Here is a 121,747-nt window from a genome sequence, read left to right as displayed (position 1 = left end):
AAAAAAACATACTTTTTCCTTAAAATATGCTTATGAACCAAACCCAAACACGCATGTCATGTAAAATGTAAACCTCTAAAGAGCTTTCTCCTGGGTGTCAGGAGGATACAGATCTTTGCTGAATAACTGAAGCCTGTGTGTCCTGACTCCTGCACAGAACATGCTGCTCAGACACCAGATGTATCATGTCAGGGTGAAGTGTGTTTACTGTATGTGTTTGTGTATGAGGGAGATCTAACACTGTGTTCCTGTAGTGTTGCTGAGGCACTACATTACATTAATACCAGTGGCTTGCAGAATTGACAGCAACTCATGACATGATTATACCTAATTAGGGAACACAATGAAACGATCACCTTCAAATTCACAACAGATACACAGAAGTGACACTAAGTTATGAGCAGGTGAGGTGTGTTTAACTAAACATAACAAAACATAAAGGATCAGATACACCATCTCTGAGAATGTTGTGACTTCCTGTTGTAGTCTTAACAGTTCCTGCAGTTCCCACCTAAATCTGCTGACAGGGACAGCATTTCAGGAAGAAAAACTTGATGACACCAGTAATGATCCTTTCTGGTCTTGGAGCAGAGACCAGGGTGATGTCTCAATATATCACCACTAAGGCTATTAAGAACATGTTCACAGTAAACAAGGCCTTTGTTGTCCATAACACATTGTGGGCAGGCTTTGGTGTGTTTCACCAGACCCACTGATGAAATACAGGCTAATGTTGGATGTCTGTATATGAGTAGCTATAACCAAGGGTCAATCCTGACTACTGTTAGATGTCTGTAACCTATATACAGACATGGTAGCAGTGTCTGGTCATGTAGACTATATACAGACATGGTAGCAGTGTCTGGTCATGTAGACTATATACAGACATGGTAGCAGTGTCAGGTCATGTAACCTGTATACAGACATGGTAGCAGTGTCTGGTCATGTAGACTATATACGGACATGGTAGCAGTGTCGGGTCATGTAACCTATATACAGACATGGTAGCAGTGTCTCATCATATAGACTATATACAGACATGGTAGCAGTGTCTGGTCATGTAACCTATATACAGACATGGTAGCAGTGTCAGGTCATGTAGACTATATACAGACATAGTAGCAGTGTCAGGTCATGTAACCTATATACAGACATGGTAGCAGTGTCTGGTCATGTAGACTATATACAGACATGGTAGCAGTGTCAGGTCATGTAGACTATATACAGACATGGTAGCAGTGTCTGGTCATGTAGACTATATACAGACATGGTAGCAGTGTCTGGTCATGTAGACTATATACAGACATGGTAGCAGTGTCTGGTCATGTAGACTATATACAGACATTGTAGCAGTGTCTCATCATATAGACTATATACAGACATGGTAGCAGTGTCTGGTCATGTAGACTATATACAGACATGGTAGCAGTGTCTGGTCATGTAGACTATATACAGACATGGTAGCAGTGTCTGGTAGAGGTGTGAATCTTTACTGATCTCCCGATTCGATTCGATTACGATTATCATGTCAGCGATTCGATTCGATATCTCGATGCATCACGATGCGTCAAATACATTTTTCTATTAAAGCCATATAGGATATTTTACTTGACAGAATGCATTAAGATACTGTATAGTCCAATATAATACGGTTTTCTATGTTACTTCATATGGTTATGTTTTCATAAAAAATACTAAGATATACTAGATATATCCATAAAGTAGTAAGATATAAACAATCTTTTTTATTTAACAAAGTCTGAACACAGCAGACAGCATTATTAGCAGTATTGAAAACAGTATCAATCCTCGGACTCGCTTGCCCAGAGTTTGCATTTTCTGCGGCAGGTGTTGTTGCTAGCAACTCAGAATGGAAACGGCTAACGTGATTCCTTCCATTCCACACAGGATTGTATAAAGTCAAACTGAATGGGTGTAAATGGAGTGTGAGCTCTTCTATTGGTCATCATATGTGACTCTGAGCCAAACACCAACAAGCTTTTGTAGCTTTGTGGCAGTGGATCACTCTACTGGTCATTCTACTGGAGATCAAACTGTACAGATAGTCCTATATACACAGTCATGTGTGCCATATTTACCTCTTTCCTTCTCTTTCTCCCTTTTTCTCTCATCCTTCCTTTCCCTCCACTCCTCTATTTTGCATGTACACTATAAACAGTCCTCCCTCTCTCCCCCCTCTCCCCTGTCTCTTCCCTCCCCCTCTCTCTCTGTCTTTACCCCTACATAATGTTGTGTGTTTATGAGATACGTACATGATGCAGTTATTGTAGTAACAACATGCCTGGCCTCAGTGTGAATTTCTGACCATGACCTCACACCAGAGACTGGTGAACATGGGATCTCATTCTCTGCCATCCCACTCAGGTAATTTACAACAAAGCTTTAACTGTTGTTATACCATGGTCTGGGTGAATACTCAATTCTGATTGGCTGCAGGGGTGTCCATTATCCGGTGATATACGGACACCTACTACGTAGTTGCAGCAAAACTGTCTTTTCACCGTTCTAAATTATTGCGCTGGCTACATAGTATGAGCCTGTACAAAGTGTCTGAAATAAGTAGGAGTCAGGTGGCTGAGCGGTTAGGGATTCGGGCTAGTACATTTACATTTAGTCATTTAGCAGACGCTTTTATCCAGAGCGACTTACAGTAAGTACAGGGACATTCTCCCCGAGGCAAGTAGGGTGAAGCCCAAGGACACAACGTCAGTTTGCACGGCCGGGAATCGAACTGGCGACCTTCGGATTACTAGCCCGCTTCCCTCACCGCTCTGCCACCTGACTCCCTAGTAATCAGAAGATTACCGGTTCGATTCCTGGCTGTGCAATATGTCAACTTTGATGCGGTCATCTCACATCCATTTTCTATTCAACTCGCTCCACAGGCTGTGGCCGTACTGTAGCCTAGTACTAGTATATGGCCGATACTTTGTTCGTGAAAATTTTGATTTTGGGACAGTGACATGGCTGGTTAGCTAGCAAATCTTCTTGTCAAACATACTGGGCTGCGTTTCCCGATAACGATGGATCGTAGCAACGATCGAGCGTGCGCTTCCCAAACATGCTCGTAAGGAGTAGGCTAATCTATGCACTTTCAAGAGTTACTAATTTTCAAGAGACACGTTTGCTACGATGTCTTTAGGAACGGCCCGTAAAACTAAGATTCGTCCTAAAATGGATTCTACGATCAATTTAGGCTTACGACGCTTTCGGGAAACGCACCCCTGTAAAATGACATTAACTGTTTGTCAACCGTACACAATGTTATTGCCTTTGAATCTTGCTAGCATAACGTTAGCTTTCAGGTTAATAGCTCAGCCAAAGGAAAGCCGGTGTTGGTTCTATGAGCTGAGCGGACTAGAAATATCAGAGTTGGCTAACGTTAAAAAACGTTAGATTTCTATTGCAAAACGCCTGAAAACATAAATTAATGTTGACAAGTGACCATGGTATAAGCGGGATAATGCCTTTCGAGGTGTACAATATCACCTGATAATGGACTCCGCTGCGCGTCGGACGGTTCACGCCTCCGCATCGTCCATCTGTCCTGCCTTACACTCTCCTGCAACTCAGTCTCCCTCCCACTTTAGAGAGAGAGAAAGAAGGGGTTAGCGTACCTTACTGCAGATTAAGAGTATGTATGTTAATTGGAATATTAGTATCTAAGAAACGTGTGAGAGAGTTGGTTATGTACTACTACATTTTAAACATGAACATAAACCCCTTTGAAACCAACCCATACACATATATCACACTTTTAACCCCTACCAAAATTCATATAACACTGGAGTAAGACACACAGTGGCATGTGTGTGATTATTATGCAGAGAGAGGGAGAGAGAGAGGCAGGCATGTTTGAGACAGATGAGTGGATTAAATAAGAGAGTGTCAGAAACTCAGGAAGGAACTATCAAAGCAACTGGTAGAGGTTTTTATACTGGGGACAACATTAGCCGAGTCTAACTCTACAATGGACGATTTAACATCGGATTCTATTATATTCAATTTTTAAACACATGATCACTTTCAACATCCTCAACTCAAGAGACATAACGAACAGTGTAATCTTATCTAAAGCAGCTTTATTGCCTTCTCTGAAACTGCTCTCTCTGTCGTCACATGTTCTGTAATAACACCCAGTCCAGTAGACATCTGTACTGTAGACAATGATTAACAGGAATAACAAAGGCTCTGTACTGTACTTTTGTACAGAAAATCACCTTCAGTACTATGACAAACTAACTACTGGCAAACAACTATTACTATGAAACCTATTGAAATCCTTTATTCCCTAGTGGATATGGTTCTTCACCAAATATTCCAACGGTTCAGCCGTGTCTCTTGACCACACCCTGGTCCTCCACTTAGGATGATCGTAGGTCATTCACTTAAAATCACTTACCTCTGCTTTCTGCTTGTCTGAATTCACAAACACAACGTCAAGTCAAGCAGGCCTTGTCCTTTGTGCTGAAGAAGAAATCTGTTGATGCTGTTTGTGCTGCTTCCTCAATGAGGAGTGTCTCTGGAACATTCTACTTATAGGTACAAGACAACAGGTCAAAGTCCAGTGGTATAGACACCATCATGAGAGCTGTTTACAACTTAAACCTTCAGGTAGGAGGGCCCTGGGTGTGCTATCAAATCAGAACATCATTAATATACTGTAGCTGATACAGAATACACAGTACTGCCTATTCATCTAAACCTGCCTACTGTTACTGTGAGATACTAATTCATATTTACAGTTAACGTGTGTGGTTCAGCTTGTGGGACCCTGCTATGTGTCATGGTGGGTGTTGACAGAACCCCACAAAGAGGCGTTCTCTACGAAACGAGTAGAATTAACAGAGTGACTAAATTCAGTTGATTTCTGAATTTTTGTTATCAGCATTATCAATCTGCAGATTGGGAGAGAAAACCAGACCTCTGACAATAAATGACAACACAACACCAGGCTTAGGTTTCAATCATGTCTCTCTCAGCTCTGAAGGCCGAAGGACCATCTTTTGTAGGGCACAAGAATGTAAAGAGTGACAGTCAGGCAGTAATGGTGTTACAACAGTCACAGAAAATAATATTCACAGCTCCCAGCCCATGACCACTCTCAGGGCAGAGAAAGATCATAGGTGGAGCTCTTCCCATAGTCATTACAAGGGACGTTTACCCAGTACTTTCTCCTGACCCTGAACATTCAACCTGACACATAGACACAATCTACTCTTATCAATAGCAAACTCACATGAGAAATTACTAACTAGATTCCAATGACTAGTTCTATTGATTAGGGAATAACATAGTACACATCCCATCAATCACATTTTCCTCCACAATTGGATGATAGATCGATCTTGTTCTGGTACCACAACTTTCATGTATTGAAATGCATTATGGTAAAGTAATATGTGAGCATCTAAATATTTTTTTCTTATGACTGAACTGCTTCTCTAGTTCACACTTGACCGGTGGGACCTCACCCTTGCATTCTCTAATCCTCCTTTCTTCTCAATGAGTTTTCCTGGGAGTTTTTCCTTGTCTTCCTTGAGTGTTTAGGTTGGCTGAGGGCCAGTTTTGTGGGTGTATGTGAAGCCCTCTGTGACATTGCTTGTAAACATGGCTAAACAAATACATTTGGATTTGATTTTATCTAAATCAAATTATTTAAAAAAATGAATAGTAAATATTGATGAGGTTTATTTTTGGACACTGACCACATCCACCATTGAATTATATACATTTACATTTAGTCATTTAGCAGACGCTCTTATCCAGAGCGACTTACAGTAAGTACAGGGACATTCCCCCGAGGCAAGTAGGGTGAAGTGCCTTGCCCAAGGACACAACATCAGTTGGCATGACCGGGATTCGAACTGGCAACCTTCGGATTACTAGCCCGATTCCCTCACCGCTCAGCCATCTGACATATACATGGACATTGTAAGCCTAACTTGTTGTTCCATTCTCACAATAAATTCCAGTAGTGATCTCAATATTCCCTCTATCAGTGTCAATGCTGCCTGGCCCAAAAAATAATTTCAAATGTGGAAGACACTGTGTAATTGTTACTCCACTAACATGCGGAAAAAAGAGGACTTGTCCAGAGGTATGTGTCATGTTTTTAATTATGTTTAGACAAAAATGACAACTATCAAACAAAAAATAGTTTTTAATGACAGCAATCACAGTAATTAAATAATCAATAAATGCATCTAAAATCAGTAGCCATATTTCCCTCCCCAAAAACTAGACTCCCATTTAGGGCTAAAAGGGGCATGAGAAAATGAAAATCAAATCAGTCATACAGGCCTTTTGAAGATAAAGCTCACACTTACATCAATCTAAATATAAAAATACTTTGAAAGAAGTACAACCTAACCTGCTGAACCAAATTTTATAATGATGAAAACATTTCCACACCAGCTATCACTGTCAATCTGACAACACGCTGAAACTCACATCAGCTCCACAGTGTTTTAGACATAGCGTTGAAATTTGGCACAAGCACAAATCTATATTCATTCAAGAATATAAAATAACTGAAACTGCAGTTTAGCGAGTATTGAGTATAGTTATAGTGATAAACAATTATTTTGAATAAATTGAAACGTCATGAAAAACAAACGTAGCCACCAAAAAATCTAAAAGAATAAATCAACATTTCAAGGTAAATTGAAAGAACATTCATAAATCAGTTGCATACATAAGATACTTTAAAGGCTCAAATATGGTTTAATGTACCAGTGTTTTACAACCTGTCCCTGAAGACCCCCTTGCTGGTCAACAGGACCAGCAATGCCGTTGGCATTTTGTACTCTGGTGAGGCGTCAGTAACCAGGAGGTCATTCCCAACAGGTCACTCCCCAACCCTGCCCCCTCTCATCTGTCCAATGCCTCTGATTCTGGTTTGGCAAAGACTGAGAATCACACAAATAGTGCTTTGTATTTTATTAGAGAAATCTTTATAAATAATACTACATATATGCCACTACATATGATAAAATAACCCACCAAGTGAGCAGAGGTGTAAAATGTAGATTGTGGTTGCTTCACCCACTTTTATACCTCTACAAGTAAGCAACATTTGTTAACAGCGTGGGTACTGACTAAGTAATTACTTTAATTTGGTGTTATTGATACATTTACATTTTCTCAAGCAATATAAAATGTTAAATATTAGAGTATTTGTGAAGCAAGCAAACTCTGGACCGATAGGAGTGACAGGGTTCACCAGTGACACCTCTTCAGGTTTCAATGAGGAGTAACAAGTGCACAAACAGTGCTTGATATTTAATATTTAAAACATGATTCAATCAATATAACATGTATTAAAAACAAGTTAACTAACAAGCTACTCAAGGTAGGCAACAAGCCAACCAATCGACTTTTTGGACATTGGAAAAAGTTAGTATTAAGAACTACAGTAGCATGGAGGCATTTCAAAGCGGTTTTCAATCAAAACTGGTGCTGGTGTAGCTTGCCAGTCAGTATATGTGTGTTTTATGTCCATAGTTTTTATATGTCCTCAGAGCCAGCTCGTTGCATATCAGTGTCATCTCCAGAGCACTAAGCCATCTCACAATGCCATGTAATGTATTACAACATTTGATTGATACAGAAACTGACAGCAAATTATGACTAAACAGCACATTGGAATAGATGAACAACATTAATGGCGCATGGAATCATTATGTTGATACATGCACCCATATTACTCAGAATCTCTGTAATACTTATTTTTGAAAGTAATGAAGAAGTTTGAAGAACAAAGTATTATCATTGCAGATGCTGTAGTTCCTATAAAGAAAAATATTGCTGAGTATGGAAACAAGCATATATTCATATATTCTCTATTAGTTTAAGACTTTGGTACTGTAAATCTGTTGGCAAACACAAGCAGCAAATCCAAATGCAAATTAGTCTTTCCTAGACTAAGCTTTTTGTTCAGTCTTATCTGTTCTGCATAATTTCCAAAGGTTCCTTATTCCTGCTTATCTATATGGTACCAGGCTCGTTGATGTTAATTATCACACAAAAAATATATATATATCAGAAAGTTACCAATCCTTTATAAAATGTGTCAGAAATGTATTTAGAGAAAATTAGTAATTATTTTTTCCAATCAGGTCAGATATTACATAATTTCAATTCAAACAAAGATTTCTTGGCACATTGGTGTAGTACATGCTGGGTTCATTCTAGCTCTCTGTGTTTCAAATGTCAGTGCAGATGGGGAGAAGAAAACAAAAGGACCTTAAGTAAGAGAATAATATTTGATCTGCTAATAAAAGCAGTAGCTATAGCGTCATATGGATCTATAGTACCTTACAGGAAAAAAGAAAACAAGTAGTTTCTTTTGTATAAGACATTTGTGAGTTTGATACTGTCATCTTTGTTTGAAGTGTGAGAGTGTTTGTATTTATAAATTATGTGATTCCATGGGAAAAACTTACACCTACAAGGAAAGAACTACATGCCTAGATTTGTTTATCTACAATATGCTGCAGTCCTTCTTGAATGTAAATTTCCACAGGAAAATTGTACAAAAATAGTATCCTGATATAGCGACCATACCAAGTTACACAATGCACCTTTAAGGGATTTAGAGAAAGAGAAAAAGAGAGAAAGAATAGGATTTTACAGTACAGTTTAAACTGAAGTGAAACCAAGGGGATGACGGATAAACACAAAAACCGAGTGTTTTCCATCTGCTTGTCTGGGTTTGAAGAGAAGAGGTTGTGTCTGCTTGTCTGGGTTTGAAGAGAAGAGGTTGTGTCTGCTTGTCTGGGTTTGCAGTGGCACCTTATTGTGTTTTGGATTTTCTAGAAAAATATTACATATTTACTGATTCCAATACCCATTAGCTAAGCACTGGTCTGTCATGCACACATAACCTGACCAAAGATGGGGCCAAAAGATAAACAAGACAATGGCTCAACAGACATGAAAATCTCTCATACATAACTTGACACAGTTGTTCTGCATAAAGTGACGACTCTTTAGTATTTAAAGCGTTTCTTTGGGCTTTGTTAGAAGCTCATTCTCAATCAAACTCCAAAACCCAGCTGGTTGAAGTGTCAAGTGTCTGTAGGAGACATTGTGGAACGCCACTATTTGTCCTCTGCTTCGACGTCCCAGAGTGTGAGTGTCAATCTAACGATCAATGCTGACACACACACACACACACACAGGGTTGCATACAGGTTCTGGTTATGCACACAAACACCTACATTCTGTCACTTAGCTGAACAACTTGATGAAGCAGCCCTGGCAGTAAGGCTTGTCATTCTGCTCCTTGAAAGTGCCCTTGTTGAGTTGCTTGAGGCAGAAGGCACAGACAAAGTGCTCAGGGTGGAACTTCTTGGCCATGGCGGTGATGCAGCGGCCGGTGATGGGCTTCTGACAGCCGGAGCAGAGCGAGCCTCTGTGCTCGTGGTAGTGGGCCTCACAGTAGGGCTGGCCCTCGTGCTCAAAGAAGCTCCCGTTCACAAAGGGGGTGAAACACTCCTGGACAGATGAGAGGGAGAAAGTACACGTGGGGAAATTATATTTGAGAAGTAGCATATGTACATTTACTGTCAAATTATGAAGTTGCATAAAAAATTGGACTATTTAACTGTTTCTCTATTACTCTTTAACATTTTATTTTATTTTACACTCATTGTTTGTGACGACCCCTGAAGCCCCGAGTCTCCTCCTCTCCAGACCAACATCACATAGACCGTTCCTTGACTTTGACCACCAAAATACTAGCCGAACTATACACTTCTGATCCTTGATATTCTGTATACCTTCTATATGCACTATACGTTGTGTATTGCTTTGGATAAAAGTATTTGCCAAATTCATCAAATTTAAATATATTAACTTTGAGAATTCCAGCATCAACATTGTCGTTTTGTGGGCAACAGCACAAAAAGAAGTTAATAACATGAGGAATGTGTTCCCTATGAACACCTTCACTCTAGCTAGTGCAACTAGATCATCTCCCCTCTGCTACAGTACAGTAGCTCCTGGGCCCTGAGTAGAAACCAAATACCTGCCTTAACATGCACCTGGTGTTCTGTGGAAAAGCAACAGGAATGTTAGATCAGGCTGGTTGATATTACAGTTGTCACTTTACGCATGTTCTGGAGGACAGGCTACAGATGAGATAGTATTGTGAAGATGCACATGTTCCATCTGAATACCTTGAAGCAGCACCCTACCAGCAACTTAAAAAGATAAAAGATTAAAACAGACTGGATGTGTTTGGCCAAGTGATATGAGGATTCCAAATGAGAAGGGCGAGTGGTTCAATCCCAGCTCAACTACCTACACACTTACACGAACACACACACACACACACACACACACACAAACACACACTTACCCTGCAGACAAAGCACTCCGGATGCCAGAGGGAGTTGAGGGCTGATATGTAGTTCTCCAGGATGGCATGAGCACAGGCACCACACTTGGGGGCAAACATGTTGAAGTAGTCCTTCTTGCAGAAGGCCTTCCCGTCCTTCTCATGAAAACCTGGGAGGGCCAGAGCAGCACCACACTGATTTCTGCTTCCAAACCAAAACTGGATGTTTCAAAATCAATGCAAACCTCATGTTTAGTTTTATTTTGACACATTTGTTCACACAAATCGTTTTAGTCAGTAGTCAGGAATGTGGTGTTGCACGGTCTATCCTGAAAGTGTTTTATCTAGTCAGAGTGTGGAGGGCATCTTACCATCTGGACCAAAGAATTCTCCACACTGAGCACAGAAGAAGTGGTCTGGGTGCCAGGTCTTGTCCAACGCAGTAACAACTTTCTGCAACAGAGAAAGGTGTTTATGAAAAAATGATGACTGATTCTGTATCAGGCAACACATTTCTTTATGATGGGATGAACTACCATGTAATTACATAGCAATACTTATAGTAACAATATTGTGCTTACATAGAAATGGCAATGCTAATTACAGCTGTTTTACAAGTTGTTACACAAGTGAAATTTGGCATGGAGGAGGTTAGGCTTTCAAGATGTATGTGAATGTTAACATTGATCCTGTTTTAATAATGAAACCTTCACCTGCCCCTGTACAACATCCACTTAGCCCTTACACCCCTCCCTCATACTGTGCCTTCTTAAGTCTGTTAGTTATACCGCACTCAATAATGATTAAATCGCAATGTCTATTGTGACCGCCCTCCCCACTGCTTGAGCTTGCGACTGCTACCCAGGACTGGTGGGCGTGGCTTAGGTCGCTCGTCAGGGCTAAATGGACACACCTGGGCACAGTGCGTCTCAGGCTTCAAGTTACCTGCTCCAGGAGTCTGTGGTCTCTGCCCTTCTGAGCTGACCCTGGGGGTCAGATGGCTGAGCGGTTAGGGAGTTGGGCTATTAATCAGAAGGTTGTTGGTTTGATTTTCGGCCGTGCCAAATTACGTTGTGTCCTTGGGCAAGGCACTTCACCCTACTTGCCTCGGGGGGAATGTCTCTGTACTTACTGTAAGTCGCTCTGGATAAGAGCGTCTGCTAAATGACTAAATGTAAATGAGCTGACCGTCTTACTGAAGCGGCCTTGTCTTTGCTTAACACTTTACAACACTCATGCTGCACATACACATCCATGCATGCTTACACACTGACACTCAATAACATTGGCTGTTACGTATTATGTTGGGTTAAACCCTATGTTTTGTAAATTAAATAACTTTTGTTAAAACCTTTAGTTGCGCCTATGTTTCCCTTTTGTTTGCAAACCTTGAGACAGTTTGTAACACTATGTACCTACAATGTTTTACTCTGGGTATTGCTGTGTAGTTACATAGCAGTTTATGCAACCTTAATGTAGCATGTTGCCCTGTATCTTAAATGTTGCGATGTTTGTTGGATGGCCTACTTCCTGCCAGCATAAATGGGCTAGCTTAATCACCCTATAAACTGTATAGTAATTAATCAACATAAAAAAATATTTAATTCACATTGTTTGGTTATGCCAGCCATCAAAATACAAATCAATGCAGCAACGTCCTTGTTTTCTATCTGTAAACACTAGAGGGCAGCACTTGGCTGGAGAGAAGCACAGTACTGGGACTGTTAACTCAGGTTTTCCAGGACTGATAATGTTGCTGAATAGCTTACGCAGTTAGCACAGATACTTGTTCTTAATTTAACATGTTTTCAAACTATGAGTTGGATTTCACAGCAGACATCAATGAATATTAAAGCAGATATTATTGGTGATATATTGAATGAAACAAAATGTAACAAAGAGAAGAGCTGAGAAAGAAGGGAGTGGACCAGTGAGATGGAACTTGTTTGGTTACAGTCAATCTAGTGTATATTTTATGGATACAGTGTGTGACTGTGTATAAAATACTAAGGTCTAGTGTGGGTCTGCATAGAGTGTGTGACTGTGTATAAAATACTAAGGTCTAGTGTGGGTCTGTATACAGTGTGTGACTGTGTATAAAATACTAAGGTCTAGTGTGGGTCTGTATACAGTGTGTGACTGTGTATAAAATACTAAGGTCTAGTGTGGGTCTGTAAAGAGTGTGTGACTGTGTATAAAATACTGACGTCTAGTATAGGTCCGTTACAGTAGTGGCAGCGCGGGGAGAACAGGTTGTGGTAGTCCTTCTCACAGTAAGGCTGGCCATCACGCTCAAAGAAGTTTCTGGAGCCGATCTCCTCCAGACAGTGTGTGCAGACGAAGTGCTCCGGGTGCCATGTGCGCCCCATGGCTGTCACCACCTGGGGACAGGAGGCACAAGAGGTTGTTTGCTGACCACACAATATACAGGATACATTAACTACCATGTAACTACATATTAATACCCATAGTAACAACATTGCAGTCCCATGTTATTACACAAGTGAAACTTGGTAAGGGGGAGGTTGGGCTTCCAGGGGTAAGTGGATGTAAATGTTGATGTCGTTGCATCTTCTTGTATAGCCATTTCACTGGAGTTACATGGTAGGTAGTCCAGAAATGTAAAGGGCTGATATACTGTAGAAGCAGACAAGGTACCATAGAAGGTGTAAAGGCTTCAAGTCATCTGTTGGTACTAGAGTTGCATCCTCACTCTGGCTTCAATCCTTTCTCAAAATAGGGTTATTTATTGATAAATAATATATTAATATAGCGGTTACTGAAATGCAAGAATGCAGATGGTGTATTCTACAGAACCTCTCAAGGTGCTACTGAAGATGGGGCACCTGCAGCTCTGGAAGTTGATAGAACGACTGGGATTGGTACAGGGGAAGAGCATGGACTCTTCTTGACTGAACCTCACAAATCAGTGAAGATCACATTATTAATTCTACAGACTGTCAATGACTCGGGACACAATCTATCTAATGCACCCATGCATCCAGTTGATATCAACTGGTCAGTACATTCAGAGGAAACCTCAAAGAGATGTGGTATGGTTTAGTGGGTCAGCTGTTGTCTGTGTTGAATGCATAGTTATGTACTCCAGATGTAATGAGATTAGAGGGAGTCAGGTGGCTGAGCTGTGAGGGAATCGGGCTAGTAATCCGAAGGTTGCCAGTTCGATTCCCGGTCATGCTAACTGACGTTGTGTCCTTGGGCAAGGCACTTCACCCTACTTGCCTCGGGGGAATGTCCCTGTACTTACTGTAAGTCGCTCTGGATAAGAGCGTCTGCTAAATGACTAAATGTAAATGTAATGATGTTAGTGGTTTTCCTCCACTGTTTGATCACCTGTCCAACAATGGGCTTCTTGCAGGCCCCACACAGGCCTTTGGCCACGGTCTGAACCCCCAGGCGGTTGAGGTCTGACTGCAGGCTGCCCAGCATGTTGTCCAGCTTGTTGTTCTGCTTGGGGTGGGCTTTAGGAGACTCTTTCTCTTGTGCCATGATCTTGGAAAAATGAAACAATCCACAGTAGGTCAACAAGTCCAAAATATCTTTGACATGACACACACAGGGTGCACAAACGAATACAGAGGCTATGTTGCCAGAAGGTTAAGCTGACCATTAAATGTAGCTTCTTAACTTGCAGGAGAACATTCTGACCATTGTTGGGTCTGCAATACATTCATATGTCTAACTCTTACCTTCCACAAGGGTATCTGTGTAACTAAGAACAGAATCTAAAGTAGTTTACTAAGTTTGGGAGAGAAAAAAAATGTAATTACATCGTTAATTAGTGTTACTGCTGATTACATGTGAACTCCTGTCTCTGCAGACAGAGCAGTAATTTTACTTGGAGCTCTTTCCCCAGGGGCAGACGTGGCACAGAAACAGCTCCTCTCATGAGCCACAACGAAGGAGCTCATGGAACGCAGTGACTAGAATGAACATGTTTTGAGTCATCCCAGATTATTAAAAACATTCAGTAAAGATAAACCATGTGGTTATCAACAACTCTCTGAGACCAAACACTGATGCATGTGTTTACTCATTTGCCTGTGTTTGTTAAACTACGGGGGCATAACACTTCTCAAATGATGAGGTCATTGGAGCTCCCTGACCCAGTCACATACCAGAGGGGAAAAATAGCCTCTGTGTGGAACATGGATCCTTTGACATACACACGCATACAGTATAAACCTGCACACACACGCACACACACACACCCATATGAATGCTTTAATGAAAACATTCACACACAGTAATAACTCATGCCAGTCAAAGAAAAATATGGTGAAATACTGACCTTTCACTTAGAAAGGTCAGATTTGTTTTTATACAGGCCTCCCTAGCTGTTTATACCAAGCAAGACCTGTTTTGTTTTTTGCTTTACTTGCCACATTTCCTTTGGCCTGATAAGTAGAGTAGAATACCAAAACTAGGGAAGGGGGACTAGTGTCTCCTGACAAAACAGTGGCATTTTTTATTGTGGGGGCTAAACATAAATAATTCATTGTGGGATCCTGTTACACCTTATAAGACACAGACCTTGGCACCAACAGCCTTCATTCAAAAAAAAACCTTGTCATTTTGACAGAACAGATTTTACACAAAGCTTTAAAGAGCTCCCAGTCTGCAGATCCTGCTGTCCTGTAGCATGACCAGAGACCATGGCCTAAGATAGACCTGCCTACAGCACTGCCTACACTGGATCTGGATCCAGGTCTCACATCATATACGTATGTACCAAATAAAAACGTAAAATTCTGCTTTTAAACAAGACATAAAATGAGCCAGGAAATGAAAAGAAGTTTAGCAATAGAGAGAGAGTGAGTGAGTGAGTGAGTGAGTGAGTGAGTGAGTAAGAGATATAGAGAGGAAGGGAGAAATTGACAAAAAGGAAGACAGATGAGTAGGGAGAGATCGACAGACATTATCCATGCCTGCATCGGAGGGAAGATGGGGTCATACTCTGTCTGACATCCCACAGATACATAAACCTTGGGGGGTGGGGGTGGAGTGACAGGGGGTGGGGGGCTGGGAGAGGATGGAGGCAGAGCCTGAACGGGGGGAGGGCTTGGCTCCCTGGGGGGCGGGGAGGGCTCTCGAGGGTGCGGGGTGGGAGTAGGGGTGGGGCGTGGCAGCTCCACAGGAGGTGGGGTGGGGGTGGGTGGGGGCAGAGGAGTCGGGGGGGGCAGGGGCAACTGTTTGGGGGCCGGTGGGGGCTGCTGCGTGGGGAGGACTTTTCTGGAGGGGACAGGCGAGGTGGGAGGAATGATGATCTGAGGAGTGAAGAACAAAAAGTACAAAAGAAGAGAGAAACATGAAGGAAGAATTAGACTGAAGAGAAAGAAACACTTAGAAAGTGCACTACCAATTCACATGTCTCAGCTGTTGCCACTAAACACAATGATAAATAAATAGTTACATAAATAGTTTATGTAAAAAAACCTTTTCCTCAAATCAATGTTTAATGTGGATTACACACGGGCTATACTCACAATCGAACATAAAAATAATCAGCATTTATAAATAATTGGAAGCCTTTATCAGTTTCTGGTTCTAGAACATATTCCAGTAAGTCCAGTAGACTGTATTGAAACACCCCAGTAATTCCAGTAGACTATATTAAAACACTGCTGCCAAAGCCTCACATCCTTCTACCTTATCCACGGCTGGTAAGGCACCCTCTTCCCGAGTACGCTGGGGATTGGACATGACGACGACTCCCTCTGTGAGCCAATCATCTGGCTGCTTACGTCGGCGTTCTGTGTGCCCGATCCCAAGCTTTCCCTGCAGCTCCTCAATGAGTCTGTCCTGAGAGCTGTTGTTGTGGAAGATGACAGGTCCCAGCTTGAGGCGTAGCTGTCCGTCCCGGAACATGGGATGAACGTTGGGAGTCTCTTTAGTGCGCCGGATAACCGATTTGAGCTACAGAGCAGAGGCCACAGGTGAGAGGGGCAGAAAGGCCACATGATGTTACGTCTTGCTCTAAAAGTGCGTTTGACTGGGAAGCGGAATCCTTTAGGCCGCAGTGCAGGCTCTTTGACAAAGGAAAACAGCAGTCATTCAACTCAGGTCATTCCATTCTCTAGCAATCCATTTGGGATCTAACCTGCTGGGTTGCTGTGGATGTACTGGTACCTCTGGAACTCTCACTCCTAGATGTCATCCATCACAGAAAGCAGGGCAAGCCAAGATGTTGTGTCTGTTGTTCTTATGAGTCACTGCTTTTCTCTGGATTTAAAGAGCATGCATCAGATTTACTGCCTGCAGCCGAACAAACATAGTTCCAAAACTTGTCTCACCTTGTCAAGAATTAATTTGAAAAAAATAGTTTGGGATGACAATTAGGATCACGCTGCTGGAATTGTGAAATAGGCAAGCCAGGGCCAGAAGATGATTCACCAAACTATGCACACACTTCCAGGAGCAAGTGAGGGCACCCACATGCATTCAACATCCAACTAATTAAAATGCCAATCCAATGTTGGTCCCAATAACGGTCCTCAAAGCCATTTCTATGTTGCCCCCAACGTGCAACAGAACTTCATGCATCACACCTCAAACAGAAACATGGCTGCATGATCAAGATGCTTTGAAGATTGTGTTTTACACGAGTACCCATTTGACATGTTGTTCTCTCAAAATAAGAGCCAATGAACTCTCTGTTAAACTAAACTCTGTTAATGCTTTACTTTGATCGTGGAGTAAAGACTGAATTTGAGTAAGGTTTGGTGCTTCAACATGGCTTTATAAAGGGAACATCCATATTGTGGCTTGAAGCCGTCCAACTATCGTGCTAGCTTATTTCGAGAGAGCATGAGCGAGAGAGACAGGAGCCACATCCTACTTGTCCTGATGTTGACAACCTCTCCACAGCGGAGGGCTGTAGGAGGGGCACATCCAGAGTGCCATCAGGGGTCCCAGGGCAGGTACAGGGGGTGGCCAAGGAGTCATCCATCCAGCTTGCCTCTGTGAGGGGGGTCAAAGTTCCCTCTCGTCCAGACAGGGGTGTGCTTTGGCCAGGGTAAATCCCTTCTTCTTCCTCCCTCCAAGTCCTCTGCTCCTCTCCTGACATGGCATGTCCTCTGTTCAAGACAGGGGAGGGTGCAAGCTCATCTTTATCAGGCTTCTGCTTCTCCTTTGCACGCTCCCCCAATCCCTCTGGTTTTGTGGTGTGGAGGGCCAGTAGTTTATCAAGGGCATCCTCCAATAAAGGCTCACAGCATGGTAGAGTTATCCCTAGGTCTTGAACTGAGTGATGCTCTGAAACATCTGTATATGCTACTGAAGATGGGGCACCTGCAGCTCTGGAAGCTGATAGAACAATTGGTATTGGCACAGGGGAGGAGCATGGACTCTTCTTGGATGCAATTGAGACTGGACTGGGTTTCGTAGTAACTGTTACAGGACTATGGCTCTTAGCAACTAAAATTGGACTACGGGCAACTGGACTGGGGGTCTTGGTGACTGGTACAGGACTGGGGGTCTTGGTGACTGGTACTGGACTGGAGGTCTTGTGGTCTGCTACTGGACTGGGAGTCTTGGTGACTGGTACAGGACTGGGAGTCTTGGTGACTGGTACAGGACTGGGGGTTTTGGCGACTGGTACAGGACTGGGGGCCTTGGTGACTGGTACAAGGTAGCAAGTTTTGTGGTCTGCTAGTGGACTAGGGTCTTCAGAGGCTACCTGTAGCCCCTGTGCTTCCAGTGTGACAGGTCCTGAGGTGCTGGAAAGCACAGTGAGTGTTTCTGTATGAGAGGTCAGCACAGTTACGCTGCTCACACCAGACTCTGTACTCTTTCCCGTTATCTTCGTGTGGATCTGGGAAGACAGAATGCTCCTGGATGATGCCGTCAGAGGTTCTGAGGTTGAGACAGATGAATGAGAGGAGCAGGCCTCTTCATCTATGTGTAGTTTTAGAGGGAGAGAGGCACTGGGAGAGGTGGTGATGACAGAGGGCAGGGGTAAATCAAGGGATGGGGCGCAGGCTCCTGGGACTGCAGGTGAATCGTTCAACAAGAGGGGCTCTGGGACTGGATCAGGCTGGGCTTCCATACTGATAGACAACTGAGACCCTGACTGGATGACAGACATCGCATAAACAGAAAACAAGTACGGAAAAACAGTAAGGAGAAGGAGATGAAAAAAAGGGGGCTAGAAAAGGGAAGTTGACAAATTGGCAGAACATTATAACAAGAATAGAATAATAGACAATTATGTCCTAAATGAAGCATAAAAAGCAATACCAGCACAATAAAGAAAACGAGGGGTTATAAAGTACCCGGGCCTCATCACTCGTCTTATAAGAAGCTGTCTCTGAAACACTCACGTTGCTCTGGACCTTAAAGTCAGACAGCGAGGCCATGAGCTCGTCGAGTTCCCGTGTGGCAGATGAGGCGGACATCCGTGCCTGATGCTGCCCTGACGTCTCATGTTCATCCATCAGCGGCTCTGACACCACTAAAGCTGTGGGCCTGGGGAGAGAACGTGACTCGTTAAGGATCACAGCTATTCCTCATCCAGAACATTTCTTTAGCCCTTGATATTAGGGGTGGGAATCACCAGGTACCTTACGATTTGATTACGATTCAGAGGGCTACGATTTGATTATGAAACGATTACTGATACATCAACAACAACAAAAATCAATACATGATTTATCTTTCTCATTGTGTGACTAATTTGACCTCCTCCAACTCCGGGTGAAAATGTGAAATATGGTTTGTCATATTTTTTGAGTTCCCCAAATGTTTTATTTTGTGTGCTGGACACAACTTGCCTACAGTGTGGCTCTTGTCCCTTCAAAAAAGACTAAATGCTTTAATATGCTAGCTTTTAAGCAAAGAGGAGCCGGCGAGTGAACCAGACGAATTCAAGCAATACAACTACTCTCTAGTTCAATATGGACCTGGAAATGTTTCTCATAAATAATTAAATAATAATAATTAAAAATTAAATACTGATGAAGCAACTGTTATTTTAAATGATCACATACTGCGCTGGCTCAGTGCACCTGGGAAAGTCCCAGACAGCGCTCCATACTACCATGTGTTGTCCAATCACGTGCGCTATTTAAATCACTTCACGAAACTTAGACAATAAAAGTGAAAGTTTACAATGCATGTTAGGAGAGAGACTGCAAGAGAAGCAAAAGCTGAAGCGAGAGAAGTTGTAGTATGGCGCGCAAAAGTTAGGAAAGTCGATGCAGAAAATCTAACTTTCAAAGAGGAGTCGAAAGACAAATATGCCTTTATCCTTCCCGCAGTGAGTGTCAGTACTTTGTTTATTAGCTATAGGGTATAGGCGGAGCGGGGAGGGGGGGGAGGGTGTTGGCTTCTGGGGCTTGAGCCCTGAATGTTTTCTCAAAAGCCCTGAATCTTGTAGGTACAAATTTGAGTTGTCATTTTTGGTGTGCGCTCACCCTTGCGGTCACTGTAATTTTTGTATTCCCATAATTCCCAGCATTACAAAAAAAAGTTTTTTGGAAATATAATTCACAACTTACAAAACAAAGTAAGTTGTTGTGAATGTCTGTTGCAAAAGTAGGTCTGGTTGATAGCTGCATCAAAATCAGCAAGCTATCCACAATATCCAATCAACAACCTGGACTCAAACTTACTCACTCGCCTCTGTCGGGATTTAATTTTAACGTTATTCACTCATGAGCGGTTCATCAAGGACAGTCAGAATTTAGATTACAGTAGCAGCAAGTAAGATTAAATTAATTGAATTATGGGGAATCAAATATGTTGACTGTTATTTTTCTGTACTCACAAAGATATTTATATACAGTAGACATATATATATATATGTCAAACGATTAAAATATTTAATCGCGATTAATCGCATTAATGTCATAGTTAACTCGCAATTAATCGCACATTTTTATCTATTCTAAATGTCCCTTGATTTCTTTTTGTCCCATAATTTTTTCTAATTTTAATGGTCTTATCAACATGGAAAAGTGGATTGGCTTGCTTAGTGCAAATGTTTTTTTAAATTGAAAACAACATTGCAATCGCCTGGCTTTGAGGGAGGGGGTGTGTGCTTGGCCAGCTGTGTGCTTGGCCATCAAGTGGTATTTCAGACTGGATGTGCTGCGATGATAGCTCAGTACACAACGACAAAACACACAGATCACTTTGGTCTTGTCAATGGAACCATTTGGCAACTTACTAAAAGTAAACTTAACTTACTAAAAGTAAACTTTCCATTCAGAATCTTATTGGCATCCATTTCGGCGTCTCGCGCTCGCCATCCACTCAAAAACTACTCTTTAGCCGGCTGGCAAGCCCAAACAAGTGTGTGCGGCTTGCCTGTTGTTTTGTTTCCAGTCTAGCTAGATCCGGTGTGGTGTTGTAGTTCTTCTAACGTCACTAGTTGTTGCAACAGAATGTGAAAAAAACAAAAAAAAGTTTGCTAGGCCAAAAATAACGTTAATCTCGCAATAAATAAACTGACGCCGTAAAAATGGGTTTGCGTTAACACCATTAATAACGCGTTTAACTGACAGCACTATATGATAATAGTTTACGTTAAATGCCTAACTAAGTGTAAACTGTAGCTGGTGCTTTAATAAGAGCTAGTTAGCTAACCATTGCAACGGTGGCTACGTTTGAGCCATGATCAGGCTCACTCCTTGCCTGGCTCTGCCCTCCTACGTACTTCCGCTCAATTTTGATTTTGCTTCTGTACTAGGTCTGGCCATGAGGTACGTAAGTCAGATGTCTCCGGTTAATTTTCTACCGGCCAATCAGCGAAAAGAGGGAGTGGCAGTCGTGCGCTAGTTTGTGTTGTAGTTCCGTAATGGCGGCGGAGAAAGATGCGAGCGAAGCCATTCGGTCCGTTGTGGCAACGCTGCCGAATATCCATAAGCTAAAGCCAGAGCAAGAACATGTTTTGCTGAGTTTTGTTGGTGGTCATGATGTTGTGGCCCTCCTCCCCACGGGGTTCTGGAACAGTTTGATTTTCCAGCTATGGCAGCTAGCTCTGTTACAGTAGTGGTGAAGGAATTGGCTAAGGCGAACGCTAGCAATTGGTTATGGCAGATCCAATAGTGGCTCTGGGCAGATCCAATAGTGGCTCTGGGCAGATCCAATAGTTAAACTCTGTTGAATAACTTCAACAGAGTACCCGCCTACAAGGAAGTCAACGCTTGTCAATGGAGCGAGGCCAGACTCTCTGTACAAATGAAATGTACGAGAGTCTGGTTAGGACCAGGCTAGCTCACTCCTCCACTGAATTCACTATCTGCACACATTACTTCCGCGTATTGCATAAACCAGGTCAACAACTTCTGGTTGCTAGCAGTTACGATGCTGCCCTTCAAGCAGGAGGAAAAGGGGTTCAAATTGTAGCCAACGTTTCACGCTACATCGACAAGTACGAAGGTAAGGTTTATCTTAACTCACACAGTAAGGGTATCAAACGAATTTGATCAGTAACATTAGTAGGATAGCTAGTTAACAATTTTTCCCGACATTATATGGTACTCAATTATCTGATCGTCAGATAAATAATTTTTCTGTATGGATCATGTAGTCTTTGTCAGTTTCTAACTAAAATATGGAAACGGGACTGATCTCCAATCTGTGAGGGCAAGCTGTTATAGTTGATGAAAAAAAGCGAGAAGCCACACAATCTGAGTGTAGGGTTGAGACAGAAACAGCTATGGGTTAACAACCTGTTCTGGCACGTACAACATTTTTACATGCAATTAAAATGACAAGAATATAGTTCTCTGTAATTATTGAGTTTTCTGCATCAATCTATAATTGTTAAAGAGTGAATAGTGATGCATCAAATAATAACTTCTCCCCCCCACCCCAACATAATATAGGCAAACCCAATGTGACAACGCTTTACATTAAAGTTACAGTAAAAACATTGTAGGTACATAGGAATGGCTATGTAATTAAATTGTGTAAAGTGTTGTCTCGGTTAAGTGCAAGACGGCACATTATGGGGGAGGGATGTAAGGGGTAAGTGAATGTTGTAAAGGGGCAGTTGAAGGTTGTGCTACCAAAACAAGATCAATGTTAACATCCACTCACCCCTGGAAGCCCAACCTCCCCCATTCTACGTGTAATAACTAGTTGCTGAATGCTAATGCTGAATGTTGATAAACCAGGAAAGCTCTAGCCCAGATATTTGGCTTCAAACATTTTAGACTTTTTCAGGTTTTAAGAGAGGTGTGATTGTTTTTTGTTAATCATTAGATCAAAATCCCAGGATCCTGCTTTCTTGATTTATCCCAGATGTGTGTTTTAACACCCAGTATCTTTGTTCTGACTACATTGCACTGTACCTGGCCCGATTATGGTTCAAGTTATGTGTTAACTTGTTGATGCAAATCGCATCTTCCGAAAACAGCCTGAAAGATGTATTCACGGTTTACCAGGGCAAACCAATGACTGCAAAAAGAAAATGAAAACTGTAATAAAACGGAAGAAAATATTTCGGCTCTAGCGGACAATACGGAATGACGACAAGAGCCCCTTTTCATTGGAGCGCGTCACAAATGCTTATGTGCACACAATTATATTTGGTTAAAACATTAACTTACTTAGTGGACACAGAACATTCTAGTTCATCTAGGAGGCTGTCCACACTGGGGCGCACATCCTGAACCACCTTGACAGGTCCACTTCTCTTGGGCTTCTCTATTGTGGGGTGAGGCACCTTTTCTGGAGGTGAAACCCCGTTCCTCTGCACATAGCTGGTGGTGCTGCTGGAGGGCAGGGGTGGAGCAGTCTCCTCTACAACAACAGGGAAATACAATATTTCCAAAATATACCAATGCAAAACACAACCAAAACAGGGGAGGGATGACTGTGTCTGGTGCTGTATGGTGGGGGACTGTCTGAGACCATGAACAATGTTAATGGGAAAAATAGATGGCTGCTGTTGAGCTACTTTACAGTAGGCTGTCACAAACGTAAATTACTGCCTTTTTGATAAACAATTTAGAAATGCAATATTGACCACCTCCAGGCATTTTCAGTAACTTGGTATATTTTCTTAAATACACACAGCCCAAACAGCTGCTATCCACATTATTGGAATGATCCATCTTGTCAGGCATGCATGACTATGTGGGGCGGGAAGGAGAGAGGCAAATGGGACTTGCAGAGTCAAAGTGAGGGGACACATTTCCTGGTCCCTAATTAGGGTGCTGTCAGAGGTATTAAGAGCTAGTGATGTGCTGTACCTTCTGTGGGGAAGGAAGGAGAGACATGCTGGACAGCATTGAGCTCCAGAAGCAGGCGGTCCAGTTCAGACAGGTTGTTGCCCAAGGAGGAGCTCATGTCTGAAGCCATTACGTTGGTGCTCTTCGGCTTGTTTAGGAAACTGCCAGAAGGATAACAATGTTTGTGGCGAGCTAAAGATATGGATCGCTATGCATTTGTCAAGAAGATTTGAGTGTTTTACATTTACAAATTTACAGACCCAAACAAAGATTACTGACATTGAGATCTAACAACTTTGTCCGTCATTTAATATCGACTGAAGCTGTCATTGAAGTTTTTTTAAATGAGGAAAATGTGATCCTGATTGTTGTGTGCTATTTTTATAACTGTGTCAGAAATCAAAATAATTAGAGATTTGGGGATTTTAGGACAGAAAAAAACAAATAAATAAATGCAGGGATCAATATTAGGAACAAGGCAATACCTGTAGATGTGATCCTCTTCACTCTGCTGGGGAGGGGGGCTGCTGGATAAGGCACTTTTCTGGGCAAAGTTAAAGGACAGCGCAGTAGAAACAAACTGTCATTTCTATGTGTGGGACATGAGTACTGAAGAAGTTGTGATAGAACAAGATGGACAAATGCCTGCTGTTGTTCGGTGGAATGGAATGTTATGATTTTATCTATTGCAAACTGCAATATCCTTTATTGGTTGTTAAAAAGTCAAAGACGCAAAGACAATGCAATCAGCAAATAATATCAATTAAAACGTCTATTGAATCATCTGATCAACAATATAAAAAGGTAGTACATTTATGTTTTTATGCCTATGAGAATCATGCAGCAGATACTGAGTATCTGAAGACCCTGTCACCACTTGCTAAGGATGCTTAATTTATCCACAGCGACAAATACAATTAGGTAATTTCACAAAGAGGGGCATCCGATGCTACACCAGCTCTGTATTTACTCTGAAACAGATATCAAGATCCAACATAGACAAACTACACCCTGCACACTCAAGTGAGATATTGCCAGTTATGCAGCAACATGGAAACATGTTCGAACTACAAAAAACTTTTCACTTGACTCATCAGATGGAGAACTGAGCCTGTGGCTCCTGCTATGACACATCACATATGACACATCACATATGACACATCTATCACATTTGACTCTGAACTTCCCAGAGACGTTGAGGACAGATAAACATCCCCTGTGCCTGTGTGATGGTTGAGTAACTCCAAAACTCTGGAAAACCTCCAATAAGGAGACATTGCTTCACTTCTTTGGGATTTATTGTAAGATGAGCCAACTCAAATACATGCACTGTTGTGTGTTTATTTCTGGGGCGGTGTTTTGAATACCAGTTAATCCAATGTTGAAAATAGAGCGATATGTTTAAGTTCATCAGTTTTTGACAAAATGTGGATGTAGGCCTGTTTTTTTGTCTTGAGGGGAATGGTTCCCCCATTTACAATGTTGTAAATGTGTATGGTGGTGTGTACGGGTGCATACATGGTGCCGGTACCTGTGAGGAGCAGTGAAGTGAGTCCAAGACCGCTCCGTTCAGGCTCTCGTCTGAGAGAGACACTGCAGGGGGAGGGGAGAGGAGCACCTGGGGGGCGTGTCCTCCTGTGGGGTAGGAGTAGGGGGTCTCGTCTGGGAGAAATACGGGCCGCTTGGAGATGTGGGAGGTGGTAGACTCCAAATCTGCCAGCAAAGCATCTACACACACACAGGACACAGAATACCAAAGTGAACCTTAACCGTAGCCACATAATAGCATAATCAATCCACTTCATCGTGATCCAAACAGAACTTAACACTAGCAAGACAATTCTAAAGCTTTTACTTTAAATGACAGTTTGAAGTTGAAAAGGTTGAAAGTTTATTCCATAGGTTGTCATGGGGTATTCTAGAAAGGCAAGTGTTGTGTTAAATCCTGGTAAATTATTTGCAGAAAGCAGGTGTGGCGATTTCCTGGTTTGCAGATGGTAACAGGTTCAGGAGCAGAGTTGAGTCATGCATTGTCATCGCCACTCCTACGGTCACTTATTAACATTGTACTGCTCTGAATTTGAAACTCGCCTATGTAAATTGTCAGAAAGTGATATGCAAGCATAAAAGGTGTCACCTTTCCGCTTAGCGACCGCCTGCTCAATTAAGCCTGTTTCAGTTTACTGCCCAAGCCAACAAAGCCATGCACAGGATACGTACTGAAATGTAGCAAACTACCCTCTGATCCGGCACCTTGCCCTGATATCGACCTGCTTCATTAAGTCTTTCCTATGGCGCTCTGGAGCTACCGTTTAAGGTTACACCCATTAAAAGCCTCATAAAAGCCATGTTAAATTTCTACCAAACTGCAAACTTGTTAAGCATTAACCTAAATCAGGAGACATGATACAGTTATACAGTACACTGTACAACACTAATACAGATATTAAATAGCTATCAATCTAAACAACTTTTAGCATTAGACTTGGTAGACAGTCACCTCTGTCTCAATAAAAATTTAAAGCCAACTGCAAACTGCTAAAACACGAAGAAAATCCGACAGAGGCAATGAAACTACCGGTATCCAGATCCTCCCATTCCAGGAAAGAGACAGGGTGTGAAACCTACCTGGGACGAGAGAGAGACAGAAGGAGACTACTAGAGAGAGAGGACAGCAGGGGAAGAGAGACACCCAAATAGACCAGCCAGACTGGAACCGCTCGCCTGAACTGTCCCAGCAGCAGAGGGTAACAAGAAACTGAGAACGGAGGGGTTAGGACGGAAGGGTCATCTTCGTGACGACTGCTAAAGTTTACCCCCCCAAAAAACACACACACACACCCTACACCTGATATGCAGTTTCAGTCCTGTGGTGTCTACTCACGCAAACGACAGATGAGGAGAAAAAAAGTCTAAGTGAGTGTTGGTATTCAGAGCTCGAAGTCTCCTGCAGGAAGCCACAGGTTGCGAAAGAGTGGGGAAGAAAACGAGCACTTATCAGAGGGGTGTGAGAGCAGCATTCAGAAAAGGCGTGATTAGTCTGTCTGTTTGTGTGCTGGCTTCAGCCATGATCAAATCCAACCATTTTGTTGCATAGTCTCTAGTCTCTGTGGTGGTATAGTATTATACAGTATATAATTTTTGTGGATATGTTAGAATTTATATTTAACTCATCATAAACATGATTTTATACCACTGTTATTTAATACAACACTGTTATAATGCTTGGACAACACTGCGTGGAGAACTGGGCAACCTGTTGTTTAGCAGGAGTTGGTGCTAGCATCGTTAGCATGCTTAGACACATTCCACTGGGCTTGGTTATGGATACAGTATAGCTAGTTTACCCAACCACATCCAGGGCTCTCTCATTTGGTCTCTCTCCTTTTCCAGTACAGATGGTATGTTACTGTCTCGGAGACAGGTGTAATTCTGTGGTGTGACCCACTCTTCACTGATTCATTTGTGCACTTGTAATAGGCTGATTATGTTTTTGTTTATATTTACTTTTCAAGCAGCTTTAGGCAAAGCTGAACTTACATTGTGTATCAAAGTCAAACAAGCTCAGACTCAGCCAAACCCACCCTGATTCATTTGGCTAGGATGTAGTGTATGCTTAAGAGCTGAATGAACACACCCTGATTCATTTGGCTAGGATGTAGTGTATGCTTAAGAGCTGAATGAACACACCATAAGGCATGGGTGTGGACTGTATGGACAGTTTCTATACCTACAGGCTACTGTAGGCTAAATATGCTGTATGGATTTCACAACAGACGATCAACAGTCAATTGTGTTGTTCAGACTGTTGTCTTGAACTACACAGAATGCAATTGAAACCACACACTAATCGAGTAAATTGTAACCTGTTGTCTTATTTCCTTGAAAGTATTGTTCACAACTTTGAAATTAATGTTTGAACATGAACTAAAACAAACCTGAAAACAATTACAACCATTACCACATGCTGTAGATAAATAATCATAGTTCCGAACTACTGTAGCTGTAAGGTAGGCTAACTGAGTGCAATGATGGACTTTATATAAGCCAAGCCATCAAACTCACTAATAATACAAATTGTTCTCTTGAGAAATGTGTCTGACATGATCTTCCAGCAAACAGCAGGAGGGGAGAGACTTGAGACTGGGGGGTGGTGCAGACCTCCCAGCTAAAATAAGAAACCTAAAGCCCTAAATCTAACACACACTCCCCCTCCACCCATCTATCCTGCACAGCTTAATGTGTTTGTGTCATGTTCACCACCAAACTGCAGGATCAGCGACCATAAAAGTTCTAGTTGCTCTCATGCTCATGTCACAAAACACCTGAGACAACATCTAGGAAACTTATGGAAAGATATGTAATATCCAAATACATTGTTTAAGTCGTTTTCAAATGATAGTGTAAGTGTGAAAACTAGAAGATGTAAATGACTGAGATATTAAGGGAGCGAGCAAGAGAGAGAGCTCAGGGAATGAGAGACAGCCATAACGTATAGTAACTGTAGGTAAATCCTGCTTGGTTGCAAAAACATGGTTGGTATTATTGAGGAGACTCTCTTCCTTTTCTAATGATGCTGCTGTCAGCCACAAAGACTTCATGACCAAGATGAGATTCAGATGGAGAGACAGACACAGGGACAGTTTTGGGTAGTAGGGTCGTCAAAAGGAAATAGATAAATTACACATTGTTTTCAAACCCCTTACCTTTTCCACATGTCGTTGCATTGTAGACTTTGCGGTTTAAATTCTAATTATTAAATAGTTTTGCATCAATTTAGACACAATGTCTCATTCTGATGAATTGAAAACAGTGTTTTGACACAGTGAAGCTTGTTTAAAAAAACTGAAATATTTAGCCAAACTTACATAGCACTTCACAATGATGTAATGTGACACTGTGCTTCTCAGAGAACCACTATTTTGAATTAATTTTATAATGTTTATTAGTTCCACAGTTTTTGTGAACATTGTATAACCTTAGGTGTTTTCATCCTTTTAAGATAAATTGTTTATTATTATTATTTTGGGGCATGGTATGCAGACTGATGTCAAACATTGGTATACATTTGAGTCTATAACATAACAAAATGTCTGACACAACAAAGAAGTCTGAAGGCACTAAATACTGTAGAGTCCATGTTGTTCTGAGAAGAGGAGCAGAGAGCAGGGAGCCGCTGGTAGCGTCAGGATTGGGTCACTATGAGTGTGACAGAGAAGGGGGGGTGGAGGCGTTGAATAGGACGCCCAATTCTGATCCCTATGGGGACTGATCACTGTATCCTGTTTTTCAGGATGGACATCGTTTGATTGACATTGATTAGTAAGAAATATACACTTGCAGGACACGCCACAGAGAACATGAATTAATTAGAGAAGGGATTTATCCAGAGAGGGTATAAATGAAAATGTGTTTAATAACTGCATGTCCCTTCAATCCTCTCTTGTAAGCCCTTTTGTCTTCATCCCTTCATCGTCTTATCTGATGGGCAGAAAGATTAGCTAAATTCCTGACATGCCTGCGCCTGCCCACTTCCAAAACATCACCGAAAAGGAACAAGTGAAGAAGACAAAGATAGGGGGAAGAGACAATGACAGATAAAGGGAGGGAAGAGAGGTTAAACAAGATGGATACTTACAATGTATAAACAGCAGGGTGAAAATAAAGTGTAGGAGAAGCAAGGACTGGCTTTACTAAGACAAAAAAGCCATGAAAATAATACAATAGACACACCCATTGAGTCAGTGGTGAGCAGCAGATGGTTTGTGTAGGGTTTTTTCTAAATGATGAATTGTAAGTGCATCAGTGGTTACAGCTGTTCACTTACAGCATTCACAGATGCCTCATCACCACTACAAACCAGTAGCACAGTGTCACACAACCCCCACAAAACTTACTTTATACAGCTGAAGGTAAGGTAGAATGGGTTGGCAAAAGTGTAAGATCATTCTATGACATTTCTTGAAAAAAATACCTTTTAAGCACTTTTCTGGACTTAAGGCAAAGTAAAACAACCTTATGTGACCTCATGATATGATCAGAATATTCTGGAATCTGTTCCACCAATGACACAAGAAAACTCTTTCTATCTTTTCCATGCAAATGATCACACCTCAGCCACCTCCTCTTGAAGCAAGGTTTGAAGCTTACATCTTCTCACACATCTTTCACCTAACCCTTTTGCACCAGCGATTTCCTAGTATTACAATTCACTTGACAGTTCTTGAGATACTCCAAGTTGAAGTTTCTTATCATTGGTAAATGACAGCATTTTCTCAGAAAATATTTAAATGCATCTTACTTGAACTGCTAGCCTACCTCTTCCAATTTAACAATGTCTTTATATGCACCTCTTTGAAAGTACTGTAAATAAGTATTTTACCTCTGTAAAATAGATGGGTTCCCTCCCACAAATTGCATGTTTACAGCTATCAGCTTGAGGCAAACTGAGCACATGCATGCATGATGCAACTAGCTGCTTATCTAGATTCAAGTTCACTGTTTATCTTTCCACCACAAGCACAATGAGATACCTTAAATATATGAATATAACCTATCATATTGTACATAACTTGAGGAGATCTGGATATACTCACTATTAATGCAAATTTGGCAAAAGCAAACTGTTACAGACACATTTTTAAAGTAGACTATTATAAAATCTCTGGCCAGGCCAGTATCAGAATTAATCTGATTAGAGTCTACTAGTCTACTAGAGCAGTGCTCCTTTGAAAGAAAAAGTATGATCTGTAAAAAGGGGTGGGTCTCCTCTCCGAGTGTATCCTGCCACACGAAAGGACACCATATTGAAGTGATCTATGGCTCTATCACGTTAGCGCAGTTCAACATGGCACCGAAAATGTTGAATCGTATATTTCTTGCGAACCGCTCATTCAAACAACTTCACACTTGCATTGCACATCCTTGGATCCTGAGCAATACACTTGCCGAATTTAAACTTAATACAACGCCCGGTTCTTGAGATAATCAAGCCACAGACCGACACACACACACACACACAGATATATTCCTGCCTTTACAGTAAGGCTAGTACTTCCATTGTAATTGTATAGCCTAACTACCGCTAATTGTATAATGAAACCGTGTCCATTCCCTTATTTTGTTGTCTTATTGTTTTGGACAAAACCTTCTTAAATCTAGAGATTGAATGTCATTTGTCTTGAGCTCCACAGACAGCATCTGTTACAACCAAATATGACCCTCATCAAACACCAATCCACCGTAAAAATAACTCAACAACACCCATGCTTGGAATGGCCAACAAACTCAATAAATTATAATCCATCCTCCAACACACTAGGCCTTATAATAATACACCAAATCTCCATGTCATGGGAAGAGACAGTTCCTCACAACTGTGGGGGATAGATGACCCTTGTCATCACTGTATTATCTGTCTGCTTGTGTGTCCACATTTCTCTTTGCCTTGATTTGTAACTACAACACATCTGCTAGCAGAGTGGAATTATTATTATTATTTGGCTCTTAAACTCTATTGTAATACACAGAGCATATCCCAGGGGCCTATTTGTTTTAGTGATCAATATGGTCAACATTATCACTGCTGTAGACAAACCTGAATTCAGGATGTGGCTATCCACACCAGGATGTTTTGGCTTCAGTAGTCACGTTCATTTCACTAGCGTTCAAGGGGGCAGTCGGCAGGGTCTCGTGACTGTCTCCATCTCCAGCATAACCTCTTGGTACTCACTAGTAAAGGGGCGGGTTAGAATCAAGTATTCCACATTACAGTCAAATGTGAGGTTAGCCCGCCTAAATGGCTCCCTGTGCTGTCCATCTCAAGCAATGTTTAGTCCTGGCTTCTGATTGGATGTGTTTCTATGTGTAGTAAAAGTCACAGGGTATGGAACAAGCCCAGCTTTGTGTGTCTTCACCAGGGCAACAAGATAGGATGCAGGATAGGGGTCAGCCAAGGGAGCCTGGACAGTTTTCTGATGGGCCAAGTCATCCCTACTGGAAAACAATGCAGCTGTTTAAATGCCAAAGTGAGAGCGAGTGTGAGGGGTTGGCGCCGGAGATACAGTAATAGGGAATAATGTTTTGCTGAACATAGTTAATTCACTCAGGAGTGAAATAGGCTATCATATGGTTGCATGTGTGCATAGAAATGTAAAATGTTGTCCAATAGAGTAGTCAAGTACGGTACTAGGCTAGAAGGCAATTTTGAGTATAAGCTGTAGACTAATGCCTACAGTATTCTTAGATGCCCCTCCAGAGGGAAGACATGACAGCAATGACAAAAACCGTGTCCTTGAACCTTATCCAACCTGGTCTACCCCTCTGTCTTCATCTTGACGGATCTTCCAATGCTTATGGATCAATGAGCTCGGGCGATTTCCAGAATAACAATATAATTTAATAATGTATTAGTTTAGCAGACAATTTTATCCAAAGCGACGTTTAAGGGGATTTGAACCTGCAAACTCTTGATCTGTAGTGAAACGCTCTGCCACTGAGCTGTACCCATTCCCAGCTGTACGCAGGTTTAAGCACCTCTCCTGTAATGGACTGAAGAGACAGACTGCTGGAGTGTCGGGATCCATCTTGCTAGGCATGGTCTTGTGTTATATACTTCACTGCCACTCCCTCAAGATAATGTCTCTGTTAATCAACTGCCCAGACAACAGCAAGGTACTCTGTTTTCCAAGGTAGTGGAAACTATATTCAGCTACACAAAGACTTCTGGAGGAGTTAGTGATAACCCCTCCCCCACAGCCTATATGCACCGCTTTCATAAAGGTGTCACACCTGAATAACTGGGCCAATCTACATTTTTGCCTCTGACAAAAAAAACTGTTAGAAACCTTAGTTAAGTTGAGAAGTTGTTAAATAATCTTGGGTTGAGTGTATTCGTAATATGGGTTTCTTTGACTGCAGAGAGTTTAAATATGCACCTTTGTTAGTAGGCTACTGTTTTGTCTTTGCGACATGGGAGAGGACTAAACCTGTAGTCAAATGTTGACTGTGATAAAACAATAAGTATCCATATTGTCCCCACAACTATTGGAACAGAAACCATTAACTGGGTGAAACAAAATTGCATACGAATTGTATGTAGACTATCGGCTTGGGGCAAATTATTCTTAAATCCACAATTAACAAACCCATGCATCATAACTGGGCATTTATAGGTTACTGTACGTCACTTCAAAAAGTCTGTGGTCAAGAAGTTGTGAGTAGCCTACAATCGTTTTCTTATATAACGCTGTTTTAATTTGATTTATTTATGTCCTCTGTGCATTTTCTTAAATCTAGCTGCCATATGGTTTTCACAATCCCAAAAGTGTAAATCAAAGAAAAATAATCAGTAGTCATAAATTCGCTGGCCAAGTCGCATGCAAGACTACAAAAGGAGCAGAGGGAAGTCAAGTGGCTTCAAATGTAGCTATCATTTTATTATGGAACGAATAAAAACTGTAATGTAAGATTTGCTCAAACATATCACCAGAGCTCTGAACAGTAGCGACGCCCCCAGGCAACATCATTCTCAAGCCAATGTGATGCATCGACTTGGTGCTTGCTTGCTAGCTAGTTAGCCAGCTCAGAAGCAAGCTAATTCACTATTCGGACGAGAGAAGGGACTGTTGGCAAACAGCGTTGTTGATTTGCATCAATTCATTTTCCAAGCTATTTAACAAAAATAATGGGTGGTGTGTGGTGAAAATGTATTGTTGACATTCGCTTTTAACGTGGAAATTGGCTCTCTATAGCATAGTCCATCCAGGTGGCTACAGTAACTAGCACAGCTATTCTATTACTGTAGTAGCCTAGTGTTATTTGCATAACCATCATAACCAAGGAATCTCCGGAGCAAAGACTATTCAAGTTGACAACTGTATGAAGGTGGCGACGGCGGCCATCACTTAACTTGTCAGATCTATGCACAGTAGCCTACACAGTGTGATGAGGTATACATTGGCTAGCATGGCCACTCTGCTGCTACACTGTAGCGAGGCAGTATAGTTTGTCAGGCAGCAGCTGTTTATATGAATGGACAAGATTCAGACTGACTCATCTCATTTAATTATTGAATACGATCTGACAATCTGTTCATACGCTTATTAATGCAAATGTAATGATCTGAACTTACCGAGATCTTCCATGGTGCCAGAAATACACGAATCAAAACGGCTCTTACGGTTGGGTAACGTTAGTTACCAATAAGCCTTAGTCGGACACAGATCTTAGCGCAGAATGCAGGCTAGAAGTTTTCAAGTGGCGTAAGTAATTATCTAGCTGGTCCTACAGTAGTTTTTTAGCTACATGATACTATAAGAGAGCAAAGAACACTTCTTTGGGACACGTAGCTCGCCCCCACCTGGAGGAGCCTCCAAATTTACCAGTCCAGAACTCGTCAAAAAGATTATTTCTATCAATAAAGATGACATCAAAGTGACATCTAGTGGATGATCAACAGGAACAGCTTTGCTGCCGCAGACCCCCGGTGATTTAGTCTACCAAGTAGGCTATGCCATACAGTCTCAGAGTAATTTAGAGCAAAGTCTGTCCCAGAGCTGAATTATCATGTAGGCTAAGTAAATTGTGATGGAGTATTATCTTGAAAGAGTAATGTACTGCAACATAGGCCTACTGAGTTGGACGTTCCTTCCCAGAGAAGATCTAACTGTGGTGGTAAAACCCAAGACACATGGGCTATACTACAACATCCAAAGATGTAGGCTAGGTTATCACTCACCAACTTTAAGGATGGACACCAAATTCAGACAGTGCCTCAGTTTCACTTATTTATTTTGACCATAAAACTAATCATGCTCATGTTTTCGTGTAGTCAACCTTCATCCGAGCATGAAGCAGGTGCAGTTCGATGGGCAGATGTAATGCCCTCTGTAACGTTGTAAAAATCACAAAAATAAATTGTGATTTTATCAGAAATTCCTTGAAATAAATGTATACATTTGTTTATTCAATAATAAGAGGCAGCAGTTGAAGTGATGTTCAAAAACTTTATACATTAGCATGAATTGTAAGGTTGTCCAAAGTAAGTAAATCCCTTGTAATGAAAGCAATCAGTTTGCATTTATAATTTTAGAATGCAGGAAGGCCCTCTTCATTTCAGACCACTCGTATCCTAATTACAGAAGGATGGGTGCAATCAATACTGTGTGAAAACCTGGGCCATTGGACTTTCCAGATCTACAGTTTGGCCTCTTTTCTCTTTATCTCTGAATTCATCTCATGTACATTGTTCCATACTACTTCCTTAATGATTTCAGTTGACTGCCATCATTTTAATAAGATTCTCAGTACAATGTAAAACTTACATCTGATTGTTTTTACCATCACATTTATATCACTTAAAGCCAACCAACAAGAGCCAAAAAAAACAACAACAAAAAACATACTATTGTACGCAGGGTTGCAATGAAGAAATACTCCAGGACATTGACCCAGACCAGCCCACAATAACTGTGGCTGCAGCCTACTGCAGCACCTCCTAAACACACCTGCACCTTGTAGTACCACCATCTACTGCAGAACCCAGGCCCCTGCTAAACACACCTGCACCTTGTAGTACCACCATCTACTGCAGAACCCAGGCCCCTGCTAAACACACCTGCACCTTGTAGTACCACCATCTACTGCAGAACCCCAGGCCCCTGCTAAACACACCTGCACCTTGTAGTACCACCATATACAACAGCACAATCATGCTAGTGCTATTGTCACACACACACAGTGCACTCTTATACACAGAATTTGCAAACATGATTGAATGCATTGAGCCCCTGCAGAAAGAATGTAATTAAAACTAGAAATGTAATGATTCTAAACCATAATAAAGATTTTATTTTTTTACACAGCAGCAGTCCCACCCTTTGTTCAAATGAGTAGTTTCTTTTTTGCAGGACAAATAATAGGACTAATGAAATTAACTTAGTTTATTGTCTTATGAAAATTCCTATGTGGAAGTATGGTCTAAATATAATGAGCAGCCAACGAAAAGAAAAAATAAATCAATATTCATTATTATTATGAATCATATTAATATGATGATAAATAATCAATATTACTATAATTATGTGGCGACACAGGTAGAGCCGAGTCATCCGCTGATGTCTATTGACGATCTGAACGGACGAACAACGATGAGTGATGATGACACAGCATCTGGGTAGAGTCCCAGCAATAGAACACACACACACTCACACCGACACACCGACACACACACTTGGAAGAGATAGAAACAGGGACAAACAACTACAAAACACTTAAAAGTGTAGTCGAACAGTAGCCTACAGTAATTCATAAATACAAAGAATAACAATTGTTGAGAAAAATAAACAGCAGTTTGAGTTGACAATGTGATAAGCTGTTCTGCAATCTTATGCAGGCAAGAAACTGTGTCTATTTGGTCGTAAAACGTCTTGGGTGTTGGGTGGCCATTGTAGGTTGGATTAGTGTAGACTCAACACAGGACTTTCGAAAAGTAAGCCCAGCGTGACATTTATTTACCACACCAATATCAACAGCTGGTATTGGTGTCTGGAGTAGGCTACCAGACACAGACAGGACTTACACGCCTTCATAGGCGGAAATCCCGGGGGGGACATGGGGGACACGACCCCCCCATCCTGGGAAAATGTTGATTTGTCCCCCCCAATAAATCACTGTAAACATAAGGACAATTAAATAATATTAATAATATACATTGAACATATTACAATGTAGGCTATGTGTTACAGCAGTAATTTTGGTGTCACCCTCAGGAATTGCTCTTGAGAAAATGTCATATAATTGTCCCCCCCCAAATTGATAGCAGATTTTCGACACTGCACGCCTTCACTCAACTAACACAATTTATCCCATTTTAAAGGACGTGGCCAGGAAATGAACTGGCCAGGGTATTTACGAATAGACACAATCAAATTTACTGACAGTTATTAAAACGATGTGCATTCAACAGCAAGCTTTTAACGCGTCGCATAAATATAGCCTAGTCAAATTATTCGTATTGATAACCCTTTACCTCCTCACTTCACTCCAACCAAACTGGAGCAGCCCAGAACATTTGGGTGAACACAACCTGTCAGGGATTAATTACTGGGCGAGAGTAAAAGTAAATACCTTTAAAGTTCACATGTTTAGACGTTGCTATATAGCATATGCTCTTTACGACGAAGCACCGCCAATCAGACCCAAATGGTTCTGCCGCCGATCAATGCACCACAACATCTCCCCACCCTCAGAATACGAATAAACTAAATGTTTATTGGCTCTCTCCTGTGCCCATATTGGACTGATGTATAATACATTTATTTGGGAAAGGAAAGTACCTCCGTCACACCATTTACATAATTTTTAAATATTAGCCTACATTTATTTTTTTAAATTTAGCTGAAGCTTCGATCAAAAGCGATGTCTAGAGACCTATTGATTTTGCCCTTTAGGGCCTAAACTGTAGAGGGCAGTCACGCAGTCACTTTTATAAAAACATTGGCGCTTTGGTGCTACCAACTAACTAGTCCAAGGCCCCATCCCTCGCTCCTCGGCTTGAGGCAAAGGCCCCGGTGGTTATATAGATCGTTTTGGATATGTTGACTTGAGTTAATAGAATATATTCGCCGGAACGAGTCAGGTACCTAATGCAATACCACTAAGATACACCGGGACAGTTGCCTCAAGCCGAGGAGCGAGGGGTGGGGGCTTGGGTGCTACCCTGTCTATGGCTACTACGCTCCAATCAAAGCAGAATTCTGAGCGATTATGACAAAACAATCCTTAATGTTAATGCAACAGTATAAACATTCTAAAGTTAATCTACAAGTATGTTCTTCATTTGTGTTGGACTTTTCTTTTAAGGGATTCAATGCATGTATTTATATGGTATTTATCCTACAAACCAACTACATATTCCAATTGAAACCATTTTTTTGTGTGCTGAATATACCTGCAGCAAGCCTACATATTTAAGTAATATATCAATGTTTTAGTTTAAAAAATAGATTAAAAAAATGTAATCTGAAATTTCTCACATTCCAATAAAGACCTACTGGATAACATGAAACCAGAAAAACTTAAAGATGAATATCAGCGCATCCTGGCAGACAGTGAGCAATATCTCATCCTTATTCATAACTACAGAGAAAAACTGGCTTCTGTGGACGTGAAGGTAGGGATGAATGTGTTAAATCATATTGTTTGTTTTTTATTAGCATACTATTAAAAATAGCTTATCTTTGTTAAGAAAATAGATAAGATAGATTGCCTATAAAATGATAATGCTACATTTTTATCAAGGGACTTGGTGAGATAGAAAATTACTGCACTGTTCTTAGGCTAGTTCTTTTTTCCTAAGATGAAAGACATTCAGTCTGAAGTGTTGGATGAAAAGAAAAATGTAGGGGACAGGATCCAGACCCAGAGACGACCCCTTCTTCAGTGCAAACAGATTAGCATAATGGAGGATCGCGTTAAACAGGTACTATGTTTATCTAATTGAGATGTGTAATTTAGAATCTTGTCATGCTCCCAAATATACCATTAAGTAACCAAACACCAAAGCAACTTTTTTTTTCTTCTAAAACTCCTGTTTTTAAAAGTAAATTTATCCATCCTGGTCTTGACAGACGAGTTTTTGCAAATTGCTCAGGTTCTTTTGCCCCTAGTGGTTAAAAACTGTAGACAGATTTTGTGACGAAGAAGTTAGGTTCCCATCCAGGTCCTATTTTGTCATCCCAGGGAGTATTTGAAATCAGTACAATCCATTAATCCATCACTTGACCCATATGAGACACAAATTCTATTTGTTTTTGCCTGTATTTGCTTGCCTAGTTTAGTTCTGTCAAATATTTTAACACTGTGTGATTTTGCAGGCAACCACCAAGTTTGACAAGCTGCTTTCTAGAAACCAGGTGTTACGCGATGAAATTGACCATCTGCGTCTCCAGAAAAACAATTTTACTAAGATATACCTGCAACTGAAGAGAGAACTTGAGCACCAGAATAACACCATGGAAGATCTGGTGGAGAAGTCTGTCCTGGCATATGACCAAAGGTCAGGTTACGGGAATGTGTGTGTGTGCGCGTTTCTATGTTTTGTTGTTTGAAGTAGTGAAAACGTGCCTGTGATTCTTTTGCGTTGATATCGTTGTGTCAGATGAGGACTGATTTTCTGGTTCCAGGTCTGAGGCGTTGGCTCGGATGCTCGCTGTGAGGGAACACAGCAAGAAGGACACATCCCTCTGCCACACAGAGATGACTGACCTCAAGAGGGTCATTGACCACGAGATCAAGCTCCGCAGCTTCATGGTCAAGAAGTTCCAAGACGCTCTGCATATGGGCAAGGATGATGAGGCCAAAAAGAAAAGTATGAACTATGAGTCTGATGACATATTCCATATCTTGAACCTCTGGTTACTTCATAGTAGTTTTTTAATTGTCCCAGAATTAGAGCAGGTTCAGCGGGAGCGAATGGGGGGCGAGAGCCTGGAGACCTACCAGACCGTGCACCGGCTGATTGTGGAGGTGGCCGGAGAGAACGACCTGCGACAGATTGGCAAGGCCTTTGTTGAAAACGAAGGGAAGAGCTTTGCCTACTTCAACTTCATCAACGAGTTGAACAACAAGAGCACCATGCTTAATGACCGCATTAACAAGCTCAAGGTCAAGGTCACACTCATACACAGTTCATAGTATTTCACACACAGAAGGAATTGGGAGTCAGTGTGTGTGACCAGACGAGCATCTAATAGTGAGTTTCCTGACATGCAATGCTGTGGCTTGTGATACTTGTGTTTCTACAGAGTGACATCCTGTACATTGAGCTGGACAATAAACAGTGTGTTGAGCTGTGGTATGGACAGATCAAACAACTGGAGGTGAGAAGCCTGCACAAAGAATGCCTTGCGTGAAATGATTTGAGTTTAACCATTTTTATTTAAACATGTTAATGGTAGTCTGAAGGTATTTTCCCTTCACAGATTTGTATGTGCTGCTTTTTTTCTGTCCATCCATATTAAGTTTGATTCTATCAGTACTCACAAAGCACATGTATGGCCCAGTGGTTATCTTGTCTTACACCCAGATCAAGATTATTCCAAACATACTCTCACATATATTTTATGTGATCCAAGAGACCTCTGTTTTCAGTACGCTTATTGTTCGCAAGGACAATTGTCGTCAATAAAACGTTACATTAGGTGAAGATAACGGTAGCCAATCTCAAGCAACTTTAGGCCATTTGGATTTGTTTACTTGACACCCATTCTATAGAATACATTTGATTTAAGCCTTCTATTAATTTGCAAATTGCTATATAATTCTCTGTCTTGTCTGTGTGTCTGACAGGGAGAGCTGAAACAGAAGTGTGCGCTGGCCAACACTCTAGAGGGCCAGCACATGACTGTACTCAAGTTCCTGGATGAGTATAAAAGTGCTATCGGTAACCTGTTTGCTAAGATGAAGTGTGATCCCTCCCGTATCACGGTGAAGCTAGGTTGCAGCGCTGAGGTCACCAATGACAACGTGGTCCAGTTCATTGGTAGGTGTGAGAACCATGCTCAGCTGAGCCTCCCATTGAAAGGCTAGGTTCTGACGATTATATAAATATTTACATTTTATTCATTTAGCGAGTGCTTTTATCAGTAAATAGTGCATGTAGAAAGGACAGCAGAAAATTGCAGTATTTCAGGGGTTAGAGTTATGGAACAGTCTGCATTTACCAGTCATAGTTTAGAGTTACCATCTAAACTACCAGGCATGGTGCAACATGCATGCAAATGTACAGTAAATTGACTGCTCATTAAGTCTTCAACTTCACTTATAAGGACTCCCTAAAGAGGGATTTATGTTCTTTAAAAGCCTCCTAAAGGGTGTCCTTCAAAAACTGATCATGAGAAGAAGAAATTACACTTGTCCACACTTAATGTTTCCAATATCACTTTTTATGTTTCCAATATCACTTTTTAGACCAAAGACAGGCGACTGAATAATGTAAAAATCTGTCAAAGAGTGAAAGGCACTTTGTTAGGTACATGTTAACTTGGGTTTTGTGTTCCTATGCTGCCCAGGTATCCTGGAGGAGCGGATGCATGAGCTCCTGATGGTTCTGGCCCTGTGCAGCTTCACGTACGCAGAGAAGATGGAGGTTCTTCCTCTAAACCCACTGTTGGCCAGTTGTGACCTGCTGCCTGGTGTGACCCACTCCACCATCGAAGCTCCGTGTTCCTCCGCCATGGACGACACCTCCACAGACTCCCTGCTGGGCCTGGGTCAGTGCCGACACACACCATTCTGGAGAACAGATCTATAACTTTTTTGATTGACCTAAACTCCATAATGCAACATGCAAGTTCAGTTTGTCCCTGTAAAAAATGTGTTACAGGCAGTGAAGTGCTGCTGGATTTCCAGAGTCTGCGTGAGCGAGTTCTTTCCTGTGTGATGCGCACCGAGCAGGGCAAATCCCCCAGAGCACCTTCTGCACAGCTTCGAGGGAAGAAGAAGATGACGGGCTTCAACCCAAAGTCCGCCTAAAGAGCTGCAGCTCACATCGTACTCATTATCAGTCGTCATTTGTGCCTGATATCTGTGAGACGACCATAGTCATAATAAAACAATATAGCATTAGTTGCTTTGTACAGTCATATTTCAATAATTGAAATGCCTAGTATTTTAAATTGAGGCATTTCTGTGTCATCGACATTTAGTCCTCCATTTTGCTACGCTATCACTACAACATATTTCTACTGACTTTGCGGTGTATTTAAATGCAATCTTTATTTGTACATTTGAGCCTCTACATTTCCTAAATTGATGTGGTGGTATTTTTGCATACATAACACAGACTCTAAAGTTGTTCTTTCTTCTCTTCTTGTTTAAAAGTTCCTGGACAGTAGCCTATCAGCATGGCTCGATAGTAACCGAGACTATTGTAACACACCTACCTGGTGACAGAGCTGTAGAAATACAGTATGGTGAAATTGTTGTGGGACCCTATAGTTTGTGTCACCCATACCAGACCAAGGATTTCATGAACTGCAAAATACACATGGATCAGTTAATTCTTAATTATAATTTAAAAAAAGTCAGCAAAATGTAAAACACAACAATTTGCACAACAATGTTTTTATACAAAGAACAGGAAAGTTTCTTTTTGTAAATAAATAACAGTGTAGTGAGAGCTACACTGTTATTTATGCTGAACTAATAGCATGACGTTGTGATCTAAAACCTCTGGCTGAAAACTTTGGAGAGTTTGATTTGGTGAAACTGTCTAAACAAAGCCCTCTGCATACAATCACAGTGCCATCAAGGGCTTGAAGTGCTTCCCTGCTGGTGACCTAGCTGTGCCAAACAAGGCTCTCATCTCTGTGCCCAAGGTCTCCGGGTAGAACCAGCTCAGTGGGTTAACAGCTCGAGGGGATCACTCACTGGCATCCTGCTGTCTGCTTCTCCACATGTAATGTTACCCTCTTCACATCATCACATGCACTAAAATAACACTTTGTCTCTCCAGACCCCCTGTTTGGACTGTAGGGGGATTAGCCCAACTCGATTCTTGAAGCCCCTACACCTGTTGGTCAGAATCAGTGTGTGACCTCAGAAGACAACCATTTCTGCCTCTCTTCATCCTCACTCGGACCCATGGGAAGTGTATTCTTTTCTTCAAAATCTAATTTCATTGGCTTTTTATTTGTACAGCCCTTTTTATTTGTACAGCCCTTTTTATTTGTACAGCCCTTTTTATTTGTACAGCCCTTTTTACATTTACATTTATTCATTTAGCAGACGCTTTTATCCAAAGCGACTTCCAAGAGAGAGCTTTACAAAGTGCATAGGTCACTGATCATAACAACAAGATAGCCACAAAACATTGCGAGTAGCCAAAACATGAAGCACACATTGTGAACAACCAAAGTAAGTGCCAAAGGGAAGAACCATAAGAGCATGTAGTTAAACAAGTTACAATTAAACAACATGAACCGCTATAAGTGCCATTGTACCTGTGGAAAAAAAAAACAAGCAACAATAATAAAAACAATATATCACAGCGAGTACTCATCCTCATCCTTTTTACAAGCAATGTCACAGAGGGCTTCACATATGCCCATAGAACTGCCCCTCAACGAACCTAAACCCTCAAGGAAGACAAGGAAAAACTCCCAGTAAAACTCATTGAGAAATAATTGAAGAAACCTTGGGAGGAGCAATTCAGTGAGGAATCCCCTCCAGACACGGTTTATTCTGTTCTTCTTCACTGGAGAGCACTTCAGTCTGCTTGTGCAGGATCATCCTGCTATCACTGTATTATCAGACACAATTGTCATACCTACGGACATGTATACAAGACGTTGTGTCAAAATATGTATAGATGTTTCATATTTAATCTACCAAAGATTTCCTGTAATGTAACTAGTTTTTTGACTGGGGCCATGCCGCGCCTTCACATTTCAGTCTCTAGGGGGAGTAAATCAGAATTAGAATCAGAATTCGGTTTATTCGCCATGTATGTTATACAAACACAGAATTTACTGTGGCAGGAAGGTGCAAACAATAAACATATACGAATCTTAAATCAAGTAAAAGTACAAAAGTTTAACTATTTCTAAGAACTAAACAATCTAAGAATAAAACAATTTAAATATAAAATATATATAAAAATAAGAATAAGAATGAGCAGCATGGGTGGTCAACATAGTGCAATCAGATACTGAGATAAGGTGGCTTGTGCATAGTGTAATTGCCATTAGATGGACATATAATAGTTAAAGAAATGAATGAACGCAGTGGGAGTCCTTGGCCTTGTTGAAGAGGCCAGTAGCAGATGGAAAGAAACTGTTCTTATGAAGTGAGGTTTTGGTCCTGATGGACCGCAGCCTTCTGCCGGAAGGGAGTAGTTGGAACAGGGAGTGTCCAGGATAGGAGGGGTCGGACACAATCTTCCTCGCTCGCCTCAGGGTCCTCGAGGTGTGCAAGTTCTCGAGGGTAGGCAGATTGCAGCCAATCACCTTCTCAGCACTGTGGATGATACGCTGCAGTCTGCTCTTGTCCTTGGCAGTGGCAGCAGCGTACCAGACGGTGATGTAAGAGGTGAGGATGGACTCAATGATGGCTGTGTAGAAGTGCACCATCATTGTCTTAGGCAGGTTGAATTTCTTCAGCTGCCGTAAGAAGTACATCCTCTGTTGTGCTTTTTTGGTGAGGGAGCCGATGTTCAGTTCCCACTTGAGGTCCTGGGAGAGGATGGTGCCCAGGAAGCGGAAGGACTCCACAGTGTTGACTGGGGAGTCGCACAGAGTGATGGGGGTGAGTGGGGCTGTATTCTTTCTAAAGTCCACAACCATCTCCACTGTCTTAAGAGCATTGAGCTTTAGGTTGTTCTGGCTACACCAGGTCACCAGGTTGTCAGCTTCCCACCTGTAATCAGACTCGTCCCCGTCAGAGATGAGCCCAATGGTGTTGTCCGCAAACTTCAGAAGTTTGACGGACAACACGGATGACTGGAGGTGCAGCTGTTGGTGTACATGGAGAAGAGCAGAGGGGAAAGGACGCAGCCCTGGGTTGCATTCATGTGAATGCATTGGGACGTTGAAATGTATTCTACTGCAGAATTCCTGAGAGGCCACACTGTTGATCAGACATACGAAGAAGCAGACAATATGATGTTCCACATCCTTACATAAACTCCACCTGAAGAAACCCCCGCCTCCTTCTTTCTTTTCAGTGAGTGCTTCCAGCTGTACCCTACTTCAGGTCTTGACCCGTCACCAACTTCTACATGACAGAATTCACCTTCATCAAACAAAGCAGCCAATCTGGACAATCCAAGACATGTCAATCACAGAATAATCAAGACATGATGTCTCATATTGTGGAGTCAGATGGCTGAGCGGTGAGGGAGTCGGGCTAGTAATCTGAAGGTTGCCAGTTCGATTCCCAGCCATGCCAAATGATGTTGTGTCCTTGGGCAAGGCACTTCACCCTACTTGCCTCGGGGGAATGTCCCTGTACTTACTGTAAGTCTCTCTGGATAAGAGTGTCTGCTAAATGACTAAAATGTAAATGTCTCCCAAGCAGCAGTCATGAGCTGTATTTCTTGAACCCTGCCCCCCTTTCCTAAATCTGTCCGAAGAATCAGCGTTGTCTTGTGGTAGGTTGATATTGGGATCATATCTAAATGTTTTGTGTCTATTAAAATGGTATTAGCTGTCCAGTCAAAATAACATAGTTCACATTCACTTTTGAGTTTTAGAACTTTGTGTGAAACAGACAAAATCTGCTCCTCATTGCAGCTCGACCTTATATGCTAGGTGTCCTAGTATAGCAGACAACAAGCCATAGTCAGCAAGTGTAAACAGAGAGAGAGAACTAGCTCTCTCTGAACAGACCACAGAAGATGCTGGCAGCGTTACCTCTCCCAACCTCCTCTGAGGTGCGCCGGATAAAGTGCTTTCCTAAGGTGGGAAGGGGTTTTGCTCCTTCTACTGCATATCAAAAGGTTTGATATTCAAATCCCCCCATAAATGTTGTTTGGATAAAAGAGTTTGCAAAACGAATACTTTATTATAGAACAGACAGCACAGGAGCCTTTTTCCTTTTTTTATGTTACACTTTATGAGTAAAGATTCCTCTTGAATTCATACCATCTATTATAACTTTAATTCATATTGAACTTGTTTATTAACTTTTAGTTGTTTATCGTTTGTAAAATTGTTTTTCATTACTTTGCTTTAACTTGTTTATTGTTTATGTATGTGTTGTTAAACCTAAAAGCTAAATGTTTGTTCAACTATTGTTTAAAAATGATGGTGCCCATATTTTATCTGCAGTGAACAGGAACAGTGAACGTTCACCTTTCTCATGGGTTACAGGCCAGAGACCAATCACACCTTTGTCAGCATCCACACCACATGAAACTCCCTACTATATATCTCAACCAATCAGATTGTGAGATTGGTTGAGATATACTTCCCATTATACAATGGAAGGTTCCAGTTTAACAATTTGGTGTGTCAACAACATTTCGTAAAAAGGGTCTCAATTGAAGTACAGTACAGTAAACAATTAAATACTTTGACATCCAAGTTACAATTTATTTGCTTGCACAAAAGAAAATAATTAAGAACGGCTGCACATTATTGAATTAGGAAATCTTTCTTGACTTCAACAAGTTCATTAGCAGTTTTTCACTGCTCATCTGAAAAACTCAGAAGTCCATATTATTAGACCCCAATTAGCCTAACATGGTCACCAGTGTACTCTTCTGGCCTGAGGATAAAATACTGGGGAGGGAAGAAAGGATTTGCTAATATGATTGACAGCAAAGTAAGCAAATAACAATCCTTGACCTTGTCTTTGATCCACCTCTCTATTTCTGATTTCAGAAGTGGGCATGTGCTAGACTGCTCAACAATGTGGGTGGATTCAGTCCTGGTCCTTCTCCTCTCCGTGTGTGATGACGTGCACCAAGTTTTTGTAGTCCAGATTTCCAGCCACATCTGGAGGGAAGGCCGCAAACATCTGCTCCATCTAGGAGACAATCAAGAACATTGTGTAACATGTTAAACGTTCTGCAACTCATTTCACAAAAGTGAGCACAGCATTCTGACTATGTAGGGCATGGTGGCTAGGTTTCTAACCTCTTCAGGTGAGAATCTGTCAGCTTGTGTTGTCAGCATCTGTGTCACGCTGAGTTGGAGAGAGAGGCAGTATTATTTGATTATACTGTCTAACTTAAATTTCTTCACGGGCTAGTCATGAAAAAGGACACAACAGTATATTGCAGGAATGGCTATTCTCATGCTGCATTCGTAAAATCAGATATGCTTTACAGACCCCTTTGTACAGTCAAAATGTAAAAAAAAATATTGTATATATATATGTAGATATTATATATATATACTTACTAATCCTTCCGCAAGACACCTTTTCCCTCTGGGTCAAATACTTTAAAAGCGTTGAGGATAGTGTCTTCTGGGTCAGCACCTGGGGAGACACAGCTGCTTATCAAAGCTCCTTTAAGGACATTAGAGATATCTGATTCAACAATGATTCAGTTATCATTTCACATCGTACAATTACACAAAAAGTATGACTTCATTCAACTGAAGATTTGTCAGGTTGACATTTTGAGCCCGTCCCTGGTAGGAAGCCAGGATGTTTGAAGCTGTCAGTAAAATACATTTGATTCTGTTTATAATGTTTTGTTAAATATCTTTGTTTGATGAAAATTGCCAGAAATGTCAATTTCACATATTTAGCAACAAATGGAAATGGCTTGCAGGTCATGGAAAATGTGTTTCACCTTTTATTGTCTTTTATTAATTCACTTCAAAATGTTTGACATATCTTACCTTTAAGTTTCTCCCCAAACATTGTGAGGAATACGGTAAAGTTGATGGGGCCAGGAGCCTCCTTAAGCATTTCATCAATCTCCTCCTGCTTCACGTTAAGACGACCTATTACATACACATGATTAAAATATGTATTTTTGTATGCCCTAGAAGACAATAGACAAAACAATATGACAATCATAGAGAAATGGTGAACTTACCATTCACAAACACAACAAGCATGGCAGTGGTAGTTGCCCTAACACAAATAATGTATTGTAGTACTGCAAAAGTCTTCTTTCATATTATGCAATAATTATTTTATAAGGTGTGATTATCTATTCAACTTTATCTATATTAAACAAAACTATGCCAGGTTGATTAACATCTCAATACTCTATAGGCTACTGAGAAATAAAGGACAGTAAAATGTAACCAACCCAGTGCAGCAAAGGTGTCCCTGAGGTCATTTTTGTCTATGAATCCATCCCTGTTCTGGTCCATAATGGTGAAGGCCTGCCAGAATGGAGGTATACATGTAATGTCTGACCAATGCAAGTTGTCACCATGGTTGTTACTAAAGAATTTTGTAAAAGTGTAAGGTTTAGTGTCAAATGTCAAATTAGATAATTGTTTGCTTTTGTGATTAGAGTCTGTCTATGTTGGTTAGAAGAATCTAAGTCAAACATTGTGAAATTATGTATATTTCCCACCTAAATTTCAAGTATTTTTTTTTATAAATGTGTGGTCAACAAGAACAGCTGTTTCAAGGTTTGTGTCGAGGGCATGGGCACTGTCGGGTTGGGGTAAGTTGTCACGATACTTTGCTTATCAAATACCGAAAATAATACTTAAAACTCAAGTTAAGTAAAAAAATTAACTAAAACTTACAAACTAACTACATTACTAGAATAACGTTACATACATAATTAACAAGATAGTGCTTTGCAATATTATACAATGATATTACATTCACTGTTTGTTCAGACCTTATTTGACATACATTTAAGTGAGAATGCTTACACATAAATGTAACCCTTTCCTGGTAATGGCAAATACGTTTTGGCCCAGGCAGAGGGGTTCTATCTGAGGTACAACTCCCTGTTCTGGAGCAGCTAGATACATAAAGAAGGCAGGCACGCTTATTGTCGCCATATCAGTCACCAGTACCGCCGCTCCCATAACGCGCACTACGCGCTGTGCGTAGGGCACCAAGTCCTGAGGGGGCACCAAAAAATTGCCAACTCAAAAATCATCATAGTACTAATAATTATAATGCCGATGTTATATCAGCATATAAATATTAGGCACCTTTTAGGCATGTATATCACAAAACAGGCAGAACAAGAGATATATTTAATTACTCAAGAAAAGTTACGATGGTGCCCCCCCCCCAAAAAAAATAAATAAATAAATAAAAAAAATACATACTCAACTTCCCAAGTTCGCCGTGGGTGCCCTTTCCTATCTCAGTGGCCTGACGCACTTTGACAGCAGGGTCAACTTTTCGAAAATGTCCTCAAAAAGACAACAGGAGTCAGGGGCAGAAATAAGAAATGATGCCCGTGCATCACTTTCAGGTAAGTCCATGTTTACTCATTGTTAAATACGGGAAATGTGCTGCTAATTTAATGGTTAGCATATGCATACACCTCGAACTAACGCTAGCTGACGTTATTGCTAATGTTAGCACACTCAAATATGTTAGGTGCAAGCTAAATTGAGATTTTACTGTTAAACATTATCTATGCATTTTACAAGTAATTGACGCCAGCTAGCTGTTACTTTACTTTACATTCTATGATGCTTTTATATTCGATTTATCAAATAGTTTTTAAATGAGTAATAAAGGTGGAGAGCTCCTTGGCTGCATGCTTTCAGTCTTAAATGTTTATAATTTGGAAAACCAGGCTAAGAAACGTAAGGGTGGGGCTGAAGCATTAAGAGACAAAAATACATCACCTTCACTAGACAAGGTTCTACCAATTGAAAAACGGCTGTTTATTTTACACGAAGCTCAAAAACTATTTTGCGCTCAAATACAGGCCAAAAATGTTCGCTCGCGCTCGCATTACGTTGGGAACTCCGTAACTAGCATCACATCAGACACAGAATCTGGATGCATTGGCAGGGCAGCTGTGGTGGCGTATACGGGGGCCGGTTCGGGTGGGCCGGTCTGGATCAAAGTCCAGGGCCTATTTTTACTCCCAGTCCGTCCCTGCCAAGCCCTGATCAACCCCTCCTCAACCAGCTGTTTAGGGACAGATACACAGCAGAGAACCACCACCTCTGAATAGGTGTTACATTGTGATGCTGCTGTTGTGTTAGGCTATTGGTATTGAGTTATATGTTTGGTAATAAACAGTTAAACTGGCAAAAACAATCTTTTTTTTTTAGGGGGAGCGGGGGGAGGGGCATCATAAAGGAATTATGCTTAGGGCACCAAAATGGCTAGCAGCGGCACTGATTGTCACATGCAATTAATAGTGTGCATATTTTTTACGCACAAAAATGAAAATGATGTGAATAGAATGACTTCTATTCACATGTCACAGGATTCACCAACTACAACGTTTCCCTCTCTAGTTTAAAGCATTGTTGCTAGGAATATTTTTAACTCGCTGCTCCCTGCGGTTTCTAAGCGGCATCCAGGGCATGTGCCTTCTATCTCCCGCCTAATCACTGACGATAGGCTTGGAATATCTGGCCAGAGTTTAAAGAGTGAGACTGCATGTATCAGATGCCTGACATTCATTCATTTCATGCAGAAAAACAGGTGTACATACAGTACAGTACTCAATCATGTACAGAACATCAGTTATTGTAATGCTTAACGGAAAGTTGAGCTATTGTAGGCAAATAGAAGACATTGGTCTCTCACATTTACATGCATTCATTCAGCAGACTTTGTACAAATAGTGCGCCTAGTAGGTGCAGCAGATAATGAAGGACAAGAAGACCACAGCTAAAAGTATTACAGTGGTTAGTGCCAAGAATGGTCTGTAGAACTCTTCTGTCTAACAACTGCATCAACAGTGCATGGCTGGTAAAGTTGTTACAGTGGTGGACACGCATCCTGGTTAAGCCTTTCAAGAACACAGAATCCAAACACAGAGCTATGACTCCGAGATGCACAATTAACAACACAATATATCGGGCTTGAGATTCTCATGAAGATCATTTCATGTCAAGATGGTTTTGTAAGGTGTGTCTGTGTAGTAGCCTGTATACTGTGTCTCATCTGTAGATGATAAGCGGAGAGGGGGCGTCTCACCTCCTTGAACTCCTGGATCTGAGCCTGCTCAAATATGGAGAACACGTTGGAGTTGGCCCCATCCGCCGACCTCTTCTTGGCCTTCTTAGGCGCCTTTGGGGACAGGAAGAACAGAGAGCATCCCAACAGCTACACTGAAACTCAACTTTAGCTTTGCTCGCTGTCTCATGACAAGGATTGGCCAGTCATCTATCTACATGAGGGGAATTAGCATACAGTATATATTCACAACTTTGTATTTCATAGTGAGTGGACCAAATGTTTTCTCATTTTAGTATTTCAGAAAGGCATCTGTCCGTGCATGCGTATTTAACTGTGTTTCACTTTTTCATATCAACCGTTCAAACTATCTCACTGAATAAAAGAGAGCATGTTTAGTTCAGAATTCTAAACACTATTCCTGTTCACTGTTCATTCAAGTTCACAACCAAAGAATATAAAACAGTTTACCAGGAACTTACCATAGTCACAGGAGGGAGGTGTCCAGAACAATGACAAACTCCAAAATGCCAGTGAACAATGGAAAGTGACTGGGTGGCTTATGTACCCAGAGATCTCATTTCTACTGGATGATATTAATAAACCATGCCTTCTTTAGGAAGTGACAGGTAAGTGACATCCCCCACAGTGGTTTAGAATAACAGGACTTTACTTGCTGAAGGTTACAAGAATCTACTGTCATCTCTGTTCCCTTTAAAAAGACAACAGATTCTTTCCTGTGCAATGACAATGCTGATAGATGACACTGACTGAGTTATACAATTCCTGTTAGGTGCAACAAAGGTATTCATTTTGAGAAAAACAAATCCAACCTAAAATTATAACATATGTTAATAAAATGTTTGGGACCAAAAACAACACAGTCTATATGTTCACATACTTTATAATCAGGTGGCATCCATTACTCAGCTCACTAGAACTCCCTCTTTATGCTCATCTGTACGGAAACACTGCTTTGAAGTTTTCATAATTCACAATATTTTCATTTACCACAGTTAAACCATGCACTCATTACAATTAATGCAGAACATGTTATTTTGCCAAACTAAAATACATTTCTGAATGCTGAATTAATGTGTCAGTAATGATATGAGTTACAAAACATAGCAACAACTCCCAGCAACAACTCCCAGACACAAAAGTGTTAAAGGGACAGTTCACCCCAAAATAAAAACTATGAAATGATTGGCACCCCTAAATTTTAAGTACAGAATATCGTAAGAAATAAATGCAAATTACCAATTTTGTATCATCAGAATATTTTAATGAAATGTCCAAAGTTTCTGAACACACATTCACACAAAGCTTGCATAATAGTGAAATAAAAAATAGAAACACAAAATTTACCCCGGACACAATTATTGGCAACCCTCACTAATATTTGGTTGCAGAACCTTTGCCAACAATGACAGCCTTAAATGCCTTTTGTAGCCATCAAGAAGCTTCTTGCACCTGTCTGCTGGTAGTTTCTGCCACTCTTCCATTGCGATGTGTTCAAGCTCAAATTTATAGCATTCCTCTTTGAAAAGGCAGATTTCAGTTCTCTCCAAAAGGTTTTCTATGAGATTTAGGTCAGGACTCATTTCTGGCCAGTTTAAAACTGTCCATCTTTTCCTTTTCAACCATTCTTTTCTGCTGTTGGATGTGTGCTTTGGGTCATTGTCCTGCTGAGAGACTCAAGACCTTTGACTCAAACCTAGTTTGAGTCTGACACTGGGTAAGACATAAGATGCCTTGGTAATCCTTTTATTTTATTATTCCTTTGATGCATTCAATGCCTCCGGTACCAGAGGCAGCAAACCAGACGCACAGCATGATGGAACCTCCACCATGTTTTACTGTAGGTAGGGTGTTCTTTTCCTTATGGGCTTCATTTCGTCGCCTATAAACAAACTGCTGCACTGCATTCCCAAAGAGCTCTATTTTGGTTTCATCAGATCACAGAACATTATCCCAGAAAGATGTGGCTTATTTATTAACGTTTTTGCAAACATAAGTCTTGCTTTTTTGTGCCTTTCTTTTAATAGTGGTTTCCTCCTTGGTCTTCGCCCATGGAGCCCTACTTTGTTTAGTGTGCGGCGTATGGTACGGGCTGAAACCACCACTCCAGATTACTCCAGGTCAGCCTTTCGGCTCTGTAGATGTCCTGCGTGGTGCTTTTTCCACAAACCGCACCAACCATCGCAGATTTCTCTCATTGTATTTCTTCTTGGCCTCACATCCTGAAAGTGTCTTAACAGTTTAATGAGGGTGAAACTTCTTGATAACATTCCAAACTGTTGAAACTGGGATTTTGGCGATTGCCTTGTAGCCTTTGACATTTTGGATAATAGCATTTCTGATGCTCTCAGATAGCTCTCTTCTCTTCGTCATTGTGAATAAGCAACTGCAAAACAAACAGTCCCTTTTTATGCAGTAAAACCGTCTTTAGCAGGTGAAATGCATGCTCAATTGGATTTAGGTCAGGTGATTGACTTGGCCATTGCAGAACATTCCACTTCTTTGCCTTAAAAAACTCTTTGGTTGCTTTCGCAGTATGCGCCGTCCTATGAGTTCTGAAGCATTTGGCTGAATCTGAGCAGATAATATTGCCCGAAACACTTCAGAATTCATCCTACTGCTTTTGTCAGCAGTCACATCATCGATAAATACAAGGGAACCAGTTCCATTGGCAGCCATACATGCCCACGCCATAACACTACCTCCACCATGCTTCACTGATGAGGTGGTATGCTTTGGATCATGAGCAGTTCCTTCCCTTCTCCATACTCTTCTCTTCCCATCATTCTGGTACAAGTTGATCTTGGTCTCATCTGTCCATAGGATGTTGTTCCAGAACTGTACAGGCTCTTTTAGATGTTTTTTGGCAAACTCTAATCTGGTCTTCCTGTTTTTGAGACTCACCAATGGTTTACATCTTGTGGTGAACCCTCTGTATTTACTCTGGTGAAGTCTTCTCTTAATTGTTGACTTTGACACAGATACGCCTACCTCCTGGAGAGTGTTCTTGATCTGGCCAACTGTTGTGAAGGGGTTTTTCTTCACCAGGGAAAGAATTCTTCTGTCATCCATCACAGTTGTTTTCCGTGGTCTTCCGGGTCTTTTGGTGTTGCTGAGCTCACCAGTGCGTTCTTTCTTTTTAAGAATGTACCAAACAGTTGATTTGGCCACACCTAATGTTTTTGCTATCTCTCTGATAGGTTTCTTTTGATTTTTCAGCCTAACGATGGCTTGCTTCACTGATGGTGACAGCTCTTTGGACTTCATCTTGAGAGTTGACAGCAACAGATTCCAAACACAAATACCGTACTTGAAATGAACTCTAGACCTTTTATCTGCTCCTTGTCAATGAAATAACGAACTCCCTTTATGAGGGAATAACATACACCTGGCCATGGAACAGCTGAGCAGCCAATTGTCCAATTACTTTTGGTCCCTTAAAAAGGGGGGGGGGGGGGGCACATATAAAATGTATTGTAATTCCTACACCGTTCACCTGATGGATGTAAATACCCTGAAATTAAAGCTGAAAGTCTGCACTTAAAGCACATCTTGATTGTTTCATTTCAAATCCATTGTGGTGGTATACAGAGCCAAAATGATGAAAATGGTGTCAATGTCCAAATACTTATGGACCTAACTGTATGTGAAGAGAAAAACTACTCCCTCTAAGGCCTCTGGCTAACTTCTCTCTGCATTCCTACGTGGTTTTCCTTATACACATCTCTACATTTCATATAATAACTATGTATAATAATTCTAGGTTATATAAAGGTTTTAGCAACTCTATATCATGTATTAACTGATGACCCAACATTTAATATACCAACCCACAACAGATCAAACAAATTAAGGAAAATGATTCCACTAAATAAATAAAAAAGGCACATCTGTTCATTTATGTGACTATCACATGAAGTGTACATTTGACTGGTTCTGTGTATCATTGATCACACTTTTAATGCAGACAAATTCAGAAAGACAAAATGAAGGCTGTGCGCCAAACATACAGGAGACGATATGCTAAACTAAACAAGTCTTTCCCTTAAACCCCTACGGCCACTTTTGAGAACCCCACCAAGTGGGAGAACATCACATAATATGGACATTATTTTAAAAAAAAGACAATAAGCAGCATTATCCATTGGCTTTTTCTCAAATTGATTTCAGTGTTTGTCAGTTCATCTTCCAAAACGAATGCGTCGATACAGCCAATTATTTGTAAATTGAGCAACATCTCAGTTGTTGTGAAAGAGTGTCCACCCTAATTCAGCCCTACTGCTAGATGCTGTAAACTAACTGTTAGCAAGCTTGTTGCATTGATGGCGTGTTGGGCTTGGGACAACAAACAGTATCTAAAATTAGATTGAGCTAGCTAGCAATTTATCAGTTTGGAAATAGCTCTCATAATTGTTTGCTACTAGCCTGTGACATTAAATACAAAATAAATATATCAACCATAATTCTGAACTTAATTGACAAAAAAACTAAACACAAACCCTACAGCTGTGTCAGGCTTCCCCCTGAACATGAGTAACTGATGTGTCATTGAAAAGTACTATACAGTATGTTGGTATTTATTGACCTGTCACTGATACTATACAGTATGTTGGTATTTATTGACCTGTCACTGATACTATACAGTATGTTGGTATTTATTGACCTGTCACTGATACTATACAGTATGTTGGTATTTATTGACCAGTCAAGCGTGTACGGTTGACAGCAGAATAACATCTCTAAAATGCTTTATGTATATCAGCTGTTAAGTTGTCATGGCTGTTTGTGGCTCTTTAAACTCCTGTCTAATTAGCACCATGATTATATGCTTTTGGAGTGTGCTTTCCAGTGTCTCTAAATGTTAACGATTTTTTTTTTTATTATAGGGATGGCTTAAAACAATAATAATACTGCTACAGCTGTCAACCGCAGCCTCTCTCTTTCAAGTTTCTCATTACATGAGATCTGGGTCCTTGAAACACCCCCGGGGGCTACCTGCTAAGTCTGAAACTAACATCAATCAACTATATCAAGCCTTGACATGCTAGAAATCTTGATCCACCTCATGAATGTCATCCATCTCAATTTTACACAATTTATCAAACAACAGTATTCCATCAACTATGCGTGTTTCACTGTTTGTTAAACCAAGAAAGCAAGAATGAAGGCATTCTACACAGAGCACGATCTCCTTCATCCACTAGCTACTGTTCTCAGACAGCTGTTCCTCATCTTCAGTCCTCCTCAATTTCAGATACAAATAGACACTGCTATTTTGCATGTCACAACGTCCGGAATCAGTTGTCACAGTTGAACGGCAGATGAATTAACCAGTCAGTAGTCAGACCACTATTAATATCTAAACAAGTAGGAAGAGTCAGACAACTATAAATATCTAAAGTAAGAAGTTGGAATGGCACAGGGCACACATTCACAAACAGAGACACACACAACAGACGCACACACACACACTTAATGCCCACACATACAAAATGAACTTAAGTCAGTTTAGATGGATAAAGACATATGTTTAATATTCTGTGCCATAAAATCTACAGTTAGCATTATTTTTATTTTTTTTGCATGTGTAAAACATCATATCAAGCATAACATTATAGCAGAAGATAAAATACTGCAACTTAAAATGGATAACCCTTTATTTTGCCGTCGTATCACTGCTGTCCTTTTGAAAGTCAGTGAAATTGCTACTTACTAACACTGAACATTAGCAACAATTAGTAATCTTGGTAAGAATTCTGAATTTAATATAATTAGTCATTGCTTTGGGTGTAACACTATTTCATGTTAACGATTTTGCTAATGTATATTGTTACAGTATTTAGTTACTCCAATTAGACAACTATAAAATATAGGGTTCTCATACAGGTTCAGTTCCCACACGTTTCAGATCACTGGAGTAAAAATATAGCTACAAAGATGAGGCAGTCACAGAAAGGTAATATATGCTTTTTCATTTTTACCATTTATCCATGCCATTTTCAAATGAGGAAATTAACTAATATTGTCATCCTCAATTAATAATGAACAACATTCTAGAATAGTACAATATAAGGGACACTGGTAAAAAAAAAAGAAGGGATTTCAAGTACTATGTTTGAAGCTTGGTGGTCTTTTTAGCCATGTAAGTTTGCCAATAAAATATTAAGTACATACACAAGCTACATGTAAAATTTACACTTCATAAAGGACATTTGGGACATATTAAAATAACATTAATTTGACATTCAAGAGGACACTGACTTTTTCTCTAACAAAAATAGACATGGCATTTCCAGCCTTGAAATTCCCTCTTGGTATATATGTATAAAAGTAGGTCTGCCTATTTACAGTTAAGATGGCATTCTGATGAATTATAAAGTTCCATTTCCATTCAGAAAAAAATAGGGATTGTGGCTAAGATACGTTTAATAATGTCAACCTTCTCACTGTTGGGCAACTTGTAGAGGGATACAAAGTGTGCAGACTTTCTTCCCATCAAGGGTTTGACAAACTAACTGTCTAAATGGAAGACTATGATTAACTGTTAATGATTATGATTAGTTCCTGCTGATGTGTGAAGTGTGTCTCTGCAGGGCTAGAACAGTGTGATACAACTGAACAGGCCAGACCCTGCTCTAGCTACTGTGCAGAGTGAGATGATACAATGGTTGTGACAGTGAGGAATTGTGTGCTCTTCTCAATAGCTTCAGCTCATTCAGGAAAGGGATACATTTCCAGACATATATATTTTTTAAATTATCAGCCTTTGTAAAAAATATAACTGGTGCTGCAGTTGCTGGATTTTCGAACTCAACGTTTTTGCTACTAAAAAGATTTGGACCTGACATTCAAAATAAACAGTGAGTTTTTAGGAAGTCAGTTTACAGATGCAAGTCACAGCTATCAAGGTGATCTCTGCTGTTGGGTTATTAGCATCATGGCATTCTGACCCTTCCCTTCCCCGAGAGTGTCACTCTGACTGAATTCCACTCAAACAGATGATTGGTCCCATACCTGTAAGTTAAAAAAATTGATTAGACACAGGAGTTCAGTTGAAAGTCTGAAAATTGTCAGATGAAATGTTCTACCTGAATACGCTACCTTGTTAACAGGATTGATGGGTGTGCGCCCAGAGTTGGTGTGGAGTCTCTGCCGTTCTTCCACCCCCCGGCCAGGGGACCTCTCCCTCCTCACGTCCCCCAGCCGGCCAGGGGAGCAGTCCAGCCGGGGGTCCATGGCCCTCCCGGGAGATCTCTCCAGCCGGGGGTCCATGTTCCTGGCGGGGGAGCCCACCAGCCGGCCGGCCAGCATCCTGCCGGGGGACTTGTCCCTGTCCAGGCGGCCAGGGGACCTGTCCCTCCGGAACTCGGTGCGGGCCTCCCGGTAGCGGTGGGGCGTTCCGGGGTCCAGCAGGCTGTCCGGCACCACGGGACTGGCCGCCAGACGCTTGGAGATGTGCTCATTGTAGGAGGGGGGGCCGCGCTTGTTAGGGCTGTGGGGGAAGGGGGGTGGGCAGGGGAGGGAGAGGGAGAGGGGAGGGAGGCCAGGAGAGGGACAGGGGCCAGGAGAGGGAGGAGGGAGGGAGGAGGCCAGGAGAGGGACAGGGGCCACAGGTCAAATGTGGGAGGGCTCAATGAGGTGGAGATATGAGCAGGAAGTCTTCTACTGCTGCTATGGTTCATTTTGTGAGCTTGAGAGCCGTACTGAACAGAATGAGATGGAAACATTATGTTCATGCAATGTTACAGTATTCAAATTCAGATGGAACAAGTAGGTACATCGATTTATCCAAAGCATGGGTTAAAGTAGAATAAGAACTTTCTTATTTTTACTGGCTGTTACCATGGAATACGATGGCGTGACATGAGAAACTGAGAGGAAAAATAAATGAAGTCCACTTAATTAACTATGACAGGTTACCACTGCATTCATGTTTTACACATTGAAGTTGTGGAAGAATATATGACTACACCAAATGTAAATCCAGTCAGTCCTAACACCTGTGAGCTGTGGACATCTGAACTCCTCCTTGCCTCTCATGGAGAAAACTGTCTACAGTTTTCCTTCACAAAGTGTCTCTTCAAACATCTTACTGGCCAGACCACACCCAAGCAGCATCCATACATTCAGAGCCTGTCTACGGAGAGCCTGTCCACTCCCTATAAGTCCCATTGTACCGAATTTGGTTGCAGTTCCACCAGAGTTCTACTGGTGGTGATCGCGGGCGAGTGCAAAATGAATGGGAGTCTATGGGGCTAGACGGCTAAATTAGTCTCTTTCGCTTGATTGTCGTGGAGAAACCTCAGATTTGATTGTCGTTTTTGCAAGTTCAACATGGATTATAGGTCGAAGGTTGAATGAAAGAGTACTGTCCCCATAACATGCTAGCATTCTGCTAATGGATGCTGATTGGTTAGTGAAGGACTGACTACGAACAGAGATCCCGCTTGATGGCATCCAAAGCGGAACCAGAATGTCAGAGCATTAGCAACAACATTAGCAAACCAAAACTCTTTCTAGCATGTGTATTGACAGGGAGAGCCTAACCTGTCAGCTGTGTTGTCGATGCTTCGAGAAAAAGGGAACTGACAGAGTTTGCCGTAATGCAGTATCTCTGGCTGTACGATGTGTATGACGTAATTGACATTTTAAAAGTCTTTTTATAACAAAAAGGCAACGTTAAAAAAATCTGAACACCCAGCAGTGTGTATTTTTTTGGCCTCCCCTTTTGAATTCAACATTCAAATTACTAGACAAAAAAATATATCCTAAGAAAAGTGGATTTTGAGGGGTATAGCTTCATAGACCTCCATTCATTCTGCACTCGACCGTTAGCGCCCTCATATGGAACTACAGTGGAATTGCAACCAGTTCAGAAGCCGGAAGTTTCCAGAGAGTGGCACTTTTCCCCATATTAGACATTCTCTGATACAGTCTAAGCTTCACACAGACTTTATGGTTGACAACTATGGTAAGACTGCTCTTGGTTTATACATGTCAGCATGACTGGGAGTCTCTGGCACTTCACATACAGTGTATGGTGAAATACATCATGGCTGAAAGACCATCCTTGGCTTGGGCTTTGCTCCAGGTTAAATAAGTACATCTAATCCCACTGCCCAGTGGAGTGGCACCTGACAAACTGTCTGTATACTGCATCAGAACTTTGATATTTACCTTAACCTGACCAGTACTCAAGTTAACATTGATTTGATATATATTATTTTGTGGCGCCCTTCCAGTTGGAACACATTTATTAAAGCATTTTTAGATTGTAACTACAGAAAATGTCTTGTGTGTCCATATAGTTTGTCAGCCATCAGGCAGTAGTTGGGCAGCTGAACGCCCTGTGTAGAGTGCTAGTGTGGCTAATCCCAGGCTGGGCCTCCCTCCTCAGGGAGCTGCATGGTACGAACACGCCACCTACTTGTGAGTTTCGCTATCACCAACTTTGGCCGCGGCCATTTGGAAAAAGGCAAAATTCAGAGCTGCATTTGCAACTAAATGATTCTAAGTGAGTAACCATTTGAGCTTCATAGATAGGAAGGTTTAATAATTCCATCAGAAGTCAGAAAGAATAGAGAGGAACCATGTTTTATTCTGTATTTTTTTTTACTTTAAAACAGGGATATCTTATAAGTATAATAATATAATATGCAATTTAGGTGTTTGAATACAGTAAAAAGCCTCAGGATTTATTACAAATGAAAAACGTGCTCTTCCTCCTGCAAGGAAGAAACATCAGCAATGTTACTGCACCATTTCAGAGGCATATACCATACACATGGCATAAGGTAATGAGGGAGACATGCCTGGGGTTTGGAACTAGTGGATTGCAAATGAGCTACAAGAATCTCACAAGTATCCTTATGTAAATTTAAATGTACTGGTATTTTATATACTTGTGCATGGTTTGCTAATCGTCACAACCTCAAATATAATTGGAACCAAATCACTTCTTGATTATTTAATGGTCGCTAATAATTTTAAAAGATGAAGGTTTAGGTTTATGAGGCTTTATTGCTGATTTTTCCAAATGGCTCATTACTAAATCATCAGAAAGTAATTTGGTAAAAATGTAACTGGAAGCTTTGAGTATGATTAATAATCTTTTTCTCTGAAATGTCATTTTATATTTAAAAAAGCACGCTGAAGAAATACTTCATTATATCCTTGTTAGCTATAGAAATCACATTATAATCATCTAGTTTAAATAGTTTTAAATCACATTAGAATAATCAAATATGGTCAGTGTTTAAATATTTATAAATAACATTGTATAAACCTGTCCCCAGTGGCACTAAGGAGAATCATGTTTTCCCCTTCATGCCAAGCAAACTTTGATAAAGAAATCAAGAAATACAGCAGGTCACCACAGAGTGCCACCCTTATACTTATTTAACAGTCTTTCCCATTTAGAGTGACATTCCTTTATGACTTACTAGAGTACCACTACTAGAGAACTCCTGTGTGCCTCCCTGAGTGCATAGTCCCCCCGTCCTGTCTGATCCTCCACAAACACAAGCACAACTCCTACAGAGTCTTCCTGACTGCTGACCACCAAGAAAGGAGAGGGCAAGTGAACAGAGTCTAAGAGAAGTAGTGTGTAGAGAGGGAGGGAAAGGGAAGGAGGGAGTGACACAGAGACAGAGAGACAGAGAGAGGGAGGGAGGGAGGGCTTACCTGCGTCCAGAGCCGGTCCTCTGCAGGTCTCCGGTGTCCTGGCTCTGGGCCAGGTTGCCCTTGCAGCAGATGACCCTCAACTTGTTCTGGTAGGAGGAGGCCAGGTACACGGCCCCAGAGGAGATGGCTGGGCCCAGGTAGCGCGGGCTGGGGATGTCCAGGTGGGCGTACGAGTGGGGCCTGTACAACACACACACAACCCCTCAACTCACTGACACCTAAATAAACTGTTTGTTTTTGTTATGTTGCATGTGATGCACAGGGTTGTAAAATTCCTAGTGTGTTTCAGCATTGACTGTGTTTCAAGTTACTGTGCAGGTAAGCTTTCTTAACTTGATATTCAACATTCAACTTCAATTTTCCAGTCCACAAAATTATTGTTTATGTTTTGTTCCAATTTCTGGTATCTGCAATCACAACAGAGAACGTAAAAGCTCTCTGGTCTTACCCTAGAGCAGCATGGCCCTGGATCTCGATCACATCCAAAGAGTTAAAATAGGTTACAAATAAGTAGGGCTCTCTGTAGGCTGAAGAGAAAAAAAGGTTTTGCTTTGTTAGTTTTTATATGCAAAATCCAACTTACAGAAGATACCGAATACCGTATTTCTACATTTACATTTAGTCATTTTAGCAGACGCTCTTATCCAGAGCGACTTACAGTAAGTACAGGGACATTCCCCTGAGGCAAGTAGGGTGAAGGCCTTGCCCAAGGACACGTCATTTTGCACGGCCGGGAATCGAACTGGCAACCTTCAGATCACTAGCCCGATTCCCTAACCGCTCAGCCACCTGACTCCCACATTTCTTCGATTAAACGCCGCCCTCGAATAAACGCTGCACCAAAAATGTACATTGTGTAATAAACGCCGCCATCGATTAAACGCTGCACCAAAAACAATCAGAAAACGGTTATTTAATTGGTTAAATTAAAACACAGTATTTATTACACAAGTAAATCACAAGTGTACTATAATTCCCCCGAAGCACTGGCAGACACAAGTGGCTTTCTTGCAGCAGGTTTATTTGAAGCTTCTCCAAATCCACCGTGAAAACTAAACCCACAGTATAACGAGAAATTAAAGACCACATTAGCTTAATATGAACATACACGCGCAGCACGTAAATAACGTTCACCAAAGTAAAATACAGACACAAAACAACATACTTCGTTGGCTGCATGCTGTAGGCTACACAAGGGAATAGAGGTTTCCTTAGATTGCTAATATCCGGTAACAACCTTAAACTTTTATCGGAGAATTAAATTGTCCGTGCTTCGCTTGCTGTTAGCTTGTCGACTCTCACTCACGAGCGTTCCAAAAGGCCTTAAAAATAAAGGCACTGTACTCTGCATTCAGTAATAATACTGAATGCAATTATATAATTCTAAATTATGACATTGGTTGAAAAGAAATTAAACATTACAATAATGTAATTGTGACAATTACATGTAGCCTACAATATAGTGAGGTAGCTGACTTCACCACATTCGCCTTTCATCAACCCCAGGTTCTCGTGCTACAGATCTGTTGCTGCTGGTGAGTGCTTTCTGCACAGCTTTCTGTTTGACAGCTGAAGTGTAAGAACGTTTCTTCATGCTGCTTCAGATTTCTACACAATGTAGACACAATTTTACACCAGGCTTTGTGTTTGACCTCCTAGTCTATTCTTTGTTTGTCTATGGCCGCACTGCAGCTGCAATTCTCTAAATCTGTCTTACTAATTAACCTCTTCAGAATCCTGTTAAATTTGCCTGAAAACGCCTAAACAGCATACCCAAAGTAAATTGGAAGCTGTTCTTGAACCATTTGGAGTACATGCATGTAAATGATCTCTTTTGAAAGCTGACACTCTGAAGTTATGTCCCCTGTTGTCAGGACCCCTGTCAGTCCTACTAGTGTTGAGTAATAGAAGCTTGAACACAAGGAAAGTGAAAATTTCTATTTCCGTCTAGATTTTGTTTTGAAAACAGAGGCCTGAAGAGGCCTAGAGGTGGTAGGTATTAGCTGGAAGACTAAATTGGACCACAGGTTGAAGCCTTACCCAATTCAAATCAAAAGTCAAACATAATACCACAATATATTCATATTTGACACATGTTTTTATAAGAGTACATCCATTCATTTTCTAAAAGGGCCTTTTGGAGACTCCAAAATGACCCTTTGTAACCAAGGTCAAATACTCAGGATAAAAGGTATTATTTTTCATAATTGTTATCTCTAATGAAAGGTGGTACTTAGAACTATCATATATAATAGCTAAATCCCTAATTAGTATTACTGAAACACAAAAATTGAAGCATGAACACATTGGAGTGCTTTATCTGATTCCCAGGATTGGCGCACAAAGAAAACTGATTCTTTCAACCCTATTGCGCAATCGACTTTTATTTTGACGGCTCCACAGACACATACAAATGAGGTATTGGCATTTTCAGCTAGCTTTCAGCTACAAGGCTAACGAGCTCATTTCAGAGCCAGCTGAAGCCAGTTCGAGAAATTTGTTTAGAAAGAGTGTGGGGGGGGGGGGGGGCGGGGGGGGGCAGGACGCACAGACCTAATTGGCTTTAGAGGGCTGTCAACGGGGCATGGAAGGTCCTATTGGGTCAAACAAGGTGTCAATCAAAAGGGGAGGGTTCAACGGACATTTTGATCCCTCCATATCGTATTTTCTCCGTTTCTAACCGGAGGAATGTGCACTTTTATCTGAGCAAGTTGTTTCTTCCGTCGGCTAACTTGCATAATGAAACAAAGGATAATGGCTATTCATGAACGTAAAACATTGTATTTGGAGAATTACTTTACATGGTTAGATACTTTGAACCCTTGGGAATGTACGCAGATCAAGTTTTGATGTGTTGGTTGCATACCTGGACGACACCAAACCTTTGAGGGTAAGTAGAGACGTTTGGCTTTGTAAACATCACCAAAGTGGTGACTGGACAAAGACGTTGACTAAACTTGTTGTTGTGACTCGATCTTGAAATGGTTTACATATCTACAAGCACAAGAATCGTAGCTTTCCAATGATGTATAACATGTGTAGCGTCTAAAAAATATATTTGTTAGAATTTAGTGCGTCGTAACTGAGGAAGGTGGGGGCAGCATTTTTGTACCGCGGGCGGTACAGGAACATCAACAGGTTAAACGCCGCCCCCAAATAAACGCCACGATCGAATGAACGCCGCACCAAAAATTATCATTGTGTAATAAACGCTGCAGCGTTTATTCGAAGAAATAAGGTATTAACAGAAGATGCTAGTGTTGTTCACACTTTGTTTCCATAAGGAAACAGTCATAACAACAAAAAGGTTAATCAAACTGATTACAAACCAAATGACAGAGGCAGACGACTCCATTTGATGTCTTCAGTCCGACTTCTTCGGCCATATGAGTCAACAAACACGCCAAATTCTGGAGAAAAAGTTATTGTTTACATTTTTGTAAATAAAGTTCTTCTAACGTGTACCGGTAGTTTCTTAGCCAGCAGTCCAGGCATCCACTGGGCCAGGGAGTCTCACCGTGGAAGCAGAGCAGGAACTCCTCCTTCTGCGGGGCCCTGGTGACCTGGATGATGGAGATGGGGAAGCTGTGGGAGGACGCAGCGAACACAGCCGAGGCCAGAGTCACGTCGTTCTTGTCCAGGAACTCTGGAAGCAGGTGGGAGACCAAGCCAATGAATATCACAATTACCAAGGAACTAGATGTGTGTTTTGATTGTAGCTTTTTTCCTTTTCTTTTTTTGTGCTGAGGCATGATTGTATTTCATTTTGAAGAACAGACTTCATCTAAGGCTTGAGTGTTCATTTTTATAATTTGTATTGATATTGCAATTTTGATTGAGATGATCATTTACAGCCAAGACATTTCCTCTGACGGCCAAGACAGTGCAGTGCTAGTAGCGAGTACACTGCAGGACAAACTAGCCAGTCAGTTTGATCTGAATCTATAACGAGTTTAGAAAGTCGTGTTAGCCTCTGGCTATTAGGAGTGGGAATCTTTTGGTACCTCACGATTCAAATCGTTTTTCTGGGTCACAAATCGATAAATCGATTCACGTTTTTTAATCCAAAAAATTAACATTACAAAAATAAAAACATTTGAGAATCGATGTGAATCGCTAGAAGACAAATGTGAATTGATTTTTCCCCTACCCCTAAAATAAATGTATTAATTGTTATTATTGCTATTGTTATTATTAATTTAAATTAGTGATTTATTAGCAAGGGGGTTTAACACTTTTGCAAGGCACTGTATCCATGTCACATTCTCATTGGGGGCTGAGCCCCCCTAAAGGTCTAATCCTAGAATCGCCCCTGCTCTATAGCCTCGTTTTTTGCAGATTTCTGTGAAACTTGCTAAGTACCCTTTAAGCTAAATATCTATTACTTGTTTTGGTCATTTGATTCTGGAAAAAAGTCAAACCTTTTTTGTTATGGAGAGGAGTATTATGCTAGATAGCGCTAACTAGTCTGCTGTTCTACATTTCCCACATAATTAGCCTGTATGTTTCATATGCTGTAAATTTTCCTCTATTTTATAATAAAAGTGGTTGAAATGTTTTACGGGCGGAGAATATTGTAAAAATAGCTGTTTGAAATCTTCATGATAAAGGATGATTTTCTTTAAATAACCACGCATACATTTATAGAATTTATCTTCAATATGGTCTAAACAGTTTAAGTGCCTTGTTGCCCAGGGCACAGAAAATTGTTAATCCGCCCCTGTTCGACGGTTACGTGCGCTATAAATCAATGTAGTTTATCATGGAGATACGTAAAAGGAAGTTTCCCTACGTTTTAACATTTATTTTGATACCTAATGTGTTTAAAGATCAAAGCTCTGTCGCAGTTCTGTGACAGCTATGAAGGTAGCACTAAGTGTTTATATGTGTTGCTTTTGACGTATCCAGGATTTGATACTTTGTGCTTGGTTTTAAACTCATTTCGGTGCTAGCTAGCTAGCTTTACTTCGATTGTGTTGTTAGCTAGATTCAGTGTTAGTCTTTATAAATGGGGATATGTTAGTACGTTGTGAAAAGTATATGTAATATTATTTATGTTATTTAGATGTAGACAGTGTTGTGAGTCTCAAGGTACGTACCGGTACTCCAGTTTTGTGAACTTTAATTTGACCGCCCTGGTGAGCAGCGTAAAGATAGTGTGCTGTGTTCTTTATTGCTGCAGTGAAGACAATATAAATGTTGTGCTCATAAACATTCCGTGATTTATTTTTTATGTTGTAACTATGAGACACATGCAATAGAGTATATTAATATTATTGGATTCAAAACTTAGCAATTCCAATCCAAAGTCCTTTTATTGTTAATGTACTTGTAATGATTACTGTGTAGTAATTAAAGGCAGGGTAGGCTATGTTGTTCAGAAGCACTTTTTGTCATATTTGCCGAAAGTAACTTCATGTCTTAATAGCAACCAATATATCTAAAGGTTTGACGGTAATATGAAGTAATTCCGACATCTGTGGGTGTCGCAATACTGTAATAAACCCGACCGATCTTAAAGGGGTACACTGACTAGTGATTGGACGGGCTACCTGTATGTCTACCTACCTGCGCGTGTAACAGACGTGGTCTTGCTCCATCAGAGGTATACGAAACGATGTTCGCCCCTCACTGGGGTCAAACATGCCACCTCTGACTTCCCAAGCGTGACCACTACCAGCTACGCCAACGAAAAGCTATTCGTTGACGCGGGTGGCCTGTTACATACTTGAGTGAGTTTAACTGATACATCGGCTACACGCGCATTCTGCCCCTCCACTCAATTGCTCGTTACTGTAGTTTTGTGGGAGTGGCTTTGAAGGGAGGAAGTGGGATATTTTGGTTTGAATCCTGTCAAACAGAATTTATAATAGCCATCTTCACAAAACTTGTCTACCCTTCCTTTAATCACATAGTTTTTTCTTCAAAATAATAATAGCCTAATTACTATGAGGAGTTGAGCAGAATATAGATAGTGTGCTGTATTCTGTATTGCTGCAGTGGAGCCAATATGAGTTGAGTGCTTATAAACATTCCTTAATTTATTTTCTATGTTGTAACTATCCTTTTTTAATAGAACATGAGACACAGAGTATGAGACCCAATAGAGTATATTAATATGATTTGATTTCAAACTTTGAAATTCATATGCAAAGTGGACATTATGATAGAGTTTATATGATAAGATTTTATATGTGAAAGCTGAGGTCTCATTAACTTGGAACCGTTTCTTCCAGATCCCCTACTGGCCAATCATACTTGATCATGGGCAGAGACTAGACAGAGGAGACACCTTAAGGCTCCAGAGAGACTACAGAGACTCAACCAGAGAGACTGCAGAGAGAGACTCAACCATAGAGAGACTCAACCATAAACAGCAGTAACCAGACAGAAGATCAACCAGAGAGAAACAAGCTTCCAGAGATTAGATACATGATCCAGAGAGACCAGACAGAGAACCAAGAGAGCTGAGTTATGGAGACTAATCACTGTGATACATGTGGGAAGAGCCATCCTCATCCAGTAGCCTCAAGAAGCACATGAAAATCCACACTGGAGAGAAGCCCTACAGCTGTGACCTATGTGGTCCAACCTTTAGCAGGTATAGCAGTGTCACAGTTCACTGCAGAATCCACACTGGAGAGAAGCCATACAGTTGTGACCTCTGTGGTAAAACCTTTAGCCAGGCTTCCACTTGGAGAAATCACAGCATAATCCACACAGGAGAGAAGCCCTACAGCTGTGGGGTGTCAGGTGGCTGAGCGGTTAGGGAATCGGGCTAGTCATCTGAAGGTTGCCAGTTCGATTCCCGGCCGTGCCAAATGACGTTGTGTCCTTGGGAAAGGCACTTCACCCTACTTGCCTCGGGGAGAATGTCCCTGTACTTACTGTAAGTCGCTCTGGATAAGAGTGTCTGCTAAATGACTAAATGTAAATGTAAATGTAAGCTGTGGCCTCTGTGGTAAAACCTTTAAACAGACTGGGGAATTGACAGTTCACCGCAGAATCCACACTGGAGAGAAGCCCTACAGCTGTGACATGTGGTCAAACCTTTAGCAGGTATAGCAGTGTCACAGTTCACTGCAGAATCCACACTGGAGAGAAGCCATACAGTTGTGACCTCTGTGGTAAAACCTTTAGCCAGGCTTCCACTTTGAGAAATCACAGCATAATCCACACAGGAGAGAAGCCCTACAGCTGTGACCTATGTGGTCAAAACTTTAGCAGGTATAGCAGTTTCACAGTTCACTGCAGAATCCACACTGGAGAGAAGCCCTACAGCTGTGACCTCTGTGATAAAACCTTTTGCCACTCTGGCAATCTCAGACATCAACGCATGTCCCACACTGGAGAGAAGCCCTACAGCTGTGACCTCTGTGATAAAACCTTTTGCCACTCTGGCAATCTCAGACATCACCGCATGTCCCACACTGGAGAGAAGCCCTACGCAGCCCACGAATGAAGAGTTGCATTATCTATGATAGAAAAACCAAGGGGGTGAAGTTGTCCTGAGGGAACTTCTGTATGACCCACAGCTGGAAGAACTACTGGCCTGCACCTCCTGGGACAGCACATGCAGTAACACCAGATCTACAGTCCAACATGACAGGACGCAGGGAAGATACTTTACCCCTGTAACAATGGAGGGGAAGCTGTAATTTCATAAGAAACCCATCAAGGTGCTCAATATTAATTTCAGTTTGACCTCTTCATTTCTGCAGCCCTTTAGAGTGTCTGTGTGTTTCACCCATTTGTTGAGTAAGATTGGTTGGTTTGTTATTGTTTTAACTACAAGAGCTGTTGAGGGTCATGCAGGTTGTTCTTGAAACTGTATCTGTACTTAAGGAATACAATACTTAGTTGTTCTGATGAACACCTATAATTGTGTCAATACTGAAGGATTGTTAAGGATTTTACCATTAACACCCCTATGCTTTGGAAAGACCTGTATGAGGACATTACATTATATTTAATTCACTGTACGTCACATTAAATACACTAGATAGTGCACATAGAAAGTACAGCAGAAGATCAAGAACCAGAACAAGCAAGACAGGCATTATTTTTTCGATTCACGATTTTAGAATTTTTTAATAAAATTTCGATTCAATATATGCTTACATTTGATTCCAGTTTGCTCTTCAGTGTTACTTGTTTCTATTTGACTGTGATAGGCAGTTAAGTGTTGACGAAAAAATCCCACTGCATCAAAACCTTGAAAATATTTGTTTATATATATATACTGTAACACAAACTGCCAATCAGTGCAGATATTGTGAAGGAATGCTAACTATACTGCTAATCAATGCTGCTATCACTACCTCAAGTATATAAAATGTGTAATGCTTAATACTAAAACATATATCCAATTGTGATCAATTGATTTAATAAAGAACAGATGGGATTATGCAACAGGAGGTTTCTGGGTCTGTGTGGTAGCTTGGGTCGTGCTGAAATGTAGCTTTGGTGTGTGTGTGTGTAAGAATGCCGAGGTCAGGCAAACTGACTTGGGAGGCAAGTTTGTGACGCTCAGGGACTGGTGGAGCACAAAGGACCTCTGAGTAAAAGTGTCGGCCTGAGAGATAAGGTGAGTGGAGAATGTATCTTTTTTGCTCATGCAGAACGAGTCAGACCATCTGGTCTGATACACCTTTGGATTTACGACACTCTCAAATCCCCTTTGGAGACCCTGCCCCCCCCCCCTTCCTCGTCGGATGCCCCTTCCCCCCTTGGAGGCCCTGACACCTCCCTCTCTTGGGGGTACAAGACCTGTCTCCCGAGGACAGGGAGACAGAATTTGGACAAGGCAGAACTCTCTCTGATTTCTGTCAAGACTACTTTCTCATGAAGGCCTTCGTTATCATCTACTCTGTAACTCTTTGCTCTGTGAAGCTGCATGACATCATCGACTGGTTTTACTGCTCTAGACTAAGAACATCCTGGTGTGATGTATTCTTTGTGTATTCTTGTGATTGCATCATTATAATAAACTACAAATAACTTGGTCCGGTATTTAACCTTGTATCATTCTCCACTACCCAGATTTGACACACTTTACAATATTGATTAACTAAAACCCTAAGGACCTTTTAAATTGCCCCCATCTATACTCCCAAATAGGTCAATGACACACTCTGCTGATGATTTTGTAAATTGTTACACGACTACCTGCAGTAAATCCAGACATGTTTGATGAACAGTAACACAGCTGAAAGACAACCTGTCAGACACATTTATTAGCACACTATCACCACACTGTAACAAAGGCAAGTGTAAAGCCTGATCCCCAAAATGTAAAAGCATTGGCTTACATTGTTTTCAGCATATGAAATGAATTTTGTGAAATGTGAAATGTCAGAATTAATGATTAACTGCACTACGTGCTGTCTTACCTTCCAGTACATACTGTTTCATCTCAATCTCGTAAAACTTGTTGGTGCCAATGATAATGCTGTAACCTGTGAAGTGGATACAGCTGCAAGGCTCTGACGTCTCAATCTCCTACAACAACAAATAACAGATTAAATGAAGTGATTAAATGAAGTGATTCATAAAATGGGTTGGAGTCTAAGTGAATATGACTCCAATGTACTAAGAGCATACTGTGAAGCTTTTACAACACTTGTCATTTGAGCTAAATTGGAATGACAGGCAAAAATAATTAACTTTATTTTCACAGGTTTATCTCTTTAAATAAAAATTTGCTGAGATTATGTTCCAGAACCATTTTTGCATCTCAAATCTTGCTACAGTTAAAGCATTTTATGACAAAGTGAGTGCAAATACTGTATCAATCATACAGATAATCTCAGCTCCAATCATCCTGAGCTGTAAGTATAACTTATTATTAGGTTTATGGGAAAAATGATCAAAAGTATTCAAGCAGAATTGTGCATATCAATGCCTAGACACTGCTTAAGGACTTCTTTTTGTGCAGTCAAAACTAACCTTTCTGATGCAAAATTTATTGAGGCTGTCATTATAGCGTAGGATGGTGATCTTGTTGGGCATCGCAGCACAGATACACGTCCCATTGTCAATCTGGAACAGAGAGAAAACAGCATCAGGACACATCACATTCACCACGTCATTCAAATCATGACATCCCATCATGAATGTGATCAATTATAAGTCATCAATGAACTGGGTAACACAGTGTGTCATTGATCTATATATATTATATTTTGCTAATCGTAGAAACAAAATTAACAATACAACCATCATTAAATACAAACTCAATTTGTACTTTAATTAAATATTAAACTCCATTATTCAATTGCGAATTGCAGGTGCATGGCTAAATTCCAGTAGGACTGAGGCCAGCTTTGTACAATCAAGTCTTAAACTAAAAAAAAATAACTACAGTGGCAATTCCTTGTGGCAGCTGTGCAGCATGTTGAGATGAAACGGTGAGTACAGCATCCCTCACCTTCCCAGAGGAGAACAGGTGGCATCCCTTGACCGTCTCAAAGATGTAGGGGCTGAGTTCAGGCTGGGCGGGGAGATGCGACTGGGACAGTGACTGCTTCACCTTCTTGATCTCCACCAGACACAGCGCCCGCTCCTCTCCTGAAGGGGAACACAGAACGACGTCAGGTCCGGGAGCTCCACGCATGGTCGACCCCAGAGGGCCTGAAATCTACTCACTCCCTAGACAAAGAACCTCAGACTGACCTATCAATCCGTTTGAGAAAGACCAAAAAAAATAAAAAATAGCCAGGAGGAAATGAAACGGATGACAGTCTCATACAGACAGCACAAACCCATGGCACACTTGGTTTTGAGGAGCACCTAAGACCAGGGCGTTTCTGGTGATGACATGTACCAAGGCAGCCCTCTACTGACCAGTGATCATCAGCAGCTTTTCGTGCTCATTCAGGATCTGGATCTGGAAGACGGACGCCAGCCCCGGGATGTGAGTCAGAGAGTTCTTAATGACGTTCAGCGCGTACAGGCCCTCCTCTGAGCCCACCAGCACTATCTAGGAGGGGCAGAGAGAAGGTCTTAGATCTACAGTACCATCACACAAGCACAGACGTTGGTCTTCATGTTAAAAAGTGGTCCTAAATAACCATCCGTGTTAATACTTGAATCGACGGTATGTGGCTTTCCCAGGTATATGTTTGTACCGTTGTGTATGATCTAAAGTTTCCCTTGAAAACGGCAAAGCTTGGTTTTTGACTCCACTCGTGGCAGAACAGGGAACAGCTTACTGTGACTGCCTACCTGGTCGGTGAGGGGGAGAGTACAGTTGATGTCCAGACGATCGTCTCCCTCCAGCTTCAACAGAGAGTTGCCCAGCAGTTTCTGACAAAGGAAGGGACAGTGAATCATAAAGAGGCTAGGAGGTGTAAACATTTCACTTAGACTGAGGTACATAGTTAAGAAATATCAGTGCAGGTAACAGTGCATCCCTGCAAGAAACTCGTCTCATTGGATGACAGCAACCAAACCCCCCCCCCCCACACACCTTGAAAACACTGGTGTGCTGAAACTAACCCCTGAACTCCAGCATCTCCATTTAAATAGATCAGCTAAATATGGCCCTGGAGTTAATCCTTTGTCATTCTGTCCCGTAGCAAAGCACCACCACATACTCCTGACTCCTTTTTATGGACTCCATAATATAAATAATATATATTTCACACACTAAAATGCTATTGATGGTGGCAACTGGAATCCTTAAGGCCTCCAGTGTTCATCCACCTTTACTCAAGAAGTAACTTCAAATCCAGCCTTTCCTCCTTTGCCAGTACATAGTTTATGCACCGCCAATACCTTGTTTGAAAAAATATGATTTGCAACTATACAACCTCCACCCACTCCACCCCAAAATACTAGAACAAGAATTTGGTCGATTAATGAAATTACCAGTCATCGTGCAGTCATTCAGGTTTACTATACAACTCTAGAAACACCGAATGCTGACTGCACCAGGTCAACTAGGAGGGCTCTTGCTAAATGGCTAAGAAGTCCTACAACTTCTAAGCCAAAAATTGACAAATACAAGACAGTGTTCATTCACTATTCACTAGTGAATGTACTATTCCCAGTTCACTATTTAGAAATGAACTGGGCATAACAGGACTTGTTAATGTGGGAGTCAGGTGGCTGAGCGGTTAGGGAAGCGGGCTAGTAATCAGAAGGTTGCCATTTCGATTACCATGTAAGTCACTGTGGATAAGAGTGTCTGCTAAATGACTAAATGTTAAACCAGTAGGCCTATGACTTATGGTCTTAACCTGCATTAGAAGAAACCTGTATCATAACCAAGTCGATAAACCACCCAGGTATTACTTTCTACTTCATGATGTTTCCACAGCACACTCAACAAACTTGCTGGGCGGAACTTCTTCGGACACAAGCAAGTATTCAAAAACACACAACTGCATTCATGACTATTCAAGTTATGAGATGTTAAAGAGGTTGCAATCACATAGCCAGCTGACAAGTCCTTCAATAGGACAATATGATCAAACAGAGTTGGAACCGAATACAGCTTAAATGCAAACAAGTGTGCAGGGTAACAACAGTGTCTTTCCTCTTCTCTGCAGCATTACTACCATCACCCCATGATGCAGTCCTAGCCCCTGAAGACCGCTGCTGGAAAAACACTTCATGGTACTATATCCACGATGAAAACAAGCTTAACAAATCCAACCCCACCTTGAGGAAGTACATGGGTAGGTTTTGGTTTTGCCATCCGTCAATGTATTTAGCAGTTAAAACTGTGGCTTGTAGTAGTCAAGTAGTTCACACAGAGTGTTGGAACAAACATGACAAATCCAACAGCGTATGGATGGATGGATGTGCCGCTAGTGGCAAATATGCATTTCAGATGGATAACATGGGCTGGTGTGGATGGGGTGAGGGGTCACAGTCACAGCAGCTCCATTACTACATCTGGCTTGGGCTGCACAGCTGTGTACCGTAACACTGGTGTGTGTGTGTGTGTCTGTGTACCGTAACACTGGTGTGTGTGTGTGTGTGTCTGTGTACCGTAACACTGGTGTGTGTGTGTGTGTCTGTGTACCGTAACACTGGTGTGTGTGTGTGTGTGTGTCTGTGTACCGTAACACTGGCGTGTGTGTGTGTGTCTGTGTACCGTAACACTGGTGTGTGTGTGTGTCTGCATTAGTGATAAGCAGCACAGGTCAGGTCAGGAAAGCTACAGTTCTGTATTGTACTGTTAAGCAAGTATGTATGTACAGTACACAGTAGGGGTTACAGCCCAGAAGGTTGGTTAACAAAGTGACAATAAAATTTTATTACAATTATTCTTGATTAAAGTATATTCTTGCTCATCGCTACACCAGTGTTTTCTGACCCTAAGACATCTTCGTAAACTGTATGTGTGATGTAGCAAGAAAAAAAAACTTGTATTCAATTTGTATTCCAAATATTGTAATATATTGCATCTGTATTAGTTTGGGGGGGGGGGGGGGGGGGGGGGGGGTGCGTGTAAAACAGCATGCTTAGTCCAAAGTGCCCAAGCATTAGGCTTGTGCAGCTATTTACCTGGACCAGAGGAGAAAGATTCTTCTGTCTTTTAGGAACACCTCCCTACAATATGATTCATACAATACAAGAATATGGGTTGACACACACACACCATTCAAACATAGACAAGTAGACACACACACACACAAAATCATACAAAGAAACCGAAAACAACAACATAGAATAAAGATGGGCAGAACATAGAAAAAAGTAGGGATAGAGAAAAGAGAGAGAGACTATTATGTTGTGAGGGCAGAATGACACTGTCTTTATCTGGGGTTCCTGATGTCTGCAGACTGGGGTGCCGGGACTCTGGACTCTTGGCTGCTCCTCTCTCCAAACATGACTAGCAGCACAGTAGTGTCACTATCGCGGACCCTCAATGACTAGTAGTCTGAGGTGATGTTATATTCACCATACCTATGTATTTGTGGATTTCATTTTCAATAAATAAACGAAGCATTCTATCACATTGTTCCTTGTTTGGTATGGTGAAGAGGGCGAAAACAATGATGCTGAAAGCACTTTGAATTCAGGACATGAAGCAGCTTTTTCTTTTGTGTCTTTCTTAATGGTGTAGGTGACAGGCACTGTATATAGTGTCCATACTGCAGTATAAACTCACCACATCAGTATAGAGTGTCCATGCTGCAGAATCTACTCACCGCATCAGCATCAACCTTCTCCTTGGAGCCACGGCTGCCAGCCACCACTGACTCCAGGACGGCCACCCAGCGCTGCTTGTCTGGGAAACTGGGGGCCATGAAGAAGAGAGACTGGCCCGGCCAGCAGGTGGTGTATGGGTGAGACTCCAGCTTCAGGATGTATGGGATATCTGCACAAGCACACAGCATCACAACACAGCATCACAACACGGTACATATGCTCTTTAACGAGGGTCAAGGTCCCATAGGAAGACCCCATGCTGTGGCTTCACACCCCAGCTGATCAGAGAACATGATCTGTAGTACTAGAAGAAGACCCTCCTAATATCATGCAGGGTTTTTCCTGCATAGAGAAAATGTTAGCGTGCGCCAAAGCCGTTTGCCCGAGCGCCAATGACAAATCCTGAGCGCCAAAGGCAAAAAAAGGTCTGCGATGAAGAATAGAAAAAAAAAACGCGTGCATGCATGTCAGCGAATATGTTCTCAATAGTATGTTTCAAGTAGGCTACAGCCGAACCCTCGTTCTGTTTTGATCAATAGTAAGTAATCGTGTTGATAAGTGTGTCTTCTTGTCTGATCAATACGTAATTATGAGGTGCGCGAATGGACAGAGTGGCCACTAAACTGTCGTTCCGCTCCGAGGGCCAGCCCGACGTGCACGAATACACCTGTACAAATGCAAATGAAATTTCCACTCAAAATGCTGACAAAAGTTTGATTTATGATTTCCAACGCAGCCTCCATTGGTATTCTTAACCTGGAATGATAATATATCAGTCAGGTGGCTGAGCGGTTAAAGAATCGGGCTAGTAATCAGAAGGTCGCTGGTTCGATTCCCGGCCGTGCGAAATGACGTTGTGTCCTTGGGCAAGGCACTTCACCCTACTTGCCTCGGGGGAATGTCCCTGTAATTACTGTAAGTCCCTCTGGATAAGAGCGTCTAAAATGTAAAAAAAAAAAAAAATATATATATATATAGTGCAGTCTATAGTAAATAAGTAAAGAAGTCTATAGTTCTTGCAAATTGAAATCAAGTTATATGGTGATTTTCGTTGTTTGTATTCTTCCCCTGCTAAATTGTCTGTTGATTCGATAGCGATTGCTGCCCTTGCTCAGGTTTGTATTTTAGGTGCATTATTATGCTGACGTAGTTTTAATTAATAAAAAGTGGGTTTATTGTTATTATTTTCTACAGAATGCTTAGCCTATAAAGATCAAATGATGCAGGCAGTGTACATGCTTCAGAGTAGGCTAGGCTATCGATAGGCTAGGCTGACCATTTACAATAAGTTGTTACGTCAATTATTAATTGGCAGCATTTATGCCATTTAGAACATTCTTTATGAGTGTAAAGTGTCTTTAAGTAGCCTAACTTTATTGCTTTAGGGGAATATGTGCAATATTACATTAGCTATTAGACTATTACAATAACCTGTTCCGAAATATAGGTTTAGTTTCGAATGCAAAAATGTATTAGAAAAAAAATAAAAATAAAAAATATATATATGTATATATATATATTTTTTTTTGGAGCACCGAAGACCCATTTTGACGCAGGAAAAACCCTTTCATGATTCCTTGATGTTATAGGCAAACTGAGTGCAAGGGCACTGCAGTTGGAGTGCGAAAAGTACTTCTGAAAACGGAGTGGGGACTGCTGCAAATATTGGAATGGCACCTCCCCTAACAGATGTAATCTCACTCTTTTTTATAAAACTTGAGAGCCATGTAATGTTATTGTGTAGATGGTGTCATGATTTGTGTTTATTAACTGCAGCATGGAAGTCAAGACAAATTTCCCTTTAGGGAAAATAAAGTTAATCTTTATCTTATAAAGTTTGGCAAACTAGCTGGCGATTAGCCACTGGACATAAAAACAGCTTGACAGATCAACAATTCAACCCTCTGCTTTTGTATCGAGGTCAACTAGCCAAACAGTCAAAGAAGATAGCAATAAGTGCCATTAGGCAGGCCTCACCTGACTTGGCTGTGTTGATCAGTTCAGACGCTCCTACGGCACCATGGACAGTCACGTCACCATCCGGAAGACACAACTCAAACTCATCGTCTGGCTTCATAGAGTCTTCAAACCAAACCAGGAAAAAACATGCAGTTTAGAACCAAAACCCCCCACAGACATTCGGCAGGGGAGTGAGCTAGGATGGTGCGGGGCCCGACTGACCTTCTCTAGGCTCCGTCTCGTAGATGGACACCTTGGTCCCATCTAACACCACATACTTCTGCTCCCAGCCCTGCTGGCCGCGCTTCGCATTCCTGCAGACATGCAGCACGCACATCCACAGACACGCACATCCACAGACACGCACAAGAAAAGGCAAAGAGACTCAAGATTTTGGCTAAAATATTCACAAATTCAACACCCTTTTACAGGACGTTCATTTCAGTCTTTGATAACATGCTAAAGAGGCTAAATGCCGTTAGTTTCAGACGTGCTACCTGGGCTGCTTCATCCAGCCCTCCAAGCGTACGTGTCCGCTGGCCTCTCGGGGCTGCAGGGCGGGGGAGCTGGCCTTGTCCCGGCACAGGGCCTCGGAGAAGTGGGCGGCATACTCGGCAGGCAGGCCGCAGGTGGCCGGGAGGCAGGGAGAACACTTGGGGTGGCACAGGGTGTGGCACTCTGCAGCCACACCCAGAGAAATAAAAAACAACTGTCAAAGGAATATCAGGTGTACCTGTGATGAAACACAACAAACTTTGAAAACTGTTAGGTATTCTTTCAATCTTTCCGTTTTTGCCCCCTAAAGATGATTTGTTGATGATGCTAATATCTTTGTGGATATGGCTAAGATGTGCTAACTTTGCGCCGTGTCTGGTAAATACAGACCGATCCTTGACTCTGACCACTGACATTGTGTTCGAGCTATGCCCTTCTAATCCTTAATCTTCAGCTGTATTTTCGACAGGCAGTATCTGGATGTGGCCGAGATGGGGTGCTAAATGACAGTGCAGGTGTAGCGTGGGGCTGGTGTCCCTGCAGACCTAGGCAGGTGGCCGCCTGCCGTCCGAAGTGCACCGTGTCCAGGCAGACGGAGCACTTGGCCGCCCTCATGTTGAGCCCCACAGTGAAGCGGTGAGGAATGTTGTGGTGCATCCTCTCCTTCACACGACGACCAAACTCTACACACAACAGACAGGGGGCAAAGGAGGAATCAACAAAGGAGATTCAAAAAAAGAATACATAGTACCTTGTGTGGGGTCAGTAAGCTGTCACCAGTTACATACATTACATGTACATTACATAAAATTAAATGTTATTTTTCCCGATAAAAATGAATTCTAATAATGAGACACTGCAAACCTACAACTGTCAACTGTACTTCCAACAACATGTCTTCACTACAAGTCATTCGGCTAAGGGTTGTCCAACAGCCACATTCATACTGTTGGATTTTAGAGGGTGCTCATTTCCCAAAATACTAAATATGTATAAAATGGCTGTTGTTGCTTCCTCCATTCTGAAAATAGACATTTCTGATGTTTACATTGGCGTTCTCAGACTGACATCAATTTGGGCAAGATTCAAATCCTTTTTTGGCCCAGCACAGTATGGAGAGACAGCTGGATCAACACTAATAGTAGTAGGAATCGCTAAGGCCCAGAGCCAGTAACTAGACTAGTATCATAGACAGGGTCAGTAACTAGACTAGTAACGAAACCAGTATCATAGACAGGGTGAGCAACTAGACCAGAAACATAGACAGGGTCAGTAACTAGACTAGTAACGAAACCAGTATCATAGACAGGGTGAGCAACTAGACCAGCAACATAGACAGGGTCAGTAACTAGACTAGTAACGAAACCAGTATCATAGACAGGGTGAGCAACTAGACCAGAAACATAGACAGGGTCAGTAACTAGACTAGTAACGAAACCAGTATCATAGACAGGGTGAGCAACTAGACCAGAAACATGGACAGGGTCAGTAACTAGACTAGTAACGTAGACAGCGCTCCCTCTGCTGGTGAAGGCTGGTGTTGCAGTACCACTCGTAGGACAGGTCGACTCTTTATCTGTCCGTGTACACAGGGTACAAGCAGAATTTCCAAACAGAAGACTATACTTCACTATACTTCCTAAGTTACCTTACTGCATTGCATGTCTTTGGAGACAGTGAGCATGATTAAGTCGTATAAGAAATGTTACTGACACTGTACACATGTATTTCTTCTTCACTGCTGGGTAGAATAATTCAAAGCTCCAAGAAGAATCATGCCAATGACAGTATGTTTTGTGCATACATTGTACAGTTTATGACTCACCAGGAGATGGATGAAAGTGAAAAACGTAATATTCAAACTTTCTGGACATACTGATAAGGAACAACATGTTTAATATCTCCCCATAATGGTAGTTAGTTAGCATGCTGTCTGCTCCAGGAGCATGAATGCTTCATTATCAGGACATGCTACCTGATTCAGACATGCAACAAGTTAGCAGATAAGTGATGGAGTTGCTAAATCGATCTACCTATTCCCTGTGCCAAGCATCAAACTAACCCGGGTAAATACAAAGCTCAACGTGTGAACTTTGGCTTCTGAGCCTTGTTGCAAACGTCCCATGAGGCAGTCGAGATAAGGGCCGCTCAGACAGATGGAATGGAAGAGGTGGATGTCAAAGTTTCCGAACTTACTTTCAAAAGTGACCCTCCTTTTCTCTGTGAGGAGCAGGAGAAAGAGAGGAGAGAGAGAGAGGGATCTAAGGTAGCTACGGTGAAAGGACAACCAAGCACAGAAGGAGCACAGGACCGCCAAGCCGAGGGCTCGAGAGAGAAGTGCTGACCTGAGAGACCACAGCAGGTCACGGCGGTGAACTTGAGGAGAACCGCTGTGTCAGGAGAGAGAGTCTCACCTTCTGGTGTGGAGGTGTCTTTGCAGCGGGCGGAACCGGAGGGGGCCAGGAGGCTGCTGGGGTTGGGCTGGTGCTCGGGGGACTTGACGATGGCAGACATGAGGATCTGCTGGCGGGCAGCGGCGGGGGTGGAGGGGAGCGCGTGCTCCTGCGCCTTGAAGTGGGCCGCTGAACGGACAAGAGAAGTGTGGGTGACCAACAGTATTTGAATATCTAAATGAAACCTTTGGACTAAGTACAGCATGCCCTCAAATAAAGTATGCTCATGGTGTACAATTGCTATGCTGCATGGCTCCCCTTGTCACAGCTGTTTAAGTCGGATGCTTGTCACAGCCATGCTGGGGCGCGCTCAGAGTTAAACCCAGCACACCCAATAGCGGAGGAGTGACATCAGACCCCACCCAAATAATATTCAGTGTGTAAGTTGACGTTGAGAAAAAAAGTGTCCTGCTGTTTGAGTTTTTTTTTTGTTGCAGTATCAGCCAAAAGGACACAACCATAGCTGTCCAGCCGGTTCTAACAGAAGAGCAGGCTGGTTGGGGTGACACCTACTCTCGTCCCTGAGGGAGCGCAGCTCCATCCTCATCTTCTGCAGGGCGTCTTCCAGCTCAGCACAGCGCGAGCGCTCCTTCTCCAGGGCCAGCTTCATGTCGCTGTACTGCAGCGGCGCCGCCAGCGGCCCCGAGGGGCCTCCCACCGCGCTCACATTGGTGCCCACATCCTCGCGCCGCCGGCCGAATATACCCTGCAAACACGATGGAAAAACCATACTAGCAGCCGGGAAAGGAGCCTGGACTGGTGTGAAAGTGGTCTAGTGGTAATGTTTCAAATTCCAGGTTGTTGGTTCAAGACCTGCGGCAGGATTTGACATCTTCGAGCGGCTAACGTGCATCGAGTCTCACGCTACCTTCTTTTTCTTGGCTGGCTGGTCCATTTTGGCCTGGAGGAAGTCGATGAGTTTGGTCTGCTGGGAGATGGTGCCCTCCATCTTAACCTTCTCGTGAGAATACACAGCCTGGGGTGAGAGCAAAAGAAACATTATTTACATCAGTAAACAAAAACAGTGTTGTTTATTCACACAACAATTTGAAAACACCCCCTGCACCGACTAGAGCTTCCATACTTTCAGCAAAATGTGATATTGAAATAAAGTGTTCAAAGGGAAAACCAGCAAAACCAACAGGAAGTATCCAGAGAAACAGTGGCGGCTTTGGACAACTGCGCGGCATGATGTACCAGAGAAATGTAAACAAGTCTAAATATCAAAACCAGCAGAATGCCCCAGCGAGGCGCAGCACGCGTACTTGGATGTTCTCCAGCTGGTACTCCAGATCGGTCCTCTCGGTCTTGAGCAGGTCGGTCTGGTCCAGGGCGTCCTGCAGCCCCTGGGTCAGCCTGAAGATGTGTGTTTTCTGCAGGTCCATCTGCTGCTGTAGCTTGCCTTGCTGCAGGAGCAACACATGGACTCCATCAAGGTCCTCGCAGTTCAAATATACAGTATATATGGTGATATAAATAGTGTAATATAATATATATCATGATTTTCAACACCCTGTCTGTTTTTCTGCATGAAATGAATGAATGTCAGGCATCTGATACATGCAGTCTCACTCTTTAAACTCTGGCCAGATATTCCAAGCCTATCGTCAGTGATTAGGCGGGAGATAGAAGGCACATGCCCTGGATGCCGCTTAGAAACCGCAGGTTATACCGTGGCACAATATCTCGCAATATTTTTTTTTTTACAATATGTATCGTAGAGATGGCAATATTTTACAATATGAAGTCCATTTGATCCTATTGGTTGAGCTACAAGCCCGTGGCCTACTCTGCACCTGTGTCACACAAGCATTCACAGAAATCACTTGAACTGAATTAACAAAGTTGTATGTACAACAAAGAAAGTTATTGAAAATTGTTTGTTTATCTGTTAATTGAATTTCAGTTTCATTTAACATTGTTCAAAATATCGTGATACGTATTGTATCGTTACAGTGTACTGTTTCATAAATATAAATGTGCGGAAGATGCATACTATTGATTGCAGGTGACTTGATTTTCCAGTGAGAAATGTATATAATTTCATTGCAAAACTCACTATTTTAATTCTGAGGTTAGGTAAATGGAAGTAACTCTGGGTTCGACAAACACAATGTAATATCATTGTATAATATTGCAAAGCACTATCTTGTTAATTATGTATGTAACGTTATTCTAGTAATGTAGTAAGTTTGTGGGTTTTAGTTAACTTTTTTACTTAACATGTTTTCTAAGTATTATTTTCGGTATTTGATAAGCAAAGTATCGTGACAACTTACCCCAACCCGACAGTGCGCATGCCCTCGACACAAACCTTGAAACAGCTGTTCAAGCTTAATATGAATCATACTTGAACCTGTATCAGACTGGTCAATTGTTGTGGTTTCTTGTTGACCACACATTTATAACAAAAATAATTCTGTGTGTGTGTGAGTGACTGAGTGTGTTCGCACGTGCGTGAGTGTATGTGTGTGTGTATGTGAGTCTGTGAATGAATGTTTGTCTGTGTGTCTTAGGTGTGTGTGTGTCTCTACCTCGTCCATCAGCCTCTGTTTCAGCTCTCTCTCCATCTCCAGCTTCTGTTGCAGGCTGCGAGCGTTCATCTCCAGCATGGCGTGCTTCTTCTCCAGGTCATTCAGCTGCAAACACAACGCTCACCATCACCACTTCACCACCACATCACTGCTCTCAAGAGCAGTTATCTCACGCATCAAGACAAGTTCAAAAAAATCATTAGGGATTGAGGGCGGTTTCCAAAAACAGATGAAGCGTGAAGACAACAATGTAGTGCAGGGGTCTTCAATCGTGGTCCTCAGGGTCCACTGCCCTGCATGTTTTAGATGCTGCTCCCTGCTCCAGCACACCTGATTCAAATGAATGGTCGTTACTTGGCTTCCACAGAGCTTGATAACAACCCCTTCATTTGAATTAGGCGTGTTGGAGCAGGGGACCCTGAGGACCACGATTGAACACCCCTGCTGTAGTAGAAGGACCGTGGAGATGGATGAGGTATGGATGAGGCATGGATGAGGCATGAATGAGGAATGGTTGAGAGTAGGAAAGAGCAGACTCACTGTGTCAGAGAGACTCTCAGCCTTGAGCCTCTGTTCCTTCAGGGCCTGCTGTAGGGCCACAATCTCAGCCTTGTGCTCCCTGACCGCTAGCTCCACCGCTTGGCGGGATTCGGAACTGCGCTGATCCGCACGCAGCCTTTGTGAGGAAACATTTGGGAATTGGATGAGTAACATGACTAGTTTCAACTATTGAAGTGTTCTTTAGATGTGACCAGCAGCTCTATATCTCGCTCTGTGGGTCCACAAATATATTGCGTACGTGGTTGCAGCTATAAAGAATTAGCGCTTGTTTGTTACTTGTTTTAAAGTCCGTATCCCTCGCCCTCCCCTCCAATGTGTGTGTGTGTGTTAGCAGGGTCTCTCTACAGCCCGTACCTGTTCTGCTTCTCGTTGTCCAGCAGCCTCTGCACGTCCCTGGTCCTCCTCTCGGCCTGGCTCTTCTCGTCCTCCAGCGCTCCCCTCCAGGCCTCCCACTGGCGCTCCTTCTCCAGCAGCTCGTCGTTCAGGGACTCCAGCTCCACCACCTGCTCCTCCAGCATGGAGCACGTGGTCTTCAGGGTCTCCATGTTCTACAGCAACATACCAGCAGGGCCTTCAGCAAGCCCCAACCTCCACCTCAGGATGTGTGGTTTACATAGTCATGGCTACCTTCAACTCCTGCTTGTTGTTTTTTTGACTTTGCAAATGCAAACAGTATGGTCATTTTAGGGACAGAAGACTGAATGGACAGAGTAGTGCAGTGATAATGTGTTTCAACAGAATACAGAAAATGACAAACTACTTAAAAACTACCTGAATGTAAACACTTCCACCAACGATATTCCTGAGCATGTCAGTTTGTTTTGTTCATATTTGTCGTACCTGCTTGTGGTTGTTGAGGTGTCAGTCGTACCTGTTTCTGGTTGTTGAGGTGCATCTCGCGGTCGGCCACCTCTCTCCGCAGGCGGTCCAGGTCCTGGCTGAGCTGCAGGCGGTCATCGCTCTCGTCTGAGGCCTCGTCCAGCTGCTTGGACAGGTAGAAGTTCTGCCGGTTCAGCTCAGCGTTCTCCTGGCTCAGCTGGGTCAGCTGCTCCTCCAGGTCTGTGATCACCTGGAGAGACACACGTCACAGACATGTCAGACACGTCAGTCACACACACACACGTCAGTCACACACACACACACGTCATAGACACACACGTCACAGACATGTCACAGACACACACACAACATTAAACTTTGTACAATACACGTTGATTGAATGAACTCTGATGTGTGACTGTGTGATCAAACCGTACACCCTTGTTAACACAGCCTTGGCAGCGAATGTAAAATCGAGAGTTTATAAAAAAAAATATATATATTTATTTGAATTTTTATTGGAATTAGTATTTGAAAAAGAGGCGCTAGATTTGACAACAACAAAAAAGATAAAAGGTTTGTGTTTTGCTCTGCAACCAAATGGCTCCAGACGGAAAAGGAGGAATGACGTCACTGATGACACTGGGTGATGTCACTGATGACACTGGGTGATATCACTGATGACACTGGGTGACGTCATTCATGACACTGGGTGATGTCACTGAGCGACGTTTGAGGGATTCAAGTACCGAGCAGCTGTCTCTCAACGCGTCGAACTTGTGCTGAATTTCATCTCTGTGAGTCTGAAAGGAAACAAAAGTGAAGGAGGATCATCACCACAGAAAAAACATCACTGGGTGAGCACAATCACTTACACTTCTAACACGGGTGACTAAAATCGAGTATCAGTTTGCCACTTGACGCTTGAGAAGGGTGTTGTAGAGGCAGTGTAGATATTAGCTACATGACTGGATGCAAACAACACTGTGTGTGAAGTTTACAGGTACAGCTGGAGAATATCCTGTTGTGGAATACACCTCTGTTGTGAAGCCAGTCCTACACACTCAAGAGACTAATTTAACTGTGCCAAGCTGATGATGGCTGGATGATGAGTTTGTATGAGTGTGTGTGTGTGTCTGTGTGTGTGTCTGTGAGCGTGTGTGTGTGAGCGTGTGTGTGAGTGTGTGTGTGAGCGTGTGTGAGCATGTGTGTGTCTGTGAGCGTGTGTGTGAGCGTGTGTGTCTGTGTGAGCATGTGTGTGTCTGTGAGCGTGTGTGTGTGTGTGTGTGTGAGTGAGCGTGTCTCACCCTGAGGGCGGTGATCTCCTCCTCAGCCTCGGCCGTGGTGTCCTCCAGCTCCGTCTTGGCCTGCTGCAGCTGGCTCTCCAGGGCGTGGCGCGCCGCCTGCAGCCCGCTGATCTGGGACTCGCGCTCCTGCAGCGACAGGGTCAGCTCCGACACCTGCCGCTTGATCTCCAGCTTCTGCTCTTCGTGCTCCAGGCCCATCTGGTGGACATCACAACACGCTCACGCCCCAGCAGGACACACGCATTTCAGCATCACATGAGAGGGATGCTCCGCTCAATAACAGCCAAAAGCCGGGAGGTGAAAATATTCCCTGCTGTGCGGATATTCAGTATAACAGCACAACCCTTGAGTGTGAAATTTATATTATACCACAGTCCTACAACTTCCATTTATTAGTTAACATTAATAAGCGACGACAGATTGTTTGTTGTTCATTATTTACTGGCTCCGCCAACACAAATAGTTCCACAACTGAACTGGGACTGGACTGTTGCCAAGAAACACTGAAAGATTTTCCTGCACACTAATGACCTGTTATACTAAATAACAGCCCTCATGGAATGCCTCTTGTCCAATCAAATGACTTGTTTGGAACTAGCTGTTGTATACATTACAGCATGTATTACACTGAATTAGAGCAAAAACTGAACCCAGGCATGCATCCAGGGGTGGGTTTGGGAGGAAGGAGCCATTTAATATAATTCAGCCTGAGAAGGTTTGAAGGTGATCTGTGAGCAGTGGAGGTGCCAGCCTTGTGGTAAAGTGTCCCATGACTGTTGAGGGAAGTACACGGGTCCGACAAGCACTGCTTATGCTAGGGTAGAATCAACTACCCAAAGTGAACATTTACTAAGGTACAAGCACTGGGGATATCGTCCCTTTGCTGTCACAGCAAAAACACCATTTGTTTTGAAATCCCGTCTTTAGATACATCCTCATTCCCTGGCTTTTAGCTCAATTGCTTTTGTCTTTTTGTCTGTTAAACCTACTTTGTGGCTGTCTGGCTTGTAGATTGTTCAGCCCTTCGGTCGACTGTTGTCTTTGTTAGCAGTCTCTAGCTCCACCCCCTCACCTCTCTCAGCCTGGTCTCTAGCTCCGCCCCCTCACCTCTCTCAGCCTGGTATCTAGCTCCGCCCCCTCATCTCTCTCAGCCTGGTGTCTAACTCCGCCCCCTCACCTATCTCAGCCTGGTCTATGGCTCCGCCCCCTCATCTCTCTCAGCCTGGTTTCTAGCTCCGCCCCCTCATCTCTCTCAGCCTGGTGTCTAACTCCGCCCCCTCACCTCTCAGCCTGGTCTCTGGCTCCGCCCCCTCACCTCTCTCTGCCTGGTTTCTAGCTCCGCCCCCTCACCTCTCAGCGTGGTATCTAGCTCCGCCCCCTCGTCTCTCTCAGCCTGGTGTCTAACTCCGCCCCCTCGTCTCTCTCAGCCTGGTGTCTAACTCCGCCCCCTCATCTCTCTCAGCCTGGTTTCTAGCTCCGCCCCCTCACCTCTCTGAGCGTGGTATCTAGCTCCGCCCCCTCGTCTCTCTCAGCCTGGTGTCTAACTCCGCCCCCTCACCTCTCTCAGCCTGGTCTCTGGCTCTGCCCCCTCACCTCTCTCAGCCTGGTTTCTAGCTCCGCCCCCTCATCTCTCTCTGTCTGGTGTCTAACTCCGCCCCCTCACCTCTCAGCCTGGTGTCTAGCTCCGCCCCCTCACCTCTCTAAGCCTGGTCTCCAGCTCCTGCAGGCGGCTCCTCTTGCTCTGCTCCTGCACGCTCATCTTCTCAAGGTGCTCCTCCAGCTTGGCGTTCTGGGCCTCCAGCTTCCCCGCCTGCGACTCCAGGTAGAACTTCTGCTGCCTCAGCTCCGAGATCATCTCCTCCTGGGCCTTCCTGCCAGGGTCACACACACACACACGGCTCGGTAACAACACAGGGGGGAGCAGGAAGACTAGGGGGGGAGGGGGGGGAGGGAGGCGACAATTTACACTCATGGAACGTTCGAAAAACATGGAAGTTCAAAGTATCATCTTACTTTTGACCCGGTAGATCTCTGTTGTATTTTGTTTGGTTTTAAATGCTTCTTGTTGATCTCAAATATATAAATAGGCCAGCAATTCACTAATATTGGATGGATGAATTTACGATGAATCATGTATTACTATACATCCATTCTACTGTACAAACAACACGGAGTCCATGAACTCAAACGGCAATAGGATATCAGGTGTCTGCTTTTTTCTTCATTTCCTTGATGTAAGTTGCCTGTTTATGCACTCTACAGGAATCCGGTATCTCAGAAAGTTCACAATAATAGGTTGGTCTTTCTCTCTCCAGGTATAGGTAGCTCTATAAAAATGTAATGTTTTTTTTAATTATTTTTTTACATAACACTTCCTTTTAACAACATGCAGCAGAGCTTTCACCATGCGTAATCTCAGCCATAATTTCAGTCAACGGGCGCACCAAGCACATGAAATGCCTTTTGGGTTGTCAGCGATCCTGTCAAACTCAAGGATTTAACCAGCTTGTGAAAATGACCAGTATTCATGGTAGTTATGGCAACAGGATGGGTAGAGCGACAGTCTGATCAGATAAAGTGAATTCAGCATAAGAAAACGTTTAGTTAAAAAAAATAATCCAGGGAGTAAATGAAACCATGTCTTTGTCTGACTAGATCTAGCACAAAAGGACATGGTGTAATGGAGGATGACACAGCAGGAAGGGGATGAGCTCCATACTCTCTTTGTGGACTGTTGTTCAGGCACCACCCAGTAGACACATGTATATAGCTTTGGGATGTGGTGGTTATGGTCTCGTAGGTATTCGTGATCATCATCTGATTGGTCCTTGCCTGTCATTCAACTCATTGGCCGTTCAACCCTCCCCTCTCTGGTTCAATCAGATGCCTCCTCAGTCTCGACCAATCAGATGCCTCCTCGGTCTCGACCAATCAGATGCCTCCTTGGTCCCAACCAATCGGATTCATCCATCTCCCCATTTAAACCCCACTTGCCCTCTGTTCAAGAGGTCTTTGTTGTTTGTGCTGTGTAATTACTGAGGCATTATCTAGTTAGGTAGTTTATACAGTCGTTTTCCTGTGTTCTTTTCTTTGGCACGCTTCTACGTTCTCTTCCTCCCCTGAAGAGCTTGTATAATCTTAACAAATACTCATTGATTTGTCTTTTCACAAAGTGTCCCGTCATTTCTTCCATAGTATTAGACTGTGTGCCCCCAAGCATGACAACCATACTCACATGTTCTGCTGGGTGTAGATGCTGCTGTTGGCAGCGAGCTTGTTCGCTTCCGAAAGCTCTGAGATGCGCTGCTCCAGGTTCTTCATCTTGGAGTCCATGGCGTTGATGGTCTAGAGACAAGGACAAGGATCACGCCCATATCTTCACCCCTTTTACATTTACAGTTAATGAAAACCTGTGTCCCACCTGTGACAATACCTGACTGTTAATAAATGTATTTTAAATCATTCATGCTAAATAAATACAGACCATTTAGTAAATGTATTTAAAAAAAGCCTCTACTGTGTCATTGGATACATTTAGTTCTGTGTTCCCCTTTGAAGCCAGGGTTAGTTTGAAAATATATCTAACTTAACCCCCCCCCCCCTGTTGAAAAACACCAGCACATCCTGTTCTGGAAACTCAAGCCAGCGTGACTAGTTTATATTCAATTTGTTGAAAGAAATCAAGTTCCAGTCATTGGAAATGGAGGATTCCAAACCATTGGATTATTCTTTAACATGTCACTGGACATGAAAACATGTCTCACTAAGTAAAGACACTTCTCTTAGAGAGTCTCAGTGTACCAAGGGGATCCGGCTTTTCCTAGCAATTTACATTTAATTATAATATATAATTTTGTTGTTTTCGGAACCAAATAATTGGATTACACCACCTAGAAAAATAGATAACACACATGAAACTAAACAGTTGAAAAAAAATTCTAAGGGGGAAATAAATGATGCAGTTGGTCTACAACTCTTCCATCACTGTTCAGTGACATGCCCTAAAGCCTATTAGTTAACTGAAGCCTATCGCATTAAACAGACTACTAAACCTGGATTAATAGTGCAGCCTATGTTGAAGAATACTCTGAATTAATCAGAGGCATTTATTCTTACAGGATTAAGAATTTAGTAACAAATAGCCACGCGAGTAAACAAACAGAATGAAACAAATGTATCCACAATCTTTTTTTCTACAACCATACTGTAAGAACTGAATTCCCCCTAGAAATGGTAGAAAAATTAATGTTTGTCCGCTAGATGTTTGCACGAGTAACAATAGGAAAGCAGATAGTCATGATGGATTGTAGCCTCACTGCTTTCTGTTCACTGATGAGTTTGCATTTCTCCCGAGCCTCCTCCTGGTGCTGGGCCCGTTTGGACTCCAGGCTCTCCTTGTCGGCCATGTCCTCCTTCATCTGGGCTTCAAGCACCTGGTGCACAACACCACGTCCGTGTAGGCAATAATCGTACACACGTTTTGATTTTCTGCTGTACTTTTACATACCCGCTATTTTGATGTTGCTTTGAGTAAAAGTGTCAGGAAAAAATTCACTAACATAACACTGTAATTGAAATAGACATTTTAGACAATACTTAAACACCCACCACTCCCTCAACTATATTATTTGTAATGGCTAACTCATTACCTTAATCTTGTCCTCGTAAAGTCTTTCTTTCTGTACCAGGTGGGTCTCCATCCTCTGTGCTGTGGCTTGGGTCTCCCTCAAGTTCTCCTCAAGCTCCTGCACAACAAAACAACACACACATCCTTACACACACACACGTCCTTACACACACACACGTCTTTACACACACACACGTCTTTACACACACAGGGCTTTCACCCAGCCCACTGGGTACCACGTAACAGGAAAACTACTACAACAAGACAGGCAAAACACAGAATAAACTGTCAGTCCGTGACAGCAGGTGTAAACTTGCTCTAAAGATCTCCGGGTCCAGAAGTCTCCGGTAGCGCTGCCCGTTCATGCTGTCAGACAGGCAAGGGAGCATGTGAAGGCCAGAGGACGTGCTATGTTCTCCAGAATCCCTGACTGTAGCGCAGGAGGGGAACCCCGAATGAGGCGCGCGTGTGTGTCAGCAGTAGAGGAAGGGAGAGAGGAGGGCAGGGAGGTGTCTTAGCGGGCTTTGTGTCTCACCAGGATCTTGTCAGCCATCTGCTGAATCTGCTGGGATTTGGTCTGTATGTCGTCTTTAAGCTTGTTCTCCCGTCGTTCCACCATCTCCAGTCTCTTCACCTGGTTCTCCAGGGTCTTCCTGCCCTCCTGTCCACACACACATGCACGTGTGAGCGCGCACACACACACAGGTAAAAACAGGTAATCTTCTCCTGTCCTTTTCTTGATGGCCTAAGGATGGAGGGGGGGGGGGCTACGGCTAGGGTTGGGTATTGTTTGGATTTTTACAATTCTGATGCCGAACCGGTAATTTTAAAACAATTCCGATTCCTAAACGATTCCAATTCTTGAAAAACAACATCAAAGAAAGACTCTTTTATAGAGTTTTTTTTTATTGAAAATTATTTAAATTGAACAATATATTAACATTTTAAAGTAGCCTACTTCAATATATAATAAGTAAACCTAAGTCACCTAACACACAACTACAATAATTGAACAATAACTAACAGTTACACTATTAACAAGTAACAACTTAATAAATGTTGAGTTGGTATGCTAACTAAACCAGCTTCAAACTTTAGCAGTTCTTTTACAAAAAAATGACCATATCTGGCAAGATACGACACCTCTCCTGACTTATGGCATGTCCTGCACAGGAGAAAACTCTCTCAGATGGTGTCGAAGAGGCCTGTACACACAGGTATGAGTTTGAAAGGGCAGACAAATTGGGGAGGCTGTCCCGGGACCAGGGACTGATGTCCGCAAGCTGTCGAACATGGCGCATCCCTCTGCTTTAAGAAGTATCCCGTGTGTCGCTGCATGTTTCAATAAATGCAACGTGCTTCCCCCCCACGTAATCATTATGAAACATTTGTTGCATTTTGCAATGTCGGAATCCTTGGCTGTGAAATACACTTTGACCGCTTCGCTTTAGGCATTTTAAATGCACTAAAAGCTAGCTAACGATAGACTAGCAGAGCAAATGTAGTATGTTTACTAGCGATCACGTGCAGTGAATGGTTATTATACTTTTACATCTGTTTTGGTGAGCCCAGAGGGAAAATATGGCAGGGCTGCTAACTTTTCAAAAAACCTTGGAGTGAGATTTGGTGGAGCCAACCAAAATTTTGCTGCGTACAAAGCACTCCTCCCGAGATGACATTTCACGTGTGCTTGCCCCCCCTGAGACGAGCTTTCACGCGTCTATGTTGCTTCACTCCGTGTGCATGCGCCTTGACCATTAGTGTTTACAACGTTAGCAGGACTACTTGGTTGGCGTTGCCTTCTCAGCGTGAGAAATACAAGGTGTGGCGTGAGAGCATGTGAACTGGTTAAAATGCGTGTGTCTCACGGCCAATGCGTAAGAGTTGGCAGCCCTGATGTGGCATTTTAAAAGTAGCCTACATTTACAGTAGCTAGCTAACGGTAGACTACAGAGAAAGAGTGATATTTTTACGTCCGTTTTAGAGCGACAGAGGGAAAATATTTCAATCAACACATTAAGTGGAACCGAATTGTGTGTTCCGGTCAGATTCCTACCGGTTGTGTAGGAACCATAGTGGAACCTGGTTTCGGTACCCAACCCTAACTATGACAGTGTAAATATGTACAGTACTGGGAGGGAGTATGGCAGTGTGAATATGTATAGTAATGGGGGGGGGGGGGACTATGGCCGTGTGAAAGTGCCTGTACCTCCGTCTCCCTCAGGTGTCTCCGGAGTGTGTCACTGGGGTCGGTCTTGCAGCGTAGTCGCTCCAGCTCTCGCTCCAGACGCTCTTTAGCCTGACGGATATTCTGCAGCAGCTCAGTGGCTTCTGTGCTGGCTTTCACTGCCTGAAGGACACAAGACAAGGCTTTTGTACGATTTACAGATTCTAAGAATTACACCTGACTGGATAACAGAGTTTAAGGTTGACATTTGTCCACTTGTCTGGGACAATGACAATATTGTCAACAAGGACAACAGCTTGTGGAACCATCTAAACGTGGAAAAAAGCAGGATGTTCCAAGTAGGGCTGGGCAATATATTAAAAAAAATTATAACTCGATATTGTCAAACTTTTTATGATATTCGATATATATATATCAATATGTTTGCATTTGCTTTTAAATAGTAAAAAAACATGATTTTCTTTTGCCCCCATTAGAAAACGACTAAAACAATTTAGATAGAACACTGGGGTGTTTTCACCAAACCTTGCGTCGGTTTACCTATCAGCCAAAAAGATAGTCAAGTCAGAAATGATGCCCCAACAAACACAAGGCGTAGTTTACATTCCAGGATCATTGTCAATCCCTCTTAATAGATTGACCAGGATTTACTTATTAGTCGGTAGGATAGACAGAAACAAGGACAACTCGAAAAGCCCTGGAAAGTCAGATAGAAAGTCTTGCGATATTAGCACTCGAGACACAAAGATGACAACTATCGAGCGGTTTCAGTGGCTCTGGTCTGTCGATTATCACGGCATTCAACAGTAATTACTGGACAGGAAAATCCCTGAGGGAATTCTTAGTGGAAAGGCATCAGTGACCTACAAAGTGCCTTCTGTACATGATTCCTCAATGAATGCCCTTTCAAATATGTGGCCTGCAGACACAAAATGCTTATTAAAGGCCTATGCAACGAACATTGAACACTGGTTTCTAAGACAGATACCACTCAAGTAAAAAGAGGACAATTCTGACAGAACATTCTGGAAATAATCTGATTTATCTGTCTAAAACCAGACCATAACAGGTCTTGAATATAATCAAATAAATTTTTCTAAGTTTGATCAAACCATACTGGGTCTTGAATATGCTGTGCTTGAATATAATAAGTGACATATTTCTGTTCTGAAGACACTGAACAATCTGTTGCACATGTTGTTACAACCGAAAATCTAAAAAGTTAACCGACTATGCATTTGGATCTATGGATCTATTATTTATTATTGATGAAAATTGAAAAATGTCACCTTTGATAGTTTATCCTGTAGCTCCTGGATCTTGGCCTGCTGCTCAGCATTGGTCTACAAATCAGAGTATACAATTTGAATGTGTAGATAAATAGCAAAGCAAACATTGACCTATACTTATGTTTACAGATGAACCTACAGTACCTCAGAAATCAGTTAGAAATGTATTTAAAAAAAGTATTTGCTTTCAGCTTCAACTCAACACACAAGCACATTTCATGACCACACAAGACATGTTGTTAAGATGCAACGTACCTTCTCAAGCTTGGCAAGCAGTTCCTCCACCTCAATCTTCCCCTGTTCCTTAGCCTTCAACACAAACACAACATCAACACCGACACCCATGTCTGTATGCTTGGATGGAACCATTTATGGTTGTTCTTGGAATAAGCGGAATGCAGTATACAAAATTCAAATTGAAACCTTTATGATTAGCACATTTGATTACTTAACATCAAGATGTGCAGGATTTAATATTTCTGCTGGACATGGCATGTTCTTAATGCAAACTTGTGTCATGTGTGGTGTTTTTTATTTACATTAGGTCATTGTCAGCCCAATTAGATGCTCTACCTGGGCCACCTTGTCATAAGTTGCCCCCATTAGACACAACCAACATAGCTTGACTTATCACATGTCATGTGCCCTTGGTCTTTATCATTATCATTATGCACACATCATTAGGCTACATACAGAAGAACACCAATTACACAAGATAATGTGTTCGCAGACGCTTTTATACAGTGCCATGTACAGGAGAGAAAAGGGGGAATTGAACCTGCAACCTGTTGGTCTGCAGTCAAATACTCAACCACTGAGCTGTACCCCCCCCCCCCCCACACACACACACACACCCCATAATGCACCTACAACATGCCAGCATTCCTTGGCAAAATCCTACCCCAGCTCTCTGGTGCATGACTGCGTACCTGCACAAGCTGGTCTTAAAGTCTTAAAATGTCATAAAATATAGTAAATAATTGAATTTTTTGTATTATAAACTCTTTGTAAGGATAGGATCCCATCTGTTTTATTAACATTAAGATGCAGGAACTGGGACAAAACCTATGATAAGAGGGTTTTTGGTCAAATACAATATTTCTCACAGCCTTTGACCCTCCTGTTGGGTTTGTTTCATGTGAATTCTGTGTTCCAGTCCAAAATGACCACCTGTTACTAACTACTCACTAACCGAGTGAGGTCATTCCGGGAAATATCAAACTGAGGCTTGAATGTATCGACCGAGCGATAGCGAGTTTGATAAGGACGGTCGAGGTTAGTAAGTTGTTTATTATATGGCATTTTTAGCTCTTTTCATTTTGTAAATTATAATAAATGGTCGGCTAATTGTAGCTAGCTCTCAAGTCTTCTCACGGTGTGTTTCAGGTGTTACCTAGCAACCAATTACTTTTGATAGAAAGCGGACAACACGGTTCTGCTAAAATGGCTTTAATTCCAACACAAAAAAACTTTTAAATTAGTGCTGTCAAACGATTAAAATATTTAATTGCGATTAATCGCATTAATGTCATAGTTAACTCGCGATTAATCACACATTTTTATCTATTCTAAATGTCCCTTGATTTCTTTTTGTCCCAATATTTTTTCTCATTTTAATGCTCTTATCAACATGGAAGAAAAGTGTATCCGATTGCTTAGTGCAAATGTTTTTTTTTTTTTTTTTTTTTTAAACAACATTGCAATGGCCTGGCTTTGACGAGGGGGCAGAGAATTTGCATCAGCTGTGTGCTTGGCCATCAAGTGGTATTTCAGACTGGACGTGCTGCGATGATAGCTCAGTTCACAACGACAAAACACACAGATCACTTTGGTCTTGTCAATGGAACCATTTGGCAACTTTTTTAAAGTAAACTTTCCATTCAGAATCTTATTGGCATCCATTTCGGCGTCTCGCGCTCGCCATCCACTCAAAACGTAACGTTAGCCTACTACTCTTTATCCGGCTCTCAAGCCCAAACAAGTGTGTGCGGCGTGCCTGTTGTTTTGTTTCCGGTCTATCGTATTTTACGGAAAATAAGCCACATCGTGTACAAGCCGCACACCCCCAGAATGAGCACAATTGCGTTTGTAAATTTTAGTATAAGCTGCACCGGAATACAAGCCGCACTTTATAAGCACACAACGTTGCCGTTGCGCAGACCAATGCTCATAAATGATTACTTGCACATTCATACTGCAGCTGCGAACAGCTTGGATAGCGATCTAACTAGACAACATTCCCAATCAGGGTGAACACTCAAATTATCAACTGTAGACCATAGCATTATACATATCAAAACAGAACGAACACAACAATAGAACTCCAAACAATGCTTATTTAACTAAGCTAATGCCCTTAATTTAGTAGCTTTTCAGCTTGCCGCAGGGCATTCTGGGTACCAAGAGTAATGCACGAGTATAGGCGATCTTACAGCATTCTGTAACTGTTACACATTTCGGTTGTGGATACTATGTCCAGAAATAAAGCCAAGTCACTCATTTAGTGACATTGTTATGTCTACAAAATTAGTTTAGATATATTATAAGTTTAGCTAGCTTGCAAATCCTGAGGATAGCCTACTGTAGCAGACCTTTCTATGTGACAACGGACAAGTGTGTTTTGTCCCTCAGGAGTTGCCGTAGGCTTGATGCTGAAAGCATTACGTGAAATCAATGAGGGCTGTTCGAATGGCGATGTCAAGAAGAGCAGTGGTAAAATACAAGTTATGAAAAGAGACCGCGTCCGTGTCTTATTGTCCACACGATCATATACAATTATATCTAAAACAAACTTACAAAGAGCTTGGTTAGACTACCAAAGTTGAATTAGTAATGTTGTTAGCGATGCTAGCGTTATTTTACTAGCTAGCCTATAACATTTCACTGGGTCTTGCAGCTGTTTGATTAACTGAAATTATTATGAAATGTTATGTTCTACTAGCCATTTGCCTACTTTACCAAGTCACTGTATTTCCAAGCCCTGATAGTGTAACTGAGACAACACAGTAAATAATTCCTCTTTCAAGTAATAAGCCCCCGTTCAAGTGTTGAGCATAAAATTAGCTGCACGGTCTGTAGAGATCTTGAGACGAAGACACTTTTTTGTTATAAAACCGGACTATAAGCCACTTCGAAATATAAGCCGCACAAGCACAAAACTGTAAAATCGGAGTACAAGCCGCGGCTTATTTTCCGTAAAATACGGTAGCTAGATCCGGTGTGGTGTTTTTCTAACGTCAGTAGTTGTTGCAACAGCATGTAAAAAAAACTACAAAGTTTGCTAGGCCAAAAAGAACGTTAATCTCGCGATAAAAAAATTGACGCTGTTAAAATGGGTTTGCGTTAACACCGTTAATAACGCGTTTAACTGACAGCACTAGTTTAAATGTTTTCAGGTCGCTTGTCGTTTTTATCTCAGTGTTAACACTTTTCTGCTCTTTTATAAAGTTAATAATTTCAGCTTCTGTTTGTCACAATTCAACCCAAAATATCCCACCCCCTCCCTTCAAACCCACTCCCACAAAACTACAGTAACGGGCATTGAGTGCAGGGGCAAATTGCGTGCACGTAGGTGGGTAGACAGACAGGTAGCCCGTCCAATCATTAGTCAGGGTACGGCCTAATGATTTGTTGTGTTTATTACAGTCTTACAATGCCCACAGATGTCGGATTGATTTCATATTACCGTCAAACCTGTATATGTATTGGTTGCTATCAAGATGTGAATTTGATTTAGGCAAATATGACAAAAAGTGCTTCTCAAACACATTCGATACTTTGCTTTTAATGTTGAGCATTAACAGTGAATTAATACACCCATGTAACAACACAGGCTATATCTGTTCTTGCAAAAGTGAACACCCTATCCTCTGGTTTCCACTGCCAACAGAAACGCACCTTCTGGATTCTCTGTTGGTAGTCCGCTGCCTTGCGTTTCAGCTCCTCGGCGGTCTGCCTCGAATCTCGGAGTTCAGACTCGTAGAGATCACTTCTCCGACGCGCAGCAGAGAGGTCCTCTTCAAGCTGCCTGATTGTCACCTGCATCTCCTCCAACTGGGCATGGTACTCCTGCCACAGAGAACGTGGAGTCAGGAAGGGGTGTGAAGCAGTGGTGCAGTCAGACTGAAATACTGTTAAAATTCTACTTTCAATTCTCAATTTACATTTACATTTAGTCATTTAGCAGACGCTCTTATCCAGAGCGACTTACAGTAAGTACAGGGACATTCCCCCGAGGCAAGTAGGGTGAAGTGCCTTGCCCAAGGACACAACGTCAGTTGGCATGACCGGGAATCGAACTGGCAACCTTCGGATTACTAGTCCGACTCCCTCACCGCTCAGCCACCTGACTCCCTGACTCCCAATTCAATTCTATATCCCTGTAAATTACATTGGCTTCAGTCACTACCTTTCTCAGTGCTAAACATGGGAATTGATACACAATTTGGATGAGTGGTTGCCACCTAATGTGGCTTGGCTAAAATCTGTAAAACAAATTGGCATATAAGGCCCAAGGGATCCAATTTGAATACATCTTTAATTACAGCTTTGTCTACCAAGTATCCCAGAAATCCCAATGGGATAATACCACAAAAGAATTGTGAGACCAAATCATGTTCTAGTGCCAACAACTGGAAAAGTAAGTCCTGTGAACAGAATGTTTTGAATTTTGGAAAACATTACCTGCTCCTTGATCTCCTGGAGCTTGCTGCTTTGCTCCCGGATATCATGCAGAAGCTGCAATGCTTTGTCATCTTCCTGAGAAACCTCAACACGCGCTTGCTCCAAACTCCGCTTCAAGCTCTGTAGGAAAGACAAAAAACAATCAAATTTTCTAAATTGTGTCTCATAAACACATGAAAACTGTCAACATCTCATCTCTGCTCCTATCCGACGATCCTTCTTTTTAAGAAACATAGGGAGTCTTAACAGATGAACACTTGCATATGTGACAAAGGGAATAGGGAGAATAGCTGTAAAATCGTCGTTCAGGATATCGTGCTAACTTAATATCCTTTCGCCAAGAAATAAGATGCCAGTTTTAGATCTTACTATTAGCAACACAACTCATTTGTCTGTCATGCTAGCATGTCCTGTTCTGTTGCGGCAGCAAACCTGAGCTTTTCAGGGCTTCTACACGCTCTTAACTGTCATGGTTGGAGTGGCCTCTTTGAGGGGTGAACCGACCAAGTTACACCAACTTGGTAACAAAGCCAGCAACGTAAAGTGGTAAACCCAGAATCTCCAATATGGACAACTTGTTGTGTCTAGATTCCCAAACATGATAAACAGGTACATACAGTACCAGTCAAAAGTTTAGACACATTTTCCCATAGCTGTTTATTTGGAGTAATAAGGAAACAGAAAACAGAACTTTTCAGTTTTCTTGCCACTACTGTCTGTCTGTTAAATATTGTATTTGTGATTTGTCTGTGTGCCCCTCCAGTCCCAGTATTAACTTCATTAAGGACCTATTTACACAAAGATCCCACATGTTGCCTTAAAAAAGACCCGTCATTATGCCAGCTCTGCTTGTTTACACTGAACCAAACAAAGCCGGCATAATGCCAACTCGTGTGTGATGTCAGATTCCATACCAGCATTTCAGAATCACAGGCTTGTGTATCTTGTCAACTTGTCTATCATGCAAATGTGAAAATGTATATCGCTGTGTACCATCACACCCAACAATTTAAATTATCACAAATATTATTTACTCTCGAGATGTCAATGTCACTGGCTATCTATGCAATACAAAATATGAGTTCAACTGTTGCATCAATTTAATTGATAAAATATTGATAATTCTAACTGCTCATTTTAAGTGTATATAGAATCAATGACATAGTACCAACTTATCACAAGGTGACTTAAGTGATTAGAAAATAATGAATAGGCCTTCAAAGTCTTTATTAATAGATTTGGAATCTGTTTTTATGGAAGCAGTTAAGAGAGGCAAAAATTAATATTTAAAAAAAATCATCATCTAATTTCGTGTTTAAATTTGCGTTTTTTGCCAATGCGTGGTATTTCGTTTAGGCTTTTTGTTGGTTTTTGGTTCATTTGCACAGGGGCTTTGGAATAGGTAAACTGCCCATGGGCATACACCTCATCACACAGCAAACCTTTCTTAATAATCACTAGGTAAGGAAAGGGTGCCACCCCATGTGTTTAATATAGTGCTGTTTTGGTTAGATAGGACACTCTTATTTATAAAGTTTCTTTGTTCCCGTGTTCCCCTGTGGCGTTTGTTGAGTAATTCATATAATTTTTTGTATTTGAACATTTACCATTCATTTCTGTCCAAGGTACACCCTCCAAGTAAATTTTATTTATGTATCAGGCCTCTCTCTCTCTCTCTAGACAGGGAGGAACCAAAGAGAGGGTCGTAACATAATAAAATGAGTTTTATTATGTAAATTATCATTTTCCCCATTTGGCTTTGGTTCAGTCTGCAGCTTTTCAGTATTTGTGTCTTACGCTAGACTGTATGTTAAATAAGCATGGTCCATCACCAGATAATTAGAGATATTAGTGGACAGTTAACTCCCAAAGTGGGCCGTTATATAGAATGAGGGTAAATCGGGGAGTCAGGTGGCTGAGCGGTTAGAGAATCGGGCTAGTAACCAGAAGGTCGCTGGTTCGATTCCCGGCCATGCCACATGACGTTGTGTCCTTGGGTAAAGCACTTCACCCTACTTGCCTCGGGGGAATGTCCCTGTACTTACTGTAAGTCGCTCTGGATAAGAGCGTCTGCTAAATGACTAAATGTAAATCACTGTTTACATATCAACTTTTTAACATTTAAAGTCTTTATACTATAAATCATTTCGACAGCGGCATTTTGTCAGAATGCTAGTGTATATTTTCCCCTACTCAAACATTCCTCTGAATGTAGTAAGTTAGTTAGCCAGCATGGCAACTGAAAACATAAAAAGAAAATTAAATTATTCAACTACTCCAAGCTACCAGCAGATGGCGAGAACAAGCTAGATGCAGAGTAAAGCCACTCCTCTCTCAGCATATTGCTCCACCTCCAGCTTCTGTTAGGTGTTAGTGCTGCTAGCTGACTAGATTCCTCAACCCTGCTGGTTAGTAGCGTATTGTGGTACAACTTTGAATAAAGGGTGAAAACTAAAAGATCTAAACACCATCTAATACAAGTACATGATTTGACATTGTGGCAGTTACTGACCAAGACATGCTTGCTTAAGTTTTATTAGCTAGCTATTGTAATGACACTTGACATAGGCTACCTCCCTTAGACTACAAAACTGCTAGAACTTTCTTCACCTAATGCTAAACCTGACAGTTATACGACGGTATGACTATCACTAGCATCCGCTTAGTATTAGTATCTTAAAGAGTAACAACACAATTTCAGCCTTATCCCTTCAGTTATTATTTAAATGCCTTCTGGTGAAAAGTTGTGAGTGGGAATTTTTCATGAATATTCATTTTAGGGCTATATTCATTAAGCACTCGAAGTGATAAATGAACACGGCTATTTGTCTTGAAAAAAAGTTTCAGATGTCAAACTCCGCTGAGGTTGCTGAAACCACGCCCACTCGCAAGAAAACTTCTCCTCTCTCAACTGTCAAATACCGCTACAACAAAAGGGTTAGACTCCACAACAAAAACTCTACAACAAAAATAGATGCTCCTTGCAGGATTGGCTTTACACAGCCATATAAGTTTGAGCCTCACGAGCCAGAATCAAATTCAGAGGACATTGACCGGTCAGTCTCGTCCTTCTCGGTCTGAAACCGAATGGTAATTGTTCTCCCTTTTTACGCAAGTTAGCAAGCTAGAGTAGCATGTTATCGATATGTAACTAGCATAACATAGCCAAATAACGTTAGTCTATCAATAAATAAGTTTATTCATTTTAATAACACCTTATGCGCTTTAGTTACTAGTGTTAGGGGAGGAGCTATGCTCAGCCTCCATTGCGTCATTAAGGCATGGTTTCAGCCCCGCCCCAAAAATCCTGAACATTTTATTTTTGAAAAACTGTTTAACGGTCTAACTCCACAATTCAGTACTACATAGTTCACAGTCTTTGTAATGTGTTTAAGCAATACATGTTTAGACAAAAAACTTCACTTTACAGGGACTTATTTTTGGTGTTTAGTTACTTTCAAAGTCGCATCTAAGTCAATGGAATAATTAATCATTATGGAATTCCATTAACCTGCAGTCTCAACCAACTGCATGATTTTGTATTTCCTGATTATTTAAATTATATATTTTATTTTACATTTTGCTAACCTGTACTTGTTTACTATTTCAATTCAATATTGTGTAGATTAATGGGAATAAATGGTTGAATATATTTTAAATGCCATCTTTAACACAGCAAAAAGGGGTCTGTCTACCAATTTTCATTAACATAATGGAGTAGCGAGGCAGCGAGTTGCAAGACAAGGTCAATAAAAACAATCAGGACTGGGGGAGGAGCCATGGGGCAGCAGATTCCAGCATTAAAAAAGCTGGAATATTTTAAACTTTTTAGTGATGCTGGGGCACGTCAACCAACCACATAAACCATATAGAAACACCAATCAACGTAGTAGCCACCTAATGCTTAGCCATCACCACCCTTCAAACCACCACCAAACAAGAACGCTAACAGCGAATGAACGTAACTAGCTTCCTAGCTAGCTGTACGTAGTTAACTATGTAGCGGATAGAATAAATTATTCAGTAAATCAGTCAATATATATATTATTTTATCGGTGATTTTGTTTTTCGTCAACCGTTCCATCGCATCTTAAACTACTTGCCGGGTGGATTGTAGGACCTGGTGGAGGCTGCTGCAGAGGCTGCTGCACATTCTAGTGACAGCCTACTTGTATGAATCTGTCACCTTTTTCACCCCTGATGAGTTTGCATCCCTATAGTTGAGCGTCTGCTATATGACTAAATGTAAATGTAAATTACTCAATGAGTGTGGAGAAGGGGTTAGGTAGAATGGTGGGGGTTGTATCAAACTAACTGACGTAAAAGCAAGCATCATTGATTACTCACACTGCACTCTGTGATGTAGGTGGCGAGGTCCTGCTCCAGGATGCTCCTCTGGGTCTCAGAGGCCTTCAGCTCCACATCCTTCTGCTGGAGCACCGACTCCAGGTCTGTCATCTTACGCTGAAACCTGGAGATCTCCTGCTCCATCTTCTCAATCACACAACACATGGAGCACTTTTATGATGATGCCTGGCAAAGACACACTTCAAACTATTCACTTCCAACCACTTTATCAAAATTAATTGAATGGGTTATTTCCCTGTGTCTAGACACAATATCCCTTTTCTGGCAAAAGTTTAAAAAAATTATAATAATACAAAATTAACAAAAAACTGAGATATATGTGGGAGGTCAATAGCCAAATTGCCGATAGCCAAAGTATTCTGCAGGTTGCATGCCATAGTTCTGTGATCCGTATGGATCCCTGTAATCCCATGAATCTTAATACAAAATTATAGTGAAAAAATGGACTAGACAGATGCGTGCTGTGTTTTACTCTGAAGTTCTAAAGGTTAATTTGATCATTAACAAACACAAATTATCTGTGACTACCTATAGTAAGCCTTAGACGCATGGAATTTTTGAGAACCAGCCAACAGCGCGAGCTAGTCGCATAAAAAAATTACAATTTAGTTTATGAATCTGCCGTGTTTCACCCCAAAAAATAAAGCCAGCTGTACCATTAGAGGGACCAGTTACATTAAACATTATTGCTGTCGTATAGTTTTCTTCACTGGCAAAATACCATGTTTATAATTATTCACACTCTACATTTAGGGGGGTCACAAGGAGGTCCAAGCATGTTGTCATAGGGGCACTGCCCCCCCCCCCTCCCTCTCTGAAGGTGTGCTGTATCTGGCAGCAAGACGTTACGTACAATTTGTCCTCAAAGTTGCTCAAATCCTTATGTTTGCCCATTTTTCCTGCTTCTAACACGTCAACATTGAGGAGAACATTTTTACTTTCATGCCTAATATATCCCATCCACTGACAGGTGCCATGATAACGATATCGTCAGTGTTATTCACTTCACCTGTCAGTGGTATTAATGTTATGGCTTATCGGTGTACACTTGCAACATATATTTCCATTGAAATAACCAAAACAAAAGACTTAGGACAAAGATATAAATTTGCAAAATACTTGCTGAAAAAAATTATGGATTCAGCCAACTGCAATAATGTAGTCCTGTTTTATGCTTGATACTACAATCAATCTTTTAATAACGTTTTCTTTTTTTTTTTTACAATTCATTTATACCAATATGAGGTGTTGTGTTTAGCCAGGTAGGAAAAAGCATGTTGTTTCAGTTTAATTTGATGATTGACACATTTCACAAGGTGAAACTTGGATAGATTCAAGAATGCCCTTTCATTTAAGGGGTCCAGCAGCAGCACCAACCTTGTGACATTTGTCTTGAGTTTCCTGTAGTTCTTTGCTTTTGATGTGAAGCTTTTTTTCCATGGAGTTCGTCTTGGCCGGGGAGTTGAAGCCAGCAGCAGCTAACCTAAGAGCAAAAAAATATTTAAAAACTGACACAAAAATGAACTTATGAAAACAATGGTCCTGTGCAAAAAGGTGAAATTTTACAGGAAATCCTGATAAATATGTTTTGCCATAAAGTGAAAATATAAATGTAACTGGGTGGTGTCAATAGTACCTACCTCTTCTGATTATTATGTATCTATGGGAATGTTACTTGCTGGCAAAATCATTGCTAATCAGTCTCCCCCAAGATGCTAAGCTTTCAAAAAACAGATTACCTGTTTAGTAAGTAACCTATCAGCTTTACCTGCAGAGTTATTTACCTTTGTCAAGAAAGCTGACTCATCTGAACTCAATGAATGTATCTGGACAACACATATGGTGCTTATGGTTGAGTCTTTTGCTCTGAAAATTAGAAACCTACAGAATCTGATGAACGTATCCTGAATTCACAACAATTCACTCTGATGAATGAATTACATGAATGAATGAATTGTATGACTGTGAATGCAGTTCGTTAACCCTCACCAGGGTGGATACTTGTCCAACCAAGTTTATTTAGTTTTTTTATATTTTATGAACCTTCTTAAACTTTCTATATTTTCTTGTTGGAAACTACAAAAACACAAGCATAAGAAACCCTAGAAAGGTTCCCCTGGGTTCCATTACGGCTCAGTGTTTTCTGCTTCTGAGGAATCCCTATTAGGTCTTGTGAAGTGGGTTTCCATCGCCTTGTTTTGAACATGCAGAAGAGAACACGGACTGATTGCTCTCCCTTTTTCATTCACACCACCAGACGACTGTGGGGATGGAGGAGAGCTGTGCAGTGGTGTGGGCTGGAGAAATGAAAGAGCAGCAGAAAGGGAAGAAAAACCAGAGGGGTGGGAAAAGCAGCGAGGTGGGGGTGGGGACTAAAAAACATCCTGGTTACCATAGAAATACATTCTCTTCCCCAATCTAGGGCCATCCATTCTCTGACTAATCTTGTAGCGCATTTAGACATTCTCCTCCTGCTGCTGCTGTCTGCATCCTCATTGCAAAAGCACAATGAACCATCTTAAGAACAGTGCTATAGGTGAGGACAATAGACCCCACAGGAGATGGTAAACTAAATGCTGCACAGATCAATGGTGATCAAAACCAGCTTGGAAAACCTTAGTTACACCGCTTCACAAGCACAGAAATGAGAAGAAAGAGACCGGGGGGGTCCCCCCCCACCCCCTTCCCAGCAAACACACCCCTGACACACTCACTAGAATACCAACCATCTCTAATGGCAACACAACACAAGGCACCTTCTCATGCCAGCCCACTGGTCTGTCTGATCTCCTAGTCAGGTAAACACACAGAATGACTCATTCCAAACCCCTCCTTTCCCTACAACGAAACCAGGAGATTAGAGACATGTTAACAATGGTGGAGAAGACCAGTCAGTGATAAGCAGTGTTATATAAAGGGAGATCCCCACCTCTGTCTGACACAGGGAACTGCCCAGCCCACTGGAGGCAATGGGCAAAGCAGGCACCTCCATACAGCTTTCTACAAAGCACAGCATACAGCATGTAGTGATTGGATGCCTTGAGACTGTTGCCGTGGCGATTGCTCTGGCTCATGCTCACTGCCACCACCTGTTTCTGACGAAGCTTAGCGTCGGGTTATAGAAGGCATGTTGGTACCATCAACTGGCAATGCGAGGGGGTACTTACTCAGACTTGGCCAGCGCTGTTAAAGTCCTGCTGAAGAACCAGCCTAGAAAGGGCAGGTCCTGGCCCTGGAAGCCCAACGGCAGGGATCCTTGTTGGGCTTTTGCTGGCCGGGGCGCGGGTTTCTCCGGCTCCTCAAAATTGGAGGTGTCATCCTCTGCGCGGAGCGTGGGGACGAAAGGAGGGAGAACTGCAGGAGAAGGGGATTGGGAGCAACAGAGTCAATGTGCATCAAATGAGGCAGTGGAAAATGGGGGGAAGGAAAGAGAAAGGGAGGCGTGTGGGGGGGGGGGAGGAGGCGGTAAGGCTATAGTGCGGTAACTCGAGCACACACACTCTCAAGCTCTCACTGCCTCTGCCTGTCCCTCGCTCCCTCTCTTGTGCTTGTGCCTTCTCTCTCTCTCTCTCTTTCACACACACACTCTATTCCCCCTCTCTCCCTCTCTCCCTCCCTCCCCCTCACTGCAGCAGCCCTGGCTAATCAGCTGGAGTCAGAACCATCTGCACAACTGTCAACAGCACGTAATCCATCAATATACCAAACAAACAGCATCTTGGATTTCAAGCATATTGTTCTCATAGCACATTGATTATCTGCTGAATCTTGAATGGCCAAAAAAATTCAATAATCGTCTTCGTAAAATAACCACAGTTGAAGTGGTTAAATGGCTTAACTTTGGTCCAAAACATTCATTAGTGTAAATGTGAAGGACACAAGCAGTTGGTATTCTTTATCAGTGTGATGGCTTTTTGATATATTGCTGTAAATATGTCACAAAAATAATTTCTAAATGTGTCCATAACATCTGTCAATGCAGGTACAGACTGGGAGCTAGTATCTCACTGGTCATGTCTGGGATTGAGCAATCAAGATCATGTGAAGACCTTGTCTGACACACTCCTACCCTTCCTGGGAACTGCTAGCTGCATGCTAGACACACTGCATCTCAGTATCTCACCACCAACACCTCCACTATGCGCGCGTGCGTGCGTGCGTGCGTGTGTGTGTGAGAGAGAAAGAGAGAGAGAGTGAGAACTATCAATTGCCCTAACAAATCAGGATCTAATGATTTATTTGCCAAAAGGCTTTGCCCATTCCTCAACATTATTGTAAGCAGTCAGAATGGAACAATTTGGAATATCACTTATTAGACCACTAAAATATATTATTAGAATTTTGCCAGCACTTATTGTGTTTGCTATATGTATGTGCATGTATGTGCTATGCGGTGCGAGATATATATATATTTTTTTTTTTACATTTGTTAGCTTTAAAAGAAATGATCAGTTGAACTTTGGTTAAGACAGACAGGTTTTAGAATGACAGTACATCAGTCTAATGTGTCATAAAACATTTGATCATTTACGGAACGCTCACATTCTCCCAAAAGGTTGTCGTACAACCTTGTGCACTTCCAGGCAGCTTAGTAGACTCAGTTCAAGGCCTCAAACACTTTGGGACTTTGACATGAGGATGAAGATGTGAAATATTTTAGGAACATTAGTTATAATTCAAATAAAATGTTACAAAATCCAATCTCCCTGAGGTGCTCACTGACTAATACCTCTGGATTTGGCTTAAAACATGAAAATAAAGAAAAGTGAATATATAAACTTATAGGTGCACTTTTTGCTATTAAATTCAAGTTAACATAGAAGGAGTCTACGACTGTCAAGGTAAATTAAAGAAAATTGTTGGATCTACATGTTCAGGTAAGCTTTGCATATAAAGATCAGCTAGGAGGGGCATACCTTGTCTTAAATTGTTCCAGTCCACACTAGAGAAGAAAGGGTGACACCGAAGTCCCTCGAATCCCAGCCGCTCTCGTGTCGCACATAGTAAACCTTGCACTAGATTTACAAAATGTTTAGAAGATTTTGGTTCCTCTGAAAATTTCAGGGAAGACTGCAAGGGAAACCAAAGGCACAAAATGGTTAAATATCAGAAAGGACAGTTCTATACAATTTTTCGCATAGATACTGTTTACAAATGAAACAGGTTTTATATTTAGGTTTAAAAAGAAATTAGTAAAAAAATATCATTTGCACGTTAAACATTTGTAGATTATATATAACAACATATAATATAGATTATTCAGTGTGTTCATGGACATAAAAACAGTGCTTAGGCCGCAACTCCAAAATACACTTTGTTTTGACACCCCCTTAAATAGATAAAAATACTTTGTGGGAAATGTCACTGAGCCCACACAGTTTATTATTACCAACGCCATACAGAGCTAGCCCCCTGCACAACAGACAAGTGTTGAACCAATAAAATATATTATAAATAACCATAAATTATGATTATTTACACATTTGGGAGACACTACCTGGAAGTTCCTAATGTTGTGCATGGTCTTGCAGGAGGTGCTATCAGTAAAAGGTAATTTCATGTAGATCATCTCATAAGCAATGACACCCAACGACCACCAGTCACACTCAGATCCGTATCCATCTTGAGACCCCCCATTCATGGCTGCCAGAACCTCAGGGGAAAGGAAGTCTGGGGTTTGAACAGGCACTGCAGGAGCTACAACCTGTAACATAGTCAAATATGCACATTTAGGGTGACAAAAAAAAGTATTGTAGTATTTTTAGAAAAGTAAAGTATATTTAGTATTGTCTGCAGTGGGAATGTAACGATACTTCTTGAGACAATTAAATCGCATTACAAATTTGTAACGATTCAGACAGCAGAGGGCACTATCTCCTTTTGATTTAGCTTTTTAGATATCGATGCTAACTGGGCATTCTATAAGAGAAAATATATAGAATTTTGTCATTTTTGGCTGAGAAACAATTAAAGGAATATTTTTCACTGATTATTCTCCTAAAACTAACTAATTTACTAAAATAAATTCTAGTACACTGGGATGTCGTTTACCTTTTTATCAGTTGTGAGTTTGGCAGCCGAACCAAAATCTGCCAACTTGATGTGTCCAGTGCGGTCAATGAGTACATTCTCTGGTTTAATGTCTCTGGAAGAGTAAGAATGGACAGATGTCAGAAAATGGAATAGGAAAGGCGTAGTTTGGGAACAGGAATGATGTATGTCTTATAATACATGTCATTGAGTGCAACATGCTAGTAAGCTAATGAAACATAACACATCTATCTATAGGCCTGTATTTGATGCTTTCAGAAAGGCCCATCACATTAACCCTTGTGTTATCTTCGGGTCATTCTGACCCATCAGTCATTGTGACCCACCGTCGTATTGCGACAACTTTACTGCATTTACAGCATTTTCTTTTAACCGTTGGGCTGTCTCAGACCCCCCACATTGCAACAGCGGTTTTTGTATTGGGTCAAAACAACGATGGTTCGTTATGAACCTTTGGGTCATGTGACCCGAAGGCAGCACAAGGGTTAAAGAACAAATATACTCTTTTACCAACAGAGATTGTGAAAAGAAGCCATTTAATATGATCATATCAATAAAATTGCAATTGTCATTTTAAACTTTGACAACATCTACAGTATTGTTGCTATTTTTCGATTTACACACCTTTCCTGCAATCAAACATTCATCTGTTTAAAAGCCTGTCTGTTTAACCGCTTGACCCCCTCCCCCAACCTAAACAAGTCAACAGTTGAACCATTATCCTGTAATACAACTAATGTCACTGATCATCAGGTCTGTATAAAATGCACTTTAAAATCATAAATGTATACATTTGTGCATCTATAACAAGCATTCAATCATAAAGACGTCACCTATGGGCATAACCCATCTGATGCACAGCATGAATGGCTTCCACCAGTTCTGCTAAGTAGAACTGGCTCATGGCTTCATCAAAATGGTCATCAAACCGGTTCATCAGGGCCATGAGGTCTCCACCTGGAAGGTACTCCATCGCCTACACATTAACACATAAAATACTAATGAGGGAATCTTAAATTACATCTACATTTATTTATGCCACAGATTATAATTGACGTAATCCACCCCGCAAGTTTTATTCATGTCTTTCTTTTAAATGACGAAAACCATTATGGAAGTTATGACTTGAGGAAGCACATGCCTCAAACCATAACATTTTCATACATTATGGTGCTATGATTAAGTAGACTCCTGTCTTGTAGAGTGCATTTAGAGTCAATTCAGCAATCATGCGGACAAGGTTGATGGTAATGTTTGGCCCACTATTACATGAATTCCTCAACTGGGTTTGCCAATGTAAAACAGGTCAGCTTGTACATCTCAAGCTGGTAGAAAATGAAACATCAACATCCGATATACAGTTAGGTCCATAAGTATTTGGACATTGACACAAATTTCATCATTTTGGCTCTGTATACCACCACAATGGATTTGAAATGAAACAATCAAGATGTGCTTTAAGTGCAGACTTTCAGCTTTAATTTCAGGGTATTTACATCCATCAGGTGAACGGTGTAGGAATTGCAACACATTTTATATGTGGCCCCCCCCTTTTTAAGGGACCAAAATTGTGTCAATGTCCAAATACTTATGGACCTAACTGTATTTGATAAATCACCCATCTTTTACAGAATGTGCATTTAAAATGTCCCAATGTTTTAATTCCTTCTAATTTTTAACAGGAAGCAAGGGCCTCAGACGTCAGATTGGGTGTTGTAAGTTCTCTGGCAGCCAAGCACACATCTCCAGCACATGAATGGACAGGCAGTCTGAATGAACAGCAGCCTTCTAGACACGTAACCTAGCAACAGGGTACTGAGAGATTCTAGTCTGACACTTGAACAAAGATGGATTCTCTGTATTTTCACAGTTCAGAACGGCAGCCTGGGGGAGATAGGGGAGCCTGAGCAGACTTTAAACATATTTCCCACCTATTTGAGACGGTAAAGTTTGTCATAGATTATATAGAGAACATAGAATCTATTTATGAGCAGATTATATATATATAATAGCAGTGTGTGCAGTGTTTCACTACCCCTGGAATACTTGCTTGAGCATGTATTCATTTAGAGAAAATACTCTGAAATATTAAGAAATATTTGTGGGGGATAAAATCACATCACACTTCTTGCTTGCTAATGGGAAACCCACCCTGGTTGTAAGTCAATACATTAATTGTCAAACAAGTTCATTGTAGATGTAAGAATAGGTTGAAGCAGCTACATGTCACCGTGCTTATTTTTACCAAGAGAGGAATGTCAAGTCCATTACGTTGTCAGACACTGTCAATCAGACACTATCAAATATGAAGAAAGACTCGTTCAGAGACCGACACTGTAGACCATGTATAACATCTTCTTAGTGTTTCCATTACAGATACGGCAGTGAAATCACTAACAACTAGTGCTGGCCTAACAATATGTACTCAGGGATAAGAAAACAGTTCATATCCAATACATAAAAAAATTAGGCACTTTAAACCTACACAGAATCGCAAAAGATCTCACATCAAATAAGACATCGTTAGCATTCTGTTGCAATGAGAACTACCCATCCTTAGAAAACAATAGCAAAACAAAGTTTTAGACGGTTGTCATTTAACTGTCACATGCGGTTAAGGCATAAACTATTGTCCACAGTAGTGGACTATTGTCCACTTTTTTATGTTTTGTACCTTAAATGCAGGTTTGTACCTGCATTTAAAAAGCAACAGAAGTCAGTCTTTGCAAGTTTAGTCACACTAACGCACTTATTTTGTGTTTATCTATCTCAACCAGACTAGCTTACCAACTTGTTATAATTCATAATATCTTATAATATGCATATATTATCTTCATAAAAACAATTCAGTCTATAGTTAAATTACTACAATAAGATTTTTTTCTTCCAAAATGTAATTGTTTTTATATGATATCCTTATTTACTTCAGTCAGAAGTTACTGTCACCTTTAAATACAATATACTGTCAGCATGCCATTAGAAGTCGAGTTACTAAGACTATGGTTCAACTCATGTTAAGATAATTTAGATCGCTTCCAGAACACTTGCAGAGGAGACAGATGACTTACCAGATAAACACTGTCCTGATCCTGAAAGGCATAGAAGAGCTGTGGGATCCATGGACTGCTGTTCAGCGCCAGGATCCTCCGCTCCTCCTCAAAGAACACAACCTGAAGAGGGATGATGCTTCAGATTCACAGCTTATCAATTAAATAGGAAAACATGACTTCCCTTTTCAGTTATGTGAATGAATCAAAATGTGAGTTGTAAAATTCAGTCATCCACCTAAATAGAGCCGTGGGCCAAATACTCTTCCTGTAAATGCTGGCGCTATAGGGTACCCAAGAACCATGTTAAAAAGTCTTTTTTATGTTGTACTTGAACTGAAATATTGAAATGTATGGAACATAGGCTAATGGAAACTCATAATTTCCAAGTGTTAACGTTGAAAAGTGCAATAAGCACACCAATAAATTTAAGTCAATTCACTTGTTCACGTCTTTTCTAGGAATTAGGCCTTTTCTAGCTCAAGAAGACCTTTCAAAACAATCACTATTCTTCTTCCAGCCAGACCCACCAAGATACAACTGGATTATGGTAGACAGCCCTTTCATCCATTCTGCTTACTATGTAGATGCCAGTTAGTTCAAACTCTTGTCTGCAGGTCACCCAGAAAAAAAGTGTTCACAGTACAATAGCGCCCCCATAGCAGCAAGTGGCTGAACTCTCTATTTAAAACTCCTGTTGTCAAACTTTTGGCAGAACTGTTAAGGTATTACAAATTCCCATTTGATCAATGTCTTTGTTTCTAAAAAGGATACCCATTGTTTACATGTATCCATTTAGCACACACTTTATACAAAGCGACATACAAATAGTGAAAATTGTAAGAGCAGCAGATAATCAAGAAACCAGAAGTCCACAGTTGTGAATTCTGACAAGACACAGTGCAACAATAACAAAATCTCAACTACACCGCTGCATAATTCTGCAAATAGGACAACACCAAATCTCAAGTGCAACATCAAAAATGGTGGAGGTGCAGTCCGTTCTGGCAAGATTTTTTAATATTTAGGAAAAAGACTTGTTTTTGCATTCTTGCACACCATACACAGCCACAACGTCAGATGTAGCATGAATTATATATTTATGTGTACAAATTAGGGCAATTTACTTACATTTCCCTGGGTCCTCAGAGAATCCTTGTCCATGACTTTCAGGGCACACACCTCCCCTGTGGAATTTTCCCGGACAACCTTCACTTCACCATAGCGTCCACGACCCACCAGCCCACAAACGTGAAAATCTTGCAGTCTGGGTTGCAACTCCTGTAACTCTGACACAACCTCTGAGACTGGAGGTCAGAAATGCACAAAAACACACACATAAAGTTAGCAAAAACCTTTTGCAGAAATGAATAAGTATTTATTTCCCCCTTCCTGATTAGCTCTTCACTGATAAGCTCTATACTGATTAGCTAAGTCTGTAAACGCATTGAAACGCACGTCTTATGTAGTATTTTTAGGCTTTTAGATTCCCTTAAATCAAAAGTAAATAAAAACAAAGACGTTTGTTATGTGGCTTATACTTAGGATTGCTAGACGGCCATGATTACAGACTACAGGCCACTGCCTCCATATATGAATAAGATCTAGTGTCATTACAAATGCTTACACTTTTTGACAAAGTTGGCGACATGTTCTATCTTCATTAGTTCCGAGGACGTGCACTCCTGGAACAGTAGAACCAGAGCGTCCAACAGCTCCTCCCGTCCAACACTTCCTCCATGCTGCCGCTGTAAGCTGGTTTTGCCCTAAAGGGAATATAAAACGTATTTCCATCAACTCACTGACATTGTGCTTTTGGGCATTTCACACCTTTGGAAACTTGTCCAAAGCAGAGCCACTGTTCATAAGTTTAACTTGGCAAACATTCTGGTGTCCCTCAGTGGCCAATATTGGCCTCCCAGACCCTCCAGCTGTAAGGGTCCATCAGCCTTGTGAGACAGCATCAGCCACCAAAGCTACACCATTTCAACACAGCGTGCATTGGTGCATGTCACAAGTAATACTTTTGTCTGTGTGTTATTCTCATGTAACTTAATTCAAAACATCTAGGTTCAAAGACCAATAATACATTTTACAATATTACGGTCCTGTAAATTCAGCAATGCCAAGAATGCAGACTGAATTTCGGAATCCAGACATTAAATCTGAGATCTTAGATAAAGACAGCATTTTTTATTTTAATTATATCACCTTACCACTTTTATTTTATGGGGGGGAAACTAGAAATGTTTAAAAGAATCGTGAAATAATACAATGACAATTTTACAGGGCTCTACAATACCTTTAGGTTCAGTGCCAATAATGAATTATTATCTATCCCTCCATATGATCCGCCTCTGTGCCAAATTGTTTATCATGCACATCACTACATTGGCGAGACAGGGAACAGGGAGCATGATCTTTAAACATTAGAGGCCATTTGTGGCATAAACACTGCATCAGTTTAACCAAAGACTCTGAAAACTCCCTCTCCAGAAAATAAAATGTCCTCTTCGCAACAAACACGATAGAGATGATGTGGAACAAAAAAAGATTGCATAATATTAAGATTAACATTGTGTGCTTGTATCATTTCTGTGTCTACATCTTTTTGGTGAAGTAGTAATTGAATACATGCGAGGCGTGATCTCATCAGTAGACTATATTCACCTGCAGCAGATGATTCAGGCGGGAGCTTCGACTGGTGATGGGATCCACAGAGGGGGACTGTGTTCTCATGGTTCCTTGACTCACATGTTTGAATTTCAGCATTTTGATTTCTTGAGAGCTGATACCCTGGAAAAACAAAACAATCGCAGCAGTAGGTGAGTAGATGTGGTCAGATGGAGGCTCTCTTAGGCATCCTCTGGAGCCAGGGATGTGCCCCAAGATGACCAGGAGCCAGACATCGAGAGGGAGATGGATGTAGCTTGCAATTGCATTTAGGATGCAGGGTCTATGTTGGTACCATAAAAATATAGCAACAGTCTGAATTTCCAATGAATAACAAACGATCAGTATAAAGACGAAAGAGGTGCTCTGAACAACGTCCAAAAGTGTTTTCTCTCGAGTCAGATTGTGTCACTATCTTACACTAAATGACTGCTTTCATTGACGGCTTTTGAATTGAGAGACTATGAATATACGCGTTCATATGTTGATGTGGATGACGTAGTGCTTCTCTTAATAGCTGGCTAGGGGAGTCAATAACAGAAAGTCATAAAGTGCTACATACAAGCTTCAACAAGAAATACAAAAATGTTATACCAAATTCCTCAAACGCTCCGTGTCCATTACTTTTTTATACTACGGACAATGTGGACATCATATACGAAAAATACTTATTCAATGTAAAGACGTCCATGTCATCTAAACTCAGCTAGTAGCTAGTCAGTTAACTAGCTCAAATGTACAGTACTGTAAATGGTTAGTGTTTATCTTGCAAATGTACAGTACAGTAGCTGTATAATATAAGCAATGTATCCCCGCTGAAAGCCACGAACATAGCCTAACACTTAAATTTAATTGACAGTATTTTGTTCTTTCCTTTTCGAGAAGACGTCTCACTTACCAAATCGTCATGCACCCTTTCACGTCAAAATGTCTAGATAATTTGAAAATCAAGCGTATACGCTTGCATTTTTTTCAAAATGTACATAAATGTGACGTTAGATGAAACTTTCCTGATTGTCTTCTTCCGGTCAGTTTTCAATTTTTGCGCGTTCTCTGCTAACGTCACGCTGCTTCTTGTTTTGCTCTTCATGGCAGATGGCAACCAACATTCATGAAGTGCATCATCGCCACCTATTGTTTAGGAGTGTGAGGCCGGTGAAATACGTTGTCTCAATACAACCCCCCCCACACACACACACACACACACACAAAAAAAAAAACAATAAAAAAATATATAATATAAAATAAACACTTATTAACTTCACCCTATTTTTCCGAAGACAGGAGAAAATAGTCCTACATTATGGAGGTCAAAACTAAATAGCCTATATAAATACATACATAATTTATGTAGCTATATAATTCAATGCTTTATTGACACCATAAATAAATAAATCACAAATCACAAATTAAATAAGACACTAAATATATAAATGTCATCTCCTCTCTTCCAGCCATTGCTCCTCTCTTCCCCCTATAGCAAGAGCTATAGGGGGAATCAGAGCAATTTAAATCAGAGCCATTCTCCCTATTGTAATTCACTTTGCAGACTGGTTAGTGGGACAAGGTGGTCTGTCTGACCAGAGTAAAAAAGAAGCTTGTTCTTTCCTTTTGTTCCGCTTTTGGCACTTCAAACAAGAGGATCATGTCCCTAAGCAGTGGCGGATTTAGGCATAGGCGACATGGGATTCAGGAATGCAGGGGCCCGCACCCCACAAAAAAATCAGAATGGTGAAATTTGCGCAAACAGTTTTCTTTCGCTCATTTGCACGTCACGTCAATGATATAATGTCACCGTGTGGAACTGTGGGGTCAATTCACCTGGTCGAGGTGGACGCCCTGATTCTACTTTTGGAAGTTAGGCAGGCTGCCTGCAGGTCTCCCACTCAGAAGTACGAGATGGGGAGGGGGCAGGGATAGGTTGGCCTCAGGTCTCCCCACTTGAAGCCTGAGGTATACGGGGGGAACGGGGAATCTATCTAATAGCGCACCTCTAACTTTGTACAGTAATGTAGGATGACCAGATGTCCTCTTTTACCCGGACATGTCCTCTTTTCGAGACCTAAAAAATGTCCGGGATTTTGCCTCGTCGGATATTTGTGTTTCTCTGTGTCCTATTTTTCACAAACTCAAATCTGATCACCCTAAATAATGCAATTAGTAAAATCGGACACACTACGAAATACTACCAAATAAACCACAATTCATTCATAATACTGTGAATATAGGCCTACAGTTTTACTGACATATTATTGCATTTTTCCTGGTTTGTGCGAAATAGTGAAATCGTGAAAACCTTAAACCTTGTCCTTGTATTACCAGACTTACTGTAGGGGAGAAACATTTTGTATGCCCTCTTATCATTGTGTCTATGAATAAAGTAGCTTGTATCATTTATAAACTGTCATTATGATAATTGCCAAAGCTTGTTTACACCTGTATAATCACATGTTGATTATGTCCTGAAAAAATCTTGAAAATGATATGCCATGAACTACATAGCTATTTCTTCAAATACTCAGTTGGATTTCTTTCTTAAAAAGCTATTTCTTGAAGTGCACTATGGACCAAATCCTACAAATGTATTCCCAAAGTTTTGTTTTGAGGACCTCTTACATCTTTAGCATGATAGTGTAGCCAGTGTGTGGTGAAACTCACTCCTCAAGTATGTAACAGGCCACCCGCGACAAATAATTACTAGCTTTTCGTTGGCGTAGTTGGTAGTGGTGGTGCTTGGGAAATCAGAGGTGGTAGTTTCGACTCCTGGTCGGAGCGGACAGTTGCCCGTATGCCTCTGACGGAGCTTGCAAGACCATGTCTGTTACAATAGCACCAGGAAATCTGTGTGATGCACTCATTTCAACAAAGCAAAGGCTACCACCTTCCAAGGTTAAATTTGAAATGTTTTTTTTTTATTGTTATGTTAGAAAATACATTGTGTAAGGCTGGGTGTCACCCCACCTCTCATATGCAAAAATTTGAAGCTGTTGGATAGAGTCTCTACTTGATGGGTCTCACACATCATTGTGTAACTTATTGTTATATGTTGATAAGTAAAGATGTCAAGATGTGGTCTGATTGGTTGTTCTACAGACAATAGTTGGACATTTGGACAAGAGAATTGTGAAGCATTGTTCTGTGGATTCTTGATCTCCTGAGGGCTTCGCCTCAGCTCTGGCTTCTCCTACTCATTCTACTTACTCACCTCTTCTCTTTCTGATTTACAATAATCATGGTAGAGTAGGTAAGAGTCAAAACCTTCATTTTGTAACATGTTTGCCATGTAATTGATTTCATTCATTTGCAATGTTATTAATATCTATTTCATTTAACTTTACTTTGACCATTCATGCTCTGATGTAACCAATAGACTAAAATAACTGTAATTCCAGCATATTTGGTTAATATCAAATATAATACACACGCAGTATAGTTTGGGCTGTTTGGCCAATATTAAACCCCCCTACAGTTGTGTATTTTTTTTTATTATTATTTTAATTGTTATTATTATTATTATCCATGTTTATTATCAGACCAAGTTATTACTTAACTCGTGAAGACAGTCAAATTTAATGACAGGAAAATGCAGAAGAAAAATGAAATTTTCATACAGCCAAACATGACATCTGTAACAATGTCCATCTATGAATGTCTTTGACAAACACCATATGGGTTCATCACTTGTTAGTTTAATGAGCCTTACCCAACCAGATCAGGCCAAGCACATTAGAACTGACAAAATCTTCACTAAGCCATTCATCAGCTTCAGTTACATATCACCCCACTCATTCCATTCAAGCAGGCTGTGTTTTTAGGAGACCACATTGTACTAGTCAAAACCAGCAGCCACCTCTGAGTAATTAGGATTTAAGTGATAACAGTAGTAGTTCTACAGCCAGTGTTGTATCCCATGGGACCATGTGAAGTTCTCTCCATCCTTAGTATCTCACAGAAGTGTTGAACGTAGCTCTCAGATGGCAGTGTGTCCATTCCGGTGGGAATATGCAAATCCCCAATGAAGAGACAAAACAATCCACAGGAAACAGAGGAGGAAGAAGGCCAGGACCAATAGAATACAGCATAGAAGGGACAGCCAAGACTGTAGAGGGCGTTGTTGTGTTGGTATAACCGACCTGGAGGGAGAGAGAGAGAGAGAGAGAGAGAGAGAGGGTGGGAGAAAGTCTGAGACCTAGAACATCATTGACATTCCTTGCAACTGTAACATCAATATAGTCCTCTCCATATGACAATGTCCTTAACTCTTTAATACAGAAATACAAGGCAGGATTATAAATCACACCACAGAGAAACATCACAATCCAACTGTTCCTGACCAGGTTTTCCACCCAGCTGTTCATCCAGGCCACGGTGCTCACTCATCTCAACTTCTCCCTTCTCGCCAGCTCATCCAGGGTGCAGTTGTCCATCTGCCCAACCTTCCTTCCTGGTTCTCACAGACCACGCCCCCACTGAGGTCAAACCCTTGACCCTGACCTTCATTAATTCCAAAAATGCACCTTCTAACAGCCTTCCTCAACTAATGACTTGATCTACGGTCGCCGTACACAGCACTTATCTTTACATTACATATTAAGATATCTATAAAATTCACCTTTTTGTGTATGCTGTATTTGAGATGTGTACAGTATGTGGTTGTACTGTCTTGGGACACAGACTGCACTTGTTGGCTTGTTAGTCGTTGCTTGCGCAGAAGAGTACATTTTGACTGTGGCAGGCAGCAACAGCAAAGTGCACACTTACCATGAGATCTTCGTGCCATGTTGTAAAGTGGGTGTGCAGCCACTGAGACTTGTGTTTAAATGAAGGGACAACAATGTTGACAGACTACCAAGACTCACTGGTCCACAGAGACAGGGTCAGATGAGCTGAGCTGGCTGAGCTCCTCCGTGCTTCTTGCCCCTGGCCGTGGTGGTGACCTGGTGGTCGACTCCTTGACCTCTGCCTCCTCTGTGCTCCCCTCCCACTCCTGGATCGCTGACTTCCGCCTGTGACGGAGAGCCATGGGCCAAGAACTGTCATGGACACACAGGTTTGACATTTTTGATTTTCTTTTTTTGGGCACCGAGCAACATACAATTAGTGTATATAGAAGCAGCAGAAAATCAAGCATCAAAAGTGTGTAGTTCTAATTTGCTGGTCAGAGCCCATGAAATAGGTAGACGTGCACACACAAACATGGATGAACCTGACCATGTATAGAACACACCAACACATGACTATACAACAATGCTTTCAGGATAACTGAATATTAAGGATGGGAGCTGTTTAGTGGTGAAGCATTTGATTGCATGTGAAGAGGTGGTAGGTTCAAATACCCCCTAAGTAAGTTGCTTTGGATACAAGTGTCTGCCAAATGAATCCAGTACTGTTACATTTTTATTGAAGAGGGCAGAATTGGTCTTTGTTCGCGCAGAAGGAGAGGTGAGAGGTGGGCTACCTGGGGTCGTTGTCGTCCTCCAGGCTCTGGGTGCTCTGGGAGGAGTTCTGTCTGAGGAGAAAGGAGCGCTCTGCTGGGGAGTGGGAGGGACTGGGGCTTTAAACACAGAATGAAACACTGTTGTCCTAGAAACTGTAGAAGCAAAACATCACAGATTACTAATCTAAACCCATTTATACATATACGTGGAAGAACAAACATTCAACTAAGGCCAAGGACTTGGTGTGGTTTGCTAGTCCCTGACATGAACTGTTTTGATATGATGGCAGAGAATAAAGTATGATAGTAAAAGAATAGTAGTCTGTCTACAGTTTTGACATGTGTAGGCTATGTACCATTACCGTCAGCACAAATGACAAATCTCAGACATTGGTGAGAGTCGTTGGCACCGATCTTAACAACTGTTCAACTATTCTGACTGTCCTCTACTGTGTACTGTACTATGCACTGTACTATACTCTACAGTGTACTGTACTGTACTCTACTGTGTACTGTACTGTACGCTACTGTGTACTGTACTATACTCTACTGTGTACTGTACTGTACTCTACTGTGTACTGTACTATACTCTACTGTGATCATTGACTTTAATCACAATAGATGGTTTATCTTGCTAGCGTTCTTTTCTTTTCAGCCAACAAAAAGCTTACGCTCCCATCATTTGATATTTCTCATGCCAAGGGAGGTGTGTGACGAATGTTGTAATGTTAAGTCATAGTGTGTTTAGTGAGTATATCACGGCCAAATACAATTATGTATGTTATGTATTATACTCCACATCTTTAATACAGGGTGGTTTGGGTGTGTTGTGGTGCTCTCATTGTTTTATCTAAGGAGTCTAAAGCCAGCCCAGGAGTTATACATTTACTAATCTATGTATAGATTTAAAACACTTTTTAAATACACATACAAAAACTGAAATGTCGGAGATGCAACATTCTAACTCCTTTGCTTGGTGACGTTACCTGGTGGTGTGTGAGACAGCGTCCTCTGTTGGCCCCTGGCTGTCTGTGTCTCCACCGGCCCTGCAGCCCTCCATGAACCTGACCTCCAGGTCACTGAGCTGGAGTAGAGAAGAGACCAGCTTCAGGGACGTGATAGACCATAGTAATACATATATGTACACCAGTCACACTTCCTCCAATGATCGTAAATGTAACATGTATTTTAAACATGATTAATATAAATATTATTATTATTTTGATTAAAATCTTGTAACATATTAAACAATGTCCTCACATTCAGTTCCATTTTGCGGTGCATACACAAATGGAGCTAGATAATGAGTGGTTACCTGTGCTTGTGTCGGTAGAAGTGTAACACTGACTCTCCTTCTCATGAGGTGCTGGATAAGAGGGGATGAGTCAGGGTCAGAGGTGCAGGAATAAGAAACAAGCTAAGGCATAACACACTGGTGTCATTATAGTCCTATTCTGTGAAGCTTGGCTCTGCTTCACTTCTAGTAATACACCCATGTTGCCAACAGTAACGCAGCTTGAGAAGAAAACAGAGGTGCACATCAGGCCAATCAGATCGATCTTTCATTCCATTTGTACCTCAGTCTGTGTACCTTGTAAAGATGACTACAGGAGCCAGTGTTACCTCAGTATGTGCAACTTGTAGAGATGACTACAGGAGCCAGTGTTACCTCAGTATGTGTCCCTTGTAGAGATGACTACAGGAGCCAGTGTTACCTCAGTATGTGTCCCTTGTAGAGATGACTACAGGAGCCAGTGTTACCTCAGTATGTGTCCCTTGTAGAGATGACTACAGGAGCCAGTGTTACCTCAGTATGTGTCCCTTGTAGAGATGACTACAGGAGCCAGTGTTACCTCAGTATGTGTCCCTTGTAGAGATGACTACAGGAGCCAGTGTTACCTCAGTATGTGTCCCTTGTAGAGATGACTACAGGAGCCAGTGTTACCTCAGTATGTGTCCCTTGTAGAGATGACTACAGGAGCCAGTGTTACCTCAGTATGTGTCCCTTGTAGAGATGACTACAGGAGCCAGTGTTACCTCAGTATGTGTCCCTTGTAGAGATGACTACAGGAGCCAGTGTTACCTCAGTATGTGTCCCTTGTAGAGATGACTACAGGAGCCAGTGTTACCTCAGTATGTGTCCCTTGTAGAGATGACTACAGGAGCCAGTGTTACCTCAGTATGTGTCCCTTGTAGAGATGACTACAGGAGCCAGTGTTACCTCAGTATGTG

At 41.6% G+C, this 121,747-nt stretch overlaps 5 protein-coding genes across 9 annotated transcripts; 1 reads left to right on the top strand and 4 right to left on the bottom strand.

Annotated features, from left to right (window-relative positions):
• Positions 1-7,585: 7,585 nt before the first annotated feature.
• Positions 7,586-33,836, bottom strand: LOC136942754 (paxillin-like). Of its 3 annotated transcripts, XM_067235737.1 has the most exons (12): positions 33,701-33,836; positions 25,100-25,296; positions 24,054-24,112; positions 23,590-23,729; positions 22,945-23,137; positions 18,709-18,853; positions 13,721-13,879; positions 12,574-12,747; positions 10,738-10,819; positions 10,388-10,536; positions 9,246-9,522; positions 7,586-8,837 (listed from the first exon to the last, which is right to left on the bottom strand). In XM_067235737.1, exons 1-11 carry the CDS (start codon positions 33,711-33,713, stop codon positions 9,256-9,258), a joined length of 1,578 nt encoding a protein of 525 aa, XP_067091838.1. In that variant the 5' UTR covers positions 33,714-33,836; the 3' UTR covers positions 7,586-8,837; positions 9,246-9,255. The 3 variants fall into 3 exon arrangements, with proteins under 3 accessions (XP_067091838.1, XP_067091829.1, XP_067091843.1); XM_067235728.1 differs by having other exon boundaries at positions 7,586-9,522; XM_067235742.1 differs by lacking the exon at positions 33,701-33,836 and adding an exon at positions 26,197-26,315 and having other exon boundaries at positions 7,586-9,522.
• LOC136945267 (uncharacterized) lies at positions 16,525-18,473 on the bottom strand. The gene is made up of 2 exons (XM_067239015.1): positions 17,226-18,473; positions 16,525-16,609 (listed from the first exon to the last, which is right to left on the bottom strand). Exons 1-2 carry the CDS (start codon positions 18,471-18,473, stop codon positions 16,541-16,543), a joined length of 1,317 nt encoding a protein of 438 aa, XP_067095116.1. The 3' UTR covers positions 16,525-16,540.
• Positions 33,837-37,630: 3,794 nt separating the features above from the next.
• LOC136942846 (coiled-coil domain-containing protein 63-like) lies at positions 37,631-41,103 on the top strand. Its single transcript, XM_067235862.1, has 9 exons — positions 37,631-37,741; positions 37,928-38,050; positions 38,445-38,626; positions 38,754-38,938; positions 39,017-39,234; positions 39,375-39,449; positions 39,919-40,111; positions 40,641-40,841; positions 40,955-41,103. Exons 1-9 carry the CDS (start codon positions 37,631-37,633, stop codon positions 41,101-41,103), a joined length of 1,437 nt encoding a protein of 478 aa, XP_067091963.1.
• Positions 41,104-45,648: 4,545 nt separating this feature from the next.
• On the bottom strand, positions 45,649-50,666 carry LOC136942994 (myosin regulatory light chain 2, ventricular/cardiac muscle isoform). 3 transcript variants are annotated; one of them, XM_067236108.1, is made up of 7 exons: positions 50,637-50,666; positions 50,176-50,268; positions 47,342-47,417; positions 46,923-47,027; positions 46,476-46,554; positions 46,209-46,257; positions 45,649-46,098 (listed from the first exon to the last, which is right to left on the bottom strand). In XM_067236108.1, the coding sequence occupies exons 1-7, from the start codon at positions 50,637-50,639 to the stop codon at positions 45,994-45,996; spliced, it is 510 nt and encodes a 169-aa protein (XP_067092209.1). In that variant the 5' UTR covers positions 50,640-50,666; the 3' UTR covers positions 45,649-45,993. The 3 variants fall into 3 exon arrangements, with proteins under 3 accessions (XP_067092209.1, XP_067092217.1, XP_067092227.1); XM_067236116.1 differs by having other exon boundaries at positions 50,176-50,368; positions 50,637-50,654; XM_067236126.1 differs by lacking the exons at positions 50,176-50,268; positions 50,637-50,666 and adding an exon at positions 48,333-49,036.
• Positions 50,667-55,723: 5,057 nt separating this feature from the next.
• Positions 55,724-115,103, bottom strand: cita (citron rho-interacting serine/threonine kinase a). Its single transcript, XM_067236163.1, has 48 exons — positions 114,977-115,103; positions 114,076-114,201; positions 113,033-113,171; positions 112,537-112,712; positions 111,427-111,528; positions 109,192-109,334; positions 108,359-108,452; positions 107,805-108,011; positions 107,224-107,377; positions 105,475-105,661; positions 103,685-103,790; positions 102,287-102,430; positions 97,940-98,059; positions 97,154-97,324; positions 93,512-93,565; positions 93,257-93,310; positions 91,989-92,129; positions 90,315-90,440; positions 89,802-89,897; positions 89,469-89,585; positions 88,388-88,497; positions 86,849-87,023; positions 85,153-85,350; positions 84,595-84,648; positions 83,898-84,095; positions 83,381-83,574; positions 83,006-83,141; positions 82,466-82,570; positions 81,197-81,337; positions 80,800-80,907; positions 80,445-80,637; positions 79,893-80,060; positions 78,024-78,161; positions 77,481-77,661; positions 77,206-77,297; positions 77,002-77,106; positions 75,024-75,193; positions 72,085-72,165; positions 71,704-71,839; positions 71,288-71,427; positions 70,807-70,899; positions 70,251-70,359; positions 64,376-64,504; positions 64,188-64,268; positions 61,307-61,385; positions 60,859-61,038; positions 57,277-57,667; positions 55,724-57,189 (listed from the first exon to the last, which is right to left on the bottom strand). Exons 2-48 carry the CDS (start codon positions 114,175-114,177, stop codon positions 57,166-57,168), a joined length of 6,342 nt encoding a protein of 2,113 aa, XP_067092264.1. The 5' UTR covers positions 114,178-114,201; positions 114,977-115,103; the 3' UTR covers positions 55,724-57,165.
• Between the last annotated feature and the right edge of the window lie 6,644 nt (positions 115,104-121,747).

Source organism: Osmerus mordax, chromosome 1 (genome assembly GCF_038355195.1).
Source record: "Osmerus mordax isolate fOsmMor3 chromosome 1, fOsmMor3.pri, whole genome shotgun sequence".
NCBI classification, from domain to species: Eukaryota; Metazoa; Chordata; class Actinopteri; order Osmeriformes; family Osmeridae; genus Osmerus; species Osmerus mordax.
Note: the sequence above shows the minus strand (reverse complement) of the source record. Positions and strands in the feature narration are given on the sequence as shown.

What these genes read in the sequence shown, in the direction of transcription:
- LOC136945267 (XM_067239015.1), bottom strand. Translation starts at nt 18,473, where the DNA reads ATGTCTGTCATCCAGTCAGGGTCTCAGTTGTCTATCAGTATGGAAGCC. An exon ending in GGTTGTCAACATCAGGACAA is followed by an intron (nt 16,610 to 17,225) that starts GTAGGATGTGGC and finishes CTTTAAATCCAG; the next exon opens with AGAAAAGCAGTGACTCATAA.
- LOC136942846 (XM_067235862.1), top strand. Translation starts at nt 37,631, where the DNA reads ATGAAACCAGAAAAACTTAAAGATGAATATCAGCGCATCCTGGCAGAC. An exon ending in TGGAGGATCGCGTTAAACAG is followed by an intron (nt 38,051 to 38,444) that starts GTACTATGTTTA and finishes GTGATTTTGCAG; the next exon opens with GCAACCACCAAGTTTGACAA. An exon ending in TGATGAGGCCAAAAAGAAAA is followed by an intron (nt 38,939 to 39,016) that starts GTATGAACTATG and finishes TAATTGTCCCAG; the next exon opens with AATTAGAGCAGGTTCAGCGG.
- cita (XM_067236163.1), bottom strand. Translation starts at nt 114,177, where the DNA reads ATGCTGAAATTCAAACATGTGAGTCAAGGAACCATGAGAACACAGTCC. An exon ending in CTCTGAGGACCCAGGGAAAT is followed by an intron (nt 111,529 to 112,536) that starts GTAAGTAAATTG and finishes ATCCCTCTTCAG; the next exon opens with GTTGTGTTCTTTGAGGAGGA. An exon ending in TACAGGATAAACTATCAAAG is followed by an intron (nt 92,130 to 93,256) that starts GTGACATTTTTC and finishes TGTGTCCTTCAG; the next exon opens with GCAGTGAAAGCCAGCACAGA.
- LOC136942994 (XM_067236108.1), bottom strand. An exon ending in AGATCCAGGAGTTCAAGGAG is followed by an intron (nt 47,418 to 50,175) that starts GTGAGACGCCCC and finishes CCATTCTGGCAG; the next exon opens with GCCTTCACCATTATGGACCA. An exon ending in GGACACCTTTGCTGCACTGG is followed by an intron (nt 47,028 to 47,341) that starts GTTGGTTACATT and finishes TGTATGTAATAG; the next exon opens with GTCGTCTTAACGTGAAGCAG.
- LOC136942754 (XM_067235728.1), bottom strand. An exon ending in GAAGAGGATCACATCTACAG is followed by an intron (nt 23,730 to 24,053) that starts GTATTGCCTTGT and finishes TCCTTCTGGCAG; the next exon opens with TTTCCTAAACAAGCCGAAGA. An exon ending in AGAATTCTTTGGTCCAGATG is followed by an intron (nt 10,537 to 10,737) that starts GTAAGATGCCCT and finishes TGGCCCTCCCAG; the next exon opens with GTTTTCATGAGAAGGACGGG.